Source organism: Ochotona princeps, chromosome 6 (assembly GCF_030435755.1).
Source record: "Ochotona princeps isolate mOchPri1 chromosome 6, mOchPri1.hap1, whole genome shotgun sequence".
Lineage (NCBI taxonomy): Eukaryota > Metazoa > Chordata > Mammalia > Lagomorpha > Ochotonidae > Ochotona > Ochotona princeps.
This window is the reverse complement of record NC_080837.1, coordinates 4,235,031-4,375,474: the sequence shown is the minus strand read 5'-3', so window position 1 is coordinate 4,375,474 and position 140,444 is coordinate 4,235,031. Positions and strand designations below refer to the sequence as shown.

At 49.7% G+C, this 140,444-nt stretch overlaps 5 protein-coding genes across 8 annotated transcripts in view; 4 read left to right on the top strand and 1 right to left on the bottom strand.

Moving 5' to 3' along the window:
- Nucleotides 1-4,680, bottom strand: part of SNX33 (sorting nexin 33) — a 9,419-nt gene extending 4,739 nt beyond the window's left edge. The window contains exon 1 of the mRNA XM_004594618.2: nucleotides 1,951-4,680. Within this exon, the coding sequence (XP_004594675.1) occupies nucleotides 1,951-3,388 (1,438 nt within the window). The 5' untranslated portion in view covers nucleotides 3,389-4,680. The remainder of the gene's footprint in view (nucleotides 1-1,950) is intronic.
- Nucleotides 4,681-9,213: 4,533 nt separating this feature from the next.
- On the top strand, nucleotides 9,214-10,294 carry IMP3 (IMP U3 small nucleolar ribonucleoprotein 3). Its single transcript, XM_004594619.2, has one exon. It carries the CDS (start codon nucleotides 9,298-9,300, stop codon nucleotides 9,850-9,852), a length of 555 nt encoding a protein of 184 aa, XP_004594676.1. The 5' UTR covers nucleotides 9,214-9,297; the 3' UTR covers nucleotides 9,853-10,294.
- A 5,649-nt stretch (nucleotides 10,295-15,943) lies between these two features.
- On the top strand, nucleotides 15,944-37,211 carry SNUPN (snurportin 1). Of its 4 annotated transcripts, none has more exons than XM_004594620.4 (9): nucleotides 15,944-16,284; nucleotides 21,749-21,911; nucleotides 25,666-25,813; nucleotides 28,449-28,553; nucleotides 28,697-28,793; nucleotides 30,952-31,049; nucleotides 32,813-32,890; nucleotides 35,369-35,449; nucleotides 36,375-37,211. In XM_004594620.4, exons 2-9 carry the CDS (start codon nucleotides 21,751-21,753, stop codon nucleotides 36,696-36,698), a joined length of 1,092 nt encoding a protein of 363 aa, XP_004594677.2. In that variant the 5' UTR covers nucleotides 15,944-16,284; nucleotides 21,749-21,750; the 3' UTR covers nucleotides 36,699-37,211. The 4 variants fall into 4 exon arrangements, with proteins under 4 accessions (XP_004594677.2, XP_058521476.1, XP_058521477.1 ...); XM_058665493.1 differs by lacking the exon at nucleotides 15,944-16,284 and adding an exon at nucleotides 18,071-18,185; XM_058665494.1 differs by lacking the exon at nucleotides 15,944-16,284 and adding an exon at nucleotides 18,157-18,278.
- A 12,618-nt stretch (nucleotides 37,212-49,829) lies between these two features.
- Nucleotides 49,830-132,694, top strand: PTPN9 (protein tyrosine phosphatase non-receptor type 9). Its single transcript, XM_058665492.1, has 13 exons — nucleotides 49,830-50,454; nucleotides 81,058-81,201; nucleotides 91,551-91,640; nucleotides 93,150-93,274; nucleotides 100,565-100,670; nucleotides 109,634-109,744; nucleotides 111,798-112,126; nucleotides 121,243-121,336; nucleotides 125,834-125,900; nucleotides 128,964-129,042; nucleotides 130,203-130,353; nucleotides 131,020-131,227; nucleotides 131,863-132,694. The coding sequence occupies exons 1-13, from the start codon at nucleotides 50,392-50,394 to the stop codon at nucleotides 132,075-132,077; spliced, it is 1,782 nt and encodes a 593-aa protein (XP_058521475.1). The 5' UTR covers nucleotides 49,830-50,391; the 3' UTR covers nucleotides 132,078-132,694.
- Nucleotides 132,695-139,977: 7,283 nt separating this feature from the next.
- Nucleotides 139,978-140,444, top strand: part of SIN3A (SIN3 transcription regulator family member A) — a 62,728-nt gene continuing 62,261 nt past the window's right edge. The window contains exon 1 of the mRNA XM_058665491.1: nucleotides 139,978-140,052. Coding sequence (XP_058521474.1) covers nucleotides 140,002-140,052 — 51 coding nt within the window. The 5' untranslated portion in view covers nucleotides 139,978-140,001. The remainder of the gene's footprint in view (nucleotides 140,053-140,444) is intronic.

Sequence of the window (140,444 nt, the reverse complement as noted above, 5' to 3'; positions counted from 1 at the left end):
GGGCCTCTCCAACTGCCCCAGCTGACAGATGTCAGGCTAGTGGCTTAGGAGATCCCAGGGGGAACACTGGCCCATCCAGGCTGGTGTGCCTCACTCCTCCCTTCTTCTGGAAAGATAAATGTGGAAATTCCCCCCACCAGGCCGGGGGCCCCCTAGGCCGTGCCCTACCCCCAAACTCTGCCTGTTTTGACACAGCCTGATTCCAAGCCCCCACTCCATTATTCACTGCATCTAGACTCCCTGGAACCAGAGGTCAGACCCAGAGAGAGTGCAGAGGGCCCAGCCAGAGCAGGCAGGCAGCTGCGTGCTCCGAGAGAAAGGAATGCTGCAGTCTCCCCCACCCCGTCCCGTCCTGTCCCCAGAGCTCAAGCACCCCAAATGCGGCCTGTCAGCCCTGAAGCCTGACGCAGGGTCAGGGAGGCCAGCCTGTTTTCCTTCCCTCCTGCCCCAGCTCTGCCCTGGGTGAGGGCTCCCAGCATGGCCTGGCAGCCAGCTTTGTACCCTCCTGCCACTGCCCACACAGGAATCCTGCCATGCTAGGAGCCGGTTGAACCTGCTCTCCCAGGTAACTCCACTTCCGCACAGGGAGACACACCTGACCCAGTGGGCTAACCTGAGCTCAGAGGAGCCAGGTCAGGGGGCATCCTCCTGCTGCCAGGCCAGACCCTCCTCACCATTGGAACTCACCCCTCCCCCTCAATCAGCTCCTTGCCCCCTCTCCCCCCATGTTCTACCAATCAAAAGACCAAGGTTCAGAGAGGCAAAGGCATTTCCCAGGGACACACAGCAAATCAAGAACAGAACCTCGACTAGAATCCAGGCCTCTAGTGTCTCCACGAGCTTGGGAAGAAGAGGAAGAGGAGGGAGAAGAGGGCAGAGGAGGAGGTCGGCAGCAGAGAGTTCCAAAAGGCAGCGGTCTGGGCATGCAGAGCTGTACTGGCCCAGTGCAGACTCTCTGGGGTACCGGTTGGCCTCGTGGCCCCACCCAGTGTCCCCACCAAGCCAGGCTTGACCTCAGGGCCTAGGAGCCAGGGAGCCAGCCCCACGCCCTGCAGCCATTCTTTGGGAGTTTCCAAGGGGCCACACCTCTCTCTCCTGACATCTGCCTCTCCTTGTCCCTGGCCAGCTGGCCAGCAGAGGCCTAGTCCTCAGGCAGGACAAGAAGTCTGGCTTGGGGCGAGGTGGGGTTTGGGAAAGTTAGGGGATAGATGGGTTGTATGTGCAATGACCTGGACCCCTGGGGGGGGGTGTGCAACACAGGCCCTGCCTGGCGCCCCGGCATGACCCAGATGAGTCACTTCACTGGCAGTTCCTTGCTGGTCCCAGCAGTCCCAGGCAGGAGCCCATCCTGTCCCTCCCTGGCCCCTTCCCCACACACAGGGGCCATGAGATCCTAGCACACACAGCTGGCCTTGGGAGGTAGCCAACGTGCACATGTCCTTGGGGACACAGTGGGAGGAAAGGACAGTCCCTGCTGGGCTGTGGACTCCCTGTGCTGCCACCTCCCTCCCTCCCTCCCTCCTGTGGGCACAGCTGGGGAAAGGGACAAGGCTCCTCCCTTGCAGAGATAGGAGCTAGAGGAGGAGAAGTGGGGCTCTGGAGCCCACAAGGGTGGGAGCAAGGGCTGGGGGCAGGGGCCTGCCCTTTCTGCACTGTCACCTGGGCTGCTCTGAACCCATGAGCAAGGCATCGGGGGCAGGGATCATCTCTGTGTCCCCAGAGCCCTGCCTAATACCAAGCCAAAGGGTTCCAAGCATGATGGGTAAGTGACTACAAAGGGATCCCCAAGAATGGGCGCCTCATGCTCACACGCCCCTGCACCCGGAGTGGCACTTGCCCTTGCTGGGTACTCAAGTCATTGTTGAAATGAATGGCAGAGGGACCTGACATGCTGTCCCCACCCCATCCCCATCCCCCCACTCCCAAGTGCAGACCCCGTCCTGGGCCTACCTTTCTGCAGGTGGATGATGTCGGGAAAGTTGGAGAGTAGGCCCTGGTAGAGCGACAGCGTGTCAAGCATCTGGAAGAGGTCGTTCTTGGGCTGCTCCGCGAACATCTCGCCCACGGCCTCATAGGTGCGGCCAGTGTGGGAGATGGCGCTGTTGAGGGCCTCCGAGCTGAACGGGGGGTCCATCTGGAAGGCATGGCTCACGGCCTGAAAGGCGCTGCCCAGCTTCTGGAATTCCTTGCGGAAGCCACCTACGTGCTTGCGCACCAGCTCTGAAGCCACGGTACTGAGCTGCAGGACACTGTCATCCATCTTCTTGCTGAAGGCCTTGAACGTGTCCACCCGGTCCTCCACGTCCTGCAGGTCCTGGTGTTCCGTGGGGATCTGGAAAGTCAGCAGGAAGCTGGCGCCCACCATCTCATCCTTCTCGGCCCGCCGCTTGCCCATCTTCCACTGCTTGGCATCTAGGCAGCTCAGGAAGTGCTGGAAGCCCTCGTACTGGGACAGCACGGGGTGGCTGGTCATGTGGTCCATCCAGAGGATGAGTCGTCGCTTGCGCTTCTCAATGAAGTCCTCCTCAAAGCGGCCAGTGGCCTGCTTCTCCGGCAGGTGCGGCACCGAGATGACCGTGAACTTGTGCAGCAGGCGATTGTAGAGCCAGTCAAAGTGCTTGTAGCGCCGGTAGACGGGGGAGCCAGCGTGGGTGGGTGTGAGCTTGTAGGAGATATAGCTCTTGATGCCCTTGAACTTTGTTTGCTTGGTGGGGTCCTCCACGGAGCAGGCAAACGGGTGGGGGTTGGCCTTCCACTGGGGGCCGCGTGGGCCCATTTCGATGGAGTATGTCTCGGCGATCTTGGCCATCATGGGCACATCCCCTAGGATGAAGGCCTCCACCCCGGAGCGCACAAAGCACGAAAATCGGTTGAGGTTGCGCCCCACCACGCTGCCCCGCTTGGCTGACGCCAGGCTGTCCTGCCGCTCCAGGGGTGGCTTGGGCCGGAAGGCCACGTGCTGGCTGGGGTAGGCACCAGGGTAGGAGAGGTTGAGCGGGGGGTGGCCATTGGTGCCCCCAGCCCGTGGCTCCTCCACCACTGTGCAGCCATCATCCCAGTCATCCCAGTCATCGTCATCCTCATCTTCGAAGCTGCCCTGGTTGGAAAGAAAACCGCCGCTACCGACACCTCCACTCCTGGGGCTGTCATATAGACTGGCCTGGGTGCTCAGGGAGTCCACCGGGCTGCTGTAGTAGTCGGTGCTGGGACGGAGGATCTCCACATAAGAGGCGGGGAAGAGCCCTGTCTCCCCACGGCTGTTCTGGCCCTGTAGCCAGCCGTCCAGAGAAGTCTCGCTGAAGATGACCAAGTCCTCGTCTTGCTGGATGCTGATCTCTTCTTTGTTCTCACTGTGGAAGTCATACAGGGCCCGGCCTCTCAGTGCCATGGCTGGGTTCAGCTGGGCTGCACCAGATGGCCAACTTCTCAGGGAAGCAGAGGGTCCTGCCCAGCCGGGGGGTTTGCTCGCTTAGGGTGTCCCAGCTCAGTCTCTAGGTGGACTCCCCACCCCACGCCAGCAAGCAGGATCCCTGCACCTGCAGATGCCGTCTGACTGCCCTCTCTCATGCAGCGTCCAGAGGCCGACGACTGTCCTATCAGGGCTCTGGCCATGTGCTTAAAGCAGGGAGGGAGGGCTCCTGGGCCATGCTCTTCCTCCTCCCACTCCCAGAAGAAAAGTCAAGTGACCTGGAGGCGCTGGCTGTGTGAAGCAGGACAAGAAGCTGACACTCTGCACCCAAGCGATGTTCTAAAATAGAAGAGAATTCCCCAGGAAACCGGGCCTTGCAGACAGGCAGGCGGGGCTGGCTCCCTGCTCCTCCCGGCAGCCGCTGCTGGCCTGGGGAGACTCACATTCCTCTGCGGATCTGCCTCTTCCTCCTTCCTCCTCCTCCTCCTCTGGGGCCACTGGGTTCTCAAAAATCCATACAATCCAAGAGGAACGAGGCGCAGCTTCCTGAGCCGAGGCCAAGGGGGGATATGCCCGAGTTCAACCCGGGCCAGGCACGCACGCAGCAGGCCGTCAACACCTCTCCGCGGCCGGCTGGTTGGCCGTGTAGCCGGCCCTCGAGGGCTCCGGGCCTCTCCCAGAGACGAGGCGCTCCAGCTACTAGTGGCCACTCGCAGAGCGGTCTCTTTTGTTTGCCTAACTCCTCAGCACTCAGGGGGCCTGAAGCTGACCCCGATCTGAGTTCAGCGATCCCTCCTGTCTTCCCCCGCCCCGCACCCCACACGCGCAAGAATAACCTCAGTGGAAAACAGAACCCCACCACCACTAAGGGATCCGGGTGCACGATCCCCCTCCCCGCACCGTGCGTGCACTCAGCCGTAGTAGTTCGGGAAGTAAGCTCCAAGTCCGCGCTGCGCTCCGCGCCGCCCCACGCGTCCCAGCCGGTGCGGGGGTTGAGCTGCGCCCCCAGCCGCCTTCGCCCGCAACCGGAGCCCCGCGGCACCGCCAGCGAGAAGCCAGCTCCAAAACAAAACAAAACAAAAAAAACCCACCAGGGATTCCGGGAGGAGGCGTCCGGGAAGGAGGGGAGAGACGAGGGGAGGTGCGGGGGGCGGAGGGAAGCTGGGAGTCGGACGAACTCCGCCGCACTTCCGCGCCGCCAGGCGGGGCAGGCAAGCCCGGCTCCGCCCCGCGCCTCCCGCGCGCCTCGCTCGGGGTCGGCCGGGCCCCTTGGCTGCGCCGCGCGGTTCTGCGGAGCGGCGAGAAGGCTGCTCCGGACGCACGGGTACCCCCGCTAGACTGCGGGACGGAGGAGCCCCGGGCGCCGCCTCCTACCCCCTACCTTCAGCCGGCCCGCGGGCCCCCGGAGCTGGAAGAGCCGCGCGGGGGAGCTCGCTCCCCGCTGCCTGCAAGGCAGCCTCGGCCACCCTCCTGCCTTTTCCGTGACGTAAGTGGAGGAAAATTCAGAAAGTTTGCACAGCGCCGGGGTTGCCAGGAGGGCGCCAGGGCCAGGCCTCTTCGGGCACGGGGCGTGGAGCGCCTGGGATGCTTCCTGTCTCCCCAGCTCCGGGGCAGCTGGCCTGGCATGCCGGCCTCTGCGCGGGCAGGATATGGTCCCAAAGCACTGGGAAGGGAGGAGAGCCTACACCTGCAGGCCGGGCGCTGCGGCGTTCGCAGGCAGCGGGGACTTCGTAGAAACGGCTGCAGCAAGGAGGAGGGTGCGGTGGATCTAACTCTTGGCCCCCGTGCCCACGCCACTTTGGGCGCTAACTGTGCCTGCCTTCTGCTCTGGGAATAAAGGGAGCGAGGGACTTCCAGTCTACTCTGTCTGCTCCCTCTCTCTTTGATTTGGTTTTGGGCCGCAAGGACTTCTGAGATCTTGGCCTGGCCTTGCGGTGCGCTCTCCCGGGTTCACAAGACTTTCCTCCAAGCAGGACTGGACACTGGCGGCTGCTTCCTTCGCGCTTGCTGAGTGCTGGGCGCTGCTGGACATAGTGCCTGTGTTAATCCTGTCCTGCAAATGATGGGATTTCTGCCCATCCAACCAGGTTCTTAGTCCAGTCCCAACCCCTGAATCTGTAATGAATAGATCTACACTACATCTATTTTGAGTGGCTTTTTTTTTTTTTAAGATTTTTTTTTCAATTGGAAAGTGAGATATACAGAGAGGAGGAGAGACAGAGAGGAAACTCTTCTGTCCGATGGTTCACTCCTCAAGTGGCTGCAATGACCAGAGCTGAGACGATCCAAAGCCAGGAGCCAGGAGCTTCTTCTGGGTCTCCCACGGGTGCAGGGTCCCAAGGCTTTGGGCTGTCCTCAATTGCTTTCCCAGGCCACAAGCAGGGAGCTGGATGGGAAGTGGAGCTGCCGGGATTAGAACCGGTGCCCAAGTAGGATCCTGGTGCACTCAAAGGGAGGACTTTAGCCTTTAGCCGCTAGGCTAGCTTGCTGTTTTTGTTTGTTTAATCACTTGAAAGGCAGAGAGGGAGACAGAGAGAGAGAGCAAGCACTTCACCCATTCACTCCCTAAATGGCTGCAACAGTCTGGGCCAGAAGCCTGGAGATTCCTCCCAGGTTCCCAAGTGACTGCAGGGGGCCCCCTTCCGATGTTTTCCCACGCACTTTAGCTGGGAGTTGGGTTGCAAGTGGGAGCAACAGGGACTTGAATTGGTACCCATGTGGAATTCCAGCATCACAGGCGTTGGCTTTAGCAGTTCTGCCATGGTGGCAGATCCTGGTTGGGTTTTTTTTCTAACTTTTGGAAGCTGTTCCCTGCCTTTCCAGATTCTTGGGGGAGCACTCACCCTTGAACTTCACAAGCATTTTCAGAACCTTTATCTTCCTGGCCCTCCCATCCAGGGACTGTCTGCAGGGCCCCAGTAACGGAGTCCCAGGATTACTGGTCTCTAAAGTGCACTGACCTCACTGGTGTCCGCATATCTTGACTGTTCCTTTGGAAACTGTCCCTGGGTTAGATTTTCTCTCTCTCTCTCTCTTTCTTTCATTTTTAAAGATTTATTTATTTTTATTGCAATGGCAGATCAGATTTACAAAGAAAAGGAAAGATAGACAGATCTTCCATCAGCTCGTTCACTCCCCAGATGGCCTCAATGGCCAGAGATGAACCAATCCGAAGCCAGGACCAGGAGCCTCCTCTGGGCCTCCCATGCAGACGCAGGGTCCCAAGGCCTTGCGCCATCCTCTACCACTTTCCCAGGTTATAAGCAGGGAACTGGATGGGAAGCAGGGCACCCAGGACACAAGCTGCTACCCATATGGGATCTCAGTACTTATTAGTTGAGAAATGAACCACTAAGCCATTGTGCCAGGCTCTTGACTTTTTTCATGCTGTTCTCATAGGTGTGTGTTCTGGTTCCTGCTGGAACGCTGGTTCATGAACTCCGATTCACTTCCCCAAGTACTCCAGCAGCCAGGGTTGGGCCAGGCTGAAGCCAGGAGCCAGGGACTCCATTCAGGTCTCTAACATAATTAAAAAATAAAACAATAAAATATGGGCCTGGTGCAGTGGCCTAGTAGCTAAAGTCCTTGCCTTGCATGCACCAGGATCCCATATGGGTGCTAGTTCATATCCCAACTGCTCCACTTTCTATCCAATTCCCTGCTTGTGGCCTGAGAAAGCAGTCAAGGACAGCCCAAAGCCTTGGGACCCTGTACCCATGTGGGAGACCTGGAAGAAACTCCTGGCTCCTGGCTTCAGATAGGCTCAACTCTGACTGTTGCAGCCTCTTGGAGAGTGAAACAGTGGATGGAAGATATTTCTTCTCTCTATATCTGACTTTCTAATAAAATAAATCTTAAAAGATAAATTAAAAAAATAAACGACAAAGGAGGAGTTGACATTATGACATAGTTGAGCCAGTTTGCAATGCCAATTTTAATCTTGTCTGCTCCTCTTCTGATCCAGCTTCCTTCTTACACAACTGTCAGGGTGCAGAATAGCCCCGGTACTTGGTTCCTTGGGAGACCTGTAAGAACCTTCTGGCTCCTGGCTTTGGCCTAGCCCAGCCCCAGCCATAGCAGCCATTTGGGGACTAAACCAGTGTATGGAATATCTCTCTTCCCTCCTTTGTTTCTCCGTAACTCTGCCTTTCAAATAATAATACTAATAGTAATACAGAAAAAAGCAAACATATATAACACCTTTATTTACAAAGTAAGTGTAAATTAGTCATAAGTAAGTACCATAATGCACCAAACTGGCCAAAAAAAAGTTTGTTTTTTTTTAAAGCAAACAACTGTCAGGTGCAGCCGAAGGAACACCACAACCATTCTGGTAACCAATGTGGCGATGTCAGGAAAGGGTGACCACAGCCTTCCAGCCCAGCAGTTCCATACAATAACCTCCACACTCTGTGCTGTCTGGCATGCCACACTTCTGCAATGTCAGCATGTCAGTTGCCCCGAGGATGGGGAACTGCAGTGGACTTCCAAAGGCCAGCAAAGGGGGCCCTGAGCGGGCCTTTCAACAAGCTGACCCCGTGATGCATGTGTACTGGTGAGCCCATTTCTTATGGGGCAGAAAGAAGGAACAAATGAAAAGGCAGGAGATAACTGTGGGACAAAAGGATGGGTGCAGTCAGCGATGCTGACCTGACCTTGCTGGGTGTCGCTGTCCTGCAGCGATGGACTTGGTGCACGGAGCCGATAATAACACACGTGTACTACTTATTCTGACAGTCAATAGCCAGTTTATTTGTGGCATCAGACTTTATACACTGAGAGTCATATAGGATAAGGGAGGAAGCATTGAGCTTATCAACAAAACCCATCAACTGTTTCTATACTTTTGTTTGGAACTCCTTTTGGTTTGCATATTCCACCAAGTGAACATGCTGTCCACTCAGCTGTTCTCATACAAATGATATCCATTTAGTTTTATATGAATGGTACACACTCAGTTGTTCTCTTACAAATGGTATCCAATCCAGTCACACAAATGTCATCCATTCAGTTGTTCTCATGCAAATGTTATCCAATCAATTGTAATCCTGTGCTCGCTGACCATCTAGGGTCACAACGCCCTTCTGCAGCGGGGGGGGGGGGGGGGGGGGAAGTTCACGAATAGCCATTATACCACCTGGTCCTTTAGACCTTACATCTTCCAGATACCAAACACTTGGGATCCCACAGAGCTTAAGAGAAGCAGCTAGGTGGCAGCAAAGGCCTCCGCGTGCACATCCAAGCGTTGGGGCAGGCTTTCCTCCCGCTTCCAGAGCCGGCCTGGAAGGTGCACCTGCGCCCAGACCGAAATGCCCAGTGAGGGTCATGAATGGGTTTCACCAGCCACCGGACACACCTCCAAGTGGCTTCCCTTGGCGATTTGGAGGCCGCCTGAGAACCGGGCATGTCAGAGATTTAGTGCCTCCACCCCTTCCCCGCCAACCGCGCTTGGCAAAGGAAAATCTCCCAGTCCCCTTGGAAAGCGGGTGGGGACAGCAAAGTCAGTCCCCAGGCAACCCGGCCGGTCCGGTGGGACACCAAGAAGGCCAATACAGCTAAAAACGCTACTGCAGAGGTCCGAAATCATCGGCCTGCAGCTTTAGCTCCTGAGGGGTGAGAGGGAGATGCCAAAGGGAAGAAATCTGGAAGTGTTAGCACACCAGAGAACGCAACTAGGATCTGCTAGCGCCTGCCTGCAGAGCCGAGGCCCGGGAGCCGGAAATAACAGGCGGAGAGGCGTGGCCACGGTCGGGGCGTGGCCTTCAGCGTTCCACTCATTGGCTCCAAGTCGCAGGGGCGGCCTGGTGCTCGGGGCGAGTAGGCGGAAGTCGCGCGGTCACCGAATTCTGGGTCATGCTCTCCGGCCTGCCGGCCGCCCGCTCGCCATCATGGTCCGGAAGCTCAAGTTTCACGAGCAGAAGCTGCTGAAGCAGGTGGACTTCCTCAACTGGGAGGTCACCGACCACAACCTGCACGAGCTGCGCGTGCTGCGGCGCTACCGGTTGCAGCGGCGCGAGGACTACACGCGCTACAACCAGCTGAGCCGCGCCGTGCGCGAGCTGGCGCGCCGCCTGCGCGACCTACCCGAGCGCGACCCGTTCCGCGTGCGCGCCACGGCCGCGCTGCTGGACAAGCTGTACGCGCTGGGCCTGGTGCCCACGCGCGGCTCTCTGGAGCTCTGCGACTCGGTCACGGCTTCGTCCTTCTGCCGCCGCCGCCTGCCCACCGTGCTGCTCAAGCTGCGCATGGCGCAGCACCTGCAGGCAGCCGTGGCCTTCGTGGAGCAGGGCCACGTGCGCGTGGGCCCCGAAGTGGTCACCGACCCCGCCTTCCTGGTCACGCGCAGCATGGAGGACTTTGTCACCTGGGTCGACTCGTCCAAGATCAAGCGGCACGTGCTGGAGTACAACGAGGAGCGCGATGACTTTGACCTGGATGCCTAGCCAAGGCATTGGTCGCTGGGGAGATGGAGAGGTCCGCGGCGGGACCCCACGGGAGTGCTGGGAGAACTCTGTCGCCTCCAAGCAGGCCACATGAAGAACCAAGGCGGGTACCTTGTTGTTTGCCTCAAGTTGTCTTCGAATTCGGACTCCTGATGACCCCACGCACGACTTGCGTGGGGCAGAGATACGGGACCCTTTGTGCCTCGCTCCGGCAGTCGCTGATGGCTTGTGCCTCCAGAATTGTAGAGTATAAGTTAGGACTTGGGGGCGCACCCATACCCTACCTTCCCCTTTAAATCGTCTTGGGACTGTTTTGATTCGGTTTAATTCTTGTTCCTGGCCGTGATTTATCTGCTTAGCAGTCGGAGAGCGCGGACTTCCCTCTAAATAAAGGGAGTGAGAATGTGCAAACCCCCTGTTTAACGGAGTGTCTTCCTAGTGCTAATAAATGGCCCAACTACTTATATAGTAAGTGCAGCTTGGTTGCTCAAGGCTGGACTAGTTATCACTTTCTGGTCCGTTCCTAGGAGTGTTTAGCAGAGCTTTCCTGGGCGGGATTTCCTGTTGATGCTCCAACCCCTCGCTCTCCCGGACCCCCATTGGAGGGGGTGCTGGAGTGTTTGCTTCAGGGAAGTAGCTCTGGGCTGGGCACCTGGTTGTTGGTAGTGACCCATGGGTTTGGGGGAGACAAGTGTTCTTAGGGGGTGATGGAGACCTCTCTAGTGTGTGGCCACTTCTGTGCAGACATGATGGGAAGGTGGCGTGGCGTGGTGACAACAGCAGGTGTGTCTTACCACAGGTGAGGCTCAGCTGGGAGTGCGTGGCGTGTGTTAACCTGTTGATACCTATGGACAGTCCTCCACTTACCACCTGCAGGGACCGGTGCACCAGTGGGCCAGGAAGATGGGGTGTGTATGTGACTGGGGTCGTGTTCCACTGTAAGAGACCGGGTCAGTGTTGGCACAGCCAGCCCTTGGGATGTGTCCCGATAGAATTTCCAAACCAGCAGACACAGCAGCGAGGCTGGGCCAGGCTAGACCTTGGGCACAGCTCAGCATGGGATGCTGGTGAGGGGAGAAGGAGGGAGCATGCACTGAGCAGGGAGGTTTTGGGAGAGGATGATGTTCAAGGAAGTGGAAAACCTAACCACAGGAGAGGGCGGCCTGTCAACCCCACAAGGTAGACACTGGGTTTGGGAACCAGGATTGAGACCAAAGCTAGGGATTCAAGTCCCAGGCTCATGTAGAGGGAGGAGAAAGTGATCTTTCATCTACATGCTGATTCTCTGTCCCCAAATGCTCACGATGGCTATGGGTGGGCCAGGCTGAAACCCAGACCTTTGCTGTCCTTGAACTTTGGGACTCTATCCACGCTTCTTGCATGGGTGGTAGGGACCCAAGTACTGGATCCATCATTTTGCCGTTGTCCCAGTTGTGTTAGCCGAGAACTGGAACAACCAGGACTTGAACCAGCACTCACACAGTGTGCTGCGTTGCAGGGTACAGCCTGACGCACTGTGCCACTACGCCAGTCCCAACTTTATTCCTCTCAGAATCCCACTGCCTGTCCGTTGCCTGGACAATCACACCCCATTGGGGTCTCAGCATTGTGGATCTCCCTCCAGCACTCATAGGACCCCATGAAGCAAGACAGGTTGATGGGCATTTGGAGTTGCTGTCCCTGTGTTCCAGGCAGAGCAACCCCAGAGCTCTCGAAGGAACGTTGGGGGAGAAGGAGCAATCTTTTTACAAGAGGTTTTTTTCTTTTTTCTTTCCTCCTTTTGGGGGAAAATGTAAAGGAAATGACTTAGCAGACCTGCAGTCTGGAACGTTGGGCTTACAGGGAATGCTTTGTCCAGGATAAGGCCTACTCTGAGCCCTGCCTTCTCTGCTGCACTGGCCACTTGCCTCCAGTGTCTGCGCACAAACACCACAGAGTGCGGGAAAGTGACTTTTGAGTGGGTGCAGGGTGTCTGTTGGAAGCGATGAGAAAATTTTTGAATTAGATCACTGTGATGTTTACAAAACAGAAGGGGGATTGGTAGAAGGACATTGTGATTCTAGAAGGACAATGAACATAGGATTACAATTGATAGGTCGTCATTTGTGTGACAACAACTGATTGGATAATTGGTTGGACATCATTTAGATGAGAACACTGGATGGGATATACAAAACAAAAGATAGTTCCAAACAAGAGCATGGAAGCAATCGATGGGTTTTTTTTTTTAAAGATTTATTCATTTTATTACAGCCAGATATACACAGAGGAGGAGAGACAGAGAGGAAGATCTTCCGTCCGATGATTCACTCCCCAAGTGAGCCGCAACGGGCCGATGCGTGCCGATCCGATGCCGGGAACCTGGAACCTCTTCCGGGTCTCCCACGCGGGTGCAGTGTTCCAATGCATTGGGCCGTCCTCCGCTGCTTTCCCAGGCCACAAGCAGGGAGCTGGATGGGAAGTGGAGCTGCCGGGATTAGAACCAGCGCCCATATGGGATCCCGGGGCGTTGAAGGCGAGGACTTTAGCCGCTAGGCCACGGCTCCGGATCCAATACCTCCATCCTTTACATTCCTCTCAGCTGCATTCCTCCCTCCTGGCACATGTGGCTCCCTTAGTGGGTCTCCAGGTGAGCAGTGAGAAGTGCAGGTCCTCAGGTTGGTACTTGGCATTGGTCTTAACTGAGGACTTACCCAGGGAGGAATTTGCTTTGCTTTCAGATATAATAACCTCAGGGTGCTGCAGCGGAAATGGGCAGGAAGATGAGCTGGAAAATTTCTCCCAAGTTCAGCACAGCCTGGCTCTGTAGCCCCACCCCTTACCTGTCAGGCATACACCCCTTCCCCAAGATGCACCTGTACTAACAAGGGAACTTGAGGGAACAGACACCACGACACCAGCAGGCGGTAAGGCACCTTTGCAGTCTGACAGTGCCGCTGGCTGCTGGTGAGGCCCTCTAATTTGGAAGCGCTGGACACCTTCCGGCTCTCCACCTTCTCTTTCCAGCCCAACAGAGTTACCAGAGTTGCTTTTAGGGGCCTATAGAGTCCACTTTAACACCAAGTGAGAGGAAGTGTCTTTTTGTCATCTCTGGAATTTCTAATCACATCGAAATTTTTTTTCTAAAGATTTTTTTTTTTTTAATCGGAAAGTCAGATACAGAGAGAGGAGGAGAGACACTGGAGGAAGCTCTTCAATCTGTTGCTTCATTCCCCAAGTGAACGCAATGGCTGGAGCTAAGCCAATCTGAAGCCAGGAACCAGAAGCTTCTTCCGAGTCTCCTATGCAAGTGCAAGGTCCCAAGGCTCTGGGCTGTCCACAGCTGCTTTCCCAGGAGCTGGATGAGAAGCAGGGAGACCGGGACAGGAACCGGCACCCATATGGGATCTCAGCACAAGGAATAGGAATTTAGCTGCTAGGCTACTACACCAGGTCCCAACTGTTTCAGTTTTTGAGATTGTTTTTATACTATTATTTTATTGGAAAGGTAGATTTACAGAGAGAAGGAGAGACAGAAAGATTTCCCATCTGCTGGTTCACTCCCTCAGTGACTGCAACGGCCAGAGCTGAGCTGATCTGAAGCCAAGAGCCTGGAGCTTCTTCTGGGTCTCCTATATGGGTGCAAGGTCCCAAGGCTTTGGGCCTTCCCAGGCCAGAAGGACCTGGAAGGGAAGTGGAGCAGCCAGGATTCATACCTGCCCCCCCATATGGGATTCCAGCAGATGTAAGGCTAGGGTTTAACTACTAGGCTACTGCACTGGACCCAAAATTGTTTGACTTCATCACTTCATAACACATTAATTTCTGATTTTCACTACATAATTATGTGCTAGTTTTTACTTATTTGAAAGGCAGAACTACATCAGGACACAGAAAGCACTTAAATCCTGTGGTTCACTCTCCAAATGCCCGCCGTCAGCAAGGGCAGGGCTAAGCTAAAGCTACAGCCAAGAACTCAACCATGGTCTCCCTCGGGGGTGACAGGGACTCCATGACAGGCCATCTGGTGCTGCCAGATCCTGGACAGACAGTGGGATTCAACAGTTTGGTCACCACCACACCAGAACTCTGCCCCATACCACTCTTAAATACATGTATTCAGATTTTTAAGTAAAGATTGATTTTTATTTATTTGAAAGGCAGAGCTGTGGGCAGGGGTGGTAGGAAACAAAGTGAAAAAGTTCTTCCAGGTCTCCCACGCTGGTACAAGGTCCCAAGGCCTTGGGCCGTCCTCCACTGCTTTCCCAGGCCACAAGCAGGGAGCTGGATGGGAAGTGGAGCAGCCGGGATACGAACTGGCACCCATGTAGGATCCCAACAAATGCAAGCAGTGGCTCAAGTGCTTGGGAGGCCCAGATTGGAGTTCCTGGCTTGCATGGCTCCAGTCCGGCAGAGCCCTGGATGTCACACATTTGGGGAGTGAACCAGGGAATGGAAACTGTCTTCTGAATTAAATAAATCCTTCAAGAAAGGGGGGGGACTGGGGCCAGCATGATGGCTCTTTAGGCTAATCCTCCATATGCAGTGCAAGCACCAGCATCCAATATAGATGCTCCCTTCTATCCTGGCTGCTCCACTTCTCATCCAGCTCCCTGCTTATGTCCTGGCAAGGTAGTAGAGAATGGCCCAAAGTCTTTGGACCCTGCATCCACAGAGGGGGCTCTAAACAAGCTCCTGGTTTCTGCCTTCAGATTGGCTCAGCTCTGACTGGTATGGGCACTTGGGGAGTAAGATCTTTCTTTCTCTCCTTCTCTTTGTAAATGCAACTTTCCAATAAAAATACGTATTTAAAAACAAGTAAGTTGGGGCCCAGCACTGTGGCCTAGCGCCTAAAGTCCTCATCTTGAATGCTCTCGGATCCCATATGGACGCCAGTTCTAATCCCATCCAGCTCCACTTCCCATCCCTACTTGTGGCCTGGGAAAGCAGTCAGGGATGGCCCAAAGCCTTGGGACCCTGCACCCGCGTGGGAGACCCGGAAGAAGTTCCTGGTTCCTGGTTTCGGATCAGTGCAGTACCAGCTGTTGCGGTCACTTGGGGAATGATTCATTGGACAGAAGATTTTCCTCTCTGTCTCTCCTCCTCTCTGTATATCTGACTTTGCCATAAAAAATAAATAAATCTTTAAAAATAAGTTTGTTTGTTTTTAAGCTTCGTTTTCTCTGTTAGCAGCCACCTAGCTTCTCTAAAGCTCAGCACACTCAAGCCTTTGGAGTAAAAGCTATGTGACCCTGACCAAATAGCTTTACATCTCTGGACCACGGGCTTTCTTCCCTTTCCTCCTGTTCCGTTGTAGCATTGAAATCAAAAGGTAGTAAACGTGGCTCATTGCTAACTGCAATTCTTTTCGCTTTTGTAACTTCTGCTTTGCTTGCTTGGCTAAGAAACTGTGCGCTTGCAGGCCTGATGGCCAACACGACCTTTAGTGCCAATAGCTCTAATTCCCATAAATCAAGGCCCCAGCCTTATTAGCCCATAAATAATTCATGATCGGGGTCTACTTGTCACAGATGGCACCAAGGTTTGAGTCCAGAGCTGAGGAGAGCAGGCAGGGGCTGGCAAGCAGAGATACCCAAGGAATGCATAATCCTTGCTCACTCACCTCTCAAGCTGCTGTAAATTGTGCCCCTGCCCCCTTGAAGCTGTGTCAAACTGCCCCTATAAAAACTTTGTAATTGTACTGCTCGGGGCTGCACTCCGTTAAGGGGTGTTGGTCCCGGCTGGCCAGTCGGTCAGTCGGTTGCCTTACCTCTCATTTATAACAAAACTTTGTCGTGACTGTCACTGGTGAATGTAACATTCTGTTTTACGCAGTGAAGGTTAATGAGATCACCAAGCCCTGGGAGAACCTACCCTTAGGTGTTCATCCCATCAGCCCTGCCCTACATGGGCCGCGCCCGGGCTTCCCATCCCCGGCACAGGGAGGCTCCCCGGGCTGCAGGAACCAGCCAAGGCGAAAGGAGGGAAGCCCGGCCTCGGCAGGTCCGCGGTGCGGGGTGGACGCGGACGCGGGGCTGAGGGAGCCGACCCGCGCCCAGGGACCCAGCGAGCGGGGCGGCGGCAGCGCGCGGCGCCCGCAGAGCCCCGACGATTCCCCGCCCACTTCGCCGGAAGCAGAGCGGCGCCCACGCCGCAGGCCCCGGGCTGGCCTAGACTTCTGGAACAAGGCCCGGGAAGTGCGGGCGGATCCGCGGCTCGGGGCTCAGCGGGACGCGCCCGCCTCAGCCGTTGAGGGCGGAAGTAACGGCCGGCGGAGCCCCGACCCCGACAGCCGGGACGCGGCCGAGAAGCGGGAAACTCCGGGCGCGAGGCCGCTAGGCCCCGGCGGCGCGGCGGCGGCGGCGGGAGGCGGACCTTGCGTTCCTTGGGCAGCTGATTGGTCGGCTCCCGACGGTGGCGGCAGCGGCGGCGCGTAACTCGCCTCAGGTTCCGGTGAGTCCTGGGTTCGAGGCTGATTTCCACCGGTTCCCGGGTTATCCTTCGTAGCTGCATCTAAGGGCTCCCGGGGCTTCACCTGGCGGGGTCGAGCTTGGCCGGGGCCACCTCTGGATTTCTTCCCGTTGTCTGCGTTCCGGGGTTTCCGAGGAGGACCCCTCAGGGGGTTGTGGTTGAGGAAGGGGCGAGTCGTGCAGGTCCCGGAGGACCTCAGTTCTAGAAAGGGGCCTTGCCGGGGGCTGGCAGAGCGGCCCGGCGAGTTGGGGGAGTTGGGTAGAGAGAAGTGCAGGATGCCTGGATCTGGAACTGGAGGCACCTGCGGAGGATGGGCCTGGCTGGGCGGAGGTGGGACCCGGCAGCGTGTCTGGAGGCTGAGCGACCTAGGGCTGAGATCCAGGCGCAGAGAATGGGTAGAAAAAGCACGTGTAAGAATACAGGATTTTAAAAACCCATTTACTTTTATTTGAGTAGGTAGATTTATTTAAAGATTTATTTATATTGGAAAGTCAGATTTACAGAGAGTAGGAGAGAGGAAGATCTTCAGTACACTGGTTCACTTTCCAAGCGGCCACAACAGCCGGAACTGAGCCGATCTGAAACCAGGAGCCTCTTCTGGGTCTCAACTTGGGTGCAGGGTGCCAAGGCTTTGGACCATCTTTGACTGCTTTCCCAGCCACAAGCAGGGAGAAGTGGAAGGAAGTGGAGTAGCTGGGACTTGAACTGATATCCATATGGGATGCTGGTACTGCATGCAGAGGCTTGCTGGGGGAGGACTTTGTGGGTCTTGGCATGATAACGCTGCTTTGGGAAATATTAAAATTTGTGGGGCCCTGCACGGTGTCCTAGTACCTAAAATCCTCGCCTTGAACATGCCGGGATCCTGTAAGGGTGTCAGTTCTAATCCCAGCAGCCCTGCTTCCCATCCAGCTCTCTGCTTGTGGCCCGGAAAAGCAGTGGAGGACAGCCCAAAGCTTTGGGACCCTGTATCAGCGTGGGAGACCTGGAGGAAGTTCCTGGCTCCTGGCTTCGGATTGGCTCAGTTCCAGCTGTTATGGCCACTTGGGGAGTGAACCATGGGACGGAAGATCTTCTCTGTCTCCTCCTCTCTATATCTGCCTTTCCAATAAAGATAAATAAATCTTTTTTTTTTTTTAATGTTGTGGAAAATTTACCATGGAAATGTTCAGGCTTACACAGAGGTACAGACAAGAGGACGCACCAGCGTCTGTTTTTGGGTGGAGCTGGGTCCCAAGAACTCATCTTGGGCTTGCAGTAGTCATCTCAGGATGTCCCCGCTTCACATTGCAAGTATGTTAAGACCTAGGTCAGAACCACAGGTATTGTGTAAAAAAGCAGAGTTAGGGAGAGAAATGCATCTTCCACCCACTGGCTCACTTTCTTGATCTTTTTTTTTTTTTAAGATTTATTTATTTTTATTACAAAGTCAGATATACAGAGGAGAAGGAGAGATAGAGAGGAAGATCTTCTGTCCGATGATTCACTCCTCAAGTGAGCGCAATGGCCGGTGCTTTGCCAATCCAGAGCCGGGAGCCAGGAACTTCTTCCCGGTCTCCCACACGAGTGTGAGGTCCCAAAGCATTGGGCCGTCCTCCACTGCTTTCCCAGGCCACAAGCAGGGAACTGGATGGGAAGTGGAGCTGCCAGGATTAAAACCGGCACCCATATGGGATCCCGGTGTGTTCAAGGTGAGGACTTTAGCCACTAGGCCCCGCCACTGGGCCCTCACTTTCTTGATCTTGACAGGGCTGTGCCAGCCAGGAGCCAGGAGCCAGGAGCCTGGAGGTCCATCTAGTTCTTCCACGTGAATGGCAGAGCCCAGGCTTTTGGGGGAAGTTTTCTGCTGCTTCCCAGGAAATGATCAGGGAGCTGGATTCAAGGTGGAGCATCTGAGACTGCAGATGCTTGTATGTGATGCTGTTGTTGCAGATGGCAGCTTAATGCACTGTGCCTGAAGGCTGGCCCCCCACTGTGTAGGTCTTTATAAAGCTGTCTCCTGGGAAGACCTCCTCCATCTAGGCCAGTGTTGGGAGTAGGGCAAGAATTCAGGACAGAGGGATCAGAGTTGGCTTTGTGGAACACACTACATGGAAGCAGTAAGCAGGCAAGTGGGTGAGGCCAGTTGGGAGCTGACTGCGGGTGATAATCTGGGAGACTGTCTAAGGCAGCCGGCCACTGGTGTGGGGTCTTTCCCTCACTGGTGAGTCTCATGTTGTTGCAGATCTTACGAGGGACTTTGTTATTAAGGGCCCACCACAGGATGTTGGTGACATGGCAGGTAGAATATGCTTGACCCAACTGAGCAGTATACCTAAAAATGGTTCACATGGCAGATTACATGTTATATATATCTTACCATAAGTTTAAATTTTGTTTATTTTGTTGGGAAGACAGATTTATAGAAAGGGAAAGACAGAAAGTGCTTCATCCACTGGTTCAATCCCCAACTGGCTGCAAAAGCCAGAGCTGAGCTGATCCGAAGCCAGGAGTTTATCTCTGGTCTCCCACATGAGTGCAGGGTCCCAACACTTTGGGCTGTCTTCAACTGCTTTCCCAGCCCACAGACAGGGAGCTGGGTGGGAAGTGGAACAACCAGGGCACCAACCTGCGCCTTTTGGGGATGCCAGCACTTGCAGAGGAAATATCAGCCATTTGAGCCTTGGCCTAGGCCCTCACTTCTAATTGTTTTTCAGTATCTGAGAATTCACCTCTCAGCAATTAGGCTAAGATAAAGTGTGTAGTATCTGAGAAGAGCAGCTTAGGAGGAAATTAGGTTTATTTCAGTACAGAATGAAGTGGCCCGTTGGTTAAGGCACCTGCTGAGGCTGTAGGATGGTGAATGGTCTGTCACACACAGGATGTGAGAAGCAGAGGCCTGTAGGGAGCATGCGCTTGGTCCATGCCTTCTCTCCTGACAGATGACGTGCTGGGCCAGGGTGCTGTGCCACAGGCAGCCATGGAATTCAACGCATTCGGGTGCTGAGGGCCTCGCCTTGAGATGCTGTGTTTGGGTCGAGCTTCCATTCTAACCCGTCCACCCTTAGTGTTAATTTGCTAACCTCCTCCAGCACTCAGAGACAGAAATGTCTGCATGTGTTCCCTCCTGGCTGATGAAATGGTGTTCTGATGCTGAGGCTCTGGAACGCAACTTTGGCTGGTGCTGAGTGCAAGAACTCGGCCTGTGCCCTCTGCTTTCCATGGGAGCCAAAAGCTGGCCAGCCCCACCCTGCTGTGTGACACCATTCCTCCTGGACGTCCCTGCTTTTCTGGATCTAAGTCATCCATCCCTTTCGCCCCCAAGGGCGCTCCTGTGTCCCTCAGACCATTTCTCCCAGGAATGTGAGGAAAGTGTGAAGCCACCTGTCCACGTGCTTTCTTTAGCCTCACCTGGTAGTGTCTCAACATGCCAGCCACTCACCGTGTCCCGTGTACCACAGCTAAGCCCTAATTCCTAGAGCTGTGGGACTTAGCTGTTAGGAAGCCTCTTGCATCTGAGCTCTTTTGTTTTGTTTGTTTGTTTTGAAGATTTACTTATTTTTATTGGAAAGGCAGATTTACAGAGGGGAGGAGACAGAGAGGAAGATCTTCCATACATTGGTTTATTCCCCAAGTGACCATAACAGCCAGAGCTGAACTAATCTGAAGCCAGGAGCCAGGAGCTTCTTCCAGGTCTCCCATAAGGGTGCAATGTCCCAAGGCTTTGGACCATCCTCTACTGCTTTCCCAGGCCACAAGCAGGGAGCTGGATGGGAAGTGAAGCTGCCGGGATTAGAATTGGCGCCCATATGGGATGCTTGTGCTTGGAATTGGAGGATTAGCCAGTAGAGCCTATCTTGCTGGCCCCGCCTCCAAGCTCTTATCCAAATGTCTCACTTGGGGGAGCCCCAAAACCTTCCTCCTCACCCAAAGCCGGAAAGTGAGAACTAGCTGGTTTGGGTTTAGGGTTCGCCCTGTCTTCCTCCAACAAACCCCAATACCTAAAACTCAATTTTCTTTGTTTCTTTTTTTTTAAATGAAGACTTATTTTACTTGAAAGTCAAATTTACAGAGAGATGGAGTGAAATATTTTTAATCCACTGGTTCACTCACCAAGTGGCCACAACGGTCAGAGTTGAGCCAATCTGAAGCCAGGAGCCCTTAGCTTCTTCTAGGTCTCCCATGCAGGTGCAGGATCCCAAGTCTTTGGTCACTTCTGAAATGGTAGCTATAGCTGAGTCTGGGCTTGGCCAAAATCACAAGCTGGAACTGTACCCAGCTCTCAGGTCATGTTGCACTGCTTTCCTAGGCCACTGACAGGAAGTTACATCAGAAGTGAAATAGCCAGGACTCGAACTGCCACACGGTATACTAGTGTTGTGAGGCACACAGTGCCTGCCCCATATTAGTTATCTAGTGACAGTTATTTATTTATTTGAAATATTTCTTTTAAGATTTATTTTGATTACAAAGTCAGATATACACAGAGGAAGAGAGATAGAGAGGAAAATCTTCCATCCGATGATTCACTCCCCAAGTGGCTGCAACGGCAGGTACTGCGCTGATCCAAAGCCAGGAACCAGGAACCTCTTCGGGTCTCCCACATGGGTGCAGGGTCCCAAGGTTTTGGGCCGTCCTCGACTGCTTTCCCAGGCCATAGACAGGAAGCTGGATGGGAAGTGGAGCTGCCGGGGTTAGAACCGACGTCCATATGGGATTCCGGCGCGTTCAAGGCGAGGACTTTAGCCGCTAGGCCATGGCACCGGGCCCCTATTTGAAATATTTGAAAGGCAGTTTTTACAGAGAGGGAGAGAGATTTTTCCATCTGCTGATTCACTTCCCAAATGGCTGCAATGTCTGAGCTGGGCCAAACAGAAGTTATAAGCTGAGAGCCTCCCCCTTGTCTCCCATGTGGGTTAGGGGTCTTCAGCTGCTTTTCCAGGCATCCCAGCAGGGAGCTGGATCAGAAGTGGAGCAACGGAATCTCCCACCAGCACCCGTGTGGTATGCCAGCATTGCAGGTGGTGGCCTGACTTGGTGTGGCACAGTGCTGGAATCCAGAGATGGCTATTTGGGAACTAATCAGGACACAAATGGGGGCATCAGACCCGTCCCTGGGTGTCTGTGGTCGGAGAAATTAATGATGGGGTTTGTGGTGATAGGCAACAGAGAAAGTTAGATCCAGCCCTGAGGTGAATTTGCTGGGTGATTCATGTTCAACTTTATGTCTGTAGGCTTGGAACTGTCCAAATGGTCATTATTGTGACATTTGCTGGAAATTAGATTGCTAGTGCTAATCAGTAACTCCTTTACCCTCTGGGTTTGTTTTTTTTTTTGGTCATGGAAACAATTGTGCTTGTGGATTAAGTGAGGTTTAATAGGGATGCAGCTGTCAATAGCGGCCACGTGTGAATTGAGTAAACTGTGGTGACTTCCTGAATAACCCATCCTGTGTTTCCCTTTGTAGGAATGATGGAGGAGCTCAGTCAAGCCCTGGCCGGCAGCTTCTCTGTATCTCAGGATCTCAACAGTACAGCTGCCCCACACCCCCGCCTATCCCAGTACAAGTCCAAGTACAGTTCCCTGGAGCAGAGCGAACGGCGCAGGCGGTTGCTGGAGCTGCAGAAATCGTAAGACTGTCCCCACTCCCCAGCTCCTTTTCCCTGGGGTGTGGCAAAGGGGCTGTTCTGGAGGGATTCTGCTCGTCCCGAAGGAGAGAGACCCTGGATAGGTTGGATTTCCTGCCCGTAGATTGGGAGAGTTAATGTCCATCAGGAGTGAGACCAGGAGAAGCTCCTGGGGCAAGGAGAGGCTGCAATTTGAAAGCAGAAGCTGTGTTGCAGGGTTTGCCTTTTCTGCTTTCTCTGGCAGCCCTCTGGCAGTTCAGGGACTTGGGAAAGCCACACCCAGGCTCCACTCCCTGCGTGGCCTGTTTGTGTGGTTCCTCCTGTACCCTCAAAGGAATCCTGGTGTCCGGGTGGTCTTCCTGCCTGCCTCCAGCCCACCTGTTTCGCTGGTGCCCTTGGGAGCACAAGACAAATAACCGCATGGGGAATCTGAGGAAATGTCTTCCCTGCACTGGGTTCTGGGGGCCAAGAGGAGCCGCAGGGGAGACACCAGCAGAGTGGGGTGGGGCTGTGCTGCGCGGAGGCAGGGCAGGGCTGGGTTCTTTATGCCGCAGCTGCCCTGGAAGCAGCTCCTGGCTCCTTGCTTCTGATCAGTTCAGCTGTTGTGACCATTTGGAGAGTATAACAGCAGATGGAAGATCTGTGTGTATCTCCTCTCTGTATATCTGCCTTTCCAATAAAATAACTAAGTCTTAAGAACAAATAAAAAAGAAAGATGTATTGATTTGAAAGGCAGAGTTGTGAAAAGAGGGAGACCAAGATCCAGCATCTGCTGGTTCATTCCCCAAATGGTTGCAACAGCCGGAACTAGGCCAGTTCAAAGTCGGCTAGGTCTCCCATGTGGAGACGGGATTGGAAGTAGGGAAGCTGGAACTCAAACCAGTCCTCATATGCAATGTTGATGTTGTAAGCAGCAGCTTAACTCACTACATGACAACCCAAGCCCCAGACCTTTTTTCTTTTTCATTACAAGTAGCAGCATGGTATATTCCATTCTGCATGTCATCTTTTACTGTGGCATTTTTAAGAAATGCTGTGTGAGTTTAAAAAGGATCACATCTTTTTTGTTGTTGTTGTTAAGATTTATTTTTATTTTTATTTGAAAGGCAAAGTTAAGAGAGAGAGAATAGGAGAGTGCTGATTCACTTCCCAAATAGCCGCTACGCCCAGAGCTGGGCCGATCTGAAGCCGGGATCCAGGAGCCTCTTCCAGCTCTCCCATGTGGACACAGAGGCCCAATGTTTTGAGCCATCTTTTACTGCTTTCCCACACCATTGGCAGGGAGCTAGATGAGAAGTAGAACAGCCAGGACATGAACCAGTGCCTGTATGGGATGCCAGTGCTGCAGGACGTGGTGTAATGTACCTCGGCCACGGCACCAGCCTGCCACGTTGTTCCTGTGTGGTGCCCGGCATCCTGAGTGGGTGAGTGTTTTAAGCTGCCTGGTCCCCCACTGACGGGCAGCTGGGTCGACCCTCCGGCTGTGATGGCAAACAGTGCTGTGGAGGCAGCCATGCAGCCTCATACTTATGTGCAAACCCAGCAGCATTCCTGGGGTGAGGGACTACTGTGCTACCCTGTGCTCTCGGGGGGCAGGGGCCCTTCTCTGTAGTGGGCATGCCACCCACGTGTGTGTCAGAGGAAAGCTACTCAGTATTGGCCTCACTGCCTCAGTAGGGTTGAGTCCCTGCCTCGGTATCAGACATATCCATGGCAGGCAGTTACACGGTATTTCCAAATCACTTGTGGAGACAGCTGGGTTCCAAAAGGTTGTTTTTCTCTCAATTTCCCAAACTGCCTAGAACATGTAGCTTTCAAAGAAGAAAAGTGACCATAAAGGGAAAATAGATAGATAGATAGATAGATAGATAGATAGATAGATAGATAGATAGATAGATAAAATTCTTATGTTCTCAACTTCAGTTTTGAAAGTTGGCAGGAATGGGTCTGGTGCAATAGCGTAATGGTTATAGTCTTCATCTTGCACGCGCCGGGATCCCATATGGTCGCTGCTTCTAATCCTGGCAGCCCTGCTTCCCATCCAGCTCCCTGCTTGTGGCCTGGGAAAGCAGTGGAGGACGGTCCAAAGCCTTGGGACCCTGCACCCACGTGGGAGACCTGGAAGATCTCCTGGCTCCTGGCTTCAGATTGACTCAGCTCCAGCCGTTGTGGTCACTTGGGGAGTGAATCATCGGATGGAAGATCTTCCTCTCTATCTCTCCTCCTCTCTGTATATCCGCCTTTCCAACAAACAACGAAACAAAAGTTGGCTGGGGTTGCTAAAAGGCCTAGGTTTTCTTCAAGATGCTGTGTAAAATAGGCCTGGCACAGTAGCCTAGTGGCTGAAGTCCTCACCTTGCGCCGGGATCCCATATGGGCACTGGTTTGTGTCCTGGCTGCTTTACTTTCCTTCCAGCTCCCTGCTTGTGGCCTGGGAAAACAATAGAGGACAGCCCAAAGCCTTGGGACCCTGCACCTGCATGGGAGACCTGGAAGAAGCTCCTGGCTTCTCTGACCTCAGATCAGCTCAACTCTGATCATTGTGGCCACTTGGGGATTGAACCAGAGGATGGAAGACCTTTCTCTCTGTTTATCCTTCTCTGTGTAAATCTGAATTTCCAATAAAAATAAATAAATATAGAAAAAAAAAAAAAAAAAGATGCTGCATGAAGCCGAAAGCCCAGACTCTCTCCTTGGCTTAGGCATCTCCCTGCAGCTCATCCTCTCTCCTAGCACTGGGGTTTGGAACTTTGGGTGAGGCCTCAGTCCACTAGAAAGGGACAGTCCTTAAGGTTTGTTTTTGTTTAGCATGGTTGCAAGGCTTGGTGCTAGGCCAGATCAAAGACGTGATTTGGAATTCCTTCCTGGTCTCCTATGTGGGTGCAAGGCCCCAAGCATTTGGGCCATCCTCTGCTGCTTTCCCAGGCCACAGGCAGGGAGCTGGATGGGAAGTGGAGCAGCTTGGATTTGAACCAGCATTCACTAGGCATGTGGTGGCCTAACCCAACACAGCTGGCCCCAGAGGTTTGCCTCTTATGTGGGGTGGGTTGAACCCTCAGCTAGCACATCTTGGAAAATTGGAAAATTCTTTTGACATTGCCCATTCTGGGGCAACTCTGAAGATTACTGAGCATTTACAGAGGGGTTCCTGTTGAGGATCTGAAATGGTTCATTGTCAAGGTGACTGTGTGCCTGGAAGTCTGGACCCTTCAGAGACTCGCCTGCACCCTGTTATGAGAACCCTCTGTTTCCTGAAACACCAAGAAGCAAGCGAGATGGGCAGTTCTCTGGAGTGTTAACAATTTACAGGACAGACAGCTGCTTTTGAATCATGCTGCACCCTATTGTTTGAGTTGAAGCGATAAGGTCAAAAACCTGTGCTTATACATTGTTGATCTTTGCTACCTGCTTTCTGCTTTGTCACGTAGATACCCACTGTCATGCAGGTACTTACTATAACCCCCGTCATACACTTGTATTGTTCTAGGCACTTTTTTGTTCATGGCAAGAAGTGGCCTCCTGACTGAATAATAAAGACATTTTACTTGCCTTGGAGTCTCGCTCTGTTCCTTTGAACCCCAACAGGATCTGTGAGGGGCAGCCCTGGGTGAGACTCACAGAGGAGACCCCATCATTGCTCACTCCCAGCAGGGTCCCCATGCCACTCTCAAACCTGACGCCTTTGACTTGAGTGGGAGCCATTACATCACAGGCTGTTTTCCCGCGAGATGTAAAAAGCCTGTCACTCTTTCCCCAGCAAGCGGTTGGATTATGTGAACCATGCCAGGAGGCTGGCTGAAGATGACTGGACAGGGATGGAGAGTGAGGACGAAGAGGAGAAGAAAAATGAGGAAGAAATGGATGTTGATCCTGGCAAGAAGCTGCCAAAACGCTATGCTAATCAGGTGAGCAGGCCGGGGTGGGTTGGTGCCGGCAGCCTCCCTCCCTCCTCCCCACAGCCTCAGCCTCTGAACGTTGCTGTCGGGAGAGGAGGGAGAGAGGAGGGATGTGGAAATGGAACTGTGCAGCACATGCTGTCGTGCGAAGTGTGAATGGAGTGGATAGAGGGGCTGGCTCAACACTGCTGTGGCCTGGCAGGTGTCACTACAGTAGTCTATGTAGTGGGGCTTCGCATGGCTGGCCCGTGATGTGTCCACTGGCTGCCAGCAGGCTGCAGGGACTCCCTCGCCTGTGGCTACATAATCAAGACTGTGTCTTTGTCATTCTTCAAAAATGTTTGTTTATTTCTATCTACTTGAGAAATAGAGATAGAGAGACATCTTCTCTCTGCTGGTGTACTCCTTAAACACCTGCTGCAGCCGGGGCCGGGCCGTACTGGAGCTCGCAGCTCAGAGCTCTCTCCCACAGTCTTCCCCACCTGTGACTCGGGGCCCAAGTGCTGGAGCAGGAAGCTGGAAGGAAACAGGAGCCAGAACTCGCAGCTGTGCTCCGATACATGACACAGCACCTGCCTGGCCCTTGAATTTGTGGTCTTTCCCGGGCTGGTACTATAAGGACAGTCTTGCAGCCTCATGTTCAACATGGGTGGCAGGCAGGAAGCACAGCTGCCCATCCACCCCAGGCTAGCCAGCTGACCAAGGTGGTTGTAAAGCCCCAGGTCCCTATAACCCACCCGCCTGAGTGCCTTGCTAGATCCAAGGAGGAAACAGGCTGTAATACCTCGGGGGACATTGGCAGGCAGTCTCTGCTGCAGGCAGTCCCCATGTTCCACAAAGCTGGCTATAAGTCTTTGATGGTAAGCAGTTCAGTGTGTTTTTCTGTATTCTCTCTAGAACCCAAATGTGTCAATTCAGGGTCCTTACTCAAATTTAGAATTCTGTACCTGGGTCACTACTGGGGTCGGTGCCTTGGTGTAACAGGTTAAGCCTTTGCTCCTGGCTTCAGACTGGCCGTTGTAGCCATCTTCACCAAAAGGCTCTGGATCTGAAATATTTTCAGTTTCTGGATGTTTTGGATTTTGGCATGTCTTCACATACATCATGAGATATCCTGGGACTGGGACCCAAGTCTAAGAATTCATGCGTTTCCTGTAGCCCCAAGATGACTTTATACAACATTTTCTACTGTGCCTGTGGTTCAGCTGTGACCTGGCACATGAGGTCCAATGTAGAATTTTCCACATGGGTGCTCCTGGATGCTCAAAACATTTCAGATTTTGGAGCATTTGGATTTCAGGTTTTTTTATTTGACATGCCCAACTTTTGGTTAACAAAGTGGATTGGTTAACAGGAATGCTAAGTCACCACAAACTTTTTAGAAAAAAAAAAAAACTGCTTAAGAAGACAAAGATGGCGAGCTGCCCTGCGCTGGTTCTCTCTGCACACGCCAGCAGTGGGCCGGAGTGGGCGTCGGGGAGGAAGCAGTTGGCTGGCATCAAGTCTCAGATGGGATGGACTCAGGAAGATTTTCACCACCCCATTTCCTAATGAGAAGATGGAAGATCACCCTCTGTTTTTTTCTTTCTCTGTAATCTGCCTTTCAAATAAAATTTTTTCCCAAAGATTTATTTGTTTGAAAGAGTTACAGATAGAGGCCCTGTGACATAGCCTAGTGGCTCAATCCTCACCTTGCCTGCACTGGAATCCCATATGGGTGCCGGATCATGTCTCAGCTGCTCCACTTCCCATCCAGCTCCTTGCTTTGGCCTGGGAAAGCAGTTGAGGAGGCTCAAAACCTTCGGACCCTGTACCCACGTGGGAGACCTGTAAGAGGCTCCTGGCCCCTGGCTTTGGAGAAGCTCAACTATGGCCATTATGGTCACTGGGAGTGTGAACCAGCAGATGAAAAATCTCTGTCTCTTCTTCTCTCTGTAAATCTGACTTTCCAAGAACAAATAAATAAATATATATTTTTAATAAGTTTAAAATGTTTTTAAAAACAAATAAAAGTTACAGACAGAGAAAGAGATGGAGAAGCAGAGAAGCAGAGACTTCATCCAGGTGACCTCCTTGGGCTGTCTTCTGCTGCCTTCCCAGACACATTAGCCAGGAGCTGAATCAGAAATAGTGCAACCAGGTTTTGAACTAGTGCCCATATGGGATGCCATTATCGCAGACGGCAGTTTAGCCTACAGTGCCAGTCCCCTTCACTTAAAAAAACAAACAGAAAGATTTATTGTATTCATTCAAAAGGCAAAGTGATAAAGAAAGAGAGAGAGAGAGCTCTTCTATCTGCTGGCTCATTCCCCAGGCCAAAGTCAAGAGTTCTTAACTCCATCTGGGTCTTGCCACTGGGTGGCAAGGGCGCTAGTCCTTGGGCCATTAGCAGCTCCCTTCCCAGACACGTTCGTAGGTAACTGCATCAGAAGCAGAACAGCCAGGTCCCAGACTCACACCCTGGTATGAGATGTGGGAATCGCAGGTGGCAGCTTAGCTTATTGCAGCGCAGTGGAGCCCCTCTCCCCTCCCCATCTTCCTCATTTGTACTCTTCTTGCAGTGGAAGCCATGAGGTTGCTATACACGCCCAAGCAGCACAGTCCCACCATAACACACTCTTTTTTTTGTTGTTATTGATCCTAGTTGATGCTCTCAGAGTGGCTGATTGATGTTCCTTCAGATTTGGGGCAGGAATGGATTGTGGTCGTGTGTCCCGTGGGAAAAAGAGCCCTCATTGTGGCCTCGAGGGTGAGTAGCAGCAGTCCACCTGCAACAGGCCCAGCCTGCAGTGCAAGGGCCTTCGTGGCCTGCCTGTTCCTTGCTTCCCCACTGGAGGGAGTTGAGGCCACAGCTAACTGGGGACCCACTTGTCTGGCTTTGTCCCCACACAGGGTTCCACAAGCGCCTACACCAAAAGTGGCTACTGTGTCAACAGGTTTCCTTCCCTTTTGCCAGGAGGCAACAGGCGGAACTCAACGACAGCCAAAGGTACTTGCATCTGTCACGTGCTTCTCACGTTTTCTAATGTGAAAGACCACATAGCACCTTGTTGTGAAGACAGACACTGTCCTGGGCCCCCTGGTCTCCCCTCCCCTTCCTCATCATCTCTGCCCCTCCCCAGTTGCTAAGCCCCCCACCCTGAATTAAGGCCTTTGGACTTCCATTGAGGGGATTACAGGGGGTGGATTCTGAGGTCAGATCGCAGGGAGAGTGCCAGGTGTTAGGGTTAGGAGGGCCTTGCATTTTCTCTGTTACTTCCCTTGTGTTAACCTCTGTTCTTCCCTCCCATCAGAATCTGGCTGAGCAGGCCAAAGACAAGGAGCTTGAAAGATTGTCCTGTGGTCACACTGAGAAGAGCCAGCGGGGCTGCACCCAGGCCCTATTCTCTCCTCACTCCGACACCCTTGGAAGTTCCTCTTGGGCTCTTTTACCACCTGGCACAAGCGGGCTTCGGCCCACCTGTCCTGTCTCTTCCCTGTCTCTTGTGCTCAGCCTCTACTCAGCTGTCTTGTGCCAGGCTCCCCTCCTGGGCTGGCTGCATTCGGCCTCCAGGCCCTGGCTTGTGCTGCCTTGGCACATGGGTCTAAATACCCCCTCTTCTCCTTGCTGTCCCATTGGTTATTTTTATTTTTAAGATTGATTTATTCAAAGAGCAAAGTGACAGAGATAGATTTTCATTCACCAAGTGGCTGCAACAGCAAGGGCTGGGCCAGGCTGAAGCCAGGAGCTCAGAGCTTTATCCAGGTCTTCCCCATGAGAGGCAGGGACCTGAGTGCTTGGGCCACCCTCTGCTGCCGCCTCAAGCAGATTATCAGGAAGCTGGCTCAGAAGCTGAGCAGCTGGGACAAACACTGATCTGGGATGGTGGGATGGTAAGCGGCAGCTGAAGTGGCTGCACTACCTCTCTCACCCCTCGCCCATCTTTTCATTCTTGCTGGTCCTGGAAGGGTCTCTCCAGGAGGTTTTTCTTGCTGCTCCTGTCCTTTTGGGGGAGCTCTAGATGCTCATAGTGTGTGCCATAGAATTTACCGCCATCTTTTTTTCTGTGGTCAGATTGTCTCTGTTACTAGATTGAAACTTTTTTTTTTTTAATTTAGTTATGTATTTGAAAGAGTTACAGGGAAAGGAGGAGACAGAGATCTTCCATCTGCTGGTTCACTCCACATATGGCAGCAGGGGTGAGCCAAGTCAAAGACAGGAAATTCATCTATTCTCCCCACGTGGGGACAGAGGCCATCTTCTGTTGCTTTTCCCAGGCCATTGGCAGGGAGAGCTGGGTTCAGAGTGAAGCCGCCAGGACTTCTGGCACTCATATGAGATGCTGGGTGTGGAAGGCGGTGGCTTAGCGCATTATGCCACCATGCCCGCCCTGACTGCAGCTGTTTCTTCTTTTTTTAAATTTCAACTTTTTTTTTTATTTTAAAGATTTACTCATTTTATTACAGCCAGATATACACAGAGGAGGAGAGACAGAGAGGAAGATCTTCCGTCTGATGATTCACTCCCCAAGTGAGCCGCAACGGGCCGGTGCGCGCCGATCCGATGCCGGGAACCAGGAACCTCCTCCAGGTCTCCCATGTGGATGCAGTGTCCCAATGCATTGGGCCGTCCTCAACTGCTTTCCCAGGCCACAAGCAGGGAGCTGGATGGGAAGTAAAGCAGCCAGGACACAAACCAGTGCCCATATGGGATCCCGGGGCTTTCAAGGCAAGGACTTTAGCCCCTAGGCCACACCGCCGGGCTCTAAATTTCAACCTGTTAAAGGCACAGCCTGCTCATAGTTAGTATTCCCCCATAACACAGTGTCTGTGACTAGGAATGCAAAACATCTTTGCAGACTGAAGTGGAGGCAGCTTGCTTTCAGGCTTGAGCTGCCTGCTGTAGGACGCATAAATGTCTCAGTTTGTTGGAAGGTTCCAGATTCGCAGTCGGCTCAGGGAGTTGTCTGCTTTCCTATCTACCACCCATGTGTGCTGCTGGCCTCTGGGAGCGGTAGGGGCCAAGAAGGGTCCACTGTGCCGTGGGCTGGTGGTTGTTGCCCACCTTGAGTTGGGTCAGCATGGGGCGGGGATGTGAAGGGACCTCTGGATTGTCGGGACCCTTGCTGGAAGTAGAACCAGCTCTGACTTGTATTCTCGGGCTGCAGATTACACCATTCTGGACTGCATTTACAGCGAGGTGAACCAGACCTACTATGTGCTGGATGTGATGTGCTGGCGCGGCCACCCATTCTATGACTGCCAGGTAAGGTTCGGTGCACCCTCGGCTCTCTGTCCCCCGTCCCGGCAGGGCCACTGGTTTTTGGGCCCGTGCAGGATGTGGTATGTCATTAGCTAAAATTCCCTGAGTCTTGCAGTTTAAATTAGCGTCGTTTTAAAAAAGAAACGGGAGCAGCCAAGAGAAGTGCAGCAGTTCTTGAGCAGATGAAAGAGGAGCAGCAGAGATGTGGGCCAGCTGGGCCTGATGGCAGATGCAGCCACCCCTTGCCTCCAGGCTGCAGGGAGGAGTGTGGGTCCGGGGTGGAGATAGGGCAGGGAGGCAGGACCCACCAAACAGATGTCTGTCACCTTCTCTCCCTCACTAGCCACCTCCTGGGAATGGCACGGGTGGGGATTACTTAGTCCTCAGATCTCAAAGGCTCCACTTTGTCCCTGCTGGCTTCACTCTCCTTGCACCCTGCATTTTTCTCACACTAGGGATGGTTGCTGGCAGCACCAGTGGTCGGCAGAGTGAGGCTAGGTGAGCCTCTGGGGCCAGTGCGCCTGTGTCATCATCCCAGTGGCTCGCGCTGGCCCTCTGTGCTACTCCTGGGCATTATAACCGCACAGTCTCAGGCCCCGTGACCCAGGAGCAGGTGGGTTTCACACGGGCTCACCACGCTGGGTCCCCACACATGCTGGGTAGTCGCATTTCAGTCTGACGGGCAGTGGTTGTCGGGGCCTGCATGGCCAAGCCCTGGGTGGGCCGCACCTCACCGAGCATTTCCTAGTAGCACAGCAGGCAGCTGCAATTACTGACCACTCAGGAGCCACACCTGCGCCAGAGCACAGCCCAGCTGGGGCTCTGTCCCTATCAAGATCTGTTGAAGAAGGCGGGTTTTATTGTGTTTTTTGTTTGTTTATTTGTCTTGTTTTTGTTTTTAATAAACTAGTAGTTTATTTTTGTTTACCTTTTTTAAAGATTTATTTTTTTATTGGAAAGTCAGATATACAGAGAAGAGGAAAGAGAGGAAGATTTTCCGTCCGATGATTTACTCTCCAAGCGGTCACAACAGTCAGAGCTGTGCCAATCTAAAGCTAGAAGCCTGGAGCATTTTGCGGGTCTCCCACGCGGGTGTAGGGTCCCAAGGCTTTGGGCCGTCTTTGACTGCTTTCCCAGGCCACAAGCAGGGAGCTGGATGGGAGGTAGAGTGTCTTGGACTTGAACTGGCACCCATTTGAGATGGCCTGCTTGGAGGTGGAGAATTAGCCGGTTGAGCTACTGCTCCAGCACCCCACCCCTTCCCTTTCGGCTTCCTGCTGATACGCCTGGGAGCCAGCAGGTGATGCATGGCACACCCGGACTAAGTTTACAGCTCCTGGCTTCAGCCTTGGCTGATGCTGGTGTTTGGAAAGTGAACCAGCAAATGAGATGCTCTCTCTTCCTCTCTATTTCTATCAGTCTTTCAATTTAATAATAGCAATGATGATATTGATGATGTTTATGTTGATACAAAAACCTTTTAACGTTTAATCTGTGCTGCACATTTTTCATGTCCTGTCTGAGGCTTCCTGTCTGCGTTGAGGCTCCTGCTGGAGCTGGTTGGAGGCTGGTTCACACCCCCCCACCTCCGGGATTTTAAGACCATGGTCTCCAGGGAGGCCACAGCCTGATTCCGACTCATGGCTTTAAGGAGAATGTGGTTAATGCCAGAAGGGCTCGGGTCTTTGAAAGTCAGGCAACCGCTCAGACAGACTCCTGGAGTGGGGTACATGGTGTTTCATCTCTGTTTCTTTCCTCCATGGCAGACCGATTTCCGGTTCTACTGGATGCATTCGAAGTTGCCAGAAGAAGAAGGGCTGGATGAGAAAACCAAGCTGAATCCCGTAAGACCTGGTGTGGGGTGCTGCTTAGCTCGGAGTGGTCCCTGGGAAGGGAGTCTCCTCCCGGCCAGCATGGTACACTGGGAAGGGTGCAGCCTGAGAGCTGTCCACATTGGAACCCCACCTTAGCCTTAGTAATGTCCAGGTTAATAGTCTTGGATGTTAGCTTCCTCATCTGCAAGGTAGGGTTACCATCCCCTAATCTACATGGTTACCTTAAGAACCAAATGACAGGGCCCAGCCTGGTAGCCTGGTGACTAAAAGTCCTCGCTTTGAATTTCCCGGGATCCCATATGGGCACTGGTTCATATACTGGCTGCTCCACTTCCCATCCAGCTCCCTGCTTGTGGCCTGGGAAAACAGTCAAGGACGGCCCAAAGCCTTGGGACCCTGCACTCATGTGGGAGACCCAGAAGAAGCTCCAGCTCCTGGCTTTGAATTAGCTCAGCTCCAGCCATTGCGACCACTTAGGTAGTGAATCAGCAGATGCAAGATCTTTCTCTCTGTCATTCCTCCTCTCTGTAAATCTGACTTTACAATAAAAAGAAATAAATAAATCCATATGGGATCCAGGAGCATACAAGGCAAGGATTTAACCACTTAGCAATTGTGCTGAGTCCCAAGCTTTACATTTTTTTTTTATTTATTTGAAAGGCAGAGCTACAGAGAGAGCATGGGGTCTTCCATTCATTGATTCACTCCCTAAATGGCAGCAATGCCTGGGGCTGGGCCATGTTGAAATCAGGAGCCCAGAGCTTCTTTTGACTCTCCCACAGGGGTCTAGAGGCTCAAGGACTTTTGCCATATCATGCTGTTGACCCAGGTGCATTAGCAGGGAGCTGGATCAGAAATGGAATAGCTGGATCTTAAAATGGAGCACATATGGGATACTGGCACTAGAGGTGGCAGCTTAGCTAGCTACACCACAGGACCAACCCTGGACTTTGATTCTTCAAATCCGGCATTCATCAGCATCACCTGGAAACGTGATAGAATACAGACTGCCGGGCCTCACTCTCAAAGCTCCTAATTCAGTTGCACTTGCCCGGGCCTGGCCATATGCATTCCCTGCAGGATCCCCAGTGTCGCTGAGGCCACCCAGAGGCGCTGCTCTCATGCATTAGTTGGGTGTGCCCACCTCTAGCTAGACACTTTGTGTCTGCAATAAGGGGGCTGCTTCTGCTGGGTCCTGCAGGCCGGAAGGTGTCTTGCTACTCTTTGTAGTGATTCAAATATGTGACCATGATTTTCAGGGCATTTTGTAAGATGTACTTATTGAAACCTCAAGTCAGAGAAGTCTTCCATCCATTGTTTTCACTCTTGAAATGGTCACAATGGCTAGGGTTGGGCCAGGCCAAAGCCAGGAGCAGGTCCAGATCTCCCACATGGGTGACAGGGTTCCAAGCCTTGGGCCGTCTTCTGCTTCTCAAAGCCAGACACCAGCCCTGTGAAGTAGATGCTTGTGTTATTTTATTTGACAGGTGGGACATGGAGGCATGCAGATGGTAATGGGCAGAAGTGGGATTTAAGCAGTTATACCCTAATACCATGGATAAAGCACTTTGGTCTAAACCTCCTCTCTGGTATGACCAGGGCCTTGTGAGTAGGTGCAGCTGTCTTGGCTGGGTTGAGCAGTACCCACCTGTCAGCCCTATCAGCTTCAGCTGCATATTAATATTAACCACAGAACCCAAGAAACGTAGCTAGGGCCCACCCAAGAGCACTGCAATAGAATCCAGGAGCGGCCTGGGCATCATTGTTTTTATTTTAGGATTTATTTTGTTTTTATTGGAAAGCCAGATCAGATTTACAGAGAGAAGGAAAGACAAAGAGCTTCCATCTGCTGGTTCATGCCACAATGGTCAGAGTTGAGCTGATCTGAAGCCAGGAACCTAGAGCTTCTTCTGGGTCTCCCACATTGGGTGCAAGATCCCAAGACCTTGGTCCATCCTCGACTACTTTTCCAGGCCACAAGCAAGGATCTGGAAGGGAATTGGAGCAGCTGAGACACAACCCAGGATCTGTATGGGGTCTGGGTGTTACATGGTGAGGATTTAGCCATTAAGCCATCATCATTAAGCCAGGCCCAATCATTAACTTCTTAAAAAAGAACTTTTAATTAAGGAGAGACAAGGGGAGAAGTAGAGAGATTTGGACTGTCTCCTGCTGCTTTTCCCAGGCCATGAATGGAGAGCTAGATCAGAAGTGGAGCAACTGGGGCTCAAACTGGTACCCATATGGGCTGCTGGCATCACAGGCAACTGCTTTACATGCAGTCCTGCAAGGCTAGCCCTACCAGCAACTTAAAAAAGAAAGAAAAAAGCTCCCCCAGCTAGTTCCTGTGCTTAAAGGGAGGTTGAGAACCATTGACCATGTGGTACGGTGGAAGCAGAGGGGAGGGTGGGCCTGAGAGCTGCTGCTTGTCAGAGGTTTTTTTGCCTGTATAACACTGCAAATTCTTTGTTCTGATTTATGTCTCAGTTCAAGTTTGTGGGGCTGAAGAACTTCCCTTGCACCCCCGAGAGTCTGTGCAAGGTGCTGTCCATGGAGTTCCCTTTCGAGGTAAAACCTTCCCTATGGGGTTTGACAGAGGGTGCCTGACAATGCTGCCTGTTACTGGGGAGTCTGGGGGCACTGGGCAGCAGGCCTGGAGCAGCAGCACATGTGCAGATGGAAACAAGACCCTGGGAGGATGGGCAGAGACTCCCACTCCCACCCAGATCCTTCTTATGTGCTTCCTCCTGCCAGGAGCTGAGACCCACGCCCCTCGCTTGCCTGTCCTGGAGGCCTGTAACGCACTGGGGTGTGGGAGGCCGCGTGTGCTGGGCAGCATGCGGCTGCTGCTCTCAGTGTGCCCGCGTGCTGCCCCATTTAAGCTCTGACAGCTTCATGGCCCATGTAACACCTGTGTCATCCCCTCAGCACCTGTGGGCCCCACAGCCCAATTTCCCTGCCCTTGATACCTGCCCATCCTATTCCTCAGAAGGTGCAGCTGCCCCTGGGGTGGAAGTACCCCCCCCACACACAGCCCTGCCTTCCCTGCCTTCTCTGCCTTCCCTGCTGGGAGTCCATTAAGAAACTTTTGATAACGCTGTTCTCTTTACAATGTGTGCCTGGTGACAATAAGTGCCTCTTAGGGATGAGTCACTGCCTCACCAGAAAAACAATGTGGACCTACACAAGTGCTGCCTCTTGGAAGAGCTGTTTCCCAGAACATAGCTTGCAGACCATTTGAGGGGGGTTGGGAAGGAGGGGAACAGGGATCTGGAAAGTCCTTCTCACCCCTGCTTGGCCGTGCAGCATCTGCTGGGTATCCGTGCGATCCGTGCGATTGGCTTCCCCATCTCCCAAACACTTTCCCAGTAGCTAAGAGGGTGATGCGATGGGTAGGAAAACACCTTATAAACAGTGCAAGAAGTAAGGACTCCTCTTGCACCAGCTGTGAACTGACAGGATGCGTTGTCATTCCCGGTTTCCACTCTTACAGGTAGACGGCCTTCTCTTCTACCACAAGCAGACCCACTACAGCCCCGGGAGCACGCCCCTGGTGGGCTGGCTGCGCCCCTACATGGTGTCGGATGTGCTTGGGGTGGCCGTGCCGGCCAACCCGCTCACCACCAAGCCCGAGTACGCCGGGCAGCAGCTACGGCAGATCATTGAACACAAGAAGAGCCGCAAGGAGGCCCTCCAGGAGGAATGCACACACAGAGCTGCTGAGAATGGGCGCTATGAGCTGGAGCACCTGTCCACGCCCACGCTGCAGAGTCCTCCCCTGAACCCAGACAGCCCTGGAAGCCTCATGGAGAACTGAAGGGGTCCCCCAGTAGCCCCAGGATAATGCCCAGCACTGGCACCGCAGCAGGTGGAGCTCACATGAGAGTGACAGGTCCTCCCTCTTGGACCTTTGTGGCTGATAGCCACCTGCCTCTTCTCTGAAATGCTGGCTCAGCAACGAGGAGGACCCGAATGAGGGTGACATTCATGTGGCCCACCCAGACCCATGATGTAAATACAGGAGATTCTTAAGAACGGGATTGTGTGAGTCTTTGGCTTTAGACAGCCACAGGTCTTCCCCGGCTCCCCTCCCTGCAGGCTCTGAACCATGACTGTGCTAACCTTGGCCTGCATCCTTCTCTCTCTCAGAACACTCAGACGTGCTGCTGGGTTTCCAATAGCCTCTGCTGCTAACGTCATTTTCTGAAAGGTCTTACCAGGAAGTGCAGTTCTGGGTATCTCAATGTGTTCTCGCTTCTGAGAAGACAAGTGTGATTTTCTTTGGTTTAGACGCTGCCGGAGATAAAGTGCACACAGAGTCCATTGGGCCCTCTGCGGACGTGTCAATTCGTGATGGGTCTGCCCCTGCTGCTGCACTACCCCCTCCCCAAGGTTGCACAGTTGGGTGCTGGAGGTGGCAGGGCTGAGTCCCTGCCCTTGAGCTCACAGGCAGCCCAGCAGCATGGAACTGCAGGGTGGCGAGGTGACTGCTCTGGGTCAGGATGTGTATAGAGCTGGGGCAATGGGTGGGAGGAGGAATATAGCCAGGCCGAGGCTCTATGGGGTCCGCCGTGTGCCCTGCTGGCCTAGCACAAAGGAATCTCCCCAGAGCTAGGCCCATGCGCAGCTGTGCGTGGAAACCAATGCAGGGTTCGCATTTCTCAAGTGTGTGAAGGAGGATGAAGAGAGCTGAAAGAGGAGGCTGCTGTGAAATGGTAGGTTGACGGAAACGAGTCCAGTGAGAGCCCTGGACAGGCAGGAGGCCTCCAGAACCCTGAACTTGATCAAGCTCGTTGGCTGTGATGGGAGTGAGAGAGGGAGTCCAAAAGGAACCACACCATTTTTGCTTGGTGATCAGAAAGGTGTCCCGTGTCCTGTCCTGTCCCCTAGACTTTTCTACTTTCCTTGCTGGGAGTTCTGGGCAGTTGTCCCACCCTGTGCTGATTCATTTGGGGAGCAGATCCGGTAGAAACCGTGGCCAAAAGGGCCTGGTTATGCCACTTGAGCACATCCAGGGCAACTGGCCCCCGTGTTGGCTCTTCCCAGAGCCGCTTAAGCTGACTCAGTAAAATTGGAGAAGGAACAACCCCGGTCCCCGCCTTCCCACCCCGGCCGATCCTGCTGGCTGCCAATCCAAGCACTTGCCTCCATTAGTAAGCTCTCTCCTAAATTTAGGTCAACTTGCAATAGCAACGTCATTCTCCCCCTGCCAAGGAGTGTGCTGCAGGCTTCCCCAGACATTGAATGAGTGTGTGCTGACAACAGCGGACAGCATCTGTTTGTGAGCTGGTGTCACTTTGTGACTCAGCCAGACTCAGAGAGGACAGCTTTCCCACAGGACACTCTGCAGGGAGAGATGCCTGAGTCAGCACGTGTCAGCCACAGGCCAGTTCTGCCAAATGGCAATTTACAGGAAGGTCTAGAGCAGGGTCCTGGTGGGGTAACTGCCCTCCTGTAGCTACGTTATCAGGTTTAGGTGATTGTTGTTAAAGATATATTTTTATTGATGGACCTGGCATGATAGTGTAATGGTTAAAGTCCTCACCTTGAATGCGCCGGATTCCGTATGAGTGCTGGTTCTAATCCCGGCAGCTCCACTTCCCATCCAGCTTCCTGTCTATGGCCTGGGAAAGCAGACGAGGACGGCCCAAAGCGTTGGGACCCTGCACCCATGTGGGAGACCTGGAAGAAGCTCCTGGCTCCTGACTTCGGATTGGCTCGGCTCCAGCTGTTGCAGCCGCCTGGGGAGTAATCAACGGATGGAAGATCTTCCACTCTGTCTTCTTCTCTCTGTATATCTGTCTCTCCGATAAAAATAAATCTTAAAAAAAAATTTATTTTTGTCGGAGAGGCAGATCTGTTGATTCATTCCCCAAATGACTGCAAAGGATACAGCAGAGCCAAAGCTTCTCCCAGGTCTCCCATACAGGTATAGGATACTATGTTTGGATCATCCTCTGCTGTTTACCCAGGCCACATGAAGGGAGCTGGGTGGGAAGTGGAGTGGCTGGGACATGAACCCATGCCTATACAGGATGTTGGTGCTTGTTGGTGGAGGATTAGCCACTTGAGCCATCACACTGCCCTGTAATCAGGCCTGTAACTCAAGATGGCCGAACTGCATGCTCCTTCCTAAGAATTTGTATCTTTTTTTTTCTCTCTTAAGATTTATTGATTTTTAAAAACGTTTTTATTGCAAAGTCAGACATACAGAGAGGAAGAGAGACAGGAAGATGTTCCGTCCAATGATTCACTCCCCATGTGAGCGCAACAGCCGGTGCTGTTCCGATTCAAAGCCAGGAGTCAGGAACTTCCTACAAGTCTCCCACACAGGTGCAGGGCCCCCAAGCTTTGGGCTGTCCTTGACTGCTTTCCCAGGTCACAAGCAGGGAGCTGGATGGAAAGTGGGGCTGCTGGGATTAGAACAGGCACCTATATGGGATCCGGGTGCATTCAAGGCAAGGACTTTAGCCACTAGGCCACGCTGCCGGGCCCAAGATTTATTCATTTTTATCGGAAAATCAGGTATTCAGAGAGGAGGAGAGATACAGGGGATCTTCTTTCTGCTATTTCACTCCAAGTGGCCGCAATGACTGGAACTAACCCATTCTGAAGCCAGGAGCCTAGAACTTCCTCCGGGTCTCCCACATGGGTGCAGGGTCCCAAGGCCTTGGGCTGTCCTAGTCTGCTTTCCCAGGCCAAAGCAGGGAGCTGGATGGGAAGTGTGGCTGCTGGGATTAGAACCAGCACCCATATAGGATCCTGTGCATGCAAAGTGAAGACTTCAGCCACTCGGGTACTGTGCTGCATCCTGCATCTGTTTTGTTTTTTAAGATTTGTGTATTGATTTGAAAGGGAGAATGACAAAGAGGAAGAGACAGAGATTTCATTTATTAGTTCACGTTGCAGATGGCCACAATAGCTGAAGCTGGGCCAGACCAACGGACTGAGCCAGGAACACCTACATCAGGCTCTCCTACTGGAGGGCAGGAGCCACATACTTGAGGCACCAACTGGTGTCTCAGGGTGCATGTGGGCAGGGGGCTAGGATTGGAAGTGCAGCCAGAACATGAACCCAGGCACTTGGATATGGGGTGAGATTGGCCCAAGTGGGTTTTTAACCACTGAACCAAACACCTGTCTTGAGAATTTTTTTAAAGATTTGTTTTAGGGACCCAGTGATAGCTGAAAGGTTCAACCCTCTCCTCACAATCACCAGGATCCCATATGGCTGCTGGTTCACGTCCCAGCTGCTCTACTTCCGATCCAGCTCCCTGCTTGTGATCTGGGAAAACAGTCAAGGACAGCCCAAAGCCTTGGGACCCTGTACCCGTGTGGAAGACCAGGAAGAAGTTCCTGGCTTCGAATCAGTTCAGTTCTAGCCGTTGAGACCACTTGGGCTAGTGTGTGTGTGTGTTTGTGTATACAGTTTGATTTATGTGTTTGAAATGTGGATTTATGGGCCCAGCACCATAGCGTAGTGGCCAAAGTCCTAGCCTTTCATGCACTGGGATCCCATATGGGCACCAATTCTAATTCTGGCTGCTCCACTTCCCATCCAGCTCCCTGCTTGTGGTCTGGAAAAGCAGCTGAGGACGACCCAAAACCTTGGGACCCTGGACCTACGTAGCGGACCCAGATGAAGCTCCTGGCTCCTGGCTTCAGTTCGGTTCAGCTCCATCTGTTGCGGCTACTTAGGGAGTGAACCAGCTCTGTCTCTCCTTCACTTTCTAAATATGACTTTCCGATAAAATTAATAAACCTTAATGATGGAAGTTTAGCCTGCAGGCTTTCTTTCTCCAGGGCCTATACCTTGGACTGCTTGGGCCAAGAGTTGTCTTCGTTGGTTTTGAGGCCTTTAGACCTATCTCTGCTGTCAGCAGCACTAGGTCTCCAGATGACACTTAGCCAGTTGGGACTGGGCAGCCTGTGTCCCCAGCCTGTCCTCTGTCGTGCATCTGTATGGGCAGTTCTGGGCCTCGCAGTGAGGAGTACATCTCGCGTCTCCGCTCGGACCTGTGTACCCACATAAGAGTAGGTTTCCTAGATACTACGTGCCGTCTCGGAGGTGGGGGGCAAGGGCGCAGGGTGTTAATATGATAACTCAGAAAAGACATGTTGCGGGGTGCGAGCGAGATCACACCAGACATGTCTAAGGTTTATTAAGGAGTCTTTATTAACCAAGCTTGGTGATAATAGAGCACACCAAAACAGCAAATCACAAGTCTGTGAGGCAATCCAACTAATCATAATCCAACCAAACATAATCCCAAAAGGAACAAATGCTCATTATCCTTAAGTCCATCCATTAAGCTCAAGACCTATGTCCTACCTTCACCAACAATATGAGTTATTCTAAGAGACCTGCAACGAATAACCTAGACACACAAAGCCGCAGATACTCACCTTTCCCTGGCTTCTCTGCCCACATTCTACTACTGCTAGGCCTCACCTCTCCTGGAACTCCAGATAGTACACAGACCAGAAACAACATTACTATATCCATTGTCCCATCTAAGCAGTACACAGGGACCATGTTCAGGACATTACCTGTCCTGGGTCAGCCAAGAGTCGAGGTGCAAGAGTAATGGAAGCACCTGATCAGAAAGAGAGCGAGAACCCCTCCTTCATGGGCCTTTGCTTTTCTTTTTTAAAGATTTATTTATTCTTATTGGAAAGTCAGATATACATAGAGGAATAGAGACCAAGAGGAAGATCCTCCATCTGATGATTCACTCCCCAAGTGACCACAACGGCTGGTTCTGTGCCAATCCAAAACCAGCAGCCAGGAGCCAGGAACCTCCTCCAGGCCTCCCATGCAGGTACAGGGTCCCAATGCATTGGGCTGTCCTCAACTGCTTTCCCAGGCCACAAACAGTGAGCTGGAACGGAAGCAGGACTGCCAGGATTAGAACCGGCGCCCATGTGGGATCCCAGGCATTCAAGGCAAGGACTTTAACCACTACGCTATCGCAGCAACAAAGTTCCTATTCACTGTTCAATGCCCAGATGTCTGCAATGGCCAGGGTGGTAGCCAGAGCTGGGAGCTCAGTGCAGGCCTCCACGTGGGTAGAAGGAAGTTAACCACCTAAGCCCTCACTGCTGCCTCTCGGGCCTGAATTAGCAGGAAGCTGAAGCACAGTCACAAATCCCACCCGGGGCCTGAGTGTGGGACATGGACATGAGCATCTCAACTGGTGGCTTTACCACTAGCTCAATACCTGACCTCAAGTCACTTTTTCAAAGGGAATTGGAAACACAGCTTAAATGACATCGTCCAGTGGGTAACTGCAGAAGCACCTACAACAAAGTCAGGAATTCTAGGAGAAAAGCATATATTCTCTCAGAATAATCCACAGCACTCCTTCCTGCCAGGAGGCACCTCCTTAGTTCAAGTCCACCGCAAAAGGGGCCCACACTGTGGCCCAGCAAGTAAAAGCTATCACCCTCATCACCTCCACAGGCATCCCTCACGAGCACAGGGTGAAGATGCAGCAGCTCTACCTCTGCTCCAACTCCCTACTGACTGCTACTCGACTGCTTTCCCAGACAACAAGCAGGGAGCTGGATGGGAAGTGGAGCAGCCGGGATTAGAATCAGCGCTCACATGGGATCCCGGGCATTCAGGGCAAGGACTTGGGCCACTAGGCCACAATGCCCGGCCCTTCATGGGCCTTTCAAAAGGGCTTGTGTGGGGTGTGGTTACACAACAATGCAATACTGTCCCCTCTCAATTGATAGGTGCGTTACAGGTGGGCAGGAGAAATACCTAAGTGTTGTGGGCTAAGGTGTTGATTAGTGCTTTTTGGGATGGGAACGAACAGGAACCGGGCTTGTAGCTGAAAACATTTAGACTAATTGGACTTACCTACATCCAATATCCTGGCTAAATTACGACATGGGGGAGTGGTTGAGGATGGAATTAACATTCCATTGCTGTTAGGACCCACCTTCAGGACAGGTGGTAGGGTACACAGTCAAATTTCGTTTGCCCACTGTCAATGGGTGCCGGCTATCTCTGGCTGCGCTCCACAACACACAGGCTGGGTTCCAGTACCTGCACAGGAGTGGTTAAACCCACCTCGTCCACTGATCTCTCTGTGTCTCAATCCACTGAAATTTTTTCCCTGTTCCCACACCTCACAGGCTTTCGTCTGAGTGCCTTGATCTTCTGGTTGGCTGCAAGGTGAGGACTTCAGCCACTAGGCTATGGTGCCGAGCCCATACTTATGCTTTTTTTAAGGAATGGGAACCAGCAGATGAAAATGTCCACGTCTGTAAATCTGCCTTTCAAATGAAAAAAACAAACCAATGCTTGTTGCGTTTCAGCAGCTGTTGGTCGACTGATGAAGTGATAGGCTGTAATTATCAGACAGCCTGGAGGGGACCCCACCACCACCCCACACCACCCCATCCCTTACTGCACACAGGGTGACCTCAGTAGCAGATGGGGTGCAGGTGTGGCTTGGCTGCACACAGGTGGTTCGAGGTTGCAGACTTCTAAGAACAGGAACTCTCTTGAATTCTGTGAATTTGATTCACAGGGGAGCCTCAAAACCCACTGCCTGCATTGCGGGGAGGCCGCAGCGGGGTCGGGGAGGGGAGGCCTTGTCTTCCCAGCTGTGGGCTTCCTTTCTAGTACAGAACTGAGTCAAAACCCCACAATTCTTTTCTTTCTTTTTTTTTTTTTTTTAAGTAAATGTGGTTTTTGATATTTGCTGATATATAGGGCAGGAAAGCTGGACAAAAGCTTTGAGACTTGTTTGAGTGTGCCTGCCTGTTTTAGTAAGACAAGCTGAACTTTCAGTTCCACCCTGTTGGGATTCCATGGTTGTATCTGATCCTTACATCAGACAAAAGCCGGAGTACTTTCATTATTTTATTTCCTCATCGAATGCTTGTTGGCTCTTGCACTTTGATTAGATTTTTTAAAATATATTTTTTCTTTATTTTTGACAATCTTTATGTGGTTAATTAGGGCACAATGTGTCAGGAGCTACAGGAAGGTGGATAAGATTATTATTTCCACATGCTCTTTTTTTTTTTTTTCCTGTATCTGGAGTAAAGGGGGAGATGAAGGGAGAAGCCCCACCCAGCCTCCCACCCATCCCAGGTCCCCAATGTGGGGCATGCTCCTAGGGTCTTGTCCAAGTGTTGTTTTTTTTTCTTTTTTTTTAGACTTATTTTATTTATTTTTTTATTGGAAAGATATACAGAGAGGAGAGACAGAAAGAAAGATCTTCCGTCCGATGATTCACTCCCCAAGTGAGCGCAACGGCTGGTGCTGTTCCGATCCAAAGCCAGGATCTAGAAACTTCTTCCATGTCTCCCACACAGGTGCCACGGTGCCAAGTCCCAAGGCTTTGGGCCGTCCTCTCCTGCTTTCCCATGCCACAAGCAGGGAGCTGAATGGGAAGTGGAGCTGCTGGGATTAGAACCAGCGCCTATATGGGATCCTGGTGCGTTCAAGGTAAGGACTTTAGCCACTAGGCTGTGCCGCCTGGCCCGCTCAAGTGGTTTTGATAGTGCAACAGTTATGAATTGCTGCCAATCTTGCCTTTAAGCTCAATGAAGTTGCTGCAGAATCCACTGATTGACATAGTTGGTGGCTACTTGGGGATTGGATCAGTGGATGAAAGAGCTTCCTTTCCTTCTCTTTGTAAATCTGGCTTTTTAGTAAAAAGAAATCTTTAAAAACAATCACCTCTTTCCTCCGCCCTGGCAGCAAACAACTGAGTGTAGGGACAGAGCACACTAATGCAGAGTGTGTGCACTTGTTTCTCACAGCACATTCCTTGGGAGACTGATTTTTTTAATATGTATTTTTATTGGACAGTCAGATATACAGAAAGGAGAGACAGAAAGATTTTCCGTCTGATGATTTACTCCCTATGGGTCCTCAGTGGCTGGAGCTGAGCCAATCCAAAGCCAAGAGCCAGGAGCCAGGAGCCAGGAGCTGCTTCTGGGTCTCCCACTCAGGTGCAGGGTCCCAAGGCTTTGCGCCATCCTCAACTGCTTTCCCAGGCCACAAGCAGGGAGCTGGATGGGAAGTGGGGCTGCCAGGTTTAGAACCAGTGCTTATATGGGATCCCAGCACATTGAAGGCGAAGACTTTAGCTGCTAGGCTCCCATGCTGGGCCCAGGACTCTAACATTCCTGGGATGGCAGGAAAATGGCCTGAGTGCTTGGGCTCCCTGCCATCTGTGTAGGAAACTTGGATGGAGTTCCAGGGTTCTGGCTTTGGCCTGTTGCAGCAATGCTGACTCTTGGCCATTGAGAGGAGTGATTTAGGGGATGGAAGATCTGTCACTCTGCCTTTCAAATAAAATTTTTTCAATTCTCATTGTAGGTCAGTGTCATGCACAGCAGGTACCTGTGACACCAGCCTCCCATATGAATATCTGTTTGTGTCTTGATTGCTCCACTCCCTATCCAGCTCCCTGCTAACTCACCTGGAAAAACAGCAGAAGATTGCCCAAATATTTGGGACCCTGCAATGCATGCAAGAGACCTGGATGAAGTTCTGTGCTCCTGGCCCAGCCCTGTCCATTAACATTAATTTATAGCGTTAACCAGCAGATGGAGGATCCCTCTTTGTAACTCTACCTTTCAAATAGAGAAGAAATTTCACAACTTTAGAGGTTTCTATATTCTCCCCAAAATGGCCAAGAAGTGCTTTGCTGGAACTTGTAGTCTAGTTTGGCAGGCAGAAATTTGGCCAGTGAACACAGAAAACAAATGAACAATTACACACTGTGGCCAGCTTACTGACAACTAAAACGGTTGTTGTGAGAGAGGAGTCGGGACATCTAACAGTTTAGAAAGTAGTCGCGGAAGATCTGGCTGCTTGCTGCTGAAGCCAGGACCTGAAAGTTGAGTCAGATTTGTCTGCGGGCTGGGGGACAAGCTTTCTAGGATAAGACCCAAATCCTGTGTTTTAAAAGCAAAAAAACCAACCAACCAACCAAAAAACTACAAACCCTAACAGACCACCCTCTGTGGAAGGTTTCCTTCTTGGCCATTTTCCAGTTTCAGATTTCAGTTCACAGTAATAAAAACGTGCTTTTTTTTTTTTTCTCTGCCTCTCCCAGTTCTTCAAGCCCCTCTTAGCCTTTCTTTCTAGGTGCTGCATCCAAGCATGGGAAACACCAAGGAGGCTGAAATGGAGATCACTATTTTCTCTGTCTCCTTCTGTTAAGGTGCGGTTAAGACAAATGAACAGTCGTTTAGCATGGTGACACTGTCATTAACTTGCAGGGTAGCTTCCCGGGGGGCTACTGTGTCCCCTGCCATCTTTTGCTTTCCTGATGTGCCTGGGCAGGGTGACAGCACCACACACTTGGCATCATTCCTTCAAGCCTGCAGTTCCAGGGCTCTGCTTCTGTCCTGTGGTTCTCCTGTGACTAGCCTAGGGGAGTAAAACCAGCCAACCAACTGGCAGGCCATCTTGCACTGGGTTCTGCTCAGCATTAGGTTGGAACTGGACTGGGCAGCAGCTCCAGACAGTTTCTCTTACACCCCCACATGCCCACGCCCATGGAGTTGTGTGAGTTCTTCCTCAACTCTCTTCATTTCAACTACCTTGATTAATTTCTCACCTGATCCCTGGACAAGTTAGAATGCCTGGGTTCCAGCTCCATACTAATTAGTTCTGCGACTTTGTGCAAGTCACATCAACCTGTTACTGTCCTGAAGCACACTGAACAAAGCCAGTGTGAAAGTGGGAATAGCTGAGACCCCAGCTGAGTCAGTGGATAGTCTAGGTGATCAGGCCCTATTGCTTCTGACTCCAGCTTGGTCCTGGAACCAGCTCTCTGCTAAGGGGGAAAAAAAAGTGTTTACCCTACTATTTAAAAACATGTGGCCTGCAGAGGAGTGGAGTTGGGAAGGTGGTTTGGCACTGTGGGCCAGGAAGCTAAGCTTCTGCCTGCAGACTCCTGGCTATTCCACTTCTGATCCAGCACCTTGCTAGTGTGCTTGGGAAAGCAAAAGAGGATGGCCCACATATTTAGGCCTCTGCCACTCATGTGGGAGCTCTGAGCTCCTGTGTTTGGCTCGGACCAATGCCAGGCTTTGCATTCATTTGGGCAAGTCAGGTAGCAGATGGATGATCTTTATATCTCTCCCTCTCTACACCACTCTGCCTTTCTGATAAAAATGTAATTAATTACAAAATTTGTTAGGCCTGGCCTGATGGCCTAGTGGCTAGATCCTTGCCTTGCATACACCAGGATTCCATGTGGGTACCGGTTTGTGTCCTGGCTGTTCCACTTCCCATCCAGCTCCCTCCCTGTAGCCTGAGAAAGCAGTAGAGGAGGGACAGCCCAAGGCCTTGGGACCCTGAACCCTCACGGGAGACCCAGAGGGAGCTCCTGGCTTTTGGCTTCAGATTAGCTTAGGGTTGGCTGGTGGCCACTTGGGGAGTAAGCTAGCAGACGAAAGATCTTTCTCTGTCTTTCCTTCTCCCTGTAGATCTGATTTTCCAATGAAAAAAAAAATCTTAAAAAAATTGTTTTTGCTAACATTTAGGGTTATAGGTCCACATGCAAGATTTCGGCATACATATAAATCTGTGCTATTACAGGCTGAGAAAGCGGCCCTTCAGGGAAATGGTGACTGTGAGTGGGCAAAAGGGGATCTTTGGCACTTTGGGGTGTTCTACCTCGTGTTCTGGTCTATGAAAATTCATCAAGCTATATACTTACAGAATGCTTTTAAAGATCTGGGAAAATGGAACTAAAAAAGCATCAAGGGCTGCTGTGGCGCAATGGGAGGATTAAATCATTTCCTTTCATGCCCACATCCATATTATACCACAGGTTTGAGTCCTGCCTATTCTACTTCCCATCCAACTCCTTGCTAAAGTGCCTGGGCAAGTGGCAGAGTACTTGGGCTCTGCCACCTACATGGAAGACCTGGCTGGTTTGCCCAACCCCTGCCATTTTAGCCATTTGAGGAATGAACCAGAGGATAAAATCTAAAACAAACAAACAAATAAAAAAACCACCCAAAAATGAAACGAAAAAAAGTAGGGGCAGGCCTTTGGCCTAATAGTTACTCTGTGTTAGACTTGGCATGATAGCCCAGTGTTTAAATCCTTGCCTTGGGTTCGCCAAGATTCCATATGGGCACCGGTTCATGTCCCGGCTGTTCTACTTCCCTTTCAACTCCCTGCTTTGGCCTGGGAAAGCAGCAGAGAATGGCCCAGAGCTTTGGGACCCTATACCCACATGGGAGATCCAGAAGAAGCTCCTGGCTTCTGGCTTTGGATCGGCTCAGTTCCAGTCATTGCAGCCACTTGGGGAGTGAACCAGTGGACAGAGGATCTTTCTATCTCCTTCTTTCTGTAAATCTTTTTAATAAATAAGTAAGTCTTTAAAAAACAAGACTGTGTTGCATTTGGGTGGCTGGGTTCAGTTCTTGCCTGCAGCTGCTGATCTCTGCTAAGGCAGACTGCAGAGGGACATATGATGGAGCCAATACTTGGCTGCCCATTTGGGAGACCTAGATTGGATTCTCCACTCTTGGCTTTGACCAGCCTACCCTTGCCCCAGTCTTGGTTGCTACAGGTATTTGTGGAGTGAACCAGCAGATGGGAGCACTCTACCTCAAAAGTTGAATGAATGAGTACATAAATTAAAAAGTGCAACAGAGTGTGTGTGTTTGTGGCAGAGTTAATTGAGCACTTGGGCCCCAATCCCCAACTGTGGTTCTAGTTTCTGCTATTCAGCTTCTGATCCAGGTCCCTGCCCAGGTGCACCTTGACAGGTAAGAGATGGCTACCCAAGGACTTGGGTCGCTGCCACCGACATGACAAATCTACTTCTGGGTTCCTCATTTCAGTCTGGCCCACTCCTGGCTGATACAGGCATTTGGAGCGTGAACCAGTAGTTGGAAGATCTTATATGTGTGTCTCTGTATTTTCTCAGCTTTTCAAATAAAACAAAAGCATACAGGTCATCATGAATCCAGTTGTTAAAAAAAAAAAAAAAAAAGCAGCAGCAAAATAGACCAAAACAAAGTCTGTAAGGGAAGAATTACCCCATCACCCCCTTTTACTTCTGTTCCCAGACTCTGAGTTCCTAGTCCTCGCCTTCCCCTGCTGGGAGTCTACCCTGAGTGTGCCTACAAAGCTTTCTATGCACACAGGGGTTTACAAAGGCATGTGTGTTCATCTGACCACCTCATATCCTTCACTCTGAGACACCTCAGTCTGCATGCTCACATGCCAGACCGCTGCCTTGTCCTTCCCATGGCCCAGTGCCTAGCCCAGAGTGTGGCATGCGAATACACAAATAACTAGCCTTCCAGCCAGTGTCTGGGGTGGCTGATGAACTGCACGGGGACATATGGAGAGGCCCGCAGCCCCGCTTCCTGCCTGCTCCCATTGAACAGGGTGTGTGTGTGTGTGTGTGTGTGCGCGTGCAGGAAGGAGGTGAGGCCAGAGGCTGCTTCCCAAAACCTGGAGGGGCCACGGACCCAGGCGCCCTCTCCACCGGCCTGAGGAGCCCGGCCCCCACCCCTCCCCAAACTTGGAGGTTTCTGGGTGGGCTCCAGAATGTCAAGGACTTTGTAGCACTCCTGTTGCCTGGGGCATGTTTGGATGACCTGTTTCGGTCTTTGCCCCTCACCCCTAAACTGAACCTCGTGACCCTCATCTCCCCCACCCCCAAGGTCCTAGCTTATACTTTGTCCAGTGAAATGACAGAGCCACGAACAGGGAGAGATGTTGAGGAGAGGGGGAGATGGAGATGGAGAGGGGGAGTGGCGGGGGTGTGGAGAGACAGGGAGAGATGATGGGGAGGGGAGGCACGGAGGCGGCCAGTTCACCCGGGAGCTCATTTCTGGGTGCGACGCCCTCGGCGCTCGCCGCTGTCCGCGCCGGGAGCCGCCTCCGGCCGGCCGGGCCCCTCCCTCCCCGGTTGCGCGGCCGCCGGCGCCCGGGCTCGGGGCCTCCGCGCCGCCCGCCTGTCCTGGAGACGCTGAGTTTCTCAATGGAGCCGCGGAGGGCTCGGGCGGACGCGGCGCGGCCGTGAGCGCAGAGCTGGGCCGCCTCTCCTCGCGCCGTCCTTCCCTCCCTCCGTCTCGCTCGCCGGGCCTGCAGCCCTCGGGGGCACCCCGGCGCCGCGCGCAGCCAGGCCCCCGCGAGGCCGGGCGGCCTGGGGGGAAATTTCCGTCGCCGACCCCGCTTCGCCAGCCCTTGATTTCCTCTTTCACTGCGGGGCGTCTGCTAGCCGTTCTCCTGCGCCTGGTCTCCCCACCCCTCCCTCCTCAGGAGAGTGAGGGAAAGCAGCAGCATTTCCTCTCAGAGGCGAGCGAGCTGCCGCTCCCAGAGCTTCTCCTCAGGGCCAGCAGGCGCGCCGAGCGGCGGCGGCCGCCAAGGGCCCCAGCGGCGCGACCATGCGCGAGCCGGCCCCGGGCTGCTGAGGCGCGGGGAAGCGGAAGCGGAGGCCCGGCCGGCGCTGCGGGGCGATTGCAGGCCGCCGGCAGGAGGAGGCGGCGGCGGCGGGATGGAGCCCGTGGCCGCGCCCCGGCCCGACATGGCGCCGGAGCTGACCCCGGAGGAGGAGCAGGTAAGCGGGGCCGCCGCGGTGGGTGTGTCCGGCCCCCGAGGCCTACGGCGGCCTCGGCCTCCCCGGAGCCGGCCGCGGGGGCCCTCGGCCAGCTGGGACCGCGCCCCGAGTCCCGGGCCCCGCAGCAGGCCACCAACCCCGCGCTCCTGCTCCCCGGCGGCGCCTGCCTCCCGGGACCCCCGCGGACATTCAAGTTCCTCCAGCGGGGTTCAGGGTTTCCGGGGGTATCTCCCACCCCTACACTTGCGGGATCCCCTCAACTCGCTCTGACCCCTGCCCCTGCCAGAAGATGTGCTATTGACAGGGTTTTAGGGGTTCGAGTTATTTATTTATTTTTGAAGGACAGGCAAAGCCCCCGCCCTCATCCACAGCCCCTGTTGCGGGGGCAGGGTTTCCCGGGAGGGTGGTGGTGGTGGTGGTGGTGCTGGCGGATTCTGCAGGGTTGAGCCTCTCCTGTGCTCACCCCCACACCCTCTTGCGGCAGACTCGGGTTAGGGGCGCATCCCCTCTCCACACCCCCTCCATTTCCCTATCGTCTCCATCTTTCTGAAGCTTGCATTGGGCTCCATTGTCCCTACATGCTTTTGACCTTCAGTTCTCAGGAGGAAGTGGTTTGTGGTGTCCTTGGGGGAGTTGTTGGGTGGATGGAAGGGAAAAGCCAGGGCCCCTGGAGCTTTCTTTGCCTGCCCCATGTTGTGGCTGTGTGGGGACGTGGACCACTCCTTCGTGTGCCACTGAAGCGCCAGGGGCTTACTCTTCCACCGCTTGCCCCCCCCCCCCCCCCCCCGCTCAGCTAGAGCTGCGTCTGAGTCTCTGTTTAAAAAAAATAAAATAAAATCAGGAAAAAAGGTGAGGAATGGAAAAGGTGAGCTAACCACGTGGGTGACCCATTTCCAGCTCTGCAGCCCGTACTCCCAATCTCGAACTAGCAGCCCTGTGTGGAGTGTGTGTTTTTTTTTTTTTTTTTTTTACATACGGATGTTGGTTTAAAACCTGGTTTGCAAGGGCTCCTAACTTTTCTCCCTATATATATATATATATATGCAAATGACATTTTCCACACTTGGTGCTACAGCAGGGTTTCATCGTTGGATGTCTTGAGATAAAATCAATGTGCAGGGGGTGGGGGAAGAATTCTGCGTTGTCCACATGCAGGGCCTGGCCACTGCAGTTGGATGCTGTTGGGAGCTTAGTGCGGGCAGGTGGCTGTTAAGGTGTGATGGTGTCATTTGGGGGTTTCAGACACCAAGTTCTTTGTCAGTCCCCCACCCTATGATAGGTTTGAAATGTCTCTGCTCATGAAACTTAAAGGCATCAGACCTTGAAGCAAAGGGTGTAGATTACAGATTAAAAAAAAAAATAACAAAACTGGAGGAAGTAAATATTGAAGGGTTGAAAAAAAGTTTTGACTCATACTCTTTTTTTTTTTTTCCCTGTCCTTAACAAAATGCCTGATTTTCTATGGGCGTTTCAGAATGTTGAAAGAAGCAGAAGAGAAAGTTAGTTATAATTGCGAGTAATACCTCCTCAAATGTTAGCTTCATGCCATTTAGGGGTGCTCTTAACTGTTAAACTGATCTTAAAGTATTTAATGGGCAGCCAGTGTGTGTGGATGATCATGAGAAGTGGCACAGATGTCGCATGATGATGCCTCCTCAGACCATTTAAAAGCTTGTTTGGAGCCAGTTTGAAGCATGGAAACATCTTTAGTGTTGGAAGATGTTGGTCCTTTTAGAGGATCAGTTTGATTTTTGGAAATAGCAAAAGCATCTTCTGGCACTTCTGTTTTGTAAGTAAGATGGAGATGAACCTGGGCTGACATGTTTTCAGGCCAGATTAATGTGCAGGAAGGTCTCTTTGAGGGTGTGTAGTCTGCCTTCCAGAAGCTTCTGGAGCAGATCTTCCTGACTGATGCTTCCTCCTATACTGTCTGAAAACCCTGGAATCTTGGATGGCGCTTGTCTGTGTTTTGGCCCTTGTCCACAGTACATCCTCCTGTTTTCTTCAGTATCTCTTGAAGTCATCGGCTTCTTTTCACCACCACCGCTCTCCCTCTAGTAAGTTGCTGACTTGTCCAGAAGGCACTTGTGTAAGTCACATTGCAAACCTGCCCTGTCTCCACCCCAAGCAATCACTACCCCCCTGCAGTAGCTTTGCTTTTCTCTGGCGCTCCTGTGTGGGCTGAAGATCCTCACTGATGCTCTCACATCATCCCTGCCTCAGGCACCCCTGCCTTGTGGCAGGGTTGTAGCCGGAGCTGCTTGGCTTGATTGGAGACCTTGTTATGTCCCCTTTCATCTTTCAGTGGTCATTCTGGCTTCCTTGGGCAGACCTGGCCCTGTCACTGGCCATAGTGTCTGTCCTAAACATGACGTTTTTGTGCAACTGTGAAAAAGCTCCGTGTTGTAGGTTGGGTGTCCATTGCCTCGTGTGATGACTTACTGCACCTTGAGGAGCTATCTGGAATGAACTGAGAGTGGCTCCCCTTAGCTGGTATGCAAACACAGCATCACCTGCTTGCAGAGTGGCTGACACAGACCAGGGCATTGCTCCCTTTGATCTCTGTTTCCAAGTCTATTTTTCCAGCTAGGCCTCTGTTGAGCTAATACAAATCCTTGGTGGTAACTTTGTTGCCTTTGTTTTTTTTTTTCCAGCTCCTCATTCATGACAATGTTTACCATTGACTAGGTTACCAGGACAAATGTGATTTACCTTTCAAGAGTTCACATGAATAATAACAAAGTAATATTGGTAACTGTTGCAGAGTCGGGCTCTGGGTTGAGCTTTTCACAGTTTTCTCCTGGGGCAGTTAAATCCCCTTGGTTTTTGTAAACTAGAAAACAGAGAGGGGGAGGGGAGGGATAGAGAGAGAAGGAAGTTACCCAAGGTCATGTTAGAAGGCCAGTAATGGGGCCGTAATCTCCCCTCATTCTCTGCCTCCACAACCCGCATTTCCTCTATTAGACTGCATTACTTCCCATGCAGCAATTAGCCAATTGTCTCAGATGCTCAAGTGGGTATGGAAGGGCTAATTTTGTGGGTTTTGATATTGATATATAGGTTTGGTTTTGGTAATACTTCTTAAAATATGGTTTAAAAAGTATGGAGGAAAAGATTTTGATGAGTTTTACTCAGAACTATGTACTGCCAGCAGAAGCATATTGTATACTCTGTTTTATAAAGAAATTGTGATGAAATGGCTCTGGGGAAAAAATGTTTCTTACAGTAGAGTTGGCAGTTCTCCATGAAAGGAGGGGGGGTGTCACACTCACAATAAATTTTCTTTTCTTTGTAGCTTCTTTGCATCAGACTCATTCTGGAAGCCAAATTTGAAGGCTCTTCTCTGGTCCTGGCTGGAGGAAGCAGGGTGCTGTGTCCCAGATGCCATCCTTGGAGGGTGTTTGCGCCCAAGTCCAAGTCTTTTTTTGCAAGCTGCTGCTGGATGGCAGGGTAGAGGAAGGATTGTGGCTGCTGCTGGCCTGCCTGCGGCCTCATCCTGTGGCTTTTAATTTTTTCACAGCATGTACTCCCCTGGATAGCCTGGCTTGCAATTGGTTGTTTTTGAATTTCCTCAATCAGAATTAGCTTGGCCACAGGAGTTCAGAGTGTTGTACTCCTGTGCTGTGTGTGTGTGAGCTACAGAATGTTAAGTAGAAATCCTTGGGTTATACTTTTTTGTCTGTTTGGACAATAATTTTGAGAACCTTTTGTTTGGAATAAACTGTAAAGTCTGTTAACTGGAACTCGGGGGATATTGAGTTCTGTGATTGTAGCCTTGGAGGAACTTTTGGTTTTGTATGGATTTCCTTGTAGTGATTCACAGGATAGCAATTTTCTGAAGTATTGATGCTTCTATTCAAATTTTTTTATTTGAATAACTTATAAGTGCTTCTCTCACATTAAAATCAATCATGACTTAGTTTCTTTTTTGTTTTGTTTTGTTTTTTTTTAGATATCTTCTGTTGAATTTATTCTTAGAGTCTTTTTTTTTTAACATGACTTAGTTTCTATACTTAAGTTGCTGCAACAAACCATCCACTAATTTCAAGACCTCTAGAGATAATTATTTTTACATTCATATTCCTAGCAGCTCATAGTGTTATGAGAATTAATAAGGAAGTGTGTGTACAGCACTAAGTCCAGTGCTTATGTAAGATGAGCCATTACTGATGCTATTCCTTGTCTTTGAGTAGTGAAAAATATTAGAGTCAAGTTAGCATAAATCGACCCCAAGGAGAAAAATGTTCGTACTCCCCCAAATGTCACCTGGTGTAGGTTTTTATAAATGCCAAGGAACTGTTATCTTGCATTTTTACAGTATAGTTTCCCAAAATCTATTATGATTTTGTGCTGTGGTTTGTATTTTGTTAATGGAATCTTTTAAAGCTAAGAGTTGAGCTTCTGTCCAGTGGACGTTAAGAGATTTCTGGCACTTTTCCCAAGGGCCAAGAATTTCCCTTTTCCCACAGTCTTCCACGTCCTGTGCTAAATGCTGTGTGTCCCCCCGGAAGTAACCACATGTCAAGGGCCAGATAATTCATGGGCCTTGTAGAGAGGAAGGGACAGAAGGGAAAGGGGAGACCATCTCATTAACTTTGTTATTGACAGTAATTAATGATACTGTAATTGGCAGTTAGTGTCACACTTGGATGTGAGAATTTCATGTTAACAATTTCTGTTCCTCACACAAAGAAATGATGTATGTCTGAGGTGATAGTTATGCCAGGTACCGTAATCATGTGTTACCCCGTACTCTTGTGTGACTACTGTATGCCAATCGCAAATATTGAAGAGTGAAAACTCTTCTGAGTTAATCAAGTGTCTGAGCACACCAAGGGCTTTGTGACTTTTCAGGGACCTGGAGTTTTTCTCACAGGAATCCGACCTTGTAGTACTTCCTAATGAATTGGAAAGTAAGGCTGTCCTTTCGAAAGCAGCAGGACCATTTATTTGTTATCTTTCATCAAGTTCTAAGATTTATTTATTTGAAAGGCAGTGAAAGAGGGAGAGAGAGCAAGCAGGCAAGAGAGAGATGCTTTCTGTCTCTTGGCTTACTCCTCAAATGCCTGCAATAGCCAGGGGTGGGCCAGGCTGGAGTCAGGAGCTAGGAACTCCATGCTGATCTCCCATATGGGTGGCAGGGCCCTAAAGTGCTAGGGGCCATCTTCTACTGCCTTCCCATGCACATAAGCAGAAAACTGGATCGTAAGTGGTGTACCAGCTAGCGCTTGAACCGGAATTTAGATATGGGATACCAGCACTACAAGTGGTGGCTTAACTCACTGCACTACAACACTGCTTTTTATGTATTTATTTGATGCCTATTTTTACCTTATTTTCATGTACTTCAAAGGCAAAGCCATGGGAAGAACAGTCTTTGATTAGCTGGATCACTCCCCAAGTGCTCACGGTTGCCATGGTTGAGACATCTAGGTCTCCCATTTGGGAGCAGGCGTCCCAGGACTTGGGACTTACCTGTTGGGCAACCTCTTGCATCTGAGTTCTTTTGTTTTGTTTGTTTATTTTTAAGATTCACTTATTTTTATTGGAAAGGCTGCAGTGGCAGCTGAGCCAATCTGAAGCCAGGCTCCAGGAGCTTCCTCTGAGTCTCCCATGTGGGTGCAGGGTCCCAAGGCTTTGGGCCGTCCTCAACTGCTTTCCCAGGCCACAAGCAGGGAGCTGGATGGGAAGTGGAGCAGCCCAGCACCCATAAGGGATCTTGATGTGTGCAAGGCGAGGATTTAGTCACCTGGCTGTTGCACCAGGCTTGGCTACTTGCTTGTGATCCAGCTAATGAGTACCCTGGGGCACAGCCTGGGATGGGTCTGGTATACTTGTGTCCCTTCCACTAGGGTGACCTGGGTTAAGTGCTGGACTCCTGAGTGTAGTCTGGCTGTTGAGGGCACATGGGGAGTGAAGCAGTAAATATGCTTGTCTGTTAAATTAAAAAACAGAGTCCAACAACTAAAATCCAGAATTTGTTCCCAGAATTGGTGGGCAGGTTCTAAAGAGAGCCGTCTGTGACTTCAGGACTCGAGAGTGTAGAGGCACGAACCCATGGATTTGTTCATTGTCACCTTTGTGTCGGTTTTCTTTTCTTTTTTTTTTTTAAAGATTTTAATTAATTTATTACAAAGTCAGATATACAGAGAGGAGGAGAGACAGAGAGGAAGATCTTCCGTCCGATGTTTCACTCCCCAAGTGAGCTGCAACGGGCCGGTGCACGCCGATCCGATGCGGGGAACCAGGAACCTCTTCCGGGTCTCCCACGTGGGTGCAGAGTCCCAAAGCATTGAGCCGTCCTCGACTGCTTTCCCAGGCCACAAGCAGGGAGCTGGATGGGAAGTGGAGCTGCCGGGATTAGAACCAGCACCCATATGGGATCCCGGGGCTTTCAAGGCGAGGACTTTAGCCGCTAGGCCACGCCACCGGGCCCTTGTGTTGGTTTTCATAGACATCATTAGTACAGTCATTTAGAAAATGGATGTTTAGATTCTCTACAATGACCATATGTTTTTTTTTTTTTAAGATTTATTTATTTATTTTTTTTTTTGAAAAGTCAGACGGAGAGGAAGATCGCCTGTCTGCTAACCCACTCCCTGAGTGGCCACAACAGCCAGAGTGAGGTGATCTGAAGCCAGGAACTTCTTCCAGGTTTCCCACATGTGTGCAGGGTCCCAAGGCTTTGGGCTGTCCTCTACTGCTTTCCCAGGCCACAAGCAGGGAGCTGGATGGGAAGCAGGAACACCGAGACACGAACTGTTGCCCATATGGGATCCTGGTATGTGCAAGGTGAGGACTTTAGCCACTAGGCTTCCATGCTGGGCCCGTGTTTTTTTTTATAGCTATTGACACTAACATTTTGTGGAAGAGTTGTATGTTCTCTGCATGGTTCAAATTGTGGTATTAAGTGTTGAGGTCCTAGTATTTAAGATGAATGCATGCCTGGGCCTTCTGTTTGAGCAGAAAGATTTACAGGTAAAACTCAGCATTTGGGATATAGGAGTGGACTTCGGGAATCTCTGGTTTCTTTATGTAGCTGTTGGTGTTTTGTTTGATATTTCTTTTATTGTTTTTAAAAATTATTTTTATTGGAAAGGCAGATTTGCAAAGAAAAGGAGAGAGAGAAAGATTTTCCCTTAGCTGGTTTACTTCCCAAATAGCCAGAGCAGGGCTGGTCAGGAGCCAAAAGCTTCTTCTTGATTTGATGTGCAGAATCCCTAGGACTTGGGTCTTCTTTTCCTAGGCCACTAACAGGGAGCTGGATGGGAAGTGGAGCAGCCATCACATGAACTGGTAGCCATATGAGTTGGTGGTATAGGGTAGCAGCTTTCCCTGCTATGCCACAATGCTGGTTCCAATATAGTATATGTATATATGTATGTATACATTTATTTATTTTTAAGGATTTACTTATTTTTATTGGAAAGGCAGATCAGATGTAAAGGAGAAACAGAAAGATCTTTCATCCGCTGGTTCACTCTCCAAATGGGGAGCTGAGCCAATCCAAAGCTAGGAGCCAGGAGCTTCTTCTGGGTCTCCCACATGAATCCAGAGTCACAAGGCCTTGGGCCATCCTCAACTGCTTTCCCAGGACTTAAGCAGGGCGTTGAATGGGAAGTAGAGCAGCTGGGACACAAACTGGTGCCAGTATGGGATACTGGCGATTGCAAGGTGGGAATTCAGCCATTTAGCTCTTCTGCTGGGCACTGTTATATTTACTTTTAAAGTTTCATTGTATTATTTGAGAGACAGACTTATTCTATCCATTAATTTACTTTCTAAATACCCACAATAGTTGGACTATTTTGCCAAACTGAAGTAAGGAACCAGGAATTCTACCTAGGGCTTTTATATGGGTGGCAGGGACCCAACTACTTGAGCTGTCACATGCTGCCTCCCAGGGTTGGATGAACTGGAAGCTGTATGGAAGGGGAGATTCATTCCAGGTCCTCTGATATGAGATGTGAATGTCCCTCATGGTGACAACCCATTGTGCCACAACATCCACCCATATTTAAACATTCCTATTTGTTTTGTTTGAGGGAGAGTTAGAGAATGAACCTATGTACTCCCCGGGTATTCAGGTCTTTCCTGTGAGTACTTGAACCATCACCTGCTGCCTTCCAGGGTCCATGAATGGATTAGCAGAAAGCTTGGATTGGAAACAAAACTGGGACTTGAGCCAGACACTTGGCTATGGGACGTATGTGTCTTTAGTGGTAGCTTAATGGCTGTACCAGACACTTGTCCCCCAAATTCCTGTTTTTAAGTTGCAGATCTTCCCTTGGCACATTTATTATTTATCTAAGTATGTATCTTCAAATACTTCATTTAATTCACGTGATGGAAGATTCTAGTCAAAAATGAATCATTCTGTAGCACCACCATAAAAAGATAAAACTAGCCATTTCCAGGCTGGTGGTGTTGCTTCCATATAGGCTCTGATTTGCTCCACTGCTGTCCTGGCTGCTCCACCTCTGATTCAGCTCACTGTTAACAGCTCTGGGAAAGAGCAGAGGATGGCTAACTGCTCTGCACCTGTGAGGGAGATACCCGGAAAAATCTCCTAGGTTCAGTCTAGCCTAGTGCCAACTGTTGTGACCATTTGGGGAGTGAATCAGAGAATGGAAGACTTTCTCTGTAACACTGCCCCCAGATAAACAAAACATATGTATATGTGTGTGTATGGAACATTGGGGTATATATACGTGTATAAATGTACATATATGCCAGCCATTTCCACAGCTTTTGTTGTAGGGGTTTCCAAAGACGGAGGACTTTACCTGACAAGCAGGTGTTGTTGAGGCCATGTGGTGTCCCTGTTGCTGACCGCCCCCCCCCCCCCCATTTCCAAGCGTGGCTGTTTACAGAGTCTGTTGCACCTGCAAGTGAGGTGACTGTCAAGGATGTGGCCGAGTTCTGCTCAGTGTCAGTGTCAGCCCAGAGGAAGTGTTTAGAGCCCCTTCAACAGGCCCATGCTGCTGAGTGTGGGCCAGGAACTTGCCTCCAGCAGCTGGTCCCTGTTCTGCTGAGTTGTAGGTTTCCCCGGCAAGGAGCTGTCATGAGGGCAGGGCTGTGGTCTTGGTGTACTCTGTGAGGGTTCAAGATGCGTGTGTGAAAGAGAGAAACCGTGTTAGCATCATTCACTGCTGAGCACGGGGAACAGGCAATATTGTCTGGCTAAGGGTGATTTTTCAGATACAGGGACAGTGGGAGGAGCGGTCGGTCGGTCATCCAGGCAGGGAGGTGCTGGTGCTCAAATTGTTGACGGAGTACTGTGCTTCTGCCTGCGTGCTTTGTCCTTGAACTCTGTGCTTCTGTGCAGGACATGCTGTCCACTTGTGTGTCAGTGTCAGCTCTGCTGTGGCCCTCGTGGGGTCCACGTCCCAGTCTCAGCCACTCATAAGGCTCCCCACAAAGGCTTGCTTATTGTTCCTGAGTTGGTGGGGTTTATTGTATATTGATGTGTGAAAACAATTGTGTTTGTCAATGAGGTCAGGGGACCTGGGGTTCATAGAAGTTGGCAATACCTCCCAGAATGTAAGTTCTGTTTTTGCCTTTGTGAAGCCACTCTTTGTTCTTCTCTAGGAAGACTTTGGTGTGTTAAGCGTTATCATCAGCACAATGGGGCTGTGGAGGGCACTTTCACAGAATGTTTGAGAAGGGCAGGCATCGTGGCTCGTGGTTAACCTGTTGCTTGAGATGGCTGCACCTATGGCAGAGTGCTGGTGGGAGTCTCTGTTGTTCCACTTCTGATCCAGCTCTCTGCGGATGCAGCCTGGGAGGCAGCAAATAATGAGCCAAGTGTGTGGGGCTGTTCAGTCCTGGCTGTTGTGGACATTTGAGGAGTGAACCAATGAATGGAAGGTCTCTGTCTCTCTGTCTTTCAAGTAGATGAAAAATAAACACTTTTTAAAAGAATACATATGTATGTTTAAAGATTTATTTATTTTTATTGGAAAGAAAGATATACAGAGAGGAGAAGAGACAGAGAGGAAGATCTTCTGTCCGATGATTCAATCCCCAAGCAGCTGCAAAGGCTGGAGCTGAGCCAGGAGCCTGCTTTGGCTCTCCCACATGGTTGCAGGGTCCTCGACTCCTCTCCCAGGCCGCAGGCAGGGAGCTGGATGGGAAGCAGGGCCACCGGGACTAGATTTGGCGGCACCCATATGAGATCCCAGCGCGCTCAAGGCAAGGACCTTAGCTGTTACGCTATTGCGCCAGGCCCAAAAAAGAATATATTTTATTCGTAAGGCAGATTTTACAAAAAGAGAGAGGTCTCCATCTGCTGGTTCACTCCCCAAACCTTCCACCTCCAAGTACTGGTTCTCCCATTTGAGTGCTGGTTCATAACCTGACTGCTCCACTTCCAATCCAGCTCCCTGCTTGTGGCCTGGGAAAGCAGTGGAGGATGCCTCAAATCTTTGGGACCTTATACCCATGTGGCAGAACATGAGAAGGCTTCTGGCTCCTGGCTCAGTTCTTGCTATTGTGGTCATTTGAGCAGTGGACCAGGAGATGAAAGATCTTTCTGTCTCTTCTCTGCCTTTCCAGTGAAGATAAATAAATCCTTTTGAAAAAGACTAAAATATAGGTTTATTTTGGTAAAACATTTAAAAAATATTAATTTATTTGGAAGACAGAGTTAGAGAGGGAGCCACAGAGAGAGAGAGGGAGAACTTTTCATCCACCAGTTCGGTCCTCACATGGCTGCAAAGCCAGAGCTGAGCTGATCCAAAGCCAGGAGCCAGGAGATTTTTCTAGATCATCCACATGTGTGTGGGGGCGTAAAAATTAGGGCATCCTCTGCTGCTTTCCCAGACCACAAGCAGGGAGCTGGATGGGAAGCAGGGCTGCCAGGATTAGAACTGATGCCCATATGGGATCCCGGCATGTACAAGGACTTTAACTGCTAGGCTGCTGCGCTGGGCACTTAAATTTTATTTTTGATGATGTTTACATAGTTGATCAGGGTGGGAAGAGTGAAGGATCTGCATAAAGTGGGTGAAACCATTGTAATAAACATTACTTTTAAGTTTATTCATTTATTTGGAGGGCAAAGAAAAAAAGAGATTTCCCATCTGCTGGCTTTCTCCCCCAAATCCTGCAACAGCTGGGGTCAACCAGGCTGAGGCTGGGCACCAGAGCTGGGGTGGGCCAGGCTGAATCTGGGCACTAGAGCTAGAGCTGAGCCGGTCTGAAGCCAGGCACCAGAGCTGGGGTTGACTGGGCTGAAGCTGGGCTCTAGAGGTGGGGTTGACTGGGCTGAAGCCCGGCTCCAGGAGCTCCATGTGGGTCTCCCCAGATGGGTGGCTTGGACTCCTCCCATTCACTGGATGCCTCCAGTATTGCATTAGTAGGAAGCTGGATTGGAAGCAGAGTAGCTAGGTCTCAATCCATACACTGAATGGGATTTGGGCTTCCCAGATAGTGGCTAAACCCACCGCAGCATAACACCTGCTCCACACAATTGAAGTTTTATTTGGGAATGTTCATTTGCCTCACTTGGAAGACTAAGTTCCCAAAGTGAAGAGAAAATGGTATTTCTGATTAGGTCAGGGACTTAACAAAAAAGTGATATAGCTATCAAGACTAAAATATCTTATCTCCCAGTGTACTTTAAGAAAAATTACTTTTTGCTTGAAAGGCACAGTTACAACAGAGAGGCAAGGAGCAAGGTCTTCCATCTGCTGGTTCACTCCACAAAGGGCTGCAGCAGTTGGAGGTGGACCTGTCTAAAGCCGGGAGCTCCTCGAAAGTCTCCCATGTGGGTGCAGGGTCCCAAGCTTTGGGCTGTCCTCTGCTGCTTTCGCAGGCCACAAGCAGGGAGCTGAATGGGAAGTGCAGCAGCCAGGACATGAACTGGTTTTTTATGTGCAATGCTGATGCTTCAGGTGGAAACTTAGCTGGCTATGTTACAGCTCCTCCCATTGTACTTATAAGCTAGGTTGCTAAAAACATTTAACATTTATGGCATACCGTGTGGTGCACCATTCTGTCCGTGCACCTGTGGAGTTAGGTGTCAAAAGCCTTCCAGAAGGTGTCAAGTATCCTTCTTTCTGTTTTAACTACCAGGTCGTCCTTTTTCTCCTCAGATGGGATCAACCAGGAAAACACTTAGAGATGATGCTGAAGAAAATGAGAAATATCTGGAAGCTTTTTTTTTTTTTTAAGATTTATTTATTCTTATTGGGAAATCAGATATACAGCGAGAAGGAGAGACAGAGAGGAAGATCTTTCTGCTGATTCACTCCCCAAGTGGCTGCAATGACCAGAGCTGAGCTGATCCGAAGCCAGGAGCAAGGAAGTTTTTCCGGGTTTCCCATGTGTTTGCAGCGTCCCAAGGCTTTGGGCTGCCCTTGGCTGCTTTCCCAGGCCACGAACAGGGAGCTGGATGGGAAGCGGGGCCACCAGGATATGAACTAGTGCTCATATGGGATCCAAGAGCATGTAAGGGGAGGACTTTAGTCACTGGGCTACTGTGCTGGGCCCAAAATAAATCTTAAAAAACAAAACCAAAAAACAACTTAGTCAAGTAAGCCAAGCATAGACAGTTGTTGTGTGAGTCCCCTTTTGTGAGGTTCCTAGAGAGGTCAGATTCATACAGACAGGAGAATAGGGACTGTGCAGAGATAGTATGGGAGAACTACTCTTTTAATTCATTTTTTTACAAAGGGATACGAGCCAGAATCTCATTACTGGCACTCTGCTGTGTGCGGTGGGCATCCCAGGCAGTACCAACTGCTGTGCCAAATTGCTGCCTGACAGTGACTGACAAGTGGGTGGACAATTTTCTGGTGGAGAGGGTGAGAAACTTGGGAGATAGAAGAAGTGGTGATGGTTCTACCACACTGTGAATGTAGTTAACGTTCCTGAATTGCACACTTACAGTTAACATGATAACTCGTATGTATTTTGCCAAAGTGAAAAATGGCTAAGCACCATGCTCCCCACTTATTGGTCTTAAATCATTGAATGAACAGTGTGGCTTATGAACCAAAGAGAAGGAAAGAGCAGGCCTCACTTCCTCGGATAGCTTGATAGCTGCTCTGGAGTTTAACAGGATTTCTTGGTGACAGATGGTTCTATAATGTGTAAGCATGTGTGTGTTATCTGTTTTATTTTACTTTTTTAAATTAAAGATTTATTTTTATTACAAAGTCAGATATACAGAGAGCAGGAGAGACAGAGAGGAAGATCTTCCGTCTGATGATTCACTCCCCAACTGGCCGCAACGGCCAGTGCTGTCCTAATCCGAAGCCAGGAGCCAGGAACCTCTTCCAGGTCTCCCACACGGGTGCAGGGTCCCAAGGCTTTGGGCCGTCCTCGACTGCCTTCCCAGGCCACAAGCAGGGAGCTAGATGGGAAGTGGAGCTGCCGGGATTAGAACTGGCACTCATATGGGATCCCGGGCGCGTTCAAGGCGAGGACTTTAGCTGCTAGGTCACAGCGCCGGGCCCTGTTTTCTGTTTTAAACACCTGACTATTTCCCCTCTGTGATACAGGTGAGGTGTACTTGGAGAATAAGGAGCGTTCTGTGCAGGTCACAGCATTGAGTATTAGGATGCTTGTGGACCTGTCCGTAGAGTGTCTTCCTTACTGTTCCCCTAGTGTAGTTCTGGAAATGACTTGAAATTGTGTTTTTCTAGAGCTGTAGCTTGCAGTGTGTCAGCCTCTCACCAGCAACAAGAACAGGCCAAAGAAGTTTGTTAAAACAGTAATATAGTTTTAAAGATTTAGTTGTTTGTTTATTTATTTATTTATTTATCTGAGAGAGTGACAGGGAAAGAGAATCTTCCATCTACTGGTTTGCTCCCCAGATGACCTCAATGTCCAGAGCTGGATTGGTCCCAAGCTGGGAGCCAAGAGCTTCTTTCAGATTTCCTATGTGAGTGCAAGGACCCAAGGTCTTGGGACATCTGTTCGTTTCCCATGCCATTAGCAAGGACATGGATTGGAAGTGGAACAGCTGTCCCATAGGGACTCCCATTGGAATCCCTATGGGATACTGGCGCTACAAACAGAAGCGTAGCTAGCTACACCACAGGTTCTATTCAAACCCTATTGTTCTAGAAGCTGTGCAGGTGGGACCTCAGAATCTGTGTGAGTGTCCAAGTGCATATAAAGTTTGATGATTCAGTGAATCACTGCCCCGCTTGTGGTCAAAGAGCTATCTGGAAGTGAGTTTAGACATTAGGTCCCACTTCAGAAAGGAAAGTCTGATGTTGCAAACTGGCTGTGGAACTAGATGTAGAGCTAGATGGATAGGATGCAACCTTCAGGGAATTGTTTGATTCTACATGGAACTGTTCTGTTCCCTGAGAGAGGACTAGGAAGGCCAACTGTTTAATACCAGCATTGATTGTAGTTTCTCTGCTCCAAAGAGAGATCAGGGCCTCTATCCACTTGAGAAATGGAAATGCCCCCCAGTGTGCCCACATGGTTGATAAGAGGACATTGAGACACCTGACGTACCCCACAGGGGGTGTTCCCTCCCTTCCGGGGGACAGTGAGTAAAAGGAGACAAGGACTGTTCTGATTCAGCCAGGAAAACCTGCCAGCTTTGATGAGGCTGTACCACAGGGAGGCTCAAGTTACTCCAGTGTTGGTTGCTCTAAGAACGTGGACCTAGGATTGCTGGATTTTACTGTCCATGTCCTGCCAGGGAGGTGAGCCCAGTTCTAATTGGAATTGAAAATAGGACAGTGCAGTGAGCACGTTCTGTCCACAGGCAGCATTTCCAGGCATCATTCTCTGCTGGGAGCCGGTCATCTTGCTGTGGTATGAGTGGTGCAGGCTTGTTCCTTGGGTTCATGTGAGAGTTCCCTTGGATTTGTGGAGTATTGACCCAGCAGCTTTTAGATGCCTTAGGTCAGAGATGAGCTTCAGGATGGGCCTGCCTATGACTAGGTGGTCTCCTGGCTAGTTGTGTCCTTCTGGGGGGCAGAAGCACTGTGGGTCATGGTCTCTTTGGCCGGTTATCTGGAGCACAGGACTGTGACTTTGTGTTTAGCCAGTTGAAGGTGGAGCAGGCGAGGTCTAGGCTAGGTCTAATCTGTAGTCCGGGACTGGATTAGCAAGTCGGACACACCAAGTGCTAGAATTTTGGTCTGGAGATCACCACATTATTTTTGACAGATCCATTTGAAGCTTTGGAACTGAGGCAAAAATGATCCAAGATGTGTGTGTCTGTGTGTGTGCACGTGCACACATGTGTGCAGTGGGGCAGGAATATGTGAGAATGAATAAGAGTTGAGGAGCAGAGGGAGCAGGTGTCAGATGCTACAGCTGGATGGAATGGAGGGAATGTGGATCAGGTTCTCTGCTGTGTTTTCAATGCCTCGTGCTGTTCTGGTTTTCTCCAGGGCCAGGTCTAATTCACCAGCGACCCCCTCAGAGCTGAGCCCTAGGAACTGAGTGCAGCACTGTCGGCGGCGGCTGACAGGCCTCCTTGCCTTGAATGCTGTGCTTCTGCCTGAGTTCTCAGTGCACAATGGGTTTTGGCAGTCTCAGCTAACTGTTGACTCATAGATTCAAGTTGGCTGAGACCCTTATATCTTCTGTGCCTCTGTGAAGTTTCATATGGTGTTTCTAAAATTGGTTTCCTCACACTTACCCTTCTTAAATTTCATTTTGGTAAATTTAAGATTTACCACTGTTGGGCCCGGCGGCATGGCCTAGCGGCCAAAGTCCTCGCTTTGAAAGCCCCGAGATCCCATATGGGCGCCGGTTCTAATCCCGGCAGCTCCACTTCCCATCCAGCTCTCTGCTTGTGGCCTGGGAAAGCAGTTGAGGACGGCCCAAAGCCTCGGGACACTGCACCCGCGTGGGAGACCTGGCTTCGGAGGTTCCAGGTTCCCGGCATTGGATCGGCGCACATCGGCCCGTTGCGGCTCACTTGGGGAGTGGATCATCGGATGGAAGATCTTCCTCTCTGTCTCTCCTCCTCTGTGTATATCTGGCTGTAATAAAAAAAAAAAAAAAAAAAAAAAAAAGATTTACCACTGTTTGTTGAACATTATGTCCCCAGAACTTGATGGATATTATGTTTCTCCCACCCTGTTTTACAATAATTTTTTAACCTCTTATTCCCAGTGTATAGATACAGAAATTAAAGCTCAAAGAAGTTAAGTAACTTGCTTGGATTCAGTCAGTGGTGGCTCCTGGTGTTCTGACTCTAGTTTGACTCCAAGGCCTGTTGCTTGTGAATGCCGTTCTAACCCTTTATTCTGTTTCAGTTTTGATCCTTTGAATCAGCGTCCTGCTGTACTGTACATTTGTTCTTAGTTAAAGGCCCCCCTCCTGTATAGTCAGCCTGACCTAGAACCTGCCAGACTCTTCCCAGGGAGCAGTGTTGCTCTGTGCCCTACCAGACCTGAAGGCATCCTTACAGCTGCTGTGTGATTAGGCCTCCTTGTCATGTATACTGTGCTTCTGGGATGTGCTCATTCAGTGGGACCAGGCCAGGGCCAGGTGCAGAGCAAACCAGTGAAGGGAGCCCTCATTTCTTTTTTTCTTTTTTTTTTTGAATATTTATTTTAGTTATTTGAAAGGCAGAATTAGAGGGAAAGGCAGAAAGAGCTGTCTTCTATCCACCAGTCGCTTCCAAATAGCCTCAGTAGTCAGAGCTGGGATGGCCCTAAACCAGAGCCAGGAGCTACTTCTGTGTCTCCCATGTGGGTGCAGGGGCCCAAAGCCTTAGTCTACCTCCTGCTGCTTTCCCAGACACATGATCAGGGAGCTGTATTGGAAGTAGAACAGTTGGCACTTGAACTGGAACCCATATGGGATGCCAGTGCTGCAAGTGGAAGCATAATTTGCTATACCACACAGTGCCAGCCCCTGCTATACACTTTATTTTATTATTATTATTTTAAAAGATTTAGCTATTTTCTTTGGAAAGTCAGATTTGCAAAGAGGAAAAGAGACAGAGAGAAAGCTCTTCCATCTGCTGATTCACTCTCTAAGTGGCCACAATAGCTAGAGCTGAGCCGACCCGAAACCAGGAGCCAGGAGCTAGGAAATTTTTCCAGGTCTTCCATGTGGTTGCAGCATCCCAAGGCTTTGTGCCATCCTCTACTGCCTTCCCAGGTCACACGCAGGGAACTAGAATGGGAGTGGAGCAGCTGGCATATGAACTAGTGCCCATATGGGATCTCAGTGCATTCAAGGTGAGGACTTATTACAGCCAGATATACAGAGAGGAGGAGAGACAGAGAGGAAGATCTTCCGTCCAATGATTCACTCCCCAAGTGAGCCGCAACGGGCCGATGTGCGCCGATCCGAAGCCGGGAACCTGGAACCTCCGAAGCCAGGTCTCCCACGCGGGTGCAGTGTCCCAAAGCATTGGGCCGTCCCCGACTGCTTTCCCAGGCCACAAGCAGGGAGCTGGATGGGAAGTGGAGCTGCCGGGATTAGAACCGGCGCCCATATGGGATCCCGGGGTGGGTTTTAACAGTACCTCCCATAAAGGGTAGTAAGGATTTTTTTTTTTGAAAGATTTATTTATTTTTTATTGGAAAGGCATATGTACAGAGAGGAGGAGAGACAGAGGAATATCTTCCGTCCAATGATTCACTCCCCAAGTGGCTGCAATGGCCGGTGCTGCTCCGATCCAAAGCCAGGAGCCAGGAAATTCTTCTGGGTCTCCCACATGAGTGCAGGATCCCAAAGCTTTGGGCTGTCCTCGACTGCTTTCCCAGGCTACAAGCATGGAGCTGGATGGGAAGTGGAGCTGCCGGGATTAGAACCGGCACCCATATGGGATCCTGGTGCATTCATAGTGAGGACCTTAACTGCTACACTATTTTGCGTGGCCCTAAAAATGAACCTTTTGAAGAAGAATTCATTCCCTTACACCAATGTTCGGGGGCAGCAAATTAAGCTGCCGCTTGTGACGGTGACATTCCATATTGGAATGCCTTGAAGTCATGGTTACTCTGGTTCCAATATGGCTTTCCAGTTCTAAACTTGGACCTCTGCCACCCAGGAGGCAGACGGCTGGAGTTCCTGGGTTTTGCCTTCAGCTTGGTCCAGCTGTGGCAGTTGTAGCCATTTGGAGAGTGAACCAGCAGTTGCAAAAACTCAATGTCTCTGATTCTACCTCTCTGTCATTATGATTTTCAGATCAATTAATCAGTTTTTTTTTTAAGATGTTTGTTTTTTATTGGTAAATCAGATTTACAGAGAGAAGGAGAGACAAAGAGAAAGATCTTCCATCTGCTGGTTCACTCCCCAGGTGTCCACAGTGGCCTGAGCTGATCTGATCTGAAGCCAGGAGTTACTTCCAGGTGTTCCATGTGGGTGCAGGGTCGCAAGGCGTTGGGCTGTCCTCCACTTGCTTTCCTAGGCCATAAGCAGGGAGCTGGATGGGAACTGGAGCAGCCAGGGTACGAACTGATGTCCATATGGGATATTGATGTTTGCAAGGCTAGGACTTTAGTCACTAGGCTATGGTACCAGGCCCAGTTAATTAGTTTTTTAAAAATCCATTCAGGGGTCATTGTGAATGTGAAAGATTGGTGGTGCAGTTTACCAAGGATATCTAGGCTATCAGGGAGTATAATCTTCAAGGTTAGTTTAATTAATTGTTTGAGAGTCAGAGTGAGCTGCCATCTGCTGATTCATTCCCCAGACGCCACAATGGCCAGGGCAGGACAGAGCCTTTTTTTTAAAAGGCTTAAAATGTATTTTAATAAGTTGATGCTGCATTACTGCTCCATTTCTCAGAAAAACTCCAAATTTAATGTATCAGGGACAAATCAACCGTGGACACATCAATAGAAAATGCACAGCGTACTACCTAAGATAGGCAATGCTAAGAGCTACTGTCAGACCTTCAGCATACAGCAACCCAGGAGCTCAATCTAAGTCTCCCAAGGCGGGCTCTCAGTGACTTGAGCCATCACCACCGTCTCTCAGGGTCTGCGGTGGCAGGAAGCTGGAGTCAGGCGACATACCAGGAAATGAACTCTACTACTCCTGCCATCATAGCCACATCTCAGTCATTGCGTTAGAGACCAGGGAGTGTCCATTTCCTCAGTAGCTGCAGCCTTTAGAGTTAGGACCACAGGAGCTGGTTCTAGAAAGAGTTCTCTGTCTTGTTTTTTTTTTTTTTTTTAAGATTTATTTTTATTACAAAGTCAGATATACACAGAGGAGGAGAGACAGAGAGAAAGATCTTCCATCCGATGATTCACTCCCCAAGTGAGCCGCAACGGGCCGATGCGCGCTGATCCGATGCCGGGAACCAGGAACCTCTTCCGGGTCTCCCACACGGGTGCAGTGTCCCAATGCATTGGGCCGTCCTCGACTGCTTTCCCAGGCCACAGGCAGGGAGCTGGGTGGGAAGTGGAGCTGCCGGGATTAGAACCGGCGCCCATATGGGATCCCGGTGCGTTCAAGGTGAGGACTTTAGCCGCTAGGCCATGCCGCCGGGCCCTTTTTTTTTTTTAAGATTTATTTATTTTTAATGCAAAGTCAGATATACAGAGAGGAAGATACACAGACAGGAAGATCTTCTGTCCGATGATTCACTCCCTAAGTGACCACAACGGCCAGAGCTGAGCCAATCCGAAGCTTGGAGCCAGAAGCTTCTTCCAAGTCTCCCATGTGGGTGCAGGGTCCCAACACTTTGGGCCATCTTCAACTTCTTTCCCAGGCCACAAGCAGAGAGCTGGAAGAGGAAGCAGGGCTACCAGGACAAGAACCAGCGCCCATATGGGATCCCGGTGCGTTCAAGGCAAGAATTTTAGCTGCTAGGCCACTGCGCTGGGCCCAAAAGCTCTCTCTTAAAAGCTGAAGGTTGTTATTTGTTAATAGGGCCTTGGAAGAGGTAAAGGTTGACCTAGACAGTTCCTACAAAGCTCTTATTGTCCTCAGTCTTGTTAACAGGCTGTAGCTCAGTCTGTGGTTTCCCCTTAGATCAGAACCACAGCTTGACATTTTAGCTGTGCAGGTGACTTTCTGAGTGCTCACTCACCGCTGTAGAGGTGCTGCTTGGTCACATGTGCTGTGGTCTTCAGAGTGTTGCCCCTTTTAAACATGAAGTCAGAATAAATTATAATGAATTGCGTAAATGTCAGATTTTCATGTTCAAGGATTTCTTTTAAAAATTTGAGTCTCTGGGCCTGTTGCGGTAGCCTCTCCTTGTACTCATCAGGATCCCATATGGGCGCTGATTCTAATCCCAATGGCTCCACCTCCCATCCAGCTCCCTGCTTGTGGTCTGGGAAAGCAGTTGAAGACAGCCCAAAGTGTTGGGACTCTGCACCCATGTGGGAGTCTCGGAAGAAGCTCCAGGCTCCTGGCTTCAGAATCGGCACAGCTCTGGACTTTGTGGCCACTTGGCGAGTGAATCAATGGAGAGAAAATCTTCCTCTCTGTCTCTCCTCTCTATATATCTGACTTTCCAATAAAAAAATAAGTCTTTTAAAAAAAGGAGTATCTGTCTACTTTTGAGTTCTTGAGGATGAAATGCTAAAGTTTTGTGTAAATCTGCATTTTTAAAAAAGATTTATTTTTATTGGAAAGTCAGATATACAGAGAGGAGGAGAGACAGAGAAAGATCTTCCATCCAATGATTCACTCCGCAAGGGTCCACAGCGGCTAGAGGTGAGCCAATACGAAGCCAGGAGCCAGGAGCCAGGAGCTTTTTCTGGATCTTCCACGCGGGTGCAGGGTCCCAAAGCTTTGGACCATCCTCGACTGCTTTCCCAGGCCACAAGCAGGGAGCTGGATGGGAAGCAGGGCCGCCAGGATTTGAACCAGCATCAATATGGGATCCCGTATGTGCAAGGCGAGGACTTTAACTACTACACTAGCACGTCAGGCCCTGCATTTTTTTTTCTTGAAAAAATTTGTTTGAGGGCTGACATAGTGGTGCTACAGGCTTATCCTCTGCACTGTGGCACCAGCATTCCATATAAGCTCTAGTTTGTGTCCTGGCTGCTCCATTTCTGATCCAGTTGTCTGCTTATGAACTGGGAGAGCAATGGAGGATGGCCTAACTCCTTGGGACCCTCTAACTACATAGTAGACCCAGAAGAAGCTCCTGGTTCCCAGCTTTGGATTGGTTCAGTTCTGACCATTGAAGCCAGTTGGGGAGCAAACCAGCAGATGGAAGACCTTCTCTTTTTATCTGTCTCCCTCTCTCGTAAAATTTGCCTTTCAAATAAAAATAAATAAATCTTAATGAAAATTTATTTGAAAGCCAGAGAGAGAATCTTCCATCTGCTGGTTCACTTTCGAAATGCTTGTAACAAGAGAGCTGGGCCAGGCAGCACCTAGGAGCTCCATCCAGTTCTCCCACGTGGGTGGCAGGGGCCTCAATTCTTTCTGTCACCTCCTGCTTCCCAGACACATTAAGCTGGAATGTGGAGAGGACTAGAATTTGAACTGAGACATTCCAGTATGGTCTTAACCAAAATGCTAAACCACAGCACCTCAATCTGCATTTTTAAAAGCACTGTAATGAAGAGGGTAAACATGTGGATTTTCCAGGGTCAGAGATTCAGTTTCCTCCACTTCTCTTGTTTTAGAACTTTGAACCAGTTACTTAACAGCTGGAAGTCTCAATTTCCCTTTTTGTAATATGAGGGATAATAATAGTATCAGCCCCCCAGAGCCCCGGAGAAGAACTGCTACCTGGCTTAGTTTCAGTGGCTGACATGTGGTTAAACTTCAGTGCCCAGTAAACATTAGCTGTTATTAAGGTTTGGTGTTGCATTATTTTAATCTGAGTAGCCGGATTTACGCAACCTTCCAGGGTAGCTAGCTATTTGATCTTGTGAGTTAGGCAGATGTTATCTGTTTTTGGATGAGGAAATTGATGGCCGAGGGATTTGGACCTCCCTGAGTGAGTGCACACTGCAGCAGGACTGGCTTATAACCTAGCATCACCAGTGCTGCTCTCAGAGTTACTGGGATCCGGCCTCTTCCTGCCAAAATGTGGCTCTTGGAAATCACATTCCTACCTAGTATTACATGGTTCCCTTCTCTTTGAAACCTGTTCAGTATTTCAACTTGTCTTTCTCTTTGGTCTGGGTTAGTACAGTGTAGTTGTTCCTGCATCCTTTTAGTATGAAACTGTCAGCAAGAGTTGGTGAGGGTTTCTGTTCACCTTTCCTACAGTAAATGTCATGTCCAGCAAATATTAGTTCCCTCTGTCTGTCACCTCATCATTGCTGTGTGTGCCCAGGATTTGTCCAGGGACACTTTCACTTCTTTTTGCACAGCCTGAGGTTTACTTCTAATAGTAGCGTCAGCCGTAAACTGGATGGAAAAATAAGAATTTAGAGAACTCTGCTTCTCAGCTTCTGTGCTTTTCAGATAAGTAGCTGAAGATTTAAGAATCATTCCCAAAGTTCTCAATACCACGTAGGTCTTTGGATTTCTACCCACACAGCCATTCCAGGTTTCTTGTGGCTGTGGTCCATGCTCTGTTGAGCCCCAGGGCCTGGTAGCCAGTGGCCAAATGCTTTTTGCTTCTTCCTGTGGTCAGTCATTGACCGGCTACCCTGTCTCCCTGGGAATTGGGATGAGTTCACGTTTGCAGATGGGTGAGCAACTTCCTGTTTATTCTGTAGAGTTCTTTTTTTTTTTTTTTCACTCTGTATTTTATTCTTTTGCCCCTCAACCTCTTGACATGCATTTTCTCCTGTGGCAATCGGGAATTGTTGACTTTCTTGTTTACTTGTTGAATTATTTCCCCCCTTGACACTGGGAGTTCTTCTTCCTTCTTGATAACCTTAGCCTGGATAGTTCATTTGAATCCTGAAAGGAGAGATGGCCACTTATATTCTGGTAAACAAGTGATTGGCTTCTACCTCCAGCAAGAGAGTGAGCGGGGCCCACTCCCCACTGCGGGTTGTCGCTGTGGGGACTCGTCTGAGTACCCGAAATATTTTACCTGTTTGCCTCCTTGACTCACTCCTGTTGGCCTTGAAATAAAGAAGGTCAACAAACTAGTTATCATTTGCTGGCCTAACTTAGGATTCTTTTAGAAATACCACGTTCTGGATTAGGTGTTTGTTGCAGCAGCTAAGATGCCACGGGACAGCTGCGTCTCTTAACCAAGTGCCTGGATTTGGGTCCTGGTTTGGCTCCACCTTCCTGCCAGTTCACCCCCTGGAAGGCAGCAGGTTGCTGTCACACACATTGGGAGAGCTGGATTAGGTTTCTGGCTTCTAGCTGTGGCCTGGTCCAACCCTGGCTGTTGAGAGCATTTGAGCAATGAACCAGTAGATGAAAGAGCTCTGTCTCTCTCTCTTTCAAATAAATTGAAAATAAATGAAAACATTTTTAACAAATCTAATTACCAAAATGAAGATAAGGAACAGCTTTTAAAATATTATGCTCGGGCCCAGCGCAGTAACCTAGCGGCTAAAGTCCTCGCCTTGCATGCACTGGGGAGCCCATATGGATGCCGGTTCTAATCCCAGCAGCCCCACTTCTCATCCAGCTCCCTGCCTGGGGCCTGGGAAAGCAGTTGAGGACGGCCCAAAGCCTTGGGACCCTGCATCCACATGGGAGACCTGGAAGAAGGTCCTCGCTCCTGGTTCCAGTGGTGCTGTTCTGGCTGATTCGGACACTTGGGGAATGAGTCATTAGATGGAAGATCTTCCTCTCTGTGTCTCCGTCTCTCTGTATATCTGACTTTTCAATACAACTAAAATAAATCTTTAGAAGAAATAAAATATTATGCTCAAGAATGGGTGCTATTGTGGAACAGGTTAAGTAGCTGCTTGGGATGCTTGCATTCCTATCCCATCCACCTTTGTCCACCTCCCTTCCCAGGATACATCTTTGTCTCTCCTGGGACAAGGAGGGAAGAGCCTCCATGGTGACCACATGGAGGTGCCATAAAACTCTCAGGTGGCTCCCCTCGTGCCAACCCTGTTTATTGACTATATAAGGTGCTAGTCTCTGCCTCAGTAAAGACCCAGAGCAAAAAGGTGGCACTCTTGCCCCTGGCCAGGCTTGGAGATATTGCTTCAGGCCTCATCTGTCCTGTGGGTAAATCTCTGGCCCACTCATGATGGGGTTTCTCTGCGTGGGTAGACCACACTGGTGTGTGAATGAATTGATGTTCATTCTCTCACTTTTAAGTACATCCTCTTCTCACTTCTGCACTGTAAGTATGCCTCTGTTTAGAAGTCTGTGGGGGTGGGCCCAGTGCGATGGCCTAGCGGCTAAAGTCCTTGTCTTGAACGCCTCGGGATCCCATATGGGCGCCAGTTCTGATCCCAGCAGCTCCACTTCCCATCCAGCTCCCTGCCTGTGGCCTGGGAAAGCAGTCGAGGACGGCCCAAAGCCTTGGGACCCTGCACACACAAGAAGACCTAGAAGAAGTTCCTGGCTCCTGGCTTCGGATCAGCACAGCACTGGCCATTGAGCTCACTTCGGGAGTGAACCATCGGATGGAAGATCTTTCTCTCTGTCTCTCCTCCTCTGTGTATATATACATCTGACTTTGCAATAATAATAAATCTTAAAAAAAAAAAAAAAGAAATGGAGCAACTGGGGTTTGAACTGGTGTTCCCAGTATCACAAGCAGTAGTTAATCCACTGCTCTACAATGCTGACCCTTATTGATTGACTTTGAATTTATTTGAAAGACAAAGACACAGATACACAGACTCTTGTCATTCATTGGTTTATTCCCCAAAAAGCTAGAGCTAGGGTTGGGGCTGGGTCTGTCTTTGTGCTTGGAATTCAAGTTTCCCGATTGAGTGGCAGGGACTCTAGTGCTTCGGTCATTTTAGCCACTGTGCCAAATCTGCCCCGAGATTTTTTCATTATATTGTTCTGTAAAAATAACAATCAAAAAATTTTTCTTATACAGTACAGTAAAATCCTATTAAGAAGCACCATTTTTTTTGGCCCAGCACAGTAGGCTAGTGGCTAAAGTCCTCACCTTTTCATGGGTCAGGATCCCATGTGGGTGCTGGTTCGAGTCCCTGGCTGCTCCACTTCCCATCCAGCTCCCTGCTTGTGGCCTAGCAAAGCAGTTGCGGACGACCCAAAAACCTTGGGACCCTGCACCACATGGAAGACCCAGAAAAAGCCTCTAGGCTCCTGGCTTCGGACCGGCCAGTCATTGTGGCCACTTGGGGAGTGAACCAACAGGCAGAAGATCTTTCTGTCTTTCTTTCTCTCTGCAAATCTGACTTTCCAATAATAATAATAATAATAATACCACAAAATAGGTATATTTCCTGTCTGGCACAGTGACAAAGTGGTAGTGAAAACATTGCAGTGTGAGTTTGGAAATATAACATGCCACTCCTTATCAGAGGTATTTCGTCTTGGCTCAGCTTCTGTTACCAAGCAGCTTGAGGAGCACTGAAGATGGCTGTAAATCCGGAAAGGTGGGAGGGCGTTTCTAATAAATCTGTTGCTGAAACACTGGGAAGCCTCACACTTGCTGAATTATAGAGGTGACTTCAGATTGGGTCAATGCCAGCCCCATGTTCTACCTCAGAACACTTTCCTGTTTAGAACACCCTTCCTTTCTCAAGGAGAAGTTGTCCTCAGGGCCAGATGCTGTTGCGCAGCCTAAAGGCAAGAAGAAAGGATGTGGAGGTGGAAGAAGTTGAACTCCGTCTGAGGTCAGCTTCTTCTGAACTGGGGCAGGGCCCTGCAGGGTGGCTCAAGAGGCCTCTCCCCTTGCAGTCCCATCACACAATGGAGGGTTCTCATTCATAAAAATGGGATGGAGAGCTGCTTGATACAGGTTAAAGGGAAACAACAGATTCCCAGAGGACTGCCAGGAACCGCCTGCAGAGAGCAAGTTTTGTGAGAAATACTTGGAGTGAGGAATGATGGGAGGTTTCTCCCTTCAGAGCCTGCCCCATGCCAGGCACAGTGGGGAGGGTGAAGTGGGGTGAGGTGCGGTCTGCCTGTGGCGGGATCCAGCCCCATGTTTGCCTGTAAGGAGATGGAGACTTCAAGAGCTGATGTGATTTGCTCAAGGAACATACAGCAGTGAGAGGGAGACTGGGTTCTCTCTGACTCCCAGACTTTGTTCTTTGATGGTTCAGACCTCTAAAGAGACACTCAGTGTGCTGCAGAGCAGGTTTCTCCTGGGCCAGCCCTTCATTCTGTGCGATTGGTCTGGGACACAGTAGTTAAGGTTTGCATCTGCAGAACCCAGTGCTCCAGCACTTCTTGGCGTTTCAGTTGGCTGGCCCCTTTTTTTTTTTTTTTTTTTTTTTTTATTTAACTTCAGTAATTACATTGTATTATGTGACACAGTTACATAGATACTTGGGTTCTCCCACCCCTCCCCAAACCCTCCCACCATGGTGGATTCCTCCACCTTGTTGCATAACCACAGCTCAAGTTCAGTTGAGATTCCCCCATTGCAAGCATATACCAAACATAGAGTCCAGCATCTTATTGTCCAGTCAAGTTCAGCGTCTTCTTAGGTATACCCTCTCTGGTCTGAAGACAGAGCTAGCAGAGTATTATCCCAGTCAATTGAAAGCTCCATCATACCATCAGCAAAAATTTACATCATTATGGAATTAATTGACATAGTAATGAGTAACCAACATGTTGAAAGTAAATACGAGTTCCCAGCCACCTTCTGTGACCACCTCACCTATACTTCAATTTAGTTTATACACAACATATAACATTCAAAACATAACATCTTATACATAACATCATATCATCTTAAATTAAGGCAAACATGTGCCCCTTTGTCTAAAACTCATCTCGAAGTTGTGACTACCGTTGGGAACTGGGTATAACCTGAGGACTGTGCTGTCGGGTGTATTCTCTCCTTTGCCATTATTGCAACAATCGTGGATGGTGTCCAGGGTGGCCCCTGATTAGCAGGATGGATTTCTCAGATGTTTTCTATCAGGTTCTTTAGACTCTTTGTCTTCATGGGCATAGCCCAGAAACTTTTTTTAAATAATCTTTACATAGTTGATTAGGGCACAAAAGGTCAAGGGCTACAGGAAAGTGGATAAAACCATTGTTTGCACATTACTATTACTATTATTTTCTGTATCTGGGGTAAGAAATAAAGGAGAAGCCCCACCCAGCCTCCCACCCATCCCAGGTCCCGATGTGGGGCATGCTCCAAGGGTCCTGCTAAAGTTGTTTTGGTTAGTACTTAGATGGGAGAAACCTGGTTTTGTTCATTGTTTAGAGGTTTATTTATTGGAAAGGTACAATGAGAATGAGAGGCTGATCTTCAAATGCTGGTTCACTCCCCAAGTGGCTGTAACAGCCAGGGCAGGGCCAGCCCAAAGCTAGGTACCAGGAACTCTGAGTCTCTGACAGGGATGGGAGGGACCTGAGTACTTGGGGCTATCTTGTGCTGTTTCCCAGCCGTGCTAAGCATGAAGCAGGATCAGAAGTGGGGCCTCTGGGATTGTAAATTGTAGCTTACCACACTGCACCACAATGCTGCTCCCCCCCCCCTTTAAAACTGGATTGTAAAGGAAGTTTGCCATTCAAATAAGAAATAAGTCCTTTGCTTTTGCTTAACTGTATCTTACCCAAACCTTGAGAAGGTGGTTGAGGGGGTTGTAAGTGGTATTGCTAGTTTTTTGGTACAATCACTCATGCCCTTTCCCAAAGGAAAACCATGGCCATTGAAGCTGTGGCCACTCCTTATGTGCCAGGTGTAGGCAGTGTGGCCCCTTACCAGCCTGGAGATTCATGCCCCTACCCTGAAGTGAAGTGTTTGCTAAGTGGTGACTCATTTTCTGGCCCCATCTATCTTTCACCAGGAAATGCACCGAGTAATGATTTCAAGAATTTCAGCAATCTCTTCCAGAGAGTATGTTGCTGATTAAAGTTGCTAGAGCTTCTTTCTCTCTGGTAAACAGCAGGACCACGTGTTAATCTCTGCTGAGTGGTTCTACTGAAACTGTGGGTTAACAGAGAGGAAGCCTGATGAGCCCGAGACCATGCTCCCTGACACCTTGCAGAGACCCCAGGCAGATGGGGATGTGGGAGGGTGAATGTGAGGCCTTACGGAGCAGGTGGGATGTATATGTGTGTGTACTTGTCTGTAAATATTACATCATTGTTTACAGTACACTGGACTCTGTTCATGCAAGGCTTGGTCGGGCCAAACCAGGAGGAGTTGTTCCCGTGCTGGAAGCCAAGAAAAACATCCTGGCCAGCAGAGGGCCAGAGGTCAGCTCAAGGCGACAGCCCAGGGAGCCTCAGAACATTGAGACTGGGAGTCTGGGTGGCTGAGGAGAGGGGTACTGAGTTTATTAAGAAATGGAGGCAAGATATACTTTGAAGGAAGTGTGTGAAGCCTGAGTGCCTGTCTCTTATTAGGGCAGAGCCTGTTTGTGAGAGCCAGGAGGTGATCCCAACAGCTGGATCTGTGATGTGGCCATGTCAACCCTCGCCCTCCCACCCCCACGCAGGTCCTTCAATACCTTCAACCCTTTCTTGATTTTGGTGGTCATCATTTTTATGAAAAACAGCTCAGCGATGTGGAAATGCTCCATTACTCTGAGGTCCTATTCTGAAAATTAACACCAGAGAAGCCCACCGGAGGAGTGGATTCAGAAGATATGATGTTAACTGCAGAATAAAGCCCACTTGCCTAGGTGTCAGGCCTTCCTGGCTGGAGCTGTGCCCTCCGGTCCTCACTCCCACGATGGCCCAGCACTCAGACTTCTGTGTGGGAGCATTCCAAGTGGGTCCTGTTGTTTTTGGGCTTATTGGTTTGGTCTGGCTTTGGCTGGTTGTGTGCCACAGCGATGAAGGCCTGAAAGCTTTTCTTCACGGCCTTTGTTTCTTGGCTGTCTGCCTGTACCGGGCTTGCCAGGTTTATTAGCTGGGCCTCTTCTTCCCTGGTGTTGTGAGCTGGGTCACCTCTGTTAGAGGCTAGGAAAGCTCATTTGCTGCCCCTGACTCTGACGTTCCCTGCTTGAGAAGAGCCGTATGCTTTCCTGAAGGCACGTGGATCAGGTGTTGCCCACTCTGCTGGGATTCCAGTTAGGCGGTTCTGTTAGCAGTATCAGCCAATGAGATAGTGCTTTTAAGATGGGACTTGTTGCCATGTCTGTGAAATAGAATGTTGCTGTCACCTCTTCCTACACCCTTCTTAGTTTTTCTGTTGGAAATCAGTAAAGAGAGAATTGCCTTATTCACGCTAAATCAGACTTTTGCTTTGAAAGTGAATCTCGTTTTTTCATTTCTTACACTAACCAACACAAGCACAACAAATAACTAGTAGGTCTGAGTAGCTGTATCTGAACGTGGGTAGATTGGAGATGGGGCTGCTAGGTTCAACGTTCCCGTTGTGTCAGTGCGCCATGGACAACATGGGGGGTGGGCAGGACAGCAGAGCTGTGCAGAAAGCTCTACAGCTTTGCACGCAGCACTGTCTCAGGCTGTTTACTTGACAGACAAAAAAAAAATCTCAATTTGATTAGTGATCAATTGATGAAACGGAGGGGGTAGTTTGGCTAGAGCAGAATTTGGGTCGAAAGAGGGAAATGTGGCTAAGAACAGTTCTAGAAACAGATATCTTGCTAGTTTGTGGTCACACAGTGAAAATAAAAAATTCCCTCCTCCCTTTCCTACTTTTATAGTCATGCTACCTAAATCCGCTTTCTAGACGGGTCATTTCTGCATGTCTGGTCCACAGAGCTAATCTAGGGTACATGGGGTCAGTGAACACAGAAGACAGGCGACTTTTGGATTGATTAAATTTTGTAAAGATTTATTATTTTATTTTTATTGGAAAGTCAGATTTACAGAGAACAGCAGAGACAGAAAGAGCTCCCATCTGCTGGTTCACTCTCCAAGCAGGTGCAATGGCTGGAGCTGAGCCGATTCAAAGCCAGGAGCCAGGAACCAGGAGCCAGGAGCATCCTCCGTATCTCCCATGTAGGTGCAGGGTCCCAATACCTTGGGTTGTCTTCCACTGCTTTCCCAGGCTTCAGGCAAGGAGCTGGAAGGGAAGTGGAGCAGCCAGGATATGAACTAGCATCCAGATGGGATCCCTGGGAATGCAAGGCGAGGACTTTAGCCACTAGGCTACAGCGCCGGGCTCAGATTGATTAAATTCTTGCTATTGGAGTTTTTGCTGTTTTCGGACAGTCCTGCTAATCCCAGAGCTGAACAGTCTGCAGATTGCTTTGCTGTGTCCAGTTGACTTATTGACCTACGCTGCTGCTGTACTTCCTCTCACTGTTACCATCAGAGGGCGCTTCAAAACAAAAGAGAAGAAAGCCCTGTTTTGTTTTACTTGGGAACAGTAATTTGCATTTCCTTCCGGAGTGCTGCTCTGTGCCTATTATTTTTTGTGCTTCCCTGGGCCAGCTCTCTGAACAAACCCGGCTCTGCCCCTACAGAGCTATTTCTTTCTTTTAAAATTTATTTATTTTTATTGGAAAGACGGATTTACAGAGAGGAGAGGTAGAGAGGAAGACTTAGCTCTTTCTTTTTTCCAGCTTATCTTCTACTTTTTGTCTTCCCTGCTCCCTGAGGTACATTTCTGAGTTTAGATTTACTTGAGGAAAAGGATGACAGTTTATATCTGCTTGTTTGCTGATTGGTCCCATCGGTGTATTCTATTCTTACTCATCTTTTATTTTCTTTGTCAAACAGGCCACCAAGCAGTTTCTTGAAGAGATTAACAAGTGGACGGTGCAGTACAACGTCTCCCCGCTCTCGTGGAATGTGGCTGTCAAGTTCCTCATGGCCAGGAAGTTTGATGTGCTCCGTGCCATAGAGCTGTTCCACTGTTACAGAGTATGCTGAGTGGGGTGGGCACTCCTGGCTGTTGGGTGCAGGCCGGGGCGCTCCTGGGTGTGGGGCACAGGGTGGAGGGTGGAGGAGCTCTCTGAGTGCTGCTCCACTCCGGGCTGGACTCTACACACTGCACATTGCTTCCTTGACTGTTCTCTCTGGGATCAGCACCCAAGAGTTCTTGTGAGAGCTGGGGCGAACAGAGATGTGTTTGAGGGGCAGACGGAAGAAAGCATCTACTGGTTCCTTCTTCAAATATATAAGAAGGCCAGGGCTGGGGTGGGCTAAAGCTGAGAGCTCGGAATTCAGTCCAGATCTCCCACATGGGTGGCAGGGTCCCAATCACTTGAACTGTCACTTGCTGCCTCCCAGGGTCTACCCTGCAGGAAGCTGGAGCCAGAAGCTGGAGCGGGTATTTAACTCAGGCCCTCTAATAGTAGACCTGAGTGTCTTAACCTCCAGGGCAGACCCAAACCCTTGTGTCTGCATTTTGGTTGTAGACCAGGTTGCCACACAGAATGTGTGAGTGAAGCTGAACATGTAGCCTGGTGTGGTCCTAGCTCACCCCTGCTGCAGTGTGGGTCCTAGCTCTCCTCATTGGCCTTTGGTTGCAGCTCTGCCTGCTTCACTGGTTTGCAGTGTCACTGGGGGTTTTGGGGCTGTGCTGGGCTTAGTGAGGCTAATCCAGGCAGAGGAGCCTTGGCCCCAGGCAATAAGAGCAGCAGTGTTATGTGGTCTGTTGTCTCCCCAGTACCTCTGTGCTAGGGTGTTTGCGTGAGCCTCTTCCTGCTTTTGATCTTTGTTTGAATTTTTGTTTGTTGAAGACATATAGAGTTTGATTCTGTGCTGATACTTGTCTTTTCCTGGATGAAACATTGTGTGACATGTTACTCTGGGGTCAGACATTCTGAAGGGATAAAAATCTCCTGAAATTAAAAACAAAAACAAAAAAGTCCCAAATGAAATTGGGGAGAGGGACAGGGATTTGGTGCAGATGTGAAGGAGCTGCTTGGGATGCCCGTATCCCATATCAGAGTGCTCCAGTTCAAGTCCTAGGTCTAGGTCTGCTTTCAGTTCCGGCTTCTCGCTCCTGCAGAGCCTGGGAAGCAGCAGATGGCTCAAGGCCGTGGCTCCCTGATACCCAGGTGGGAAGCCCGAAATGTACTACCGGCTCTGGCCTGGCCCAGCCCAGGTTCCAGCTATTGTGAGCATTTGGGGAGTGAGCCAGTAGATGTAAGATGCATTTGTGTCTGTTCTCTGTTTTGCAAATAAAATGGAAAAAACCCCTAACTCTATTAAAGAGAATTACTCTAAATTGGCATAATGAAGACTAGGATTAGTTTAAGGCTGAAGCTCACTTACATTTAGTTTATGGGCCAGTCTGCTCTGTGATTATTCATTCACTCAACAGATACTCATTACATCTTCACTATCTTCTAGGTGCAGAGGTCACATGGCAGAAAGAGTAAGCAGTTGGAGAAATGCTGTGATGGGGCTGCCCTGAGCTTGGTGGAAGCACAGCTAGGAGGGTGTAGGAAGCCTGTGTGAAGGAAATAACTGGTGTGTATGTGTATTTGTGTTCATGTGAGAGGCACAGAGAGAATGTGCATCCTCTTGTTCACTCCTCAGATGCCTGAAATGGCCAGAGCTGGGCCCAGGCTGGAGCCAGGAGCTCAGCCCAGGTTCCCTGGGTTGGGTGGCAGGGATGCAAGGACTGGAGCCACCATCACTGCCTCTAGCAGGAAGCTGGAGTTAGGAGCTGGAGATAGCTGTTGGATCCAGGAAGTCTGATAAGAGAGGCTGCTAGGACAAATGCCTGTGCCAGGTGCTGGGTTTCCAACGTGTGTGTTAGGGCAAATGGCGGTGGTATTCAGTGTCTTAGGAGACACTGTGTGTGGAGACAAGGTTGAGAATTGAGTTGATCCTGTGAAGTCTGAAGTGCCTTTGGCAGATCCATACAGACCTGTGCTCCACGCAGCTGGATCAGACAAGAAGTCTGGATGGGAAATAGAGATCTCATGTGACCAAAGCAGAGCTGGGTCCTGGGGCCTTGGGAATGCATGGCGGTCATCTCAGGAGGTGAGCCTCACCTCAGACTCACGGCTGCGTTGTTTTGAATTTTGTGTTTGAATCTGTCTGGTAGGGCATTTACTCTCCTGTTGTCACCCTGCTAGCATTCCCTTCACTTGCTGCCTTGCCTCAGAAGGCACTGGAATGTGATTTTAGGGATGGAGAAGAGAAGAATATAAACAAAGACACCTTGTTTAGGTCCAGTTATGTAATTGTTGCCCTGCAAATATTTGCAAAAGTAATGAATGAGTGTGTGACCTAAGTAAATGGGTGAATGAGTGACATTGAGTAAGCAAATGAATGAAAAAATGCCCACAAAAGAGACTTAGGAGGAGTAGCTAAAGAAATAGGAAAACCAAGAGAGATTTTGCTTGGTCGTTGTTGTGCTAAGATAGAGAATGTGAGTGGTCAGCCTTCTCATTTCAAAGGAAAACTGGGAGACTGGCATTGTGGTACTCTTTGTGACACCAGCATCTCATATTGGAGTGCTAGTTCAAATACTGGGGTCTATTCCAGCTCCCTGCTAATTTCCTGAGAAAGCAACAAAAGGTGGTCCAAGTTCTTGGGCCCCTGCTACCCATATAGGAGAGCTGGATGAAGTTCCTTGTTCCTGGGTTGGTCTAGCCCAGCCCACCTTTTGCAACCATTTGGAGAGTAAAAAAAAAAAGAATGGAAGATTGCTGTCCCTTCCTTTCTTGCTGTTTTTCTCCATAACTCTGCCTTTGCAGTAAATGAATAAGTCTTAAAAAAAAAAAAAAGAACCAAGGAAGATGAAAAGATGAAGGCTTGTGGAATTGTTGAAGACAGTGTAAGCTAGAGGAGGATTCTGTACTTGACAGAGAGGCCTAAGCCTGCAGGATGTATGTTTCCAAACTATTCTTGGGTCCATGTTTCATTATCAGTGCTGCTGCGTGGTTAAAAACTTTGATGCTCTGCCTGAATATTTTATGAAGATACTTATTTTTGTGCAGAACCAAGCAGCTTTTTCACAAAATGTATTTTCCACAGGGTTTTTTTTTTCCTTCTTTAAAAATCCTTCTTAAGTGTAGGTCTAATGTAATACTGCTTTATTTTTTTTTTGCCTTAATTTTTATTTATTTATTATTATTTTTTTTAATCTTACTTAGTTGGTTAGGGTACAAAGTGTCAAGGGCTACAGGATGAAAGTGGGTAATGCCATTGTTTCCACACTAATATTATCATTTTTTCCTGTATCTGGGGTCAGAGGAGAAACAAAGGGAAAAGCCCCTTAATTTATTTGAGAGGCACAGTGACACAGAGGGAGACAGATCTTTTTGTTTTTTTAAGATTCATTTTTTTTTAAATTTTTAATTCATTAATTACATTGTATTATGTGACACAGTTTCATAGGTACTTGGGTTCTCCCCACCCCTCCCCAAACCCTCCCACCATGGTGGATTCCTCCACCTTGTTGCATAAACACAGTTCAAGTTCAGTTGAGATTCCCCCATTGCAAGCATATACCAAACATAGAGTCCAGCATCTTATTGTCCAGTCAAGTTCAAAGGCTTCTTAGGTATACCCTCTCTGGTCTGAAGACAGAGCCAGCAGAGTATCATCCCGATCAATTGAAAGCTCCAAAATACCATCAGCAAAAAATTTACATCATTATGGAATTAATTGACATAGTAATGAGTAACCAATATGTTAAAAGTAAATGCGAGTTCTTAACCACCTTCTGTGACCATCTCATTGACATTTCAATTTTAGTTTATACACAACATATAACATACATAACATGTTATACATAACATCATATCATCTTAAATTAAGGCAAACATGTGGTGTTTAACCTTTTGGGATTGGCTCATTTCCCTTAGCATTATGGTTTCCAGTTTGGCCCATTTGGCCACAAAGAACTGCATTTTGTTTTTTTAATAGCTGAGTAGTATTCCATGGAGTAGATGAACCATAGCTTTCTTACCCAATCCTCTGCTGATGGGCATTTTGGCTGCTTCCATGTTTTTGCAATTACTGATTGTGCTGCTATGAACATAGGAGTGCATGTTGGTTTCTCATAAAACAAGTGTTCTGGATATATTCCTAGGAGTGCTATTGCTGGATCATACGGTATGTTGATTTTGAGTTGTTTGAATGTTCTCCATACTGATTTCCATAGAGGCTGTAACAGCCTGCAGCCCAACCAGCAGTGGAGTAGGGTTCCCTTTTCCCTGCAACCTCGCCAACAAGTGTTGTTGGTGCTTTTATTCATGTGGGCCAGTCTTACTGGCGTTAGGTGGTACCTCATTGATGTTTTAATTTGGATTTCCCTTATTGCCAGGGAACTTGAGCATTTTTTCATATGTTTATTTGCCATTTGGGTTTGTTCCTTTGTGAAGTGTCTGCCCATTTCCCGTGCCCATTTCTTGAGTGGCTTGTTTGTTTTGACATTTTGGTTGTTTTGTAGCTCTTTGTATATTCTGGAGATTAGCCCTCTATCACCTACGTAGTGCGCGAAGATCTTCTCCCATTCTGTGGGTTGCTTTTTTACTTTGTTGATTATGTCCCTTGCTGTACAGAAGCTTCTTAGTTTGATGGGGTCCCATTTGTTTATACTGGTCTTGATTTCTATTGCTTTTGGTGTCCTTCTAGGAAGTAGGGACCTACCCCTAGATCTTGCAGAGTATTTCCAACATTTTCTTCCAAAAGTTTGAAGGTTTCTGGATGTAGGTTTAAATCTGTTATCCATTTAGATTTGATCTTAGTGTATGGTGAGAGATGTGGGTTTATCTTTTTGTTTCTGCAGGCTATTAACCAGTTGTCCCAACAGCATTTATTGAACAGACCTTCCCATTTGCCTGGATTGTCGTTTGTCTTTTTGTCAAAGATTATTTGGCTGTATCTGTGTGAGTTCCCTTCTGGTGTTTCTATTCTGCTCCATTGATCTTCCTCTCTATCTTTGTGCCAGTACCAGGCTGTTTTGATAACCACTGCCCTATAGTATGTCCAGAGGTCCGGTGCTGTGATTCCCCCTGCTAACTTCCTGTTCTTCAGGATGGTTCTAGCTCTCCGTGGTTTTTTGTGTTTCCAGATGAACCTTTGGATCATTGTTTCCAGTTCCATGAAGAATGTTTTGGGCAATTTGATTGGGATTGCGTTGAATGTATATATTGCTTTTGGCAGTATAGACATTTTAATGATATTGATTTTACCTATCCAGGAGCATGGGATGTTACTCCATCTTTTGAGGTCTTGTTCAATTTCTTTTTTAAGTAGTTTGTAGTTTTCTTCAAATAGGTCTCCTACAATTTTGGTTAGATTTATTCCCAGATACTTCATACTTTTCTCTGTTATTTTGAATGGTATCTTGCTGGTTAAATCTTTTTCCTTCTTGGGGCTGTTTGCATACACTATGGCTGTTGATTTTTGTTCATTAATTTTGTACCCTGCCACTCTACCAAACTCTCGTACAAGTTCTAGCAGTCTCTGTATTGAGTCTCTTGGCTCTTCTACATCTGCGTATAGTGATTTTATTATTAAAGATTTTATTTTATTATTAAAGATTTTATTATTATTGGAAAGCTGGATATACAGAGAGGAGGAGAGACAGAGAGGAAGATCTTCCATCTGATGTTTCACTCCCCAAGTGAGCCGCAACGGGCTGGTGCGTGCCGATCCGAAGCCGGGAACCAGGGACCTCTTCCGGATCTCCGACGCGGGTGCAGGGTCCCAAAGCTTTGGGCCGTCCTTGACTGCTTTCCCAGGCCACAAGCAGAGAGCTGGGTGGGAAGTGGAGCTGCCGAGAGTAGAACCAGCGCCCATATGGGATCCCGGGGCTTTCAAGGCGAGGACTTTAGCCGCTAGGCCACGCCGCTGGGCCCTAAGATTAATTTTTGATGATGTTTACATAGTTGAGAAGAATGTATGTCCATGTGTACCCTGATTAGGGTGGGAAGGGTCGAGGATTAGGGGAACGTGGATGAGACCCTTATTTCCAATTTTTTTTTCTTCCTGTATCTGCGGGATTGTGGGGGGAGAGAAGGGCAGAAGCTGCACCCACCATCCTAACCACATTAGTAACAGGGCTGGGAGATGGCCACCCGATGTCATCCCAGGGTCCCCAATATCGAGCATGTTCTGAGGGTTCTGCTCAGGTGATGTTGGTAGTTTTGTTCATTTCATGGCTCCAAGGATGAAGAAATTCTTTCAAGGTACCTTGATTGACATAGTCCATCTCAGAGTCTCCATTTACCCAGATACATGTTTTCAGTGCTTGGCTGGGAGAGTTGTCCAATTTTTTCTGACCTCCATCCTCTGCTGTGGTACTGGATATTCCTCTGCAGGCCCCAATGGACTGCGGTACCTCCTATGTGCATCTGGACATGCTGGCCACTGCACCATCTTAGCAACTGATGAGACCTGATTCTGACACATGCACTCATGGTCAGACCACAGATCCTGCAGTTCTCCTTGTGGATGAAAATTTGAGTCCAGTGGCTCAGTTGCGGGGTGGGAGTCTCCAAAGAAACTTCATCTGAAGTGACCCCAGACCTGACTCTTGTGTGTGCTAGATAGTGCGGGGTCCAGCTCGGTCCATCACCTGCATAAGCCTACACTCACACACTGGTGGTTGCAGTTGCTGGGTCAGTTCTGTCTCCAGCAACTCTTTTTTTTTTTTTTTAAAGATTTATTTATTTTTATTGGAAAGTCAGATACACAGAGAAGAGGAGAGACAGAGAAGAAGATCTTCTGTCCGGTGATTCACTCCCCAAGTGAGCCGCAACGGCCGATGCTATGCCGATCCGAAGCCAGGTCTCCCATGTGGGTGCAGTGTCCCAATGCATTGGGCCGTCCTCAACTGCTTTCCCAGGCCACAAGCAGGGAGCTCGATGGGAAGTGGAGCTGTCGGGATTAGAACCAGCGCCCATATGGGATCCCAGCGCGTTCAAGGCAAGGACTTTAGCTGCTAGGCCATGGCGCCAGGCCCTCCAGCAACTCTAACACAAGCCAGTGAGTGCTGCAGCCTAGCCAAGCTGTGCCCAACACACGCTCAGGCCTCACGTACACCAGCAGGAACTGCAGTCCAATCGGAGCAATCCCCAGTAACCCCCACTGGGCCCTCTCCCATCCATGGTTGTTATGCCTGCCATTGTGTACTGCAGACTGGTCTGGTCTATACTGCATCCCATTCAGCTTTTGTACATACCAGTGGGTGCCAGTGGTTGTTTTGACCCAGCCTGGCATAGCCCATTTTCCATCTTGACCTTTGCCTTTGGGTGCTGCAGCCTGGCTGTTTTGGCCTGTTCCCAGTCCCAGTTCTTGCTGGCGGGTGCTGTAGCCTATTCCTGTTCCGTCTGCCCCCATCCCTGGCTTTCATGCAAATCAGTAGGTTGATAGCCTAGGCCAGCATATCCCGTGCTCTATCCTGACTCCTGCACATGACAGTGTGCTAAGGTTTGGCCCAGCCCTGCTTTGTCCTGTCTACCCCAGAAGCAACCTGAACACTTGCTGATAAAGTGGAGCTAGTTTGCCCAGCCTGACTATCACTCTGGCCTGAATCACATGTTCATTGGTGGGAGCTATAGCCCATCAGGGGAGTTTCCCAAGTTCTCCCACCAGGCCCACTGCCGTACCCGTGGATGCTAGACTCTTATGCGGCAGTCTGCCCCCTCGGTCTTGATGTTTGTGTGAGCTGGTGGATGTTGTAGTCTGCCCCGCTCTTGAGCATACCAGCAGATATTGCAGCTCTGCAGAGGTATCTTCTCTCAGTTGGTTCACTCTGCAGTTGATCACACAATAGTCATGTCTGTGCCAGGCTAAAACAGTCAACAAGGTCTGTAAGTCTGCCACAAAGGTGGTTGAGACCCAGATACTGGAACTGTTTTCCAGTGCCTTCCACTTTAAAAAAAAAAAGATTTATTTATTTATTTATTTCTTGGAAAGGCAGATTTACAGAGAAAGGGACATACAGCAGAGAGAAAGATCTTCCGTCCACTGGTTCACTCCCCAGGTGGACAAAACAGCTGGAGCGGAGTTGATTTGATTGAAGCCAGGAACCAGGAGTCTCCTCCAGGTCTCCCACGTGGGTACAGGGTCCCAAGGCTTTGGGCCATCCTCCACTGTCTTCCCAGACAGGAAGCTGAATAGGAAGTTCGGTAGTTGGGACACAAACTGGCACCTATACGGGATCCTAGTGCATGCAAGGTGAGGATTTAGCCACTGACCTATTGCACTGGACCCCTTCCAGTGCCTTCCCAAGGCCTTAGTGGGAAGCTGGATTGGAAGCAGAGCAGCCGAGATTCAAAACAGCACTCTGCAATAGGGTACTTAAATTTATATAGGGCTGCTCAACCTGCTTTGTTACAGTGCCTGCTCTTTTCCACAATCTTTGTAAAGATCCTTTCTATGCATATATTTCAAGATTTTTGGACTGAACTTTTCTGTTTATTTATTTATTTGAAAGATAGCATAACCAAGAGAGATCTTTCATCCACTGACTAACTCCCTAAATGACTGCCATGGCCAAGCTGAACTCAGAAACCAGGAACTCCACCTGGATCTCCCTTGTTGGCAGGAGCCCAAACATGTGGGCCATGTTCTGTTGCAGTCCCAGGGACCTTTGCAGGGAGCTGGCCTGGAAGCTGAGCAGTTGGGACTCATGAATGAACCAGTATTCATTTGGGATGGTGGCATCAGGAGCAGCAGCTTTTATTGCTGTTACACAGTGGCATTCTTGCAGTTCTCCCTCTTGAGGTTGCCTGTACTTTTGTCTAAAGATGTGCTGTCTCTTTGCCTTGCCAAAAAAATCCTGTTTTTCTGTTCACCTGTGAGGAAAAAAGGTGAATTTCAGTTAGCCAATTAAACTACAGATGTCTGCCATACCAGCATCCCATAGGGGGGCCTGTTTGAGTTCCAGCAGCTTTACATCTGGTCCAGTTCCCTGGTAATGTACCTGGGAAAACAGTAGGTGATGGTATATGCTTGGACACTGCAACCCATGTGAAAGACCCAGATGAAATTGCAGGCTTCTGGCTTTGGCCTGGCTCAGCTCTGGCTGTTGCGGGAATCTCAGTAGTGAAGAGGTGGATGGAAGTTCTTCCTTCTTTGCTTCAATACCCTCCTCTTTTCTTCCTTTTCTACCCCCTCCTTTTTACATAACACAAAAATAACTTAAAAAAATTTTTTTAATATAAAAAACCTTGGGCCCAGTGGCGCGGCCTGGCAGCTAAAGTCCTTGCCTTGAACACGCCGGGATCCCATATGGGCGCTGGTTCTAATCCCGGCAGCTCCACTTCCCATCCAGCTCCCTGCTTGTGGCCTGGGAAAGCAGTTGAGGTCGGCCCAAATGCTTTGGGATCCTGCACCCATGTGGGAGACCTGGAGGAAGTTCCTGGCTCCTGGCTCTGGATTGGCATAGTACCGGCCATTGCGCGCACTTGGGGAGTGAATCATCGGATGGAAGATCTTCCTCTTTGTCTCTCTTCCTCTCTGTATATCTGACTTTGTAATAAAAATAAATCTTAAAAGAAAAACCTTAAAATTAAAAACATTAATTAAAGTAGAAGTAAGAAGTGGCAGGCAGGCAGACCAAATAGCTGTTTCATTCCCTAAATATCCATACAAGGGTAGGATTAGCCTATGACCAGGTCTCCCACAGGTCTCCCTCCCTATGGCTAGGGAACCAATACTTAAGCTCTAATCTGTTGATTCTCAGATTCTAGAATTGGGAGTAGAGGCAGAACTGTAACCCAGTGATTTAAGATGGATGTGTCCCAGTTAGCATCTTAATGGTCACACAAAACACCTGCCCCTTATAAATTTATGTTTGAGAAAGAGAATTCTTGTCCCCTCGTTCACTTAAAAAGGTTGCCCTGGCTGGGGTTCCAAGTTCAGGAGTGTGGAATTCAATCCAGGTCTTGGAATGCGTGATGGAAGCCCACTCCACGGGCTGTCATCACTGCTGCCTCCCAGGGTCTACACGAACAAGAAGTTGTATTCAGGAGGCCTGGGTGTGGAATGTGCGCAGTCTCACATGAGATGCGGGTATCTTTAGGCCAGATGCCCACATCTGGACTTCCTGAAGTGCTTTGAGTATTGTTTGATTTTCAGGATTCATATTCCTAGTGCTCCAGAGAACATACCCTTGCCAAAGTAACCCCTGAGGTGATTGGGAAGGAATTCTGAGAGCCAGTCGTGGTTCATCCCTGTGTTTTCACGGGTCTCCTTTGCACTGAGGAGCACTGAGGAGCACTGGTTGCACAGAGCTGCCTGGATCTGCATCCTTGCATCCATATTCATCTTCCCACACTCCTCTGTTTCAGGAAACACGCAGGAAGGAAGGGATTGTGAAGCTGAAACCTCATGAGGAGCCCCTCCGTTCGGAAATCCTCAGCGGCAAGTTCACCATCCTGGTGAGTTCCTGAGCCCCCTGTGACCATCCTCTGGGTCCAGCTGGATTCCGTGTTACCTTATCTTGGCGCTGGAGTCTCCACCCTCGGGGGCAGGTGTACAACAGCCATGCCATTGTGCACCAAATTATTCTGGTTAAAACTGAACTGGAGGGTCTGGCACAGTTGCATAGTGGTTCAAGTCCTTGCCTTGAATGCGCCGGGATCCCATGTGGGCGCCGGTTCTAATCCTGGTGGCCCCGTTTGCCATCGAGCTCCCTGCTTGTTTCCTGGGAAAGCAGTCACGGACGGCCAAAGCCTTGGGACCCTGCACCCGTGTGGGAAACCTGGAAGAAGCACCTGACTCCTTGCTTTAGATTGGCTCAGCTCCAGCCATTGCGACAACTTGGGGAGTGAACCATTGGACGGAAGATCTTTCTTTGTCTCTCTTCCTCTCTCTATATCTGATTTTCCAAAAGAAAAAATAAATAAATCTTTAAAAACAAAACTGAACTGGAATCACTAGTAATAATTGAGTTACAGAGAATCAGGTGGCTAATGCAGAGAAGTTTCTGCGTTAGTTCCTCAGGGCTAGTTCATGAAGACCTTTGGAGTCAGTGTCCAATGTGTCAGATTCTTGCTTCATTTTTTAAAATTTATTTTATTTTTATTAGACAGCTAGATTTACAGAGAGAAGGAGAAATTAATATCTGCTGTTTCACTCCGCAAATGACTGCATTGCCCAGATATGACCATTCCAAAGCTGTGAGCTAGGGGCTTCTTCCATGTCTCCCACATGGATGTATGGGCACAAGGACTTGGACCATCTTCTGTTACTTTCCCAGGCCACAAGCAAGGAGCTGTATGCGAAGTGGAACAGCTGGGACACGAACTGGTGCCCAAATGGGTTCCCAGGCACTTGCAGGTAGAGAATTAACCTGTTGAGCTACCATGCTGACTCCATATTTCTTCTTCTTTTTCAGTTTGTTTATTTTGGGGCTGGTGCATTGGCTCATCTGGCTAATCCTTCCACTCAAGGCAGTGGCATCCCATATGGGCACTGGTTCTTGTCTTGCTCACTCTGCTTCTGACTGATCTAGCTCCCTACTTATGACCTGAGAAAGCATTAGGATCCTGCACTTTCATGGGAGGCCTAGGGGAGGCTCCTGGCTCCTGGCTTTTGATTGGTGTAGCTGTTTTGGTCACTGGGGGAAAAAAACCAGTGGATGGGGCCCAGTGCCTAGCCAGCTAAAATCCTCTCCTTGAATGCCCATATGGGATCCTGGCACATGCAAGGTGAGGATTTTAGCCACTAAGCTACTCTGCTGGGCCTGAGAATTTTCTTTTGTTCTCTCACTGAAGGAAAATGATCCATGTAGAGCCAGGCATGATATGATCCTAGCATGCTTTCCTTTCCAAGGGCCAGGTCAGGCAAGTGTGGCCAGCATGTTTCCTTCGGTTGGGATGGAAACTTCAGTGGTTGCTGTGACTTTGTCTCTGATTTCTGAATGTTCCTTTTTTAACTTGCTGTAGGATGTTCGGGATCCAACGGGAGCCTCCATTGCCCTCTTCACTGCCAGACTGCATCACCCCCACAAGTCGGTCCAACACGTGGTACTTCAGGCTCTGTTCTACTTACTGGACAGAGCTGTGGATAGGTAAGCATTGGGGTGACCTTGAGATGGTTTACGTTCAGTTTGGAAAGTGACCAGACTCAGCAGGGCCTTCCCCCTGCTCCATGTTGTACCCTGAATGGTGCCTTGTATAAAATAGTCAATGGGGCTAGCACTGTGGTGTAGGCTTGTTAATGCCAGAGATGCCGGTATCCCATATGGGTACCCATTCATGTTCCTGCTGCTCTGCTTCTGATTGAGCTCCCTGATCACGTACCTGGGAAAGCAGTGGAACGTGACCCAAGTCATTGGCCTCTGCGACTCATGTAGGAGACCTGGGTGAGACTCCAGGATCCTGGCTTCAGCCTGGCTCAGCCCCAGTTCTTGTATCCTTTTGGGGAGTGAAGCAGTAGATGAAAGATCCCTTTCCCTTTTCTCTTTCTCTTTCTCTTTCTTTCTCTTTCTCTTTCTCTTTCGTTTCCCTTTCATTTCCTTTCTCTTTGTCCCTTTCCCTTTCTCTTTCTCTTTCATTTCCATTTCTTTTTCCCTTCCCTTCCCTTTCCTTTCTCTTTCTCTTTTTCGTTCTCTTTCTCTTTCCCTTCCTCTTCCTCTTTCTCTTTCTCTTTCCCTTCCTTTCTTTTTATCTTTCTTTCTCTTTGTCCTTCTCTTTCTCTTTCTCCTTCTCTGTGTGTGTCTGTCTCCCTATTCTTTTGTAATTCTGCCTTCTAAATAAATAAATGTGTTTTATTTGACATGCAGATTTACAGAGAGGAGAGAGAGAGAAAGCATTTTGTTCACCTGCAAAATGGTCACAATGCCTAGACCTGGGAGCCACGAGTTTCTTCCATGACTCCCACGTGGGTTCAGCGGCCCAAGAACTTGAGCCATCCTCTGCTGCTTTCCCAAACCATTGGCATGGAGCTGGATTGGAGGTGGACCATTTGGGACACAAAGTTGCACTCATTTGGGATGCTGACACTCAGGTGGAGGCTTAGCATATTATGCCACAATGCTGATCACATAAGTAAATCATTAAAAAAGCGTTGGGCGGGGGGCAAGTATTATGGCATTTAGTAAAGTTGCTGTCTTCAACTCTTCATTCTGTCGAGGTGCTAGTTCAGTCCCAGCTGCTCCACTTCCAATCCAGCACCGCACTAATGGCCTAGGAAAGGCAATGTAAAATGAGCAGGTTCTTGGGCCGATTTACCCACGTGCGAGATCTGAAAGAAGTTCTTGGCGCCTGCTTCCTGGCTGCTGGCTTCAGCCTGGCTGTTCTTGCCATTTGTGGAGTGAGCCAAGAGATGGAAGATCTTTCTGTGTCTTCCCCCTTCCTGCTGTAGCTCTTGCAAATAAATAAATAAGACAAATAAATATTTTTTTTTTAAAGGAAGGAAACTAGTGCTTGTCCTTAACCACCTGGTACCTTTCCTGGTACTTTTGTGAGGGTGGGTTTTCTGTCTGTTTTCCACCTTGGCTGTATTTCTGAGTAACAGACTGAGACCAACAATTATTCGCTGTTCTTCATTTCTTGAGAATTAGTTCCTGGGAGAGAATGAGGGAGAGATGACCTGTGCAGGTTCTCTTTGCTGGTTTTAAAACTCTCTAGGGCTTCATTGTCTTTTTTTTAAAGAGTTATTATTATTATTATTTTTATTGGAAAGTCAGATATACAAAGAGTAGGAGAGACAGAAAGAACTTCCGTCTGATAATTCACTCCCCAAGTTGCCACAACTGCTGGAGCTGAGCTGATTCGAAGCAGGAGCCAGGAACTTCTTCCAGGTCTCCCATGTGGGTGCAGGATTCCAAGGCATTGGGTTGTCCTCGACTGCTTTTCCAGGCCACAAGCAGGGAGCTGGATGGGAAGTGGAGCTTTCGGGATTAGAACCAGCCCCCATATGTGATCCTGGCGCGTTGAAGACGAGGACTTTCGCCACTATGCTAGTGTGACAGGACCCTTCACTTTTTTTTTTTTCTAAAGTAGGAATAATTCTGAGAATGTTAAAGGACATTGAGAATCAGTATTCAAGAGAGAAGAATCCAGAAATGTGAGGTTAAACAAAATCAGTTTTGCAAAAAGAACAAGTTCATAAGTGAAGGGAGCTAGTTCACATTGCCTCTCTCTCCACTCCCCCACCTTCAAGATAGGTGGAATTACTGCAGTTACAGACAAGGAGACTTGACGCCCCAGAAGGTGTGTGATCTTCTTTGTGGTCACCCCTCACTAGTCCATCTCTGCCTGAGGTCCTGACTTCTTGCCTCTTGGCCAAGGTTGTCTGTTCCTTGGAAGGCTGTTCACTGTCATACCTTCTTTCTTTGGTGCTCTCCGTTGAGTCTGTTAGAGCCCTCAGCGTGCTAGGCTGGTCCTTGGGTTGCCTGTGCTGCCATGGCTGAGACCCAAGCTGGTGAGGGGCAGCTGTGTGCAGCTGCAGTCGGGCTGTGCGCTTCAGGCCGGAATGGCCATGGGACTTGGGGCTGGGACACTGTGTGTTGCTCACAGCCAATGTACAGTCAGCTTTTACTGTTGGTGCTTGGTGGGAGAAAGAATGACACACAGAGATTGTAAAGGAGCTCTTGCCAATGTGTGAGGAGCAGTGAGGACCTGTGCAGCGTGGGATTCCTTAGCCCTTCCCTGCGACTGCTTGCCAGACGTCATTTCCAGAATATGGGCTCCTGTGAAATGCTGCTGTAGCTCAGGGAGTGAATGCAGTTCCAGTGTTGGTCTTCCCCTCAGGAGGCTCAGAGTTGGAACCCCTGCTCTGATGGGACAGGAGGCAGGACAGTGGTCACAGCTTGCTTCATCTGATATGAGTATCAGTCCCAAGGAGGGCTACGCAGATCAATCCAGTGAAAGCTATACTGTCTCCGTCTCCTTGTTCAAGGCCCCTGTGACACCTCAGCATCCACAGGGTACATATTAGCCTGGTAAAGGCCAACTGTATTCTTCCCATGGGGAAGGGGCATCATGGTTTCCTGTGTGGTCTTCCTTGTCCCCTCCTTGTCACTACATGCTGTGTTGCAAGGCCCAGTTTCTCTGACTCTCACTGCTCCAGAGTCAGAAATAATCTTCCGCTTGCTCTGCCTTGCTAACAGGTGTATTAGTTCATTTTCTCTGGCTAATAGCCCAATGCCACAGGCTAAGCAAGTGCAAAGAAAAGTTTATTTAGGCTTACAGATGTGAAGGTCAAGGCTGAGAAGCCACGTTGAATTTTATGGTAGCCTTCTTGCTGGCAGGACATCACATGGGGAGTGGAAGGGAGCACCTGTGTTTCCTCTGGGCTCTCCTTCTTCTCTTACAGAGCCCCCAGGATTCAATCATGGGGGCTGTACCCCCCAACTTTATCTAATCCTCACCACCTCCCCAAGTCTCCATCTGTAAGAGCAGAGTTGACTTAAGTTACCTCACAGTGGGGATCAGACTCCCCTGCAAACTTCAGAGGGGCATAATCAGGTCAAGGCAGCAGATGTTAACAGTAGCAGTCGTTTTGTACTTCATTATCCATAGCCTTGTCATGGCCTTGGCTTGCATGGCTATTATGGTTTTCATCTTGCACTAGAATGTGAGCACCTTGAGGGCTAGGAAGTTCTTTGTGACCTGCTATGATGGAAAATAGCTGGGTCTTGGCAAGTGAAGAGGAATGATGTCATAAACACCCTCATGCTGGGCCTGGTGCTAAAGTGGCCTAGCAGCTAAAGTCTTTGCCTTGAATGCGCTGGGATCCCATATGGGCGCTGGTTCTAATCCCGAAAGCTCCACTTCCCATCCAGCTCCCTGCTTGTGGCCTGGGAAAGCAGTTTGAGGACAGCCCAAAGCCTTGGGATCCTGCACCCACATGGGAGACCTGGAAGAAGTTCCTGGCTCCTGGCTTCGGATCGGCACAGCATTGGCCGTTGTGCGCACTTGGGGAGTGAATCATCAGATAGAAGATCTTCCTCTCTGTATATCTGACTTTGTGATAAAAATAAAATAAATCTTTTTTTTTTAGCTTTTTCCACTTTTTTATTGTATTTTTGACAATCTTTACGTAGTTAATTAGGGTAAAAAGATTCAAGGGCTACAGGAAAATGGATAAGACTATTGCTTCCATATTGTTTCCTTCATGTATCTGAGGTAAAGGGGGATTTTAAGGGAGAAGCCCCACCCAGTTTCCCACCCGGCCCAGGTCCCTGATGTGGGGCATACACCGAGGGCCTTGCCCAAGTGATTTTGATAGTTCAACAGTTATGAATTACTGCCAATCCTGTCACTCCAAGCATGATGAGGTCATTGAAGAATCCACTGATTGACATAGTCCATCATAAAGTCTCTGTTTGCCCAGAATTTCGCTGCCAACATATAGCTGAGGTTGTTGATTGACCTGTTCTGTCTTCTGTCTTTTCATGGTTAGGGTTCTAAGTCCGGCAGTTCGATTGGGGAGATCCCCAAAGAAACTTTGTCTGAGGTGATCCCAGACCAGATTCTTGTGTGTACTTACAAGCACAGGGCCCGGCACAGTCCATCACCCAAATCAGCTGGTGGTTGCAATTGCTGGGTTGGTTCTGTTTCCAGCCCTGTCTTCCACTGGAACCAATGGGTGTTGCAGTCCAGCCTGATTCTGCCCAGCACACACTCGGCCCTCACGTAAACCAGTGGGAGCTGCAGCCTAGTCGGAGCGACCCACAATAACCCCCACCAGATTTTTAAATCTTTAAAAAAAAAAAAATACCCTCATGCCATGACCGTCTTCAAAACGATCCATACCCAGTCTTGTTTCACTGCTGGCCCTGCGTTTTTCCACCAAGAGCTGAGGCCTTGCCTTCCCCCTATCATGTGGTGTCCCTCAAGATTGCAGTTTGAGGATATGGGGGTTAAAAGCCCGAATGTGACCTGTACAGCAATCCAAACCATGATCTCAGTTTTATTAGCACTGTGTTCTAACCAACTGAGCTAACTGGCTACCTCCCAGCTACCCTCTTTGTTTTAAAACAAGCGTTAGGGACTGTGTCTTAAACACGGTGGTGCTCCCCAACGCCTGACAACTCGGGAGTCCCACTTGGGAAGGAAGCAGTTGGCGTTCAATTTAGATGCCTTGTACTGTGCCTGGGAAGATGTGAGCTGCACTGAACTTTCCCTGGGCTCCTGGGCCTTGCAGACGAGCACCTTCTCTCCTGCAGTGAACAGCCAGGATCACAGTACACAGGCTTGTTTTCTGTTCCACTGCCTTTTCCCTGACACAGCCTTCTGTTTAAACCTTACACAGTCTGGAGCCATGACGGGAAACCTATAGCACTTCAAAATAGGCCTGGGGAGCAAATGGAGAAATGGCATTTTAGGTCTGGATAATCTACTCAATAATTGTACCACTTAGCTTTTTGGTAATACTTCAAAACTTTGAGAGGCAAAGCAAGCATGTTCATGCTTCCCTCTGCTGGTCACTCTAAATGCTTGTCATAACTAGGAGCATGCTATTCCATCCAGATCTTCTGTGATGCTGGCAGGGACCCAATCATGTGAGCTGTCTCCTGCTGCTTCCAGGAACAGGTGGCAGGCAGGAAGCTGGAATCAGAAGTGGAGCCAGAACATTTCAGTACAAGATGCAGGTGTACCAGGTGGCATTGTAACCACGGGACTGAATGCCCACTCTGCGCCACATGTTTTAGCAGCATCTTCATCTTGAGGAATCATAGTCTGTCTGGGGTTGGGTGCAAAGTGTCCAGATAAAACCCGGATGTACACATTATGTGCCAGTTAAGACTGATTTTCTGGGGAAACCTGTTTGTGCTTCAGAATGAGAGGTTTTGGAGATGCTACCTCCTGGGTGGCTGCTTCTGCCCTGGATTCTGTTCAACTGAGGGAGCTTAGCTTGTAGGCTTCCGAGAGGTGCTGCATGAAGGTCACAGCACATCATGGAGGCGCCTTGTTTCAGGCGTGTGTTTTGGGTCATGTGCCTTTTCTCAGTCCCAAACAAGTGCAAAAGCTGCTGTGAGTTTCTGTAAGTAGTGTGCTCATGCCCCTGAGTCCTGACAGCCACCAGATATTTGTGTCGGCAGCACCCAACATCTGGGCTGGAGCGGGTGCGAGGTTGGGATGTCTTCACAATTCAAGTATGTCTTCTCAGGCTCCACAGCTCAATCTGGGGCTAGGCCCAGTACCTTATAAAGTTCTTTCTGAGATACCTTGCAAAGATCATTTGTGCGTTTGCTGTATGTTCCATCAATTTATAGGAGACAAATTCACCATAAGCGAGGTTAGAGGAAGTTCTGTACCATTTCCCATGGGTCTAAAATATCTTGCTGGGCTCCCTGTCTAATGTAATGCAAGTCCGTGACTTTTCAGTCTCCGGAAAATCTGTCTCTATTTCTCCTTCTTTCTGTAAAACTGCCTTTTCAGTAAAAATAAATAGAACATTTTTAAAAAAAGATTGATTTAAAGGCTCAACATGATGGCTCAGTGGCTGAATCCTCACCTTGCTTGTGCTGAGATGCCATATGGATGCCGGTTCATGTTCCAGCTGCTCCACTTCCCATCCAGCTCCCTGCTTGTGGTCTGGGAAAGCAGTGAAGGATGGCCCAAAGCCTTGGGACCCTGTGCCTGTGTGAGAAAACAGAAAGAAACTCTGACTTTGCATTGGTTCCACTGCAGCATTAGCTGCTTGGGGAGTAAACCAGCAGATAGAAGGTCTTTCTCTCTGTCTCTCCTCTAAATCTGCTCCTCTAATGAAAACAAACACATATTAAAAAAAAAAAAGATTGATTTGAAAGGCAAAGTTATAGCGACAGAGAGAGAAGAGGAAGATAGAGTCAGAGAGCATGTTTCCACCTACTGATACATTCCTGAAATGACCACAAGGACCTGAGGTTGGCCAGGCTGAAATTAGGAGCCAGTGTTTTCCATGGGAGTAACCAAGTCCTAAGTACTTGGATCATCTGCTACGTCTATAGTTGAGCAACTAGAACTGGAATCTGCAATCATATGAGATACTGGCACTGTAGAAAGTGATTTAACTTTTTGTGCTACAGTGCTGTTCTGGAAAAGGAAACGTTTGGGTTGGATGTAGAATGTGTTATAGGATTTGGACAGGCACGTTTTTGGGGTGTGGACAACAGTTCAAAGTCTCATAACTTTTCTGGAGCATTCTGGCCCTGGGAGTTTGGCATTGGGTAAATCTGGTAAGTTCTCATTAGTAAGCATAGCAGACACCAGAGATAAACCATATTTTTCTAAGATCGGTGTAAAGGCAGGCAGTTATTTTGACCTCAGGTATGCCCTGTGTGTTATGGGTCTATTTTGCCTTAGGCTTTGGTCCTGCTCCATCTTTTGATTGCTTATCAATGCTGTGCTCAATGCTTGCTTTACAGCTTTGAAACGCAGAGAAATGGGTTGGTGTTTATCTATGACATGTGCGGTTCCAATTATGCCAACTTTGAGCTGGAACTTGGAAAGAAAGTCCTAAACCTGCTGAAGGTAAGGCTGCAAGAGGGCCTTCTCAACTTCTGCCAGCAATTAGCATTAAAAAATTTTTGTGTGTGTGTGGTGGTGGGGAGACTTAGGAATGATGTAAAATTCAGACCTTATGTTCAATTTAAAGGTTACCTGTAAATGATAACTAGTGTCTCAGTACTAGAAATGGTCTGAGAGTGAAGTGCGGTGAATCCATGTAATTTACCCGGCGCATGCCAAGGCACAGAAGCAGGATCTGCCTTTCCCATGGTTTGGGGAAGCATCTGTGCAAAATATCACCCAGCAAGTTCTAGACATGTTTGGTCTCTCTCTAGACTGCTTCCCTGCTGTTTTTTTTTTTTTTTTTAATCTCAATCTAATAAAAAAATTTGGTTTAAATGTCAGCTTAGTACACAAAGCTGTGTGTATGTTTATATATATATATATTTTCTAGTCACACACACGTGGGGTTACACAGAATCCATGCATACATGGAATCAGTGTCATAATCCCGTATCCCAAACTCTTAAGTTCAAAAGTTTATTTTTAAGTTTTTGAAGATTTTTAAGTGTTTATTTTCATCTACTTGAAAGGCAGAATGACAGACATAGAGAGGAAGAGGCATACGCTTGCCTGCTGGTTTACTGCCTAAATACCCATATCAGCTGGAGCTGTGCCAGGCTGAAGGCAGGAGTCTGAAACTCTATCTGGGTCTCCCACATGGAAGCATTAACAGGAAACTGGGTCAAAAACACAGTAGTTGGGACGTAAACTGGCACTGCAGTGGGATATTGGCATGTCGTACAACGACTTAACCTACTGCTCCACAACACTTCCCCACTTCTTGAACTTTGCAAGGTAATGTAGGGCTTGGGTGTTTAGCCTAGCGGTTGTCTGTGTTTCATATCAGAGTGTCTGGGTTCGATTTCCTTCAGCTTCCTGCTGATGCACATGCTGGGAGGCGGTGGTGATGGCTGTAGTAACTGGGTGCCTGCCACCCTGTGGGAGACCTGGATGGAGGCACTGGCTCCTGCATCCAGCCCTGACTGTTGTAGGCATTTGGGGAGAGAACCCCAGTGGATTTGAGCGTTTTCTATCTCTCTGCCCCTCAAACAGAGAGGTAAATAAAATTAAGACAAATGATAGTATGGTTTGTATGTGACTCTGTAATCCACAAATGGATGGGCAATAATAAAGGCTATAAATTGGCTGTGTTGTTTTAGGTCAGATTTTGCTTCCCAGTAAATTTTTTGCTACGAAAGGATTTTGAAGTGTTTGGTGCTTTTTGGGTTTCAGAATCAAGGATATGGAGATCTATGTGTGCCCATGCATACAACAAAACAGTTTTGGGGCTTGTGTGGTAGCATGTCAGGCTGATCCTCTGCTTGTGGCACTAGCATCCCTGAATGCGTCCTGGTTGCTCCATCTTGATCCTGCTCCCTGCTAATGACATGGGAAAGCAGCAGAGGATGGCTCAAGTGCTTGGACCCCCTGCAGTCATGTGGGAGACCCTGAAGAAGTTTCTGGCTTCATTCCCACTTAGCTCTGACTGTTGTGGTCATTTGGGGAGTGAATCAGCTGATGGAAGACACCTCTTTCTCTTTCCCACTCTCTGTAATTCTGCCTTTCCAAAAAAAAAAAAAAAAAGAGTGAAATTAAAAAAAATTACTGGCTTTGACCATTGCTGACATTTCAAGAGTGACCAGTGAATGACAGCTCTTTCCCTTTTTCTGTCTGTCTCTCTCTCTCTCCTTATCAAATACATTTAAAAAATTAAGTTTAAAATGAAGTTAAATAATAAATAATTAAATAAAAAAAAATTAAGTTTATAGAGAATTTGTGAGCATCTCCAAAGGTGATAAAACTACTAAATATCATAGCTAAAATACTACTAAAATTCTCTCCCCTTAAAGGTCGTCTTCGTGGAGAGCTTGGGGGTATATATACCCATCCTTTTTAGTGTGTGTATGTGTCTTATGTGTGCATATGTACAGAACAAGAGTGATTTATGATTCTTTTTCCTTTTTAAGTAATGGAATTTTACTAGTCTAGTGGTTGTGTCTTGTGGGTTTTGGCTGGACACTGTCACTTCCTCAGCTTTCCATTTAAGTGTGCAGAACTGATTCTCATGTTCCTCTTTTTGTTTTTTTTTTTTTAATTATTTATTATTTAACTTCATTAATTATATTGTATTATGTGACACAGTTTCATAGGTACTTGGATTCTCCCCACCCCTCCCCAAACCCTCCCACCATGGTGGATTCCTCCACCTTGTTGCATAACCACAGCTCAAGTTCAGTTGAGATTCCCCCATTGCAAGCATATACCAAACATAGAGTCCAGCATCTTATTGTCCAGTCAAGTTCAACAGCTTCTTAGGTATACCCTCTCTGGTCTGAAAACAGAGCCAGCAGAGTATCATCCCGATCAATTGAAAGCTCCAACATACCATCAGTAAAAATTTACATCATTATGGAATTAATTGACATAGTAATGAGTAACCAATATGTTAAAAGTAAATGCGAGTTCCCAGCCACCTTCTGTGACCACCTCACCTATACTTCAATTTTAGTTTATACACAACATATAACATTCAAAACATAACATGTTATACATAACATCATATCAGCTTAAATTAAGGCAAACACCTCTTTTTCTTTTTAAGTTTATTTATTTGTATTGAAAAGTCAGATTTACAGATACGAGAGAAGGAGATATAGAAAGAAAGGTCTGTCTGCTGGTACACTCCCTAAGTAGCTGCAGTGGCTGGTGCTGAGCTGATCTGAAGCCAGGAGCCAGTAGTGCAGCGTCCCAAGTCTTTGTGCCGTCCTCGACTGCTTTCCTAGGCCACAAGCAGGGAGTTGCATGGAAAGTGGGGCAGCCAGGACACAAACTGGTGCTCATATGAGATCCTGGCAGATAACAGGCGAGCATGTAGTCATTAGGTTATTGTGCTGGACCTATTTTCCTTTCTTTTATTAATGAATCTAACAACTAGAAAAAAAAGTTGAGTTCATGCTGTTTTTTTATTTTGTTACAAAGGCTTTAGTGAGCATCATTTTATATGCTTCAAAAAATTATGTTTAATATTATTTACATAGCTGAGAGGGATGCATACCCATGTATGCTTCCAGTTAGGGTGGGGAGGGTCCAGATATAGAAGAAGGTGAGTGGAAAAATGTTTTAGTTGGGCCCGGTGTGATAGTGTAGCGGCTAAAGTCCTCGCCTTGAATGCGTCATGATCCCATATGGGCACCAGTTCTAGCTCCACTTCCCATTCAGTTCCCTGCTTGTGGCCTGGGAAAGCAGTGGAGGACGGCCCAAAGCCTTGGGACCCTGCAGCTGTGTGGGAGACCTGGAAAAAGCTCCTGGCTCCTGGCTTCGGATCAGCTCAGCTCCAGCTCTTGTGGCCACTTGGGAAGTGAACCATCAGACGGAAGATTTTCCTTTCTGTCTCTCCTCCTCTCTCTATCTATGCCTTTAAATAAATCTTTAAAACAGAAAATGTTTTAGTTATTTTCTTTTTATTTTCCTGGTTTGCAGAGACAGGAGAGCACCACTCCTTGCTGTCAGCACGTGGGGATGGGAGACAGTCATTTGATGGCACTTTAGAGACCCTGATGTAGGAAAGAGTGTTCTGAGGATGTTACTAGTAGAGTGATTTAGACAGTTCTGAGACATGATTGGCTTTGTTGCCCAGGGTTGAGAAAATCTTTCCAGGATCTGTTAGCTGACCAATAAATCTGTGTGTATCCATAGACCTAGACACTTGCTACAAAACTTGATCGGTAGAGTTGTCCCAAGATTTCTACTGTCCATCCGCTGATGGAGCACTCAGTCGGACACGGCCCATTGCCAGTCTTAGCTCTCACCAGCAGGCGTCACAGGAACTGGCAGTGTTGTACCCCATCCTGGCTCTCGCTCGTGGCAATGTGGGTTGGCCAAGCCTGGCCCACTCCTAGAGCTGATCCATATGTATGCTGACTGGTATGGCAGCCCTGGCCTTTTGCCAGCCCTGGCTCTCACAGTCACCAGCAGGAACTGTGGCCAACAGGGGAGTTCCCTACTGGGTTCGCCCAATGCTGGATATTGTATGTGCCAGTGGATGCTACGGCCCAGACTGACATAGCCATCCCCTAATCGTGGCAGTCACTGGTGTGTACTGCAGCCAAACCTGATTGGTCCGCATCCATTGCAGCTCTCGTGAGTGGGTGCTAGAGTCTAGTCTGGTCTGACCTGTCCCCAGATCCAATCCCTGGGTGCTGTACCCTTGCCCAGCTCAATCCATCCACAGCCCTGTCACCTGCACTTAGCAATGAGAGCTGTAGTCTAGCAGAAGAGGCTCTAGAGTTCCTCCTATCAGGCCTGTTCCCAGCTCCAAGTCTTCTGCCCGCTGGTGGGTGTTTTGACCTAGCCTGGCATAGCCTGCTCACATTTCAGCCCTTGCTAGCAGGTGTTGCAGCTCATCCCAGCCAGGCACAGCCCATACCCTGTTGTGGCTCTCAGGCATGCCAGTGTGTGCTAAGGCCTGGCCCAGACTTGGCCCACACAAATGCTGACTAATGCTGCAGCATTGCCTGGCCTGTCCTGCCCCCAGCCCAGGCTTTTCTACTACCCAGCAGGAGCTGTAACCTAGTAGAGGAGTTTCCCAGATTCTCCTACCAGGCCTGCTGCTAGTCCCAGATTGCACTTGTGCCAGCAGGTGCTGTGGCCCTGCTTAGATATCGTATGTACCAGTGGATGAGGGCATGGTCTACCCTCAGTCTTGGCCTTTTCATTTGTCATGAGTGCTGCCTCCTCCCAGCCCCAGCTCCTGCAAATATCAGGTGAATTTTTGTCAGATGAATTCCGTGGCCCAGCCTGGCTTGGCCCATTACTACACCCAGCAAACTGGCGTGTGCTGCTATTCCACAGAGGCACACCTCAAGTCCCCTAAAAAATCTGCCCCCAGATTTGGTTCTTTCATGTTCTGGTGGATGCTGTGGCCCACCTCCTGCTTTGGCGCTTGTGGGTAGGTACTGTGGCCTAGCCCATCCAGGCATTCACCCAAACTCATTTTTCACATACATTGACAGGCAGTGGGTGATGCTGTTTAGCCCAACCCTGGTATCCCTCATTGGCAGGTACTTTGGCCTGACTCATACATGTCCTCTGGTTTCCCCGTTGAAACCACTATATCTCAGCTCTTTTTTTTGTTTTTAAGATTTATTTTATTTTTATTGGACAATCAGATATACAGAGAGGAGGAGAGACAGAGAGAAAGAACTTCCGTCCAATGATTCACTCCCCTAGTGGCCGCAACGGCTGGTGCTGTGCCAATCCGAAGCCAGAAGCCAGGAGCCAGGAGCCAGGAACTTCTTCCAGGTCTCCCAAGCTGGTGTAGGGTTCCAAAGCCTTGGGCCTTCCTCGACTGCTTTCCCAGGCCACCAGCAGGGAGCTAGATGGGAAGTGGAGCACCCGGGATTAGAACCAGCGCCCATATGGGATCTCGGCGTGTTCAAGGAGAGGACTTTAGCCACTAGGCCACCACGCTAGGCCCTATCTCAGCTCTTTTGCCTAGCTGCAAATGCAGTGGCCCAGTCTATGGAAGGCCGCAGAAGTCATTCCTTTCCTGTGAAACATGCCTTCAGCTGCCCTCAACTAAATATGTCCGAGATATCCTTTTCCAGGCAGTCGGCAGCCTCCCTGTGAGGGGGCCAAGGTGGTATGTCCTAACCTGGCATTCCTCACCGTCCTAGATAGCTTAAAAAAAAAATAGGCAACCATGGTAGCACACAGGTATAGTTAAACAAATTTGGTGTTAGCCAGGTTGAGACTGCCTGTTTTCCTCCTCACAGTCTAACACTTACCTAGGTGCAAGGCAAGCTAGGCAGTTGCCTACAGTTGGGTATATATTGTTTTGCATTTCTGATCACTGATTTTCTGAGGATAAGTTGCTACAAGTGGATTTGTAGAGTTGAAGGGTGTACCAATGTAAAATTGTGATAAATACGGTAAAAGACTTTTCTAAGGAGTTCAGTGGTATATTCCTATCAGTAGCCTCTATCACCAGAGTCTCAAGAACATTTTTTTTTAAAAGATTTATTTATTTTATTACAGTCAGATATACAGAGAGGAGGAGAGACAGAGAGGAAGATCCGTCCGATGATTCACTCCCCAAGTGAGCCGCAACGGCCGGCGCGTGCCGATCCGATGCCGGGAAGCAGGAACCTCTTCCGGGTCTCCCACGCGGGTGCAGGGTCCCAAAGCATTGAGCCGTCCTCGACTGCTTTCCCAGGCCACAAGCAGGGAGCTGGATGGGAAGTGGAGCAGTCGGGATTAGAACCGGCGCCCATATGGGATCCCGGCGCGTTCAAGGTGAGGACTTTAGCCGCTAGGCCATGGCGCCGGGCCGAAGAACATTGTTTTAAATATTTATTTATTTGAGTGGCAGAGCTGTAGAGAGGGAGCGAATTCTTCCATCTGCAGATTCATTCTCCAGATGGCCACAGTAGCCAGGTCTGGTCTTGCCAAAGTCAGGAGTTAAGAACTCTGTCCTTGTCTGCCTCATGGGGACAGGAACTCAAGTGCTTGTGCCATCTTCTATTGCCTTCCCAGGTGCATTAGCATGGAGCTGAATCAGAAGCAGAGGAGCTGGTGTGTTGCACACAACACTAGTTCTGATGTTGATTTATCATTTGTGAGTTTAATCATGTTCAGGGTTTTTTTTGGTAAAGATTTATTAATTTATTTGAGGGTCTGGTGCAGTAGCTTAATGGTTACGGGTCCTCGCCTTGAACACGCCAGAATCCCATATGGGCACCGGTTCTAATCCTGGCTGCTCCACTTCCCATCCAGCTCCCTGCTTGTGGCCTGGGAAAGCAGTCAAGGACGGCCCAAAGCCTTGGGACTCTGTACCTGCATGGGAGACCTGGAAAGAAGTTCCTGGCTCCTGGCTTTGGATCGGCACAGCACCAGCCATTGCGTTCACTTGGGGAGTGAATCATCAGACGGAAGATCTTCCTCTCTGTCTCTCCTCCTCTCTGTATTTCCACCTTTCCAATAAAATAAATAAATCTTGGAAGAAAAGATTTATTAATTTATTTGAAAGAATTAGAAAAAAAGAGATCTTTCATTTGCTGTTTCACTCTCTAAAATGGTCACAACAACCTGAGCTGTGCCAGACTGAAATCAGGTGCTAGGAGCTTTCTCCAGATCTCCCACCTCAGTGGCAGGTGTCCAAGCACTAAGGCCATCTTCCGCTGCTTTCCTAGGCACTTGAACAGGAGCTGAACAGGAAGCCAGGCCGCAGGAATTAGAACTGGCGCCCATATTGGATCCCAACGCTTGTAGTATGAGGGCTTTGGCCCGTAGGCTACTGCACCGGACCCTTTTTTTTTCTAGTTTTAAAGTGAGTTTTGTTGTTTTTTTTAATTATCCACAATAAGTGTAGGTGTAGAGCTTGGCATAGCAGTTGGAATGCTGGCATCAGTTGCTGGAGCACCTGAACTCAGGTCCTGGTTTTACATCCACTTCCAGCTTCCTGCTGAAGGCCAGCAATGCCTCTAGTACTTGAACGTCCCTGCCATTCCCATGGGAGATCCAAATGGAATCTCCTTCTGACTCTGGCCTTTTCCGGCCCAGTCTGGTTTGAGGAGTAAACTAGTGGATGGCACTTACAATGCCTGTCTCCATGTCAGTGTGCTATCTTGTGTTCTGACTTTCCTGCTTGTAATCCACCTCCCTGCCGGTGCACCTGGGAAGGCAACAAATGATGACCCATATTCTTGGGTCCTTGTCACCTGTGTGGGAGACCCCAGTGGAGCTCCTGGCCCAGCCTTGCTGTTGTGACCACTTGAGGGGTACACTCCTGAGTGGGAGATACCTCTGCTTCTCTTAGTGTCACTTTGCTTTTCTGATAAATCAAAAACTAAATAAATCTTTTTAAGAAGATGAGTGATGGGCTTGGCGTCATGGCCTAGTAGCTAAAGTCCTCTCCTTGAACACTCCGGGATCCCATACGGGCGCTGGTTCTAATCCCGGCAGCTCCACTTCCCATCCAGCTCCCTGCTTGTGGCCTGGGAAAGCAGTCGAGGACGGCCCAAAGCCTTGGGACTCAGTACCTGCATGGGAGACCTGGAAAGAAGTTCCTGGCTCCTGGCTTCGGATCAGCATAGCATCGGCTGTTGCGGCCACTAGGGGAGTGAATCATTGGACGGAAGATCTTTCTCACTGTCTCTCCTCCTTTCTGTATATCTGATTTTCCAATAAAAATAAATAAATCTTGGGAAAAAAAAAAAGAAGATGAGTGGTTAAGACAATACTCTAACACGTGGATCTTTTTTCCCCAGCAGTTTCTTCTCTTTGTGGCTCTTGGGAATTGGATCTTCCAGACTGAATGTCCATGTTCCATGGGAACTGTGTCTGGGAGGAGGGGTGAGGTTCCAGCTGACAGCAGGAGACCGAGCTGTGAGGATTAGGAATGGATGAGCTTCCCTCCTCCTGCCGTGTGTGGGATGGCGTGCCCCCTTCCCTCCATCCTCATTGGTGATTTGACCTGTCAGATCCTATGTGGTGGTTGCATAGCCACCTGCAGAGGTGAAGAGATGGATGGAATAAGGAAATGACACCTATGCAGAGATCAGACTCAGTGAGTGTGAAAGAGAAATGTTCTCCAAGTTTCATTTATTAGTGCTTTCATTTTTCCTTAAACTTTTAATAAGCGTAAGTTTCCTAAGCATTAGTGTTTATGTGCTGGTATGTGATATTGACAGGAGAATTGCTGATCGGAAAAGCCAGAATAGTTTTCTGTCCATAATGTCTAATGTCAACATGAGCTCCGTCGTTTCTTTTAATGACTTTTCTCCTCACTGCCCAGTGGCTCCCCGAAGTACCTGTCATCTCCCCCTACTGGGTTAGAATGGAGACAAGGGAATTAAACCTCAACATATGGCCTGAAGTCCTGGGTCCCTTTAGGCCTCTCACGTTCTCCTGCATTCTCTTCACAGGGAGCGTTTCCCGCCCGCCTGAAGAAAGTGCTGATCGTGGGGGCGCCCATGTGGTTCCGGGTGCCCTACTCCGTAGTCAGCCTCCTCCTGAAGGACAAGGTCCGGGAGCGGGTAAGACAGGGCCTGGCCGGCCCCTTCTCCTGAAGTGGACAGACACGTGTGCAGCCCAGTGGGTGAAAACCTGCCCTTGGTTTTCTGCCTTCTAAAGGGCAGACTGCCGTGGCCACTGCTGTCAGCTCCTTAAAGCTGGGGCTGGACTCTGGCTCTGCCTGTCCACAGCACCTGGCCTTAGAAGCGCTGAAAAACTGTCATTAAAGTGATTAAGGCACTGGTTGTTCGTTTCAGAAATGTAGCGTCCTGCTGCACAGACCTTAAGTGCTTTCCCTATTTTGGTCTACTTATGCTAGTTGAAACACTTTGATGGCCTAGGAGACTCCCAGTGTTTCAACATACTTTTATTCCTGCCATTGTTTTTTTTTTTCTTTTTTTTAAGATTCGTTGATTCATTTGAAAGGCACTGTTACAGAGAGAGAGAAAGAGAGAGGGACAGAGAGATATGTCGTCTATTGGTTTACTCCCCAAATGGCCATAACAGCTGGAGCTGATTTGATCCAAAGGCAGCAGCTTCTTCTGGGTCTGCCATGTGGGTGCAAGGATCCAAGCACCCAGGCCGTTGTCTGTTGTTTTCCCAGGAACATTACCAGAGAACTGGATTGAAGCTAGAGCAGCCGGGACTCAAATATATGGGATGCTGGTGCCATAGGTGGAAGTTTTGTCCATTATGCCATAGCATTGGCCCTCCCCCCTTTTTTCCTTCAAATAGCTGTTTGCTTCCATTTTCAACATTGTAACCCAATATTATCTTAACTTTATAATCTCCTGAGTGATTCAGGAGTGGCAGATACTGATACAATTACTGATGAAAGAAAGGACATGTGAAACATTGACCTCTAATAGGGTGAAGTAAAGATTTATTTAAAATATTATTGTCAGATTTTTGTGGCCAAGATTATGAAGTTAAATGAATAATAATGCAGGCTTTTGCCGCTGAGATAACTTGGGCTGGAGAGGGGAAGGAAAGGCTTTTGTTTAGAGAAGGAGAGATCTCTTTAGGAGTTCTGGAAAATTCTTTAGGCAAGTTCTTGTATTCAAATTACAGAAATTAATTATCCATGGACATAGAAACTCAAAATGTGTGAAGTGCTTTTTCTGATCTAGGTACTGAGAGGCAGTCCTTCCCTTGGAAGCCTGTGGTCCTGGTGGGTACCTATGCTATCTGAGAAAGGAAGGCAGTGGGCTCTATAGGCCCTGGACACAGCCTCAGGCAGTCAGGAAGGGCTTCACTAGGAAAAGCAGGCTAGAGCTGGTCCCTAAGGAGGACGGCATGGGGGAGAGGACTCCCAGAAGGGCACCTGCTGCAGGTTTAGGAGGATTAGCATTCCCATTCCACAGTGGCGCTAAGGCAAAGCAGCCTGGCTCATTCAGTCCCCCTCACTGTGGCTGCGCAGGGAACAGAATCAGGAGTGATGGCGACGCACAGGATGCCCCCTAAAGAGATGCCATTGTGTGTGTCAGCTTCAAGCAAGCTAAATTATATATGTATGTAGCTACATATAAAAGTGAATGAACCACTTTATATATTGAGAAACAAAGAATTCTGCTCACTTCGCTAGAGTGTTTCCTGGGATTTTCTTCTTCCAGTGGTCCATCTTGTGTTACATCCATTGAAAACCATCTTTGAGAACAGCTACACTGAGTTGAGATTACAGCACAAACTTGCCTTGGTGTGAGGTTGACACAGTTACCACTGCTAGCCATGTATTCTTAGCATCCAGATTGAAGGATCCCACATGAGGTAATGCTGGCAGCATGAAGCCTTGGCTTGCCACACCTTCCTTTTAGGTGTATGACAAGGACCCCCAAATCTAGGAGTGAATTTGATATACATTCTGGGAATCCAAGCTTTCAGCTGGGAAATACACAGGATTCAGGCCCAGGTGTCTCAAGGAAGCCTCCTGCCTTTATAAGCATACTAGTATTTCAGGTAAACCACAGCTCAATCCCCGAAGCCAATATGAGTATATTTATTCGTTATTGTCACTACTTGTTATGCCTTCCCCACACCCTCTCCTGCCATGCTCATTAGGTTTTTTTGGCCTTTCAGATCCAAATCCTAAAGACATCTGAGGTCACCCAGCACCTCCCCAGGGAGTGCCTTCCAGAAAACCTGGGTGGATACGTGAAAATTGACCTGGCCACTTGGAATTTCCAGTTCCTGCCCCAGGTGAACGGCCACCCAGATCCCTTCGACGAGATCATCCTGTTCTCCCTTCCTACAGCCTTAGACTGGGACTCGGTGCACGTTCCAGGTCCGCATGCCATGACCATCCAAGAACTGGTAGACTACGTGAATGCCAGGCAAAAGCAGGGCATCTATGAGGAGTACGAAGACATCCGCCGGGAGAACCCTGTGGGCACTTTTCACTGTTCCATGTAAGTAGAGAGGGCTTGCACCAGCCCGCTGGGGTGCAGGCAGTTTGCGCTCCCATTCCTACTTCCACAGCTGAGGCACTTCCTATGTGAAGGGATGTGGCTGGTGCTGAGAGGGTCCCTAACCTCCTACCTTAGTACTTGGTGTAGCACTTGTGCTCTGGAATTTCTGAAAGTCTTTAGAACCAATAGGGGAATCCTGTCATGACACATTTTTTTTTTTTAATCTTTTCCTGTAGCGCCAGTGTTAAAGGAAAAAACAAAGATAAATAAATAAATAAAAATAAAGGACAAACCAGATGGTGTCAGTATGGCATGCTGTCTGTTCCCATGCTCAGCAGGAGTTCTGGGCAGTTTGTACGGACAGTGGCTCCCTAGGGTTCTGGAAAGGTACATCTTGAGAGGAAGGGCTGGCGTGTGTGGTCTCATCCCCAGTCAGTAAGTTAGAAGAGCTGAGTCCTCCTGGGACCCTCTACCCTATTTATAGCACGGAGGCCTCTGTCTGGGTTAGCCTCAGCTCTACCTTGCTTGGTTACCGGCCCTGGTAACAGCAGCCATGCCTCTGCTCTCGTCCCTTCATGGGCTGCAGCTAAGTCTCTGTCCCATTTAATGAGCTCAGCTTGCTGGAGATGAGGGAGGCTGTCCGTATGAGTTGTCCAGACCTAGTCCAGCTTCACCTCTCTCTGCGCCTCTCTTTCCCTGTGGAACGTGTGACTGCTGGAGTTTGACATGTATTTCTCTTTGCAGCTTAACTGCTTTAGTAATCTATGGTTCTCCAGATGCCTCTCCCTGCTCATAGTTGCTGTCCAGTGTGGCTCGTCTGTGTGTTGTGGAGAACGTGGAGAGAGTGTTTCAGTAAAGAGAAATAATCTGAGATGACAGAAGTGGGGACAAGGAGAGTGAGCAAGGGAGGAGGAAACCAGTGTGCAGGGCCGGGGTGCACAGCAGAGCAAGGGGAGCGGAAGGAGAAGCACAGCACATGCCAACAGAGGCTTGCCTGCCTCACCAGCTCCAGACCCTGCCCAGCCCAGCAAAATCCCCTGGGGTCTTTGTTGTTATTTTATTTGATGAAGTTTCTCTCTCTCTCTCTCTCCCTTCTCTCTCCCCCCCATCCACTGGTTCACTTCACAAATGGCTGCCACAGTGATCAGGATCGGGGGCCCAACATGATAGCCTAGTAGCTAAAGTGCTCCCCTGCATGCACCAGGATCCTATATGGATGCCTGTTCGTGTCTCAGCGGCCCTGCTTGCAGCTCCCTGCAGGTGGCCTGGGAAAGCAGTCAAGGACAGTCCAAAGCCTTGGGACCCTGCACCTGCATGGGACACCTGGAAGAAGCTCCTCGTTCCTGGTTTCGGGTTTAGCTCAGCTCCAGAAGTTGCGGTCACTTGGGGAGTGAACCATCGGATGAAAGATCTTCCTCTCTGTATATCTGACTTTCCAATAAAAGCAAATAAATGCTGAGCCTGGCGCTGTGGCCTAGCAGCTGAAGTCCTCACCTTGAGCGTACCTGGATCCCATATGGACACTGGTTCTAATCCCGGTGGGTCCTCTTCCCATCCAGCTCCCTGCTTGTGGCCTGGGAAAACAGTTGAAGACAACCCAAAGCTTTTGGACCCTGCATCTGGCTTCGGATTGGCTCAGCTCCAGCAGTTGCGGCCACTTGGGGAGAGATTCATTGGACTGAAGATCTTCCTCTTTGTCTCTCCTCCTCTCTCTATGTCTGACTTTCCAATAAAAACAAATAAATCTTTAAAAAAAAAAAATCTTTAGGAAAAAGAAAAGACCATAAGTGTATTTCCGAATGTTTTTGCTCCAAAATAAGCTTACCTTTTGATTTTAATTTTCCACAAACATTTTGAGGTAATATTGTATGTCTTCCTTGGAATTCCAGATTATTAATGTATATATTAGGATCCCATTTATCGTTAGACTTAATTTTTCCATTCTACTTTCCCATCTACCATTTTATATAAGTTTCTCAAGAAGATTCATTCATTTATTTTAAAGGCAGTTTCAGAGCCAGGAGGAGACAGAGAAGGTTTTCCATGTACTGGTTCACTCCCCAAATGACCACAATAAGGGGAACTGGGCTGGAGCCAAGAGCTTCTTCAGGTTTTCCATGTGTATGCCGCGGGTACAGGGATGTGGGCCATCTTCTGCAGCTTTCCTGGCACATTGACAAGGAGGTGGATTATAAACAGAGCAGGCAGAATTCAAATTGGCACCCATTTGGAATGCTGACACTGCACGTAGTGGCTTTACTTGCTGTACTACAGTGCTGGCCCTTAACAAAAGTTTTTCATAGGAATGCATTGTGGTATAGTAGTGTTAGTTGCTGTTTGTGAAATCAGCATTCTGCATGTAGTACCAGCTTGTTGTGATTGCTCTGCTTCCAGCTCAGGCGCCCTGCTAATTTCCTAGGAAGACAGTGGAAGGTGGCCTAAGTACACGCGCTCCCACCATTCCTGTGGGATACCCAGGATGGAACTCTGGGCCTCTGGCCCAGGTGTCTCTCTGACTCCCCACCCTCTCATTATTTTGCCTTTGAAATAAGTAAATGCATATTTTCAAAATAAATTTATAACAAGATTGACCAAGTATGAGACAATCATGGATTCACAGACTGCTTTAAGAACAGTACAGACAGGGCTGTGGTGATAATGTCATGGCCTGCAGCGCTGGCGTCCATGTGGCAGCAAGGCCTATGTTTACTGAAGGACAAGAGGGAGCCTCCGGTGATGGATTCCTTTGTATCTTATCTCTAGGGACAGATATAAATCTACATATATGAATAAACGGCATGCTTAATGCACAAGGTGACCCAGGAAGACAGGAATGGTAGGTGGGCCTTATTGCTCCCACGCTCCCCAGCTGCACCCCGACCTCTGCCAGCACATACCTGTTCTCTGACACTGCAGTTAGAGACTTTCCAGATGTCATTGTTTCTGTCCATTCCAGGAAACATTTCATATAAATATTTGCAAGTAGGCTTTATGTAAACAGCAGTTTCCAATTCTCTGGGATAAATGCCCAGGAATGCAATTGCTGGATCATATGGTAATTGTGTTTTGTTATTTCTAAGAAACTGCCTATTTTCCAGAGTTTTGTGTGCTGCCAGCAGTGTATGAGTGTAAGCAATCTTTTCTGTTCTACTGCACCAGCATTTTAGTAGTCACTTTTTGAAAAAGATTTAAAGAGTTATAGAGGGAAAGATAGGGAGAGAGACAGAACTTTATTCGGTGTCTCACTTTGCAGGTGGCTGCAACAGCCAAGGCTGGTCAAAAACCAAGAGTCTAGAGATTTTTCCAGGTCCCTCATGAGGGTACGGGAGCCCAAGTACATGAGCCACCTTTGGCGGTTTCCCAGGCACATTATCAGGGATCTGGAATGGAAGTGGAGCAGTGGGGATTTGAACTCTCACTTATAGGGGATGCTGCTATTGTAGGTGGTGGCTTACCCCATCATCCCGCAATATTGAGCCCTGTGTTACTTTGAGTTTTATTTTAACTATTTAGGGTTGTAATAAGGTCACATTGTAAATTCAATTTGCATTTTTCTAATGATTGATGATATTGATCATATTTTTTTGCCTTGTGCCGGTCTTATAAACTGTCAAGACTTCAGAGTTCTTTATTTTTTAAGCTTTTAATTTATATTGAGAGCAGAGAAAGAGTGATCATCCATCGGCTGGTTTACTTCCCAGATGCCTGCAGACAGCCAGGTGTGGATCAGAGCCAGGCAGGAGGCAGGAGCTCCAGGCAGTGCTCCCATGCAGGTGGCAGAGGTCAGAGTGCTTGAGATGCCCTCACTTGCCGCCTCCCAGGGTGTACACTGATGGGGAGCTGGAGCCAGCATCCAAGCTGAGGGAAGCAGGCATGCTGCTGAGGGGTGCAGCTATTCCAAACTGTGTCTTTACGTTGTCTCCAATACCCACACTTAGATATTAGTTCTTTTAATTTTTTTAGTTACAATTTTCACTACATTATTAATATAGTTTTTTAAAAAATTATTTTTATTGGAAAAGCAGATACAAAGAAAAAGAGAGTCAGACAGAAAGATCTTCTGTCTGCTGATTCACTCCCCAAGTGGCTGTGATGGCTGAGCCGATCTGAAAACAGGAGCCAGGAGCTTCCTCCAGGTCTCCCACGCAGGTGCAGGGTCCCAAGGCTTTGGGCCGTCCTCGACTGCTTTCCCAGGCCACAAGCAGGGTCTTAATGGGAAATGTAGCAACCGTGATATGAACCAGTACCCATATGGGATTCCAGAGAATGCAAGGCGAGGATGTAGCCATTAGGTATTGTACCTGGCCCGGTATTTTGTTTTTCTAACGATTTATTTATTTACTTGAAAGGCAGAGTTACAGAGAGAGGAAAGGCAGTAATCAGAGGGAGAGCTTCCATCTGCTGGTTCATTCCCAAAATGACCACAAAGACTGGAGCTGAGTTGATTCAAAGCAAGAACCAGGAGCTTCTACGGGGTCTCCCTCATGTGTTCAAATGCCCAAGTCTTTCGGTCATCTGCTATTTTCCCAGACCACAAGTAGCGAACTAGAGCAGCTGTGACTCGAACCAATGCCCATATGAGAGTCTCGTCCTTGTAGGTGAGTAGTCAGTTGAGTCATTGTACTAGCTCCCTTATAAACGTTTTTTTAAAAAATATCAGGGTATTTTTGTATGCGATGTTGATAATATTTTTTATCCCTTTTTTTAAAATTTATTTTTACTGGAAAGTCAGATATACAGAGAGAAGGAAGGACAGAGCTATTTTGCTCCCCAAATAGCAGCAATGACTCGAGCTGAACTGATCCAAAGCCAGGATCCAGGAGCTTCTTCTGGGTCTCCCACGTGTGTGCAGGGTCCCAAGGCTTTGGGCCATCCTCGACTGCTTTCCTAGGTCACAGGCATGGAGCTGTATGGGAAGCAGGGCTGCCAGGATTAGAACCGGCGCCCTTATGGGATCCCGGCGTGTTCATGGCGAGGACGTTAACTGCTACGTTATTGCGCCGGGCTCCATCAAACCATTTTTATTTTATGTAAATGTTTTTGTTACATAGCTAAGTTGGTTATTGTGAAATGTCCAAATATATTAGATAATCTTATCAAAAATTTTTTTGTTTCTTTTGGTTACAGCCACCCAGTTTTTTTCAATTTGCTTGTAAGTTTTCATTTACTTATCCTTATTATTTTCCCATGTAGCCACTACAATTGTTTTACACTGTCATTATTTCCCAAGTAATCAAATGCGTCACAAATCAGTCCATATTCCTCCTGAAGCTCTTACCCCAGGGGTTTTCATTTTCTGTTGCCGTCCACGCTGTGGCCCTCCATGCTCTGGGCTGCTGCCTAGCATTGGTTCTGTGTGCTCCCCCTCCCCTTTTTTGTATTTGCTCTTGCTTTCTGGACTTCTATTGGTTTTTTTCTTTAACGTTCCACTAAAAATTCCATTTTATATGTTTTTAGAAGGTTATTTATTTTAAAGGCACAGCAACAGAGAGCGAGAGAGATTAATTTTATATCTTCTATCAACTTGTTCATTCCCCAAATGTTTGTAATAACCATGGCTAGAAGCAACACCTCTGGCTCTCCCACATAGGTGACAGAAGAGCTAGGATTCTAACTGGTACGTTGATGTGTGAAAAGGCATCCCCCGCCCCTGCTCACACAGAGACCATAGTTTGCTGCCTCGTTAGAGTCATCCTTTCATTTTCTCAATTTTCTTACCATGTAATGTTTTGTATTATGAGGAATTTTTTCAAGTTTGTTTCATCTCTAATCAAAGTTTGTATTTTGAAGATTATTTTTTTAAAGGTTTATTTATATTCATTATAAAGTCAGATATACAGAGAGGAGGAGAGACAGAGAGGAAGATCTTCCGTGCGCTGGTTCACTCCCCAAGAGGCTGCAAGGGCAATGGCCGGAGCTTAGCTGATCCAAAGCCAGGAGCCAGGATCCTCTACTGGGTCTCCCACACTGGTGCAGAGTTTCAAGGCTTTGGACCATCCTCCACTGCTTTCCCAGGCCACAAGCAGGGAGCAGGATGAGAAGTGGAGGAGTCAGGATGTGAACCGTTGCCCATATGGGATTCTTGGATGTGCACGGCAAGTTCTTTAACCACTAGGCTACTGCACTGGGCCCATGGAAGACTATTTTTGAAACGTTTATTGATTTGGTGGGCAGAGCTAAAATAAGAAGTAGAGACAGAGTGAGATCTTTTGGTTTACTCTCCAAATGGCTTTAATTGTCAGAGCAGGGTCAGGCTAAATCCAGGAACATGGAGCTTCTTCTATGCTTTCCTCCTGTGGCCCAAGCACTTGAGCCATCTTCCATTGCTTTCCTAGGTACATTAGCAGGGAGCTGCATGGGAAGTGAAATAGCCGAGGATGCTGTTCTTACATCACAGCACCAAGCCTTGATGATCATTTTTTAATTTCTAAGATTTTTTTTTTCTGGTTGTTCCTTTTTCAAAGAGTACTGTTCTTCTCTCAAATATAGTTAACACTATCTGTTTTCTCTTTGAGGGTATTAATTGTAGTCATTAAGAAGGCATTTTCTGGAGCCATTGCTGTGGCACAGTGAGTGAAGCTGCTCATTGCAGCACTGACATCCCGCTTTAAAGTCCCATTGCATATCCAGATGCTCTGCTTCTGATCCAGCTCCTTATGCACCTAGGCAGGCAGTAGATAATGGCCCCTGGACTAACGCCACCCTTTAGGGAGACCAGAATGGAGTTCCTGGCTCTGTCTTGAGCCTTGCCGAGATCTGGGTATTGGGGTCTTGCCTAGGTCTGGCTATTGGCTATCTGGGGTCATGTGAAAATAAGCAGTGGTTGAAAGTAGTCCCTCTTTGTTTCTCCCTTGCTCTGCCGCTCTGCCTTTGAAACACAGAAAGAATCAGTTCCCTCTTACTGGCTCTTTGTTGCTTTCCTTTGTTAGTTTTTCCTTGGACCCTGTGTTAGGGGTGTTTTTAGTCTGGAGGTCTTTGGTTGTGGGTTTCCTGAAAGCCTCCTTGGGTGGGACTCCAGGAAAGTGATCCAGCAGCTGTGTGTGGGCGTCCTCCAGGGCTCAGCATGTTTCCTCTGGACTGAGCACTTTGTCTAGAGCACAGGTCTTCACCTGTTTGTTGTGTGGGACCCCCGACTGGGGTGCATGCAAGACTCGTCTGGGAAAAGGGACAAGGTGCTCGCCATCTCTCATTCACATGTTTTCCTGCTTTGCAGAATGTAGGAGTTGAATGGGTGAATCATTTTGTCTCTAGGTATCCTCCTGGGTCCTAGTTTCTCTCACTTGGCCAGGTCAGTCCAAACTTTCGGGCTCGGCGCGGTGGCCTAGCAGCTGAATTCCTCGTCTTGAATGTGCCAGGATCCCATATGGGCACCAGTTCTAATCCTGTCAGCCCTGTGTCCATCAAGCTCCCTGCTTATGGCCTTGGAAAGCAGTTGAGGATTCCCCATATCCTTGGGACCCTGCACCTGCATGGAAGACCTGGAATAAGTTCCTGGCTCCTGGCTTTGGATCGGCGCAGCACTGGCCATTGTGCTCACTTGGGGAGTGAATCAACAGATGGAAGACCTTTCTCTCTGTCTCTCCTCCTCTATATATATCTGCCTTTTCAATAAAAAAAATAAAGTAAATCTTAAAAAAAAATCCAAACCGTTCATATCTGCTTTGTGTGCTAGAATGGGTTGAAGCCGCTTTAATATCTCTACTGGTGCCTTTGGCTGAATTCCAAATTGTCCTCTTATTTTATTTTAGTGAAGCTACTGGACAGAAGCGAGTAGGCATGTGTTATCAACTGCACCAGATTGACAGAATGTAATAAATTTATTTTAGACATAAACTTTGAACTCTCTCCCTCCTTTCTTCCTTCAGAGACATTAACAGAATTGCCTTTCCTGCCCATGTCTTATTTTATATGTATTTTTTAAAGATTTATTTTATTTTTATTGTAAAGGCAGATATACAGAGAGGAGCAAAGACAGAGAGGAAGATCTTCCATCCAATGGTTCACTCCCCACGCGGCCGCAATGGCTGGAGCTGAGCCAATCGGAAGTCAGGAGCTTCTTCTGGGTCTCCCACATGGGTGCAGGATCCCAAAGCTTTGGTCCGTCCTTGACTGCTTTCCCAGACCACAGGCAGGGACCTGGATAGGAAGTGGAGCTGCCGGGATTAGAACCGGCGCCCATATGGGATCCTGGCGCGTTCAAGGCATATACTTTAACCACTATGCTATCATGCTGCGCCCAATTTTATATTATTTTTAAGATTTCTTTTATTTATGTGTCAAAATCCAAAGTTACAAAGAGGGAGACAGCAAGATTTTCATCCTCTGCTTCACTCCCCACATGCCATAACAGCCAAGACTGGGCCAGGCCAAGGCCAGAAAGGAAGTAAGAGCTTTGGCTGATCTTGCCCAAGGGTATAAGGAGCCCAAACACTGGAGCTGTCTTCTGCTTGCTTTCCCAGGCCCTTAGCTGAGAGCTGCATTGGAACTGGAGCAGCCAAGACAAGTCAGTCCACAAGGGATTCCAGTTCTGCAGGCAGCAACTACCCACTTGGCCACCTGCCAGCCCAGTGCTGGTTTTCCAGGAACTGTTTGAAACCCCTTGTTTATACTTGCTAAGAACAGTGATGGGGAATCATTTATTTATTTATTTAAAAGATGTATTTATTTTTATTGGAAAGTCAAATATACAGAGAGGAAGATCTTCCGTCTGATGATTCACTCCCCAAGTGAGTGCAATGGCTGGTGCTGCGCCAATCCAAACCAGGAGCCAGGAATCTCTTCCGGGTCTCCCACACGGATGTAGGGTCTCAAAGCTTTGTGCCGTCCTCGACTGCTTTCCCAGGCCACAAGCAGGGAGCTGGGTGGGAAGTAGAGCTGCCGGGATTAGAACCAACGCCCATATGGGATCCTGGCACGTTCAGGGTGAGGACTTTAGCCACTGGGCCATGCCGCCGGGCTGGGGAATCATTTAGACTAGAGAATGGAGAATGTGAAGCCTGACTATCTCTCCCTGTCAGCACTTGGTTCCCCTTGCTGTTATTGGTAGCTTTTGCGCATATCCATGCCTTCTTCCCTAGGTTCTTCTCATTCTGGTGTGTCTGTTTTATTTCCTTCAGGTCTCCTGGGAACCTTGAGAAGAATCGCTATGGGGATGTCCCCTGTCTGGACCAAACCAGAGTGAAGCTGACGAAACGGAGCGGCTACGCTCAGGTACATAGATGGATGGCCCATCTTTTTTGGGCCCTGAGTGGAACATAACGCCTTTCCAGAACAAGCCTGCTGACTCAGTAATGGAGGGATACAATCCAAGGTCTGATTTTACTGGCTGGGGAGTTGTGGAATTCTCACTGCTAACGTAGTCTGGCTCACTTAGCCACCGTGCGTCTGTCAGCACAGGGCATTTCAGGTCAGAGCCAACCCTGCTCTGTGTGTGTGTCGGGGAGCAGTGTACATGGGTGGTGTCAGTGTCTAGGACTGAGAGGAGGTAACCAGATGACTGTACTCTTCTATGGATGAACTCAGTTATATCTGTACCCACAAAAGTCCCATGTTTAATACCTGAACATTTAGCACGTTTGGACTCTTCATGTGCGCCTTTAACGTTCATGTCCTTGTCAGTACTTCAGCCAGTTTTCAAGTTATTCCACCATGGTTTTCCAGAACAAATCATAGTATGATTTCTGAAAAGCTTATCCTGTTAAGGTAACAATAGGGGTTGGAAATTTTTCTTTCTACCTGTGTCTCGCGTATCTTCTATAACATTAGTGATTGGCTTATTTTTTTAAATATATTTTTAGTTTGAATTTTGAATTATGTCATACAATTTCATATAGGCTCAGATTCCCCCCAAATTCCCACCCCCATCAGATTTTTCCCATTTTGTTACAATAGTGTAGTCCTTCATAAGGAATCATAATTCTATGAGTCTCTTATTTAAGTGTACCCCGACATTGTTGGTACAGACAATGTCGGATAGTCCAGCATCCCATTGGCTACACATGTCCAACAATTGGGAATCCATCTTTCGTCTGGAAGCAGGAGTGCATGTTCCATTATATCCCCATGTCTGTATATGACAGACCCCAGTACTCCATTTCCATAAGTGGAAGCCATGAAACAAGGTCAACAACTGGTATGAGTTAGAACAGCCACAACAACAAGAACAACATCAACAACAAATTACAGCACCATGAAAAAAATGCACCACAGAGTAACCAACACATGGATGACAAAAAGGAAACACAAAAGTCTCTTGGGAAAAATGATGCCATCATATAATCCATGAGTCCGTGATGAATTCAACAAGAGAAAATAAATTATTTGGAATAAACCAATCTGAAATAAAAAACATACAGCCAAAAAAGCAAGCAAGCAAACAAGAAAACAGTATGGATTGGATTATTGAGGTTACACTTTCCATGTTGATTTCTTTATATATGAGAGAACATATGTTATTTGTTCTTTCGTGATTGACTCATTTCACTGAGCATAATGGTCTCTAGTTGGGACCACCTGGTTGTTTATAGAATGATTTCATTCCTCTTAATAGCTGAATAATATTCCGTAGAGTAGTAGATGTACCACAGTTTCTTTAATCACTCTTTGAACGTATATCTGGATTGTTCCCATGTCTTTGCTATTATAGATTCTGCTACTGCAAATATAGGATTACAGATCCCCTTCTCATAGGCAGATTTCACTTCTGTTGGGTGACTTATTTTTTTTTTTAAGTCCTGTTTAATACAACCTGTTTATAGCAGTGTGGAATTTTGGGATGAATGACTAAGTTGGTTTTATGGTTCTTTTTTGGTTCTGCCAGCTTTCTCTGGGGATGTCTGGAATTTAGTGTCAAGTCATAGCATCGATTGAGTGTGCTGTCTAGAGTAAAGAGGTTTAAGTAGTGCTTCTTTAACATGACACATATCGTAAATGCTTGCTATTGCCTCAGTTGGGGCATGTTTGATGCATGGGTTGGGATCCTAGGATCAGCGTCTTTGCCTCCCTGACTCTGTGGCTCAGGTGGCTGAGCCTGGAGCCTTTCCCGGGCCCTTGCAGAGGGACTTCCTGCAGGAAGAGGAGACTTCCCTAGGTCTGCTACTGGGCATGTCCGCTCAGCTCTGCCAGAACTGCCTGGAGCGGTGCTCTTGTGGAGGGAGGGACCAGGCACTGGGTCTGAGATATCTGTATGTGTCCGTGGTGACAGCTGGGCATGTGACTCTTAAAGATTTGCTTTGTTTATTTTTTAAAAGATTTATTTATCTTTATTAGAAAGGCAGATCAGATTTACAGAGAGGAGAGACAGAAAGATCTTCTATCTGCTGGTTCACTTTCCAGATGGCTGGAATGGGTATGACCATTGGGTTGAGATATCTAGTGGGATGACTGTGAGGTCCCAACAGTTCTGACTGCCCTGCTGGGAAAGCATGGTACGCTGAGGAAGGAGACGATGGTGAGAGGTGTGGCTCTCCTCTTGTTTGCTCTTGGAACACTTCTGTTTTTGTCACACCTCCCCCCATTCCCTCTTCTGTGTCCTCCGCTGTCCATGTCCACTCACTTTCCCACCAGGTACACATTTGGTTTAAAGGACCTCGGCAGAGATCTTGTGCATGTGGTAAGGCGATGCAGGAGCCTGTGACCCTTAGGAGGTGGGAGAAGAACTGGAAAAGGCAGTTAGGAGTTTACCTTTGGGCAGTGGCTTTGTGTTGCTCGTCTGGGTGGTCATGGAGTCTGCGTGTGTGGCCCATGCAGTGTAGCATTGCTCTCACTATGTGGTGGAATGGATGGGATGTTCCTGATCTGCTTGGCTTGCCTCCCCTTTGGTTCTGTGTATAGTTTTGCAGGTCCTAATAGACTATGGTTTGTAAGTAGTGGCTTTATATAGATGTAATCGCATGTCATCTGATTCATCCATTTGAAGTGTACAAGTCAGTGGTGTTTGATGTATTAACTGAGTTGTGTAATCATTATCATCACAGTCGACCTTAGAATACCATTGGACCAGCCTTTGAGCCTAGCAGGTCAAGTTGCTGCCTGGGACTCCAGTATCTTGGATCAGAATGCTGATTCACGTCCCAGCTCTTCCACTAGCACTCCAGCTCCCTGCCAATGTGCCTTAGGAAGCAGCAGATGATGACTGGGGTCATCATGTAGAAGCCCCAGATGGAGTTCCTGGCTCCTGACTTCAGCCTGGCTCACCCCTGGCTGTTGCAGCCATTTGGGAAGTGAAACAGCAGAAGAAAGATCTTTCTGTTAGTCTCTGTCTCCCTTCCTCAGCCCTCTTTCTACCACCCTGCCCTTTAAATAGATGAGTAAATAATCTAAAAATATTTTTATCGTCTCCCAGAACCCCTACCTTTGGCATTCATTCCCCCTCTCTAAACTACCACATCTGCCTTCTGCCTTGATGGACTTGCCTGTTCTAGACAATCTGCGTAAATGGAGTCACGTGAATGGTGACCTTTGGTGTCTGATGTCTTAGAACACCGTGCCTTCCAGGCTCTGTGTGTGTAGCGGGTGTCACCACCTCATCCCTTGTATTTCCCAGGAACGTCTCATACACTACATGTTACTCACTTCTCATTGGAGACGCTTGGAGTTATTTGTATTTCTCAAACAAGTGTCTAAATTTTGAGTAGTCCTGTTTTGTCATTTCTTTTTTTCTACTTTTTTTCTTTCTAAAGATTTATATATTTTTTATTGTAAAGGCTGATACAGAGAGAGAAGGAGAGACAGAGAGATAGATCTTCTGTCCACTGGTTCACTCCCCAAGTGGCTGCAGTGGCCAGAGTGAGCTGATCTGAAATCAGGAGCCAGGAGCTTCGTCCAGGTCCCCCACATAGGTGCAGGGTCCCAAGATTTTGGACCATTCTCTGCTGCTTTCCCAGGCCAAAGGTAGGGAGCTGGATGGGAAGTGGAGCAACCAGATACGAACTGGCACCCATATGAGATTTCAGTAGATGCAAGGCGTGAATTTCAGCCGCCAGGGTGTCACGCTGTGCCTTTTTTTTTTTCTTTTAAAGATCCATTTATTTTCATTGGAGAGGCAGATCAGATCTACATAGAAGAGAAACAGAAAGATCCCCCATTTGCTGGTTTACTCCTCAAATGGCCGCAGTCATCAGAGCAGAGTTGGTCTGAAGCCAGGAGCTTCTTCCAGGTCTCCCACGTGGATGCACGGTCCCAAGGCTTTGGGCCATCCTCTGCTGCTTTCCCAGGCCACAAGCAAGGATGGGAAGTGGAGCAGCTGGGACATGAAGCAGCACCCATGTGGCATCCCAGTGCTTATAAGGCGAGGATCCATCCATTGAGCCATTCCCCTGTGCCCGTTGTTCCATTTCCTTAGGGGTGAGCTCTCTAGATCATTTGGTAACCCCATTTACTCTTCTGAGGAGCTATGGGATTACCTGTTGTGTTTTCAGTAGCAGCATCTGGCGACTGCAATTTCCACATGCCCTTTCAATACCTGGTCACAAAGACGGGCTCTTTTTTTCCCCCCCAGGCATTTTAAAGTTTTAATCTGTACAGTAGAGGTGTGTATTGACTCAGTCCCGTCTGTTGAAATGAGGGATGTGAATTGGTCTTTTCATTTCTCAGTTTCTGCCTATTGAGCATGTTCATTCCCTGGTTGTGTGTACCTAGCGCAGCACATACACAATCCCACGTGGGCTGTTGCATGCAGCTGCAGTAATGTCTCCTTCTTGTCATTAGACAGATTACATCAATGCCAGTTTCATGGATGGCTATAAGCAGAAGAATGCTTACATCGGCACCCAAGGTAAGCTGGTCAAGCTCTCACACTCTGATGGCATCACTGTTCCAGTGAATGGTAACTGGAGTTGACACAGTGACTGCCAGGTCCCGGGTTCCATAAGACTGCAAGTGGTTAAGGAAGTCAAACAAGAAGTATAGCACTTCTCTTCGACCTCACCAGGCCTGTGGCCTGCTCTACATTTCCAATAGAGGCCAAGAAGGGCAGTGGTCCTTGATAGAGGTTGCATCTGATATAGGACTGAGTAGTGCTGTCCTCAGAGAATGTCACTGGTCCCTGTACCGTCACAGAGCACTCCAGCAAGTGTGCTGTCGTGACCAGGCTGGGCTTAGTCAGACAATTTCTGCTGGGTTTCAGATGGAGTGTCTGTAAATGTTCCTGGTGCCTTTGTGCATCTGAGAATACCATACTGGCTCCAAAGAAGGTGGGAAGAAAATTAGCACATGAATACAACACCAGCCACTGCCACGTGCATTTGCAGGGTATGGCCTCGGAGGAATCTGCAAGAGGGGGTGGGTGTTGGTACAGCATTAAGACGCTGCTTCACAGGAGGGGGCAGTGTTGTGACACAGCTGTTTAAGCCACTGGGCACCATCCTATATGGCAGTATCTCATATAAACACTGGTTTGGGTCCTAACTGCTCCACTTCTAATCCAGCTTCTGGCTAATGTGCCTGAGAAATCAGCAGAAGATGACGCAAGTGCTTCTTTAAAGAACTCTTAAGGTCTATCTTATTTATTTATTTTTAAAAGGCAGAGATGAAGAGTCTCCATCTACTATTTCACTCCAAAATGCTTGCTGAGACTGGGGCTGGGGTTCTGGCCAAGGCCAGGCCTGGTGTTGAATCCAAGCCAAGAACCCAATCCTGCTTTCTTGTGGGGCCCAACCACTTGATCCATCATTGCTGCCTTCCTCCTGAGATTATACATCAAGAGGAAAATTAAATCAAAAGCTGGGGAGCCAGGAATTGAACTTAGGCACTCTGCACATCATAGCCAGTGTCTTCATTGCTAAGCCATGTGCCTGTGCTGCCCCAGTGAAGTGATTTTATTTATTTGAAAGGCAGAGTGACAGAGAAAGGGAGGTTCATTCGCCAAAGGGCTGCAAGGCTGGGGCTGGGCCTGGCCAAAGCCAGGACCCTGGAGCTCTGTCTGGGTCTCCCGTGTAAGTGGTAGGAACCTAATACCTGGACAGTTTTCCACTGCCTTTTCCGGCATATTGGCAGGAACTCAGTTGGAAGCAAAGCACTCTGATACAGACTGCTTAATCTGCTGTAGTGCAACTCCCACTTCATCATTGTTTCTGTTTAATGATACATTTTTTAAACAGATTTATTTATTTTTATCACAAAGTCAGAAATACAGGGAGCAGGAAAGACAGAAAGGAAGATCTTCCGTCCGATGATTCACTCCCCAAGTGACCGCAATGACCGGTGCTGCGCAGATCCAAAGCCAGGAGCCAGGAAATTCTTCCAGGTCTCCCACGTGGGTGCAGGGTCCCAAGGTTTTGGACCATCCTTGACTGCATTCCAGGCCACAAGCAGGGAGCTGGATGGGAAGTGGGGCTGCCAGAATTAGAACCGCCGCCCATATGGGATCCCGGCGCGTTCAAGATGAGGACTTCAACGCTAGGCGACTACACTGGGTGTAATGATATCTTGTGAATAATTTCCCATAGCAAAATAGCCGATATCACAGCATTACTTGCATGGAATGTATAAATTATGGCTAGCCCAAATTTTACCCTGTCTTACTGGACATTTAGCTCATCTCCAAGATTTCCCACTTTAGGCAGCAGCCATCTCTGCAGAGAGGGACTTCTAGAGCCTAAGATACGGTAGCAAAACCATGGTGGAACAGTGACCATCCAGGCCCTTTGACACTGTCCTGTTTCCCAGGAAGTAGGGGAGGAGAAAACACTGGCAAAGTATAAGGAATTGTCCTGAGCTGTTTGTTACTGTCTTCACTGAAAGGGAGTTGGTGGCCCATGAGTCTTTTCAGCGTTCTTGCTGAGTAGTTAGTTAGCATGTGGCATGTTCTGTGCCGATCCGAAGCCAGAAGTCTGGACCTTCTTCCTGGTCTTCCATGTGGGTGCAGGGTCCCAAGGCTTTGGGCTGTCCTCAACTGCTTTCCCAGGCCACAAGCAGGGAGCTGGATGGGAAGTGGAGCTGCCGGGATTAGAAATGGTGCCCATGTGGAATCCCCGCACATACAAGGCGAGGACTTTAGCCACTAGGCAACCATGCTGGGTCCTAAAAGTAAATATTTTTAAGGAATATTTTACTTATCTGAAAGATACAGTAGGAAAAAAACAGAAAGAGGTGTTCCATCTGTTGGTATACTCCCCAAATGGCCACAACACTGCGGCTGGGTCAGGCCAAAGCCTGGAAGCAGGAGCTTCATTTGTGTCTCCCATGTGGGTCCAGGGACCCAAAGACTTGTGCCATCCTCTGCTGCTTTCCCTGGCACTAAAACAGGGAGCTGGATCAGAGGTGAAGCAGCTAGGACAAGACCTGGTGCCCATGTGTAATGTGGATGGTGCAGGTGGCAGTTTAGCTTGCCATCTACAACACCAACCTCAAAAACAAAGAAATTGAAAGAATTTGTAAGGCATAATGATAGCTCCTTGCAGAAGTGTCTCTCTCTCTCTGCCTTTTCAGTAAATAGATAAATCTTAAAAAACTAAATAAAAAGGTGGAGTGATACAAGAATGAGACGTTACCAGCGCTACTTTTGAATGAAGAGGCAAATTGCAAGCATGAAGGCTGTGAGCAGATGGGACTCAGGAGGGTGACAGTGTGGCCACTCCAGTGATTCCAAGTGGGAATTTTGGTGAGAGGAAAATAGCTGGAGATGTGTGCCCGGTTGACACTGTCAGCTTGGCGTGACCACAGCTGCAGTTCTGGGAGGTGTGTGGCAGCGCCCCCCAGACCTAGTGTGTCTGCCTCACATTTAGGGGGCATTTCAGGACTTCCTAGGGTTAGCAGGTGTGTAGTGAAAGGAGCAGTGGTAGCTGACATCTGTGCTTTGTCCCGGACCAACAGCCCTTGCGTTCTACTCTCATGTCAGGTCCTTTGGAGAATACGTACCGGGATTTCTGGCTCATGGTCTGGGAGCAGAAGGTCCTGGTGATTGTCATGACCACCCGGTGAGTGGATCTCGCCCATGCTCAGCCCAGCCCCGAGGCTGAGAAACTATAGAGGACATTTTGTTCTCAGAGGCCCCGAGTAGTAGGAGAGCTGAGACAGACCCTGACCCGCCTTGTCTTCCTCTCGGCTGACCCTGGGTTAACCCAGGCAGAGGACAGTGGGCATTGATGGGACTCACTTTACAAAGCTTGAATGCCTGGACTGAGAGCCTGGCTTTACCCTCTCAGGAGGTGCTGGTGGGGCACCCCTCACCCAGAATTGGACTTCAAGATCATGGAGAGTTTCATGTTGGGGATACTCAGTAGGTAAAGTCTAGGCAGTTATTCCAGAACTTGGAACCTCTGCCTTCTGACACTGCTGCTCCCAGTGTTTTGGGTAAGGGGCTTCCCTGATGCTTGGCAGCATGCTGTGTTTCCTATTAGGAGCCATCTTCCTGACTCCTTTGCCTACCAGTGGTGTGACCTTTGGCCCCTCTTCTGCACGAATGTGTTTCCTTCTATTGGGGAACTGTAAGGGGAGAAATATCCTGAGTGGGGCAGGAATCTCTCAATAGGGAACAGGCGGTCAGCTGAAAGATGTTACCCACCCATTAGCATTATTATCATGACATTAATTGTAACCTGTTTCAGAAGAGGGCACAAAATAAATAAGAAGGTACACTTTGCTCCCTCCTCAGGGCATGTGCTTCGAGCATCGTGGACCACTAACAAGTGTAGGGTGGTCTCTAGGCCTCATGCAAACCCGCCTCTCCCTCGCAAGCCCCACCCACCCACTGCATCTTCAGATGTGGGCTTTTCCCACTCCTCAGCCTAGGGAGGAGGAGGACCACTGGCTGAGGCCCAGGCCAGAAAGTTCTCTCTGACCTGCCCGGTTTTGCCTATAGTCTGTCCACCCCTGTTCCTCCCAGATAACATGAGAAGGAGCATGAGGTGTCAGGGAAGGGGTGCAGCGCATGCTGTGTCTGTGAGCACACAACCATGGTGGTGGATGAGCGCCCAGTCGATGGGCTCTGTGAGCACATGCAGAGACCTTCCCTGCCGCTCCCATGCTGCCGAGGACCTTGGGGCTCCTCAGAAGCAATAGGAGATGGCGCTGTGTGTCGGGAGTCCCACTGTGGAGACGAAGGGTGGCAGGCTGACCTCTCTCCCTGTGTCCTCAGCTTTGAAGAAGGCGGCAGGAGAAAGTGTGGCCAATACTGGCCTTTAGAGAAAGACTCTCGGGTCCGATTTGGCTTCCTCACCGTGACCAACCTAGGCGTGGAGAACATGAACCATTATAAGAAAACAACGCTAGAAATTCATAACACAGAGGTAAGGCATGGTTTTATCATTCAAATTTTGAAAAAAAATGTTTCTTGTTCAGTTAGTTCACTCCCTAAATGCTTGTAGTAGCTGGGATTAGGCTGAAGTCAGGAGCTGGGTTACCCAACCGGGTCTCGCCTGTGGGTGGCAGGGACGCAGTCACTCACCTGCTGCCTCCTGAGCTCTGTGTAACTAGAAGCTGCAGTAGGGAGCCAGAGGCAGGATCGACCCCTGACGCTGACGAGGGACATCGGCATTTTAACTAGCATCCTAATTGCTGGGCCAGGTGCCTGCCCCCTCCTCACCTTTTCTTCCCTTCTTTTTTCATTTTAAAGATTTGTTCCCCTCCTCACCTTTTTGAAGCTGAGGGAGAAAGTTTATAGTAATGAAAATCTCCCAAGGAGGCAGGCAGGATGCCAGCAGGGCTGTGGGTTGTCTCTGTTCACCAGGGAATGGGGTGAAGTTTGGCATTGCACAGCCAGGTCATCTTGACAACAGTCGTGCATGCATGGTGTTCTGTGAGGGCTGACTTCCAGTGTACAGAAAGCCCACTGATGGCACACTGTTAAACCTCCTTTGGCTTTGTGGCAGAAGGCAGTTGTGAGGGGACCGTGAGAGGGAGCTGGGAGCCTCTGGCACTAGTGGCTCCTTAATATTCACCTGCTTTCACCCCAGGAGCGGCAGAAACGCCAGGTAACCCACTTCCAGTTCCTGAGCTGGCCAGATTACGGCGTCCCTTCCTCAGCAGCTTCCCTCATTGACTTCCTGAGAGTGGTCCGAAGCCAGCAGAGCCTGGCTGTCAGCAGCATGGGCGCACGCTCCAGAGGCCAGTGCCCTGAGCCACCCATTGTGGTCCACTGCAGTGCGGGCATTGGCAGGACAGGTAAGGCTGCTGACGGCACTCCTGAGGGAGCAACAGGGAAGTGCCTCAGCTGTGGTGGCCATGGGAGGAGGAACCCGTGCAAGGCCCGCTTTCTTGTGCTTTTGATATTCCCCCATACCTGCCAGGGTGTGCTCACCCCAGCCATGGGCTCTGGGGGCTGATGCTTGATCCATCCAGTCAGTGCCGTCCTCTGCTGGCCCTGCCACCTTGTCCTCGCTGTCACACAGGGATCCCAGCAGCACCCAGTTAGGCTGCTGCCTGCTCCCCACATGGCTGCATTCTGCCTTCTGTAGTCCCTGAGCATTCAGGGCAGGTGTACACAGGCACTGTTGGTCCATCTAACCCAGGGGCCCCTCGGGGAGACTGCAGAACATTTCTAGTAGGTCAGGCCTCCGTGGAGGTGTGGCACCTCTGGAAGTTGGGTGTGGGAGTGCTGCCCGTCAGTCCTCCCTCCCTCTTGCTGTTGTCCCTATGTTTGTCCTGGGAGAGGCCATATTTCTCCAATCCTCAGCACTCCTGGGACCCCTTCCTCAGGGGCCCCTGAGTTGGTTCATCCAGTCCTGCTTGGGTGTGCTGGGAGAGGGAGGTGCATACAATAGAGCAAGGCAGCCATGACTGCTGCTTGTCTTCCTCAGGTACCTTCTGCTCACTGGACATTTGCCTGGCACAGCTGGAGGAGCTTGGCACCCTTAACGTGTTCCAGACGGTGTCACGCATGAGGACCCAGCGCGCCTTCAGCATCCAGACCCCCGAGCAGTACTACTTTTGCTATAAGGCCATCCTGGAATTTGCAGAGAAGGAGGGCATGGTGCCCTCTGGCCACAGCCTACTGCCCATGGAGGGCCAGTAACTGTCCACGGGCCATTCCCTGCTGGACGGCCTTCCTCACCCTGCTACCCTGGATATCACTGAGTCTGTGGGCTGCTGTTGGTGGACCTGCCGAAGCCATGGATCCTCCTCTTCGTCGTGTCTCCCAGGCCCGTGTGCACGCAGGCAGCCCTTCCCTTTGGCTGGGTCCCCGTGATGGAGCCGCCCCGTGCAAGGGCCGGCAGCCATGTGTTCTCACTTCCTAACACCTGCTCTCGAACTGTGCCTTATGAAAACCCAACTGTGGCTATTGAGTTTTGCCAGGGGCCCCGAGGTAAGTGGGAAGGAGTGAGCCCCTCTTTCCTGTTGCCATTCTTTTGGGGGGGTCTCCCTTCTCCCACTCCTTCCCATGCCTGGGGTCTGTTGGTGTGGTGAGCAGCCGCTGCCTTCCTCCCTGGAGAACCTGAGTTCCATGTTCTAGAGGTTGTCCTGAGTGCCAAGCATGTGTGTACATCGGGCGCGTATCCCGGTCCTCCCTGCCGTCGTGTGTGTGCGCGTGGATGTGCACTTCTGTGTATGGGTCCACATGGACGAGTGTATATACTATCTATTGTATGTGACACTATGGGCATATTCTATAAATACATATACACACACATACTCCTTTGTAGAAGTTCCTGTGGCTCTGGGTTGCAGTTCGGACCCGCTTCTTAGACCCTAGACTAGCTGGGGCTCAGGGTCAGCCTCCTGCCATCAGAGCACTAGGTGGGGGGAGGGTGCATTCCCTGTGCCCTTGCCGCAGGCCTCCTCCTGCAGTAATGCTGCCCCTTCCCCTGGATGCTGCCCTGTGGGGTCACAAGTCCTGGTTTGTGGTGACACTGGTTGAATTCAGCATGGATCACCCTTATCTAATTGTTCTGTTTACTTTGCCAATTTGGGGAACAGACCTCCACTGTGAGTCCAGACCCTCTCCCTCCCTGCCCTGGGCTTGGGGAGGCTACGAGCGAGCCGGGGCAGTGCAGGGTCACTGAGCAACCAGAGCCAAATGAAATCGGTACGAAGTCTTCGAAGGAAAGAAGCAAGGAGCCCTGCTGTGAAAGCGGAGACTGATGGGAGCATGCCTCCCCATGAGGACGGGCTGGGCCCTGTGTCCTCTTGTCCTTCCACAGCTTGGCCCTGCTGCCCACCAAGATGCCCATCTGCCCCTGGCCATGTGCCAATGACAAGCTGCACCCCCCTGGCTGGGTGATGGGGTACCCTGCAATCACAGTTTGCCCTTTTCCACCTACCATGTCCCTGCCTGCTCCTGACCTATTGTGCCAGGGACAGAATCAAACACCCCAGCATTCCACATTCCCAAGAGCATCCTGGGAACCCCTAAACCTCCTTACCCCTGTCAGAAGATGAGGTTGGCAGCTGATCAGACCTCGATAACTTTATACTGTAATAAGCTCTTTGAATGTGTATATTCTTATTTTTTACAATCATTTCATTTTGTATTTAACATCAATGGACTGAGTCAGATTCTGAAGATAATTGTAATGTTCAATATCTTACAGCGATACAGTTTTGTATTTACATATAAATATATCAACATGATCAAACACTTTTAGCTTCATCGATTTTAGCAGTCTGGGGTCGGGAAGATGAGAAGTGGGTCCAGGAGCTGGCCTGGGTGGGGTTGGGAGGAAAGGAGGGGCCAAGGCACCCACCTGTGCCAGAGTTCTGAGAGCCGCCCAGCTGCTTGGAAGGCCGCACACAGCCCTTTCCCTGGACACAGGGACCAACATGATTGAGGTCTGGCCAAGTATCGAGCTCTGTCTATACAGTACCTTCTCCCGAGCACCTCATGCAGACCCCACCACAGCCCACCCAGCCAACATCCTTCACCTCCTATTCCCTCTGCCCTTGTCCCATTTTTGGACAGATGGGGAAGGTGTGGTCCAGTTCTGTCACTCGTGCCGTTTCATGGCAAAGCTTGGGCCTGTCTGCTGTGTAGGACCTGGAGACCATGCCTAACCCCCCTTCTCAGCCTGCAAACAGTTGGTCCTTTCCAAGCAGCTGATCTGGAACCCAGGCTGCAGGCAGTGGACTGGAGGGAAGACAAGGCTGCTGACAGCCGCACCCAGGGTCTCTCCTTGGGTAGGGGCCTCAGGTGTACAGCCTGCCAACCATATGGGTGCCCCAGGCACTGGGGAAGAGCTTGAATCCTTGCATCTCAGAGGGACCCAGAAGCCTGTGTCTCTACAGGAGCACACCCACTCTGTGGAGCTGTTCCTGGCTGCCTGGTGGAACAGTTCTGGGCTGGACAGTGTACAAACATTGGGGTGTTCTGGGCAACCACAAGGGCAGCATCCACTTGCCAGGGGTCGCTCTGCTCTGGACCCAAGGCTGTTAGAGTACTTCCAGGTCAGCTTCATGGGCTGCCACCTTCCCCCCACCTACGCTCCAACATAGGTACTGCCAGCGGATGGAAAGCAGGTGCATGGCAAAGTGGATCTGCCCCAGCCAGGAAGCTGGGCTCCAAAGGACCAGACCAGCTTTCCTCCAAGGATCCTCCTCCCAGCAGACTGCCAAGCTTTGAGAGCTGAGAATCCCAGCTTCGCCGAGCTTTCTTGGGGGTGGGCAAGCCTGAAAGGCGAAGAGAGGTTCTCAGGGCTCTGAGAAGGCATGGATAGGAATGCAGTCTCCAGGGTAATTAAAGCTCAGAGGTGTTGGGGAGCCAACTTCAGCCTGTCAGTTATATTAAGGGGCTGCGGCTCAACTTCCCTCTAAGTGTGGAGTCAGGAGTGAGCTCCTGGTTGCAGTTGCCTGGGCCCATCATGCGGGCAGCTGGGGAGCAGAGTGGATCAGGTCTGGGAACTACTGCCTGGGCTCTGGGGGAGAAGTAACAATGTATGTTTCCTGAATCTTCCTTAAGTAAAACCAGAAAGGAAGGGACTGGTAGCTCTCCCCCACTGCTGTTGGTTGTAGCTCTCACCATGTGTGAGCCCATGTGGGCCAGGAAGCAGGAGAAGCCACAGCCAGCTCAGCAAGTCACGGGGTTCTCATACTGGAGGGAGTGCCCAGGGCAGAGGAGGAGGCTGACAGCTGCTGCAATCCCTAATGCCCTCTGATATCCCCCACCATCCTACCCCTTCCCAGTTGTGAAGGACTCTTTGGCATCCCCAGCCTGAGAGCCCCCAACTGTCAGTCTCCACCCAACAGAGCAGGACTGTCCTTGGGGGGCTGGACTGGACTACTCTGTGGTCAGAGGACGATGAGACCCCTGCCCACCAAAGGCTTACTAGTCTCAATGTGTAGGGACAAGAAGCTACAGGAACAGCTGTTCTTGGTGGCTTGGGGGTCTTCCCACTTGACCCAGCCCTGGTCCTCATGGGGACCTGTAAACGAAGAGGCTGCACTACTCAATGCTCTTGGTGGGATCCTCGAAGCCTTGGGGTGGCTCATTCACTGGGTGCACAGACCCTCTCGGACGGCCTCTCAGGCTCTCGCTCCTGGCTGGCTCCTCTCCCTGGTCCACATCCCGGTTTTCACTTGTTTGCAGTCTGTTCTTCCAAGCTACTGCCACTTCGTTATGCTCTGTCAGTTCTCTTCCCTCTCCCGCTCTCCAGGGATGGGAAGCAGAGCTGGTTTCCTCTGTCATCTCCGACCAACTCCTAGGCCTTAAATGCTGGGAGGCATAACCAGGAGCCAGGGTCCCAGAGCTCACAGCTGACGTCTTAGATGGGTCTCAGGCCATGAAGGCTGCCCACCAGCTACTGGTAGTTTACTAAGAAGCTTCCACTGCTTGGAAAACACCTTCCTGTTGCGATACAATCTGCATGCAGAAACCAGTATTCTGCTGAGCCCTGAGCAGCAGAGTCCCCCTCTGCTTCATATCCAGATCCCCAGGAGAACCCTTCTTCCCAGCTGAACTGGCTCTACACAGTGTAGTCTTCAGTGCCCATGGCTAATTCTGTGGTGGACCAAGCTCACTGAGCTAGAATCCTAGCCAGGGGGCTGGGTGGAGCAGGAGTGGTGGTGTCTTCAACAGTTGATTGGTTCCCAGCGTCTATCAGGACCATGCTGGCCCGAGTAGGAGAGCAAGCCAGTGAGATGCAGAAAGAGAAGGGAGTCGGAGGAGCACCTCCCAGATCCATGGCAAAATCTGGTCCAAGGAGCAGCTCACCCCACTGGCCTTTGCGTCCCCTGTAGTCTTTGTTGAGCTGTCCTTGCCATCCACTGCCACCTTTGCCGAGAGGTCCCAGAGAAGTCCCGGGAGTGACGTTCAGGGCATATACTGCCCATGTCACTGGGCATTTTTGATGAGATAGAAGTGATGGGACTCGGTCATGGGTGAGGTCAGAAAGGAGGAAGGACAACCTAGACTGGGTGAAGGAGGAGCAGCCCCCCGCAGGCACCAACTGGCTGGCATCAGCGACAGAGGACGAGGCCGGGAGAGGTGGGCAGTGGATGGAGTGAGCAAATGCGGGCTGGGGAAGTGGTTCCACCAGGTCTTGGCTGAGAGGCCGAGTGATCAGGGAGCAGGTTTGCATAAGGAGTAAAGGGAAGTACTCAGGCTGTCCCCACTTCCTCCAAAACAATGCCCACCTTTCTATAAGAGCCACCAGACAGCTGGCACAAAGGCACAAACACCCTGAAAACACAGCCGGGTAAGCTGGGACATCGACTGGGACATGCCAGGCTACTCTTTCTCCTGGCACAGTAGCCCAGTGGCTAAAGTCTTCACCTTTCATGCACTGAGATCCCATATGGGCGCTGTTTCTGATCCTGGCAGCTCCACTTCCCATCCAGCAGTTAAGAACAGCCCAAAGCCTTGGGACACTGCACCTGTGTGGGAGACCTGGAAGAAGCTCCTGGCTTCAGATCAGCTCAACTCCAGCCGTTGTGGGCACTTGGGGAGTGAATCAGTGCACAGAAGTTTTTCCTCTCTGTCTCTCCTCTTATCTGTATATCTGACTTTCAAAAAAAAAAAAAAAAACAGCCAGGTAAGCTGAGACATTGACTGGGACATGCCAGGTTTCTCCTTCTCCTATCTTTGTTTTCCTTTCTTAAAAAAAATAAAAACTCAACACTTTGTTCTACTTCAAAGGCAGAGTGAAAGAGAAGGTGTGGAGACTCATCTTTCTTCTGCCAGTTCACTCCCCAAAACATCCACAACAGCTGGGGCCTGGCCCAGCCCAGCCCAGCCCAGCCCAAGCCAGGAGCCCAGAACCCTGACCAGGTCGTCCCTGCGTGCAGCAAAGGCTAAGTGTTGGGGCCCTCTCGTCCACCTCCCAGGAATTGTGTGAGCAGCTCCAATTAGTAGCCAGGACTCAACACAGTGCATATGGAACGGCACATGTTGCAAGTGGTAGTGTAACCCACTGCACCACCACATTGGTCCCAAGGGTATCAGCTTTTAAACCTACTCAAGAAAAACGCTAAGCCCCACAAATTGGAAGCCATGGGGTCTATACCACCTAGGTCAGCTGGTTGTCACAGCGAGAAGAGAGGGTAAGAATTCCTGGCTGCGAGCCGGGGACATGGACTCCAAGGGATGGCAGAGGGGGAAACAAGAGTTACTCATCCCCCTACAAAATGCCTAATGAACAGGGATTCTGGCCCAGAGCCTGAGCTCTTGCTCCAGCAAAGGTTGCTGTGGCTGGAGTGGGGCGCTGGCCTTGGTTTCCCCTTACCTGGGTATTGCTAAGCTACCTGTCCCCTGCTTAACCTTACATCAGAGTCCCTGAAGGGCAAGCTCTGAGTGTCACCCCAGCACTACCGACTGCCTCGAGAACGGCAGGGAGGGAGGGTGTGTGATGCCATGAGTGACACGGGCATCAGTGCTGTGAGTTGAGGATGCAGCCATGTGCGTGGCTGGGAACAAGGGCTCAGCCATCACACAGGAATTGCTGAGAAGGACGGGGCCAGAGGAGTGCAGAGTTCAGGATTCGACCTTCCCACTGCTCTGAGCCCAGCTCATCTACCAATGAGGAAGACAAGCAGGGCAGCCTCCGGGATGCAGAGCTGGTCTCCCCAGGGGTCCTCCTGCAGACCCCCTGGGGTCCAACCTGTGCAGTCAGTGCTGCGGTGGAGTGGGTCAGGTGCCGCTAGAGGAGGGAGGCATCCAGTGCTGTGCCCTACAGTGACACTGGGGCCTTGCCGGAAACCCCAGGGTTCAGCAGCTGTCCCAGCCGAGTTCAGCCTGGGGTGCTTGGGGTCAGGGGTCCCCCTAACACTGCAGAGGGGAGTGAGCAGCAGGGGTGCCCCTGTGGGTGACCCCCTCCCCCAGAGCATACACCACTTACTACCCAGGGGCACATTCAAACACTCAATCTTGTCCCCATAGTGAGGGGAGGGTGGTGCTCACCAGGACACAAGGTACAACCAGCCGCCCCCTCCCCCACTAGGAGACGATCCCCCACTGATGGAAGAAGCTTCTGATAGAAGATGTGGTCCCCTGGTGCCCTGGTTCCCCACAGAACACACAGAGCTCCCCTTCCGCACCCTAACCCTCAGGGATTCCATCAGCTGCATGCACTACTCCCACCGTGCTCTGCGCGCTCCACCTGCGCTGGCCAGTGCCCGAGTCAACTCAGGCCTGTGTCCGCCCATCCACCCTCCTTCTAGGCAGCCTTGCCACGTTGCTGGCAGCTCCATCTGGCTACTTGCCTAGAGGGAGGTTGGGAGCTGGCTGAAGCCCCTGGTGCCGGCCATGCCCAGATCTCCCAAGGGCTAGCCCCAGGTTCCTGAGCCTGATCATGCAGAATGGCACTTTCTCCAATTCACCCACACCAGATCAGCCAGCCTCTCCCGTGGGTCTTTCTCAAACACTGCTTTCCTTTTGTCACTCCCCAGCTGGCACTGTGTTGCTCTGGTATCTCCTACCTGACCCACCCCACCCCTGGCCTTCCTTCCTTCCCTCCTGGCCAGCTCGGTTCTGTTGACAAAGGCCCTGTTAACTCCCTCTCCCCTACCAACTCCTTTAGGTTGGTTGTGGTGCTGGACACAGCCAAGAGTAAAGGGCAGAATCTAAAGGGTTGCCAAGTCGGGGGAAGGCTTTTTGGGAAAAGTCTTCTTTCCCCTGGCTGCCCCATATCTCCGTAGTCAGGAAAACCAGCAGGCCAGCCTGGGCTTCCTCTCCCCTAGAACTGACCGGCTGCTGGGACGCCCAAAATCTGCCAACATGCCTGTCCGGGCAGGATCCTGCCCGCTGGCTGGCACATGCTTTCCAATCCGGAAAAGTTCCCACAGGCTGGGTCTATCTCTGCCACCCCGATTTCCATTACTCTCCATGCCGCATGTTTCCCATCTGTTCTTTTGCTACCCCACACCCCACTCTCCTGAAACCACCCTTAGGACCCATCTGGAGCACCCCCTCCTCCGAGAGTCTCTGCTAGCTTACCTGTAGCTGCCAGGGGCCTCCCTTCCGGGAGCGCACGTGGTGCCAGCCCAGCCGCGGCCCCTTCCGCAGCAATTCCTGCAACTGCCCGTCTCTCAGAAACTACCCCGTCGCGGCTGGACATGACCCGGGCAGCAGGTGCCAAGCCCGCGTCGCGGCGGGGAGGATGAGGGGTGGGAAGGGCGTGGCGGGCTCGTCCAGTGCCCGCTGTCCTGGCACGCAGAGCTTCCTGCTTGCACCCCCTGGTTTCTAGGCGCCTAGCAGAGCGGGCCGGACGTGGTGAGGTCGCACGGCCCGGAGAGAGGAGTGTGGCCTCGCCAGTCGGTCGCTTGTGTGAGTGGTCCCGCCTCAGCGTCTACACTATGAGCCCGAGTCCTGCGGAGGGCCCCCCAGCAGTCCGAGGCCTGGTCGGTGCGTGCGCGAGAGAGACCGGGGGCCTCGGCTGCCGAGGCGCCTCCCACTCCGGGCTCCTTTAATTTATTCTGCTGTCTGGGGAGGGAGGGGGTGTTGAATGAAGGGGAAAAGGCGGGGCGGGCGCGGAGGCGGGCCCGCGCGCGGTGACGCAGACGCCGGGAAGCCAATGGCGGGCGGGGGGCGTTCCCCATTCAGCACTCCTCGCCGGGCTCGGAAGGTATGTTAAACAGCTGCTTTCAATTTGGTCCCCCCCTTCCAGACCCGTTTTTTTGGGGCGGGGGGTGGCTGGCCGTGGCCCGCCCGGGGCGGTGGCGGGCGCGCGGGGACCCCGCGGCCGGGGGCGCGGGCTGTGTGTGCATGCGTGTGTGAGGAGGTGGGGGGTTGGGGGCGGCTCGCAGCCCCGCGGCTGAGCGAGGCGAGGGGCCGGGCAGGCCGGAGGGCGCTCGGCGCCGCCCGCCCGCCGGGGTGGGGGGGCTTCCCGGCCGGGCCGAACCGGGGCGCAGGGAGGGGGCGGCCGGCCGGGGTCGCCACGCCGCCTAGCGTTGGTCGCCCGAGCAGTCGGTGTCGGTAGGTTTCGGCGGCGGAGACGGGAGTAGGGGGTGGGGATGG

Bases quoted from the DNA above. Each gene is read 5' to 3' on its own strand.
- IMP3 (XM_004594619.2), top strand. From the start codon at position 9,298: ATGGTCCGGAAGCTCAAGTTTCACGAGCAGAAGCTGCTGAAGCAGGTG.
- SNUPN (XM_004594620.4), top strand. From the start codon at position 21,751: ATGATGGAGGAGCTCAGTCAAGCCCTGGCCGGCAGCTTCTCTGTATCT. The intron at 28,554-28,696 runs GTGAGTAGCAGC...GTCCCCACACAG, and splicing joins CCCTCATTGTGGCCTCGAGG to GGTTCCACAAGCGCCTACAC. The intron at 32,891-35,368 runs GTAAGACCTGGT...TTTATGTCTCAG, and splicing joins AGAAAACCAAGCTGAATCCC to TTCAAGTTTGTGGGGCTGAA.
- PTPN9 (XM_058665492.1), top strand. From the start codon at position 50,392: ATGGAGCCCGTGGCCGCGCCCCGGCCCGACATGGCGCCGGAGCTGACC. The intron at 50,455-81,057 runs GTAAGCGGGGCC...TTTGTCAAACAG, and splicing joins TGACCCCGGAGGAGGAGCAG to GCCACCAAGCAGTTTCTTGA. The intron at 91,641-93,149 runs GTGAGTTCCTGA...AACTTGCTGTAG, and splicing joins GCGGCAAGTTCACCATCCTG to GATGTTCGGGATCCAACGGG.